Genomic DNA, 135,141 nt, shown 5'->3' with positions numbered 1-135,141 from the left:
GCGGCCCGTCAGCTGGGCCCCGTGCGGGTCGCGGGAAAAGGCGGCGCGGATTGGGACTGGGAAGGGACTCGGCGCCCGGGAGAGGCCCAGGAGGGGTGGAGGGAGGACCGCGAGAGGGAGGCGCCGCCCCGCCCCGCCCGCCAGCCTCCCCACCCCGGGCCCCAGCGCTCGAGGGCCCCCGGCGCGCCCTGGCCCAGGGGGCGCCCCGACACCCAGCGACTCGAGTCTGAGTTTGGGGGCGCCCCAGATGCCCAACCCATCGAGACGGATCCCTTCTTTAACGTTTTTGCTATTTCATTGCCTTGGACTTGGGGAGGTTCATCTTGATTTTTAAAAATATTTCATTAAAATACTGTTTATCTTGGTCACTGGGTTTTTTGGTACTCCCTTAAATGTTGCGCTCGCGTCACCCTCGTCCCAGTCCTGCCAGCGCGTCTCTTACTAGACGCGCGGGCGCCCCCGCCCAGCGCCCGGGCCCTGGGGACAGCCACGTGCACGCGCGCCCAGTGCGCTCAGCGTCTTCGTGGCAGGGCTAAGGGAGGGTGCCTTAAGCGCGGCCTGTGGTTCAAGTTGGAGAAAAGACACCTGGGAGAAGGTGCAGGATCTCGCGGAAGGGCAAACCAGGCCCCACAGAGCCCGGTTACCGCACAGGTGGACACACCCGCTTTCCAATACACGGACCCAGAGTCCGTGTGTGTCTGAATGTCTAGCAAATATCATTCACGAATGGGGCATGACAGCGGCCAACCCACCTTGAGGGGCGGGAGGGGAAAGGGAAGGAGCCTTAAGACTAGAAAGCCAGAACCGAGTGGAATTGGGGTCCCTCTCCACTCACTTCCTATGCAGTCTTGGACGTGGGACACTCTCTCTCTCTCTTTCTCTCTCTCTCTTTCTCTGGGTTAGCCTCCTCTCTGTGATGGTAACCATACCTGCAGGTCAGATCTGACAAGGGGCAAGAACAATAAAGCATGAGAAAGCACCCAGCACAATTTCTAGGCAGAGGGCGCTCATTCTTCCTCCGATCCATTAAACAAATACTAGTTTGCCAGGAGCTCAGCCCACTGTTCTCTAACCCACCAAACCTACTCCCGGCCTCTGGCTCTTCCCTCTCCTGTCCCTCTAGCATCCGGCCCCACTTCTGTGCTCCAACGCGCCTTCCCCGACCACCCTTTGCAAATGCCTCCCCCCTCATCCCTTTGTCCCCTTCCTTGTTACTGACATCACACCAGCACCTCCTGAAATTTTGGGGGTTTTCTGTGTATCTTCTCCCTTCCCCACTAAGCAGAAATTGTGGGGATCGTCTTCACCATGTTACACCCAGTGCCTGACCTAGCTGGTGCTTAATAAATATTTGTTGAATGGAAGAATCAACATACAATAAGTAATGAGGATTTACAATGAGCAAAATAAACATGCTAGGTTTCCTTGTAGACCTCGTAGTCTGGGAGGGCATTAATTAAACAACCCTGGGGGCATAAAGTGGGGTGTGGGTAGGAGGGATAGAGATGGATCCTCCAAGGAAGTGAGTTTGGGCTGGAATCTGAAGGTGAGGAGGAGTCAGCGGAGGAAGGAATGGAAGGGTTCCAGGTGGGGAAACCAGGATGAGGGGCGGAGGGGAGGACAGGCATATCCAGGCACAGAGAGAGAAGGGATGGTGGACTCAAAGTCAGGGCTAGAAGGGGAAGAGCCTTGAATATACCACATTAAGCCCCCTTCCAAACCGCCTTTATCCTAAAAGCAATGGGGAGCCACTAGAGGGTTTACACAAAAGGGCTCACATAATCTGATTTTCTTTCCGAGAATCTTTCATCCTGTGCCATGAGGCAAGCATGGACCCAGGGATAACAAAGAGAAGGTAGCTGCAGTCCCAGGGTATCAGGAATTATGGGTACAACAGTGTTCTCCTTCCTCCTTGTGCAAACCTGTCCAGAGCTGTCGGCTTCCCTCCGATTCACGGGATCCCCCCAAAGCCACCACAGTTCCAGGTGGGAAGCGCGTGCTGAAAAACACGAGGAAGGAAACACAGAGAAATCCTCTGGAGATCCTCTGGATTCCTCTGGAAATCCTTCAGGACACAGGACTTGTGTGTTGTATATAAGACGAAAGAATCATTTCAGTTGTAACTTGGAAATGAACACCCACCACTTCCTGAAACCACTTACTCTTTCTTTTGTAAAACCCCCCAGCTCCCCCCCCAAAAAAACAGTCATCTAAAAATTGAAAGTCAGCCTCTGCCTTTTAAACATCTTTGGAACAGAAGCAGAAAAACCAGGCTTTGGCACTTTCAAATAATTGATTCGCACAATAACCATCTGCTAATGTCAAAACTGATGGTTGGGGGGGGGTCTGGGTGGCTCAGTCAGTTAAATGTCTGCCTTTGCTTCAGGTCATGATCTCAGGGTCCTGGGATCAAGCCCTACCTCAGGCTCCCTGCTCGGCAGGAAGCCTGCCTCTCCTTCTCCCTCCAACTGCTGCTCCCCCTGCTTGGGTTCTCTCTCTTTAAAATAAAAAAATAAATAAAAACCCTGATGGTTGGAGTTTTGAGAAGTAAAGGAATATTTCCATGGTCTCCAAGTATCTCTCTGCAAGATACCTGCCAATGACAAAAGAAAGGAAAAACAGTAGCTTCATAGAGAAGAAAGCTGGCAGACATCACCTTAATTAAGCGATCAAAGTTGCTTCTGGATTTTCTGTTGTCAGGTAAGACATTACTGGGACAACTGGGGAGGACTGAAAAAGGTCAATTATACAATAATAGTAAATCAATATTGATTTGATCATTGTACGGAGGCAATGTGGGATAATGTCTTTAGTTTTAGGAAATACATATGGAGGGGTGCCTGGGTGGCTCAGTAGGTTAAGTGGCTGTCTTCGCCTCAGGTCATGATCCCAGGGTCCTGGGGTTGAGCCCTGAACCAAGCTCCTTGCTCAGCAGGAAGTCTGCTTCTCCCTCTCCTGCTCCCCTCCCCCCACTTGTGCTCACTCTCTTTCTAATAAATTAATGAAAAATCTTAAAAAAAAAGGAAATACATACTAAATGAAATATATAGGGATAAAGGGGCAGAATGTCTGCAACCGACTTTCAAGCCATTTCAAAAAAAAAAAGACAGAGAAGGAGAGAACAAAAGAGATGTTATACAGTTTGACAAAATTTGTAAATCTGGCAAAGAGTGTGGACATAGAGATTTGCTGTACTTTGCATGGAGTCTAGCATCATCTCAAAATCAAAAGTTTTAAATTTTGAAAAACTATTTGAGCTGGCCGCTTAGTTGGTAGAGTACGTGACTCTTGATCTCAGGGTTGTGAGTTCAAGCCCCACGGTGGATGTGAAACCTATTTAAAAAAAAACAAAAAAACGTTTGGGGCTTTTTATTTCACTTTGTTTTTGTTAGCCTGGCTTTGGTTTGTCATTTAAATGCATTGTACTCGGAACCGTATGATCTAAAGAGAAAGAAAGCTTGGTTCATTGTTCATGAATATAGGCAACGAACACTTTTTTTGTCTATCAAAGGGCACTTGGGGAGACCTTACCATCAACCTGCTGGGGGCCTTCTCTTAGCAGGTCCTTCTGGTGCAATCATCTTCAATCTAGCTGTTTTCCATTTCATTGAAGCAGGAAAATAAATGTAAATCCAGACTCCTATGTTGTCATGGAAACCTGCTTTAATACATTACGCTTAGGAGTCAGGAGGCAAAAAGAAAAAAAAAGTACAGACTGAGTTCATTTGAGAATAACAGTGCAAAAACTCAGCATGGAGAATTTACTAACAGAGCCAAGCAAATTAAAGCGCACGCAAACACACACACACACACACTCACACTCACACAGCACCAACAGCAGGATCAAGTGGAACCAAGAGTGCAAACATGGTTCAATGCTAGGAAGTCTAGCCATCGAGATCACCGTGCTAATAGATCAAGGAGGGAAGTCTCATGACCCCCACGACCAAACTACAAATGTATTTGATGAATTCCGCAGCCATTCACAAATGAAACCATAAGATGTTACAATGTGGAAATATTGTTTCATAATTTCAAAGTAGAGAGTATCTCATTAAGCAAGGCACAAGTCCCAAATCTAAAATCCAAAAATAACAAATTTGGCTATGTAAAAACAGATTATATGAATAGCAAAAAAAAAAAAAAAAAACATATATAAGGTCAAAAATCAGATTTGTAAAAGTGAGAAAAAAATTTTAAGTGAGAAAAGATTAAATGACAGATAAAAGACATGCATTATACTATATTACAAAATATACAAAACATAGCATTTCTTTTTCAGTGAGATAAAACCCCAAATTCTTGTTTGCCACAATTCAAATGGCAAAGGAGGTGAAGAGACAGCTCACAGAAACAGACTGCTGAAAAGAAAAAAAGAAAATACAAGAGGGATTTAAACACAAAAGAGGATGTTCATGCTTATAGATATGCCCACAACACCTTCACTGAATTTGCCAACAATCAGAAAAACAGGCAAACACAATATGAACATCTGTGAGAAAGTAGACACTCTTGTAATCACTGGTACAAATCAGGTCAATCAATGGGAAGCGATTTGGCAATGACTTTCAACAAGTAAATTTCACTGACCCTTTCCACCTCTCACCCCATTTCCAGGAATTTATATGCTGCATAGGTGTACTCCCATAAGTGTAAAAAAAAGAAAAAAAATATATATATATATTCACAAGGATAGTCATTGCAACAAAACCTAGAATCAACTTAAATAACTTTTTCCCCCAAGAAACAGAGACCTATATATTTTCTCAAAATACTTAATCAATTCAAATATTTCAAAATTTTCTTTTTCTTTTTCATCTCTTAAACCATTCACATAGGGTTTGTATCAACAAGTTATGGTAACTTGCAATCTTCTCATATTTTTTCATGGGTTTTCTTTTTTCAATTTTTTTTTTTTCAGCTTGAGGTTATAAAGTTAGGGTGTGACATTGGTGTAAGAAAACAATCATCTTGAGGGCACCTGGGTGGTACAGTCAGTTGAGCATCTGACTGTTAGTTTCAGCTTGGGTTGTGATCTCAGGATGGTGGGATGGAGGCCCCCGACAGGCTCCCTGCTTGGTGCAGAGTCTGCTTAAAAGACTCTCTCCCTCTCCCTCTGCCCCTCACCTCTGTGCTCTCACTCTCTCTCTCAGATAAATAAATCTTAAAACAAAAGAAGAAGAAGGAGAAAAAGAAGAAGAAGAAAAGAAAAGAAAAAAAGGAAAGGAAAGGAAAGGATCACTTCGAACTTATGAAAACAGAGTAGAATGGTTAGTTACCAGGGCTGGGGAGGGGAGCATTAGGGGATGCCGTTTAAGGATACAAATTGTAACTAGCAGATAAAAATCTCTGGAGTTCTAATGCACAACAGTGATTATAGTCGCCAATACTGTGTTATAAACTGCAAAGTTGCTAAGAGACTAAATCTTAACAGTTCTTAACAAAAATAAATATGTGACATGAAAAAGAAGTTAGCTAATGGGGCTGTGTTAATATCACGATATATGAAGGCATCAAACCAACACCCTGCATAGCTTAAATTTATACCACGTTATATGTCAATATATATCTCGATTTTTTAAAGTCTAAAAAGGAAAAAAGAGAGAGAGAGAGCAGACATGCTCACACAGCTTGATGTCTGTCCGTCCTGCTCCCCTTGGGGGTGTGTTTTTCAATTCCCCAGGGCTCTGTGATTCTTAAAACCTCCATTTCTAACCCGTATTCAAATATACTCAGTTACTGTTTTGATTCTTTTTTTTTTTTATTGTGGTAAAGGGCATATAACAGAAATTACCATTCTAGCCATTCTTAACATGTACAATTCAGGGATATTTAGCAAATTCATAATATTGTGCAACCATCACACTAGCTCCAAATTTTTTTTCCGTGCCCCGAATTGAAACCCCATACCCATTAAGGAACCGCTTCTCATTTCCCCTCCCCTCAGCCCCTGGCAACCACTAATCTGCTCTCTGTCTCTCTGGGTTTGCCTATTCTGGACATTCCATATAAATGGAATCATGTAACATGTGACCTTTTGTGACTGGTTACTTTCACTACTTAGGATAATGCTTTCAAGTTGCATCCATATTGTAGCATGGATTAGCCCTTCCTTCCTTTTTATGGCTAAATGATATTCCCTTATCCGTTGGAGTTTGAATCATCAGACCCGCCCCCCACACTCCCACCTTGAACCTACCCTTGAACCCACACTTTCTGAAGGCTGCAGTGTAACAGAGGCACAGCTCCTGGGGTATTTCTGACTAAGGGGCTCCTCCTGGCTTCTGAGGTTACTAACTGCAGAGCTGTGGTCAAGAATGTAGCTTCCTTTAGTTTCAGAGAACTTAGATACTAGCTGGACTGAAGGAATAAAATGCTTAGAAGATGGGAAAGCCTTTACGGGGAACTATTTGTACCTGAATAAAACCAAAAAAGAATATTAAGGGAGAACTGCCAATTCATTTGCAAGTGTGGGCACCGAGGTGTTTGCCTCTCCTCCCTACGTGCCTCCTTCCAGTGCAGTTTCCAAGAAAGAGAAAAGACATGACGGAACGCACCTGAAATATGTCTATTTCTCAAAAGCATTTCTTTTCATGCTGCAAGGTACAGGACCATTTCCCACTGGCTGCGAGTGAGTTACCTGAGTCTGGGTAGAAACATGGTACATAAAAAGTAATAATTCAAAGAAAACTTCCTAACATAAATAAATAACAGGAAAGTAGCCAGTGGGACACCATGACCTTTTTAGCAAAAGGATGAGTTCAGTCTATCTGTATTAAGATGAGGAAAATCTGCAAGATGTATACTATTTTTATACAAAAAAGTTAAATGAAGACTAGTGTAAGGGAAATATGACCATTTGTGGGGTTTTTTTTAAGATTTTATTGATTTATTTGATAGAGATTACAAGTAGTCAGGAGAGGCACGACCATTTATGTTTTAAAAGAGAGCATGAGGGGCATCTGGGTGGCTCAGTTGGTTAAGCAACTGTCTTACGCTCCGGTCAGGATCCCAGAGTCCCAGGATCGAGTCCCGCACTGGGCTCCCAGATCCACGGGGAGTCTACCTTCTCACCTCTCATGCTCTCTCTCACTGTCTCTCTCTCAAATAAATAAATAAAAATCTTAAAAAAAAAAAGAGAGAGAGAGAGAGAGAGAGAGAGAGCATGAGGTGCACCTGGGTGGCTCAGTGGGTTAAAGCCTCTGCCTTCGGCTCAGATCATGATCTCAGGGTCCTGGAATCGAGCCTTGCATCGGGCTCTCTGCTCAGCGGGGAGCCTGCTTCTCCCTCTCTCTCTCTCTGCCTGCCTCTCTGCCTACTCGTGATCTCTCTCTCTCTCTCTGTCAAAATAATTAAATAAAATATTTTAAAAGTAAAAAAATAAAAAGGAAAAGAGAGCGTGAGATATAGCAACACCAGTTAACATACACCTATCCCCAGACAGTTCTAGATGCATGAAATTTCTCTCAAAGAATACACAGGAAACTGGTTAACCTTTTTCGGTTTGGACTGTTTAAACCGTGTATGTTAATTGCCTTTTCAAAATTCAGCATAAGACAGAGACATTTTTTCAGAATAACATCACCATATCTACCACATGAAATAAAATAAATACAGAGGAAAAAACGTAACAGTCTCCGACCCATTAAAAGAAAACTATAGTACTTTATAGGGAGACGTAAAGTAGAACTTAAAAACAGGACACTGTATGGGGCATTCCCTCTGCCTCCCAAAAAATATATAAATCCAATTTAATATCAAGATTTATAAATAAAAGAATATATGAAAATTATTCTGAAGTTCGTCGAGGGGAGAGTTTCTCAAGCTTGGGATGATGGACATGTAGAGCCAGATCATTCTTTGTCATGGGGGCTGTCCTACACACTGCAGGATGCTCGGTGGCATTCCTGGTCTTTATGTCAACAGCACGGAACCATGTGTGACAACCCAAATTGTCTCCAGACATTGCCAAGTATGCCCCGACCGCAAACTCCTGGCTGGGGACCACTGATGGAAAAAATAATGAAATCAGCACCGAGAAGAAAATCTGGAGAAAAAAGGTAATCAGGACGGCAATAACACTTTCGGATATTCAAATGTTAAAAAGCTAAAATGAATTCAGAATTCAAATAGGCACAAGTATAGGCAGGCCGTTGAATCAATGTATCAGAAGGACTAACCTGGAAATAGACCTCATTTTTAAATAATTGATCTTAAAAGTGTCTCGCAATCAGTCCAAGTTAGAAAGGAAAATTTTCTCCAATACCGTCATTCAATAAATGGGGCTGAGATAATTGGTAATTTGAGAAGGAAATCTATAAAGTCTTCAATGAGTGTATTTAAAGGCTTGATCTAGGGGCACCTGGGTGGGTCCATCGGTTGAGTATCGAATTCTTGATTTTGGCTCAGGTCATGATCTAAGGATCAAGACCCTCATGGGGCTCTGTGCTCAGTGGTGAGTGGGTTTGAGGATTCTCTCTATCTCTCCCTCTGCCCCTCCCCCCTGCTTGTGTGTGCTCTCTCTCAAATAAATAAATAAATCTTTTTTTAAAGATATTTTTTATTTATTTGATAGAGAGAGAGAGAGGTCACAAGTAGGCAGAAAGGCAGGCAGAGAGAGAGGGGGAAGCAGGCTCCCCGTTAAGCAAAGAGCCTGATGCGGGGCTCGATCCCAGGACCCCGGGATCATGACCTGAGCCGAAGGAAGAGGCTTTAACCCACTGAGCCACCCAGGCGCCCCAATAAATAAATATTTTTAAAAAATAATAAATAGAAGCTAGATAGAAAACGGAGTTCAAATCTAATTTGCCACATTAAAAATTTGCTAAACTTGGATTGTTCTATCCTGTTAGAACAATCTGGATGAATATAAAATTGGGTGTATATCAATCTCCCAAGAGAAAGCACTTGCTAAGCATATCACCAAAAAACATAACAAAAACGTCAGATTTCACTCTGTGAAAATAAAAACGTCTACATATCCAAAAAGAAATGACCAAAATGAAAACATAAGCAGCAGAATGAGGAAATATATTCCACAAAAAAGACACAAAAGGGGTCCGTATCTATACATGAACCCTATATAAACAGAGGGTGTTCTCAAGTTGATAAGGGTTCCACTTTCCAGATAACAAGCAAGTAGTGTTAAGGGACTCTTTCCAAGAGAAAATAAAACTGCCAAGGGGCCAAATGTTCAGTTTTATTTCTCATCAAAGAAACATGAGTGAAAATAACAAGTAGACGCCAGTGTCCGCCTGGTAAATTCACCAGTTTAAATATAGGATACAAAGAGACAAGAAGATTACTGTATGATCCAGTAATCCCACTCTAAGATATATACCCCAAAAGAATTGAAGGCGGGAACTCAAACAGATGGTTTTAACCGATGCTCACAGCAGCCTTGTTCACAGTAGCCAAAAAGGTGGAAACAACCCAGTGTCCGTTGATGGATGAACGGATAAGACAGAGCGGTGCATCCGTATGTGTAGTAGTATGCAGCCTGAAAAAGGAATGATGGGCACCTGGATGGCTCAGTCGTTGAGTGTCTGCCTTTGGCTCAGGTCACGGTCCCAGGGTCCTGAGATCGAGCCCCACATCAGGCTCCCTGCTCCGTGGAGAGCCTGCTTCTCCCTCTGCCTCTGCCTCTGCCTCTCTCTCTCTCTCTCTCTAATGAATGAATGAATAAATAAAATCTTAAAAAAAAAAAAAGGAATGGCATCCTGGCACCTGCTACAATAGGGATGAAACGTGAAGATATGCTGAACGAAATAAGCTAGGCACAAAAGGACAACTAGTGTATGATTGCACCGGTACAAAGTATTACAGTAGTCAAATTCAGTTACCAGAGCTGACAGTGGAAGGGGGATGACGTGTAGTTGTTTAACTGTACAGAGTTTCAGCTTGGGATAATAAAAAAAAGTTCTGGGCGTTTGCTAAGAGAGTAAAATGTAAGTGTTCTCACCACCAAAAAAACAAAACAAAACAAAAAAGCGTAGCTCTGTGAGATGATGGCTGTGTTAATTAAACGGGTTGTGGCGATCCTTTCACAAAGTGTACTTATGTCAGAAAATCACATTGTATACTTTAAATGTACACAGTTCTACTTGTCAATTACATATCTGGGGGAGAAAGGTCTGGAAATGGATAGTGGTGACAGTTGCACAAATATAGTGATGTATTTAAGGTCATCGAACTGTACGTTTAAAAACGGTTAAAATGGCAAGTTTTACATTTTACTATGATTTTTTTTCTGTTAATTTCTATTTTTTCTTTTTTTAACCATGCTTTTTTAAAGCAATGACAACAACAAAACCCTAAAAGGAGGGTCCTTAAATGCATATTGCTTAGTGAAAAAAAAAAAATTCTGCGAAGGCTACAGACTGTAAGATCCAAACTATATGACATTCTGAAAAAAACAACGAAATTACAAAAAGAGTAAAAAGATCAGTGGTTGCAGAGGGGCTCAGGGCAAGGGGGGAAGGGATGACCAGGTGAAGCACAGGGGCTTGGGTGGCAGTGAAACTATTGGGTTTTTTTTTATATTTTATTTATTTATTTGACAGACAGAGATCACAAGTAGGCAGAGAGGCAGGCTCCCTGCTGAGCAGAGAGCCCGACGTGGGTCTTGATCCCAGGACCCCTGGGATCATGACCTGAGCTGAAGGCAGAAGCTTTAACCCACTGAGCCACCCAGGCGCCCCGAAACTGTTCTGTACAAGACTATAGTGGTGACATGTCTTTATACATTTGTCAAAACCCAAAGAAGAGGGGCATCTGGGTGGCTCAGTCAATTAAGCAACTGCCTTGATTTGGCTCCGGGCATGATCTCAGGGTCTTGGGATTGAGCCCCATGTCAGCCTGTCTGCTCAGCAGGGAGTCAGCTTCTCCCTCTCCCTCTCCCTCTGCCCCTCCTGTGGCTCCTGTGTGTGTGGTCTCTCTCTCTCTCTCTCTCTCTCTCAAATAAATAAAATCATTACCAAAAAAAAAAAAGAAGAAGAAGAAGATACAATGTCAAGAGTGAACCTTGTGCAAACTGTGGCCCTTTGTTAATAATAATAAATCATTGTTAGCCCATTTGTTGTGACGAATGTTATCATCCTAATGCAAGATGTTCATGATACGGGAAATTGAGGGGAGAGGGAGAAAGGGGGTACAGGAATTCTCTGTATTTTCTGCTCAATTTTTCTGTAAACCTCAAACAACTCCAAAAATTTTACAATACAATTTTTTTAAGTTTTAAGGTCATTTTTTTAAAAAGCAAATAGAAGAACACCCTTGGGACACCTTAGCCAGCTGGCATCACTGGGATGCAGTGAAGACAGTAGTTTGGGTGTGGGAGTGATCAAGAAACCCCTTTTCTGTCTCTGAACTGTTCCCAAGGAGGGCATTTGCCAGCTCTGCCCTTGAACTCCACATCCTCAAGCCCAGTGCTGACTCAGAGGCGAACCCCATCAACTCCAAGATCCCCACCCCATCCCATTCCTGGCTGCCCAACAGCCCCTTAACTTAAGGTTTACTGTACCATCTCCAGTTCTGGGTTCTGAAGTCACCTCCTGACCCTTCGTTTAACAAATACTGATTGAGGGGTGCCTGGGTGGCTCAGTCAGTTAAGCATCAGACTTTTGAATTTTGGCTCAGGTCATGGGATCCAGACCCATGTCCGGCTCAGTATTGGGTGTGGAGCCTGCTTAAGATTGTCTCTGCCCCTCCCTGGCCCTGACTCATGCTCTCTCTCTCTCTAAAAAAAAAAAAAAAAAAAAAAAAAAAATTAAATTAATTGAGCATCTACTAGGTCCCAAACTGAGTATATCCACTCCTATTAGTACTGTAACAAATTACAATACACTTGGCAGCTTAAAATAACACATTTATTATCTCACAGTTATGGAGATCTACCTCCAAAACCATCTGGCTAAAGCTAAAATCAAGGTTCCTGCATGTTCTTCTTCCTTCTGGAGGTTCTAGGAGAAAATTCATTTCTTTGCCTTTCCCGGCTTCTGGAGGCTGCCTTCGTGCTTTGGTTCCTATCATTCGTCCATCTGCAAAGCCAACAATGTCAGGCCAAGTCCTTCTCACCCCACCATGTCTCTGGTTTTTGTCCCCGCTCCTGATTACACGGGGATCCCGCAGATAATCCAAGGTCTTCTCTCCACCTCCGGGTCCGCTGATGAACCACCTCGATGCCCCTTGCCAGGCAGCCTCCCATATGCCCAGGTTCCGGGGATTGGGAAGTAAACATCGTTGGAGGCGCGGTTATTCCGCTCACCGAGTCGCGGATGTGGCCTTCAGTGAAACAAACAAGCTGTCTGCCCTCGTTTGTAGAGGTGACCGTCTAGTGGCAGAAAACAAGCAATAAACACACTGCGGGAGGGGAGGGGCGGGAGAAATAATGAAGATAACGCTGATAGCCGTGAGTGCCTTGGACAAAATAAAACAGCAGGATCTGATAAAAATAAAAACACTGCATGCTGGAGGGCGGACGAAGAGCCTGGCAGCGTACCGCGCCAGACCCGCTTGCATCGAGGAGAAAGCAAATGTGGTGTCCTCTTGGATGCTGCTTGCTTCTCCGTGAATGCCGCCACCACTAGTTTGGAGAAAGAGAACCTTGAGCATATCGTCTTTGATAAGAGTAATTCCGCCACCATCTCTAATGACAAAGGAGGTCAACGAGGATCCAAGCAACAAGCCGCTCAGTTCTGGGCAGATGGGGCTGTACCGAGTAAGGAACAGGTGCACGGGGCCTCCGAGGTGGAGAATGAGAGGAAACGCATGGGTTCTATGGGCCAGGCTTAAAGGGGAGATGGAAATTGAGGCTGCGGGGAGGGAGGGGCTCCCCGTCCTTGGAGTCACGTTGTCGATCCCACCAGGTTCTACCTGCAACATCCATCGAGAAACTGAACGCTTCTCACCACCTCCTCAGTCCCCAAACTAGTTCACCCCATCATGGCTCAACCGGACTAGCACAGACACCACCGAACCCCACACCCGGTACCCCCACCCCCCCCCACCCCCGTTTCCTGAATCCGGCGCGTTGTCCTCCCTGAAGAAACCACCAGAGGGCACCTGTGAGCACCCAAGTCGGGTCCTGCCTTTCTCTGTTCACAGCCTCCCAGGGCTCCCACCTCCGGGAGCAAGGGCATTTGAGTCCTCAGCCCACAAGACCCTGCAGGACCTGCCCTTGTACCCTGCCTGCCCTCCTCTCCTCCCTGTCTCTCCCTCGCTCACTCTGCTGCAGCCACACAACCTCCTCTCCATTTCTCCAACGCACCTGACTCAGTGCTGCCCCAGGACCTTTGCACAGGATTGTGCCCTCTGCCTAGAACAACTTTTCCCACAAAAGAGTGGCTTAATGCCACAGAACTATAGAGCTAACATGGCTTAAATGGTAAATGTTATGTTACGTATATTTTACTACAATATGAAGGCAGAAATCAATTTAAATAACCCAGGTGAAGAAAAGATTACTAAGTAAATAAGAGTATCGTGGCAGCCGAGGAGGTGAGACTCCCTCACAGATACGCTCATAGAGTTAGTAACACTGAGGTGCCATTCACAGTGCACGCCATGATGATCTGTTGTCGTTCCTGTCTTACAGGCAGGGAAACTGAGGCATGGCAGTGCAGTTCACACAACTGGCAAGGGAGCAAGGGTGAAAGCTAGATTCTGAACGCAAGCATCCTTAACCACATGCCCTGGTCTTCCTTCCTAGTCTCTTCTCAGGCTGTACACTCATTCTGAAATTATCGGAGGCTTCCTACGTGCCAGGCATTGAGCCAAATCCTTCACATGCATGTGGCAGATCATATTAAGGTGCTGGCCTTAATATGGTCAAGGTGTTGGCCTCCTCCACAGGGGCTCCAACCTCATCACTCCCCAGCTGAAACCTCCTATGGCTCTCCACCACCCTCAGGCTAAAAGCTAAGTTTACCTTAGCATGACCTTCAAGGCTCCAGGCAAGCTCAGAATCTTATTTATTTTTAAAATTGTATTTATTTATTTATTTATTTATTTATTTATTTATTTGACAGAGAAAGAGCACTCACATGAGCAGGAGGAGCAGCAGGCAGAGGGAGACGGAGAAGCAGGCTCCCCGCTGAGCAAGGGAGCCCAAGGCGGGGCTCAATCCTAAAACCCTGGGATCATGACTGGAGCTGAAGGCAGACGCTTAACCGACAGAGCCTCCCAGGCGCCCCTCAGAAAGTTCTTTTCCCCTCTCCCCTCAGCCAAGCATCCTTTGCTCTGGCCATTCCCAACTCTGCAAGAGGCAAGCACACGAATATTTTCCAGACTCAGAACTGCATCGCCGGGGCTCCCAGCTCCATTAGGCGAGCTGTGTTTCTCTCTGTTTCTACAATGCCTGGTGCTCACCTCTGTCCCAGGGAATGTTGCCATTGCCATTGCCGTTGCCGGCAGATCCTTCTTTAGCATATCCAATGAGCTTGAAAGCTGAAGGCAGGGGCCTCTGAGTGGCTCAGATGGTTAATTAAGATGGTTAAGCACCTGCCTTCAGCTCAGGTCCTGATCTCTAGGTCCTGGGATTGAGTCCCATGTCAGGCTCCCAGCTTAGCAGGGAGTCTGTATCTCCCTCTGCTTGTGCTCTCTGTCTCCCTCTCTCCCTCAAATGAATAAATAATGTCTTTTTAAAAATAAATAAAGCCCAACTCTGATTTTAAAAAAGAAGAAAGCTGAGAGCAGAGCCATGTATCATTTCAGACACTATTGTCTCCAAGTGTTAGAAACCCCAACTAGAAGCGGCTTAAATCTTAAGAAACAAGTACTCTATGATCTCACTTACAAAGAATCTAAAAAGGCTGAAATCAGAAAAACAAGAGTAGGATGGTGATTACCAGGGGTGGGCGGGGGAGTTGGGGAGATGATGTTTTAAGGGTACAAACTTGCAACTAGCAGATAAATAAGGTCTGGAGATCTAATCTGCGACGTAGTGATGATAGTCAACAATGCGTGTTATAAACTTCAAGGCAGCTACGAGATTAGATCTTAATTGTTCTCACCACAAAAAAGAAATTACAATTATGTAACATGACGCTACCAGTGGTAATCATATTGCATTATATAAATGTATCAAATCAACATGTCGTACACCTTAATTTTACACAATTATGTTTCATTAAAAAGAAAAACCTTAAGGGGACATGTTATGTCTTAGAAGGAGGAGTTTTGATGTTGGGTGGCTCCTGGGTTCCTAAATTCAGTAGAGTCAGAACTCTGATTCTTTCCATGTTCCTGCCCATCCATCTGTAGCATGTCGAGTGAACGAAGACGTTGAGTTCAGCTTGGAGATGTGCTGAGTCGGGGGGCGGGGTACCCAGGAGGAATATCAGGCAGGTAGATATCAGAGTCCAGGGTGAGACAGGAGACACAGTCATCCCTACACCACAGCAGAGGATCAGACCCTGGGAGAGTATGTGGAGCAAAAAACTGGCTTTGCCCAGCACTTATGAAGCACCTACTGCATACCAGCACTCGCTGGGCTCTGGGGATTCAGTGATTTCGTGGGGTGGGTTCTCCCAGAGGCAGACCCCAAGCCAAGAACTTGGATGCAAGGATTTATTAAAGAGGAGCCTGCATCCTATGGGGAGCCCTGCAGTGTGAATCGCGTCTCAGAGTCTGTTCTGTCTGAACTTCTGCACTCGTCTGTCATGACAGGTAAGGAGGTGGGAGGCTTCTAGGCACTTCTGGCTCACCTCTGGGAGAGCCACTCCAGAACCAAGGACAGCACTGAAAGCCACAGGTTGAGCTCTCAGTAGGAAAGCATGAGGGGGCGGGGTGGGGGGACGAGCCCACAGAGCTGGGAGAGAGACCTGAGCGGGCACCAGCAAGTCCATGTCCAAGTCCACTGTACCACTTGTCTGGGTGTGATTTCAGACGAGTCCCTTCACTTCTCTAGACCCCGTAATGAATAACCTCATCTTTAAAAGGGCACCTACCTTGTACATTCATTCTGCAAATATCACTGAGTGCCTAGTGTGCCAAGACTGGGAATCCAGAGGTAAACAGAGCAGTTAAAGCTTCCTTTTCTCATGTGGCAGGGGAGGGAAACACACAATAAACAAAATGAGTAACTGACCTATACGAAGTCCATTGGGCTGGGATGTCCACCATGGAGTAAAATAAACCAGAGATAGAGATGTTGCCAGCCAGTAGTTTAGAGAGTGAAATTTTATATAGGAAGATCCAGAGGGCCTCTCTGATGTGGCAGTACTTGAGCAGAGATCAGAAAGGAGTGAAGGAGGGAGTCATGTGGGTTTCTAGAGGGAGAGCATTCAAAGAAGAAGGAGTAGTCAGTGCAAAGGTCCTGAGGCAAGTGCTGACTTGCTGGAGGACGAGCAGGAGGCTGGTGTGGCTGAAGCAGAGTGAGAGGTGGACAGTTAGATGAGTAAGAGGGGATGTTCACACACCCAGGTCTCATAGCCCATTGTAAGAACTTCAGATCTGACTCCTACATCTGTGGATTATTTAATTTGGATTAAATGAGATAAGGCAGGCTATGCCCTTAACACAGAGTCTGGCATGTAGCAAATGTTCAGGAAACACCTGCCAAGGATTGTTTCTCAAGACGATCAACAGAAAAGAGTATGGAGCCTTCTGTAAATTGCAATGAAAAAAATGGAACGTCATAAATAATAATAAAATAATTATCTAGTAATTAAATAAATAGTAATAAAATAATTACCTCTCACCATCACCACCAGGCTACCGAGAGCCAACGAAACTCCTAGGACTCAGCCCCACCCTTACAGTTCTCTGATGTGGCCTGACCTCTGGTTCAAGGAATGGGTCTGTCTGAAACCTCAGTGCACGTTCCCAGCCCAGAAGAACCCAAAGGACAGTTTTGAAGTCACATCTGCTGTCCACCATCAGGCACATCCAAAAAAAACCAGTAGCAGATAAACCAACTCTGTTCTGAGTAGGTCCCCATACCCCACCCGGCCCTAAATGGAAAGCTCTCCTTGGCTGAGATACGTAAATGTGCTCAATGGCACAGGAAGAAAAAGGAAATAAAATTATTCCAAGTGAGGAATTCAGACAGTTAGGATAGTCAGTTAGGTAAACCCCAATGTTTTAGTCCTGTCTTGCTGCCTTATGTAGCTTCTGGACCTCAGTTTCCACGTCTGTAAAATGGTCACTCTGGCTTGATGACCGATGATTCAGCGATAGCTCCCTCCACCTTGTGCCTCCGCCATCCCTGGGATCTCTGCACACGATTGCTGCAGCATTCCTTGAAGGGGGAGAGGGGGAAAAATCCCAACTGTCCATCTGCAGGGGACTAAGTAAATAAATACTAAAAAACATTCATGTTGTAGAACAAGGGCCGGTTTTTGTAAATAAAGTTTTATTGGCACAAAACCACACCCATTTGTTTCTGTATTGCCTGTGACTACTTTGGCAGGATGACAGCAGAGGTGAATGGTTGTCACAGAGATCATTTGGACCTACAAAGCCTAAATACTTACTTTCTGGCCCTTTAAGAAAATTGGCCGAGTCCTGCTACAGAATATTACAACACCCTTAAAAGTAGCATGCCAAGTCTTGTTTTTCCAGATAATGACATGGAAGGATGAACATAATCTATGATTATGGCAAAAAAAAAAAGTGCAGAAAATTGTGCATAGTACAGTTCCATGTTTGCAAAATATTTGGGTATGATTTATTTATTTGAGTACAGACAGAGAAAAAAAGATACCGGTATTTATGTGTATTTATAGCATTCTGGGATGATATACAAATGGTAATTTTCATGGTTAGAATCACAGTACCTTTGCTTTATCCGTTCGTCCTTCAATACACATCTGGGTTGCTTCCACATTTCGGCTCTTGTGAATAATGCCGCTATGAACATGGGTGTGCAAATATTTCTTAAGCCCCTGCTTTCAGTTTCATTGAGTATGTACCCATAAGTGGAATTGCTAGATCACATAGACAATTCTATTTTTAATTTTTTGAGGGACCACCATACTGCTTGCCATAGTATCTGTAGTATTTTACATTCCTATGAGCAAGACATCGCTTTTAAAATGGAATACAGGGGCACCTGGGTGGCTCAGTGGGTTAAGCATCTGTCTCCGGCTCAGGTCATGATCCCAGAGTCCTGGGATCAAGCCCCACATCAGGCTCCCTGCTCAGCGGGAAGCCTGCTTCTCCCTCTCCCACTCCCCTTGCTTGTGTTCCCTCTCTCGCTGTGTCTCTCTCTGTCAAATAAATTTTTAAAAAGACTTTTTTAAAAAGTTCAAGAAATAGGTAAAGATATCCAAAAGAGATGGAAAACATCCTAGTCATTCTATAAACAGCCCAACCCTAATACAAAAGTGACAACCTAGAAAAACATTTGAAGACCAAGCTCCCCAAGTGTATGTATGTATGTGTGTACACACACACACACACACACACACACACACACATATATAAAGAGCAAGGGCAAATGTACTGAATAAAAACCCAAGACTCATCATAATTCACAGACTCATCCATAATTCTGAAACCAAAAAAGCTCTTACCTTTTGGGCAAAGTTGCCAGCCAGCTTGACCCAAAGTGATGGAAGCTTCTTTATAGCATTCATGACCCAAAACGTGTGATGCATTTTTGCTGCTAAAATATTGACGTGCCTGATGGTAAAGTCCTCCCACACACCCCACTAGGCAATTTTGGTGACCCACAGCACATGCCATCTATTGTATGCATGTGTGTGTTAAATTAATAATTTGCCAAGACCTTAGAGGTCACATCCATGAGCACACATCAATGTTGGCCCGAACAGAGCGCATCTCCTCCTGACCCCTCACTCAGCGATATCGCACAGCAGGTGTACTTACACCCCAGGAACAGACAAATGCTTCCTTTTCCCCATTTGCCAGCACTCTACTGAGTACGGAAGTCTTTTAAATGAAATTCACTATCAGCCAATGAAAGAAAACACAGGGCATGTTCATCTCCAAAGAAGTCAGAAGGTTATTGTGATAAACTCCCAATCCAGCCCTGATGGTAAAAATGTAGCAAGTTAGGGTTGCCTGGGTGGATCAGTCGGTTAAGTGTCTGCTTTCAGCTCAGGTCCTGATCCCAAGGTCCTGGGATGGAGCTCCTCTCTCTCTGCCTGCCTCTCTGCCTACTCTGTGATCTCTGTCTGTTAAATGGATAAATAAATAAAATAAATAAAATCTTTTTTTTAAATGTAGCAAGTTAGTAATGGTAAGAGGTTTTTGTGATCCCCGTGGCACACAGACACACGGAATCAGAAGTTCTATTACCTGGGTTCAAACCCCGATTCCTCCATTATCTGATTTTCCTTGAGTTTTCTGACCCTAAGCTCCTTTCTGTGTAAACAGGAATAACAAATAGCACCTTACCTCTCAGGACTGTTTAAAGGAATTAAGTGAAATAATCCCTGTAAAATGCTTTGAAAAGTACTCTGCAAATATTAAGAACAAATGATAATGACTGCTATTCATTGCCAAAAATGGGGGGAAAAAAAAACCTTCCTCATGAGAAACTGCATTTTATCTCAATGACTCCATCACATTTAACAGGGAAATACGAACTTTCTTGTCACAATTAAAGGAAAAGAATATGTTGCCATGATTAGAATGTCTGCTGTCATTGTTAGTATTCGGATGTCCTAACCATCAGTATAACAAGAAAAAATAAGGAGAAAAAAAGCATTAAGAGAAAAGGAAATCAAATAATATTTCTCTACAGGAAGTAACCTTATTTACCCTAGGAAAACTAGCCAAGAAACTCTTAGAGTTAATAAGAATTCAGGAAGGCAACAGGATACGAAATAAATACAAAAATATGAACAGGCCAGTAATTACCAGGAAACATGGGGAAATGACTCATTTTATATTATTCACCCAAAATATCTACAACCTATGAATATATTTCATAATAATGGCATAGGGGTTCATATGAACAAAATCATTAAAATCTTAAGGAGTATAAAAAAAGCTAACCAAAGTGTGCCTGGGTGGCTCAGTGGGTTCAATCAACCTTTGGCTCAGGTCATAGTCCCAGGATCCTAGGATCTAGTCCCGCATCAGGCTCCCTGCTCTGAGGGGAGTCTGCTTCTCCCACTCCCCTCCTCCTACTCGTTCTCTCAATCTCTCTCTCTCTCAAATAAATAAAATATTAAAAAAAAAAAAAAAAGCTGGGGCGCCTGGGTGGCTCAGTGGGTTAAAGCCTCTGCCTTCGGCTCAGGTCGTGATCCTGGGGTCCTGGGATCGAGACCCACATTGGGCTCTCTGCTCAGCGGGGAGCCTGATTCCTCCTCTCCCTCTGCCTGCCTCTCTGCCTACTTGTGATCTCTGTCTGTCAAATAAATAAATAAATAAAATCGTAAAAAAAAAAAAAAGCTAACCAAATAAATATTCCTGGATGGGAAGAGTATTATGAAGATGTCACTACGGGACAGACAACAAAAACGATTTATAGAAAAGAACAAAAATTCTTAAACAGACCCAAATGTAGATAATTATTTGGTATTTATAAGCGAAGAACTTCACATCAGAATGCAAACGGCTACTCATTCAGTAAACGGACCCAGGACAACTCAGTCATCATTTGAAAAAAGCAAAATGAAGTCTGACATGCCTTCCCATCATCCCTCACAACCAAATAAATTCCAGACAGACAAAAACGTGAAACCTAAAAACTTCGCAGTAACCCACCACTAGAAGAAAATACAAGAATATAAATAATAAAGGAAACACTAAAATATTTGATTAGATTAAAAATTTTAAACTTCTAGGGGCTCAAAACTACTTTTAAGAAGTTAAAAGAGGGGTGCCCGAGTGGTTCAGTCAATTAAGCATCCAACTCTTGATCTCAGCTCAGGTCTTGATCTTAGGGTTGTGAGTTCAAGCCCCACATGGGGCATAGAGATGACCTAAGTATATAAAGCTTTTAAAAAAAAATTTTTTTAAGTTAAAAGAGAAAAGAAAAGCTAGAAAAGAATGTTTGAAATGTATTTGCTGGGATGCCTGGGTGGCTCAGTTGGTTAGACATCTACCTTCTCCTAAGGTCCTGGGATCAAGTCCCACATCGGGCTCCTTGGTCAGCGGGGAACCTGCTTCTCCATCTGCCTGCCTCTCCCCCTGCTTGTGCTCTCTCTCTGCCTCTCTCTCTCTCTCTCTCTGACAAATAAATAAAATCTTCAACAACAACAAAAAAGAGTATTTGCCAAAGGATGCTTTTTCCATAAGAAATCTTAGAAATCCATACGAAAATATTAACAACACAAGGCCAGGAGATGCGTGAAAAATCTGACTTTTTAAAAAGGTGTTGACAGTTTATAAAATAAAATGAGCTGCACTATTTGCCTATTGGTTTGGTAAAACATAATATCCCTTGCCAGTGAGGACATAGGGAAGCAGAAACAATGAGTAAACTCAACGAGCATCCTGAATGTAATAAAGAGACTAGTGGCCGGTGATCTGAGGGTGAATGATGGGTGGGGGTGTTTCCACTCCAGAGAGCAGATACCATTTGACCCAAGGCCTGGGGAATGAGAAGGGCCCAGCTGGGAAAATCTGGGAGGGAAGAGAACAGCAGACAGAAGTAGCAGCGAGTGCAAAGGCCCTGAGGTCAGGGAGATCTGTCAGAAGAAGAGAAAGGCAGCCCGTGTGGCTGGAGGGTGGTGAGCAGTGGGAGAGGGGTCCAATTTAGAAGAGGATGTACAATAGCATGGATAGTATCTCAGACCAGTGCCCCGCCTGGCACACAGCCAAGGCTCAGTAAATGCAACCATTGTTACGAGGCTTCAAAGAGGTGGGAACCAGCTTTACTGCCCTAGAGGCTGAACTTCGGGATGTTCCCTGGACTTCAGATGGGGCCAGGGTACAAGTGTCGGTCGTGGGAACTTCTACAGGGTGTGGTTCAGGAAGACCCTGGCTTGCCATCTTCCTCGGGTTCTCAGACACCGCCCTGCCGCCACCCACACCCGCCTGCTGGGAACCAGGCTGGAGACTCGGCACCGTCCTGCTGTCCCCTAAGAAACCTCTGGCCAGACATCAGTGACTCCTTTTTTTATACAATAGCCATGCTCTGGGCAGAGTTCTTAAGAAGCCAGAGCCACTGACCTTGTAATGGATGTTGATGCCCACCAAGGACAGAAAATCCTGAATCGTGGCATTTGAACTAGGCTCCCTCTTCCAGTGGGAAGCCCCACGGGCCCCACGCTGCCCGGTCTTGAGCCTGGACAGTGATTCTCTGCTTGATCAGATCCAGCCTGGAACCCAGGCTGGCCATGTGACTTCAGGCCTTGGCTTGACGGACAGAACGTGGTCAGACCCTCCAACATTCCGCCAGCAAGAGCGGAGGGTTCCAAGGGCTCCGTCATCTTGCTAACACGGGCCGTTACGTGGGCATTTCCCACGTTGACCGCTCCGATGGGTGTGTGCCGATATCTCGCCGTGGTTCCCATTTGCATTTTCTTGATGAACGTTGATGCTGAGCAGCTGTCCATGGGCTCCGAGCTATTCATCTGTTATGCTCTGAGCCATCCATCAAGTTTTAACACCTGAGACACCTTTTATGTCTTGAAACCCGGCTCACGCTCCAGGACCCTGTCTGCCTCCCATGATGTCCGAAATGCCTTACAAGGGTCTCTCAGCATTTGGGGCTGTACCCTTTTCTCTTCAACAAAGGGGGCCATCCTGTGCTTCGTAGGATGCTTAGCGGTGTATCTGGCGTCCATCCACCCACTAGAATACAGAAGCACATCCCCCTGGCTTCTAAAATATCTTCAGACACGGACAGATGTCCTCCAGGGTGGGGGGAGGGAACTGCCCCTCATTTGAGAACCATAGGCTTAGAGTCACCCAGGCTTGGGTGACACCCCGCCCCTCTGGGTCTCTCTAGCTCTGGAACCAGAACCAACTGACACCACCCCTCAGAGTGGGCTGAGAATTCGGTGCCATAACCTTCCGACTCACACCAGCTGTTCCACAGGTCATGTTTATCACCTGGTTCTGTGTCTGAGCTTGGCAAGGGGGGTCGCAGTGCTGGGTCCGGCCAGCAGAACCAGTCCCCGGACACCCCAGCAGGCATGGTCCCGGCTCCTGTCCCTGGGAGCCGGGGCCCCTTCCAAGAAGGCTGTTTCCACTCGAGAAAGCTCTGGAATCCTCCCTGGGAACAGCCCAGAGACCCGGAAGCTGCCAGGAGGAATTTCCTCCACGGCATCCTGGTTCTTTGAAGGCTCATGTGGCTTGGGGGGAGGCCAGAGGGGCTGGGGTCAAGGCTAGGAGGAGAAAGGGAGTCTCTGTGGGCCAAGCTCTCCTTTATGTTTGAAATAGAGCAGCACTGGGGGAGGGGGAACCGGAGCGGGGGTGGGGGGGTGCCAGGAAATCCCTGGGATCAGGCCTGGCCAGATCTAAAGGCATGTGGGCACTGTGCATGGACACTCTCGGACACACGTATGTGGGTGCATACACAGGCACGTGGGGGGCACACGTGTGTTCGGCACACACACGCAGACATGCTTAAGCACACATTTGCACATTGGTAGGCACACGGGCAGGGATACGTACAAACATACTCCTGCAAACACACACACAGACAAGCCCGGGGGCACATGGACACCCGCGGGATCCTACATTCACCAACACGCTCCGACACACCCACGTGGGTGCACACACAGGCATGGTCAGCACACGCGGGCACACACGTGACACACACAGAGGTGTGTGCAGACCCACACGCAGTGTGGTGACACGTCTTTGGTCCCCAGCACCCTTGACTGCCCCCACCTCTATTCCCGGTCCCCAGCTCTGCACACACTTAGCATCGTGTCCCCAAACGTCTGTGGAGCACCTTGTGTACGTGTGGGGCCCTGGACTTGACTCTGGGGATCCAGTGGGAGCTTCAAAAAAAAAAAAAAATACAGCCGATCTCGCCCTCCTGGAGCACACAGACGAGAGCGGACCCAACACCTCAAACCCAGCCACCTGCCTACACAGACCTAGGGGGCCGCAGGAGTCAAAGATTTCCAGGGAGCGTGGGGTGGGTGCGGCCAAGGGAGACAGACACGGTGGCCTTGGAGTGAGCCTTCCACAGACACAGGCTTGAGTTCAGGAGCACCCACATATTTGCACTCCCTTCCCACCTTCTCCCCACACTTTCCCCACAAGGTATTTACTCCCCAATAAGAAGACAGGAGGACCCACAGGGAGCTGATACCTCCCAGGGGGCACCTCCAGACCCCTCCCTGGAACTCCAGCTCCTGCCATCTCCTACCTCCCCTTGCCCCCAGCTTCTGACCTTTCCCCCTCACCCCTATCCCCGCTGTCCCCGCTCCTTCCAGGCCCCCACCTTCTCCGACCTCCCTGGTGCTCAGGCCAAAACCCTCAGGGAATTATCACCCACAGCTGTCTCTTGTCACACAGTCCCTCCAGTCTTCCACTGTACCCAATCTTGAATCTCTCCACGTGCCCAGTCTGCAAAATGTACCCAGAATTCTACCCCCTTCCCTCCTCCCGCTGCCTCACCTGGTCAGCAAACATCACCCCCGCCCCGGGACCCATGCAGACCCCTCCCCCTGCTCCCACCCTCATCCCCATCAACTGTCCTCCCTGCGGTGGCCTCCAGAGGAGAGTCTGGTACTGCCCTCCTCTGCCCATAGCCCTCAAGGGCTCCCACCTACTTTAGAGTAAAACCCCAAGCCATCCCAAGGCATACAAGGTCCTGCAGTCTCTACTCCTGTCCCCTCCCTCCCCTCATCTTCTCCTATTGTCCCCCTCGCTCACGTTGCTCCCTTCTGTTCCTCCATCACACCAGGCCGGGTACTACCCCAGGACATTTGCACTGGCTATTCCCTCTGTCCAAACAGCTCTTCTCCCTGATATCCCTACATCTCACTCTCTTACCTCCTTCAGGTCTTTATTTTTATTCTCTGTCCCCTGGCCCTTGAAAAAGCCACCCCAAACGGGCTTGTCCATAGGCTTCATTCTCTGCTGGAGTCCCAGTTCCAAACAGCACAGGTCCACAATACATGCTCCATAAATATTCCTTAAATGTTGAGTAAATGTTAGACATTATTGTTGCTGTTGTTAGCCTATTACTTGTCTCTCACCACCCTATCATCTCCCTGGGGGCAGGGGCTTTCCCCTTCTTTCAACAGATGTTTATTGAATACCTACTCTGTGCCTAGTGACAAAGGAAATAGACAAAAATCCCATTTTCCCCCAAATCTGCATTTGAATGCAGGAGGCAGATCAATGCATATAAACCCCCTGAATGATTTCAGAGAGCAGCCAGGAAATAGAGACACTAGAGAAAATAACAAGGGACGGGTTGCCCCAGGCAGGTGCTGTTTGAGCAGAGGCTGTCTTAAGAAGGAGCCAGCTGCCTGGAGGTGGGGGCGGGCAGGGGTCTTCAAGCCCAGCTCGTGCTGTCTCGGCAGTTGCAGCTGTAACGGGCACACGCAGACACGGGTGCATGCGCTCCAACAGGCAAGACGTGCACCCGGGCCATGTGCATAGGTGTCCAGAGAACTGAAACATGCATGCCCCAGCCTCCCACTTGGACCTGGGATTCCTTGACCCCTGAGTCCATGAGGGCATGGGAAAAGAGGCCCCCATGGCTGAGACACCCTGCCCTTCCTCCGGGGTTCCCAGCCGCCCTGACACAGGCTCCCCTGGAGGAAAAGGAAGAGCGTCAGCCCGGGGCAGCCTCTGGCTTGTGGGCCAGCTGCCGGGATGGGAGAACGTCTTCCCAGCCCTCTTCCTTCCAGGGGACCAGAGGGGCCGCTGGACAATCTCAGCCACAGGAAACGAAACTGGGCAAATGGCGGGAAGCAGGCAGGGAGGTTACACCCGGACACGGAGGCCCTCCGTCGCAAGGGCTGACCCTGGAGCCTCCCCCAGGGCCTGCCATCTAGGGAACCGGGCTGAGAGTCAGGAGGCTTGCTCACTCTCTACCTCTCATGTCTCCACAAAGTCAAGCTCATTCTGCCTTCTGAATCCCCTTCAAAGCCACCCACCGCTCTCCCTCCCATGCCTGGGCTTAGCCAGCACCGTCTCCCCAGATAACAGCGCGGCCCCTAACCAGCCTTCCAGTCTCCAAGAGTGTACCCTGCGTCCATTCTCGCCTTCACCCTGCCCCCACCCAGGCAGAGGGATCTTCCCTAAACAAAGAGCAGCCCTTGCCACCTCCCCCTGCCTACAGCCTCTCATGGCTCCTCATTGCCCTTGGAGCAAAAGCTAAAGCTCTTCCTAAACCCATGTCTTGGGACCCACTACACACCAGCCTCTGTCTCTAGCTTCCTTGTTCGGGCTAACCACCACCCCCCACCCCCCGCCCGTGGCTCTCCTTGCTACAGACAAGCAGGATCCCTGTCGGTCCCCGCTAGAGCCCTGTGCTTGTCACAGGGTCCCCCAGCCTCACCCATCCTTCAGGTGTGTGCTGAACACCACTTCCTGAAGGCCTTCCTGGACTCCGAGTCCAAGTTCACCTGGGCTCCCCCCAGAGCACAAGCCATATCGCTTTATACTCCCACAGGTGGTCGGTCTCCCAGCGGACCTGAGCTTTGCAAGGGCCTCCCATTCCTGGCACAGTGTCTGGTCCCAAACAGATAAGCATGTGACCTCTTGTGCAAGGAGGCGGGTTTCATCTGACTGTGACAGGCACGGGCAGCCTGCTGCTGTTCCAGCTGGTTCCGTGGTTGGGGGGGGCGGTAATTACCAGGCACTTACTAGTAGCCCTTCAGGTGGACAAAGGTGATCCCCTCTTCTGCTCCCTTAGCCAAGACAAGATCCATGGGCTAGAAAAGAAACCTCAGCAGTGCCCAGGGAAGAATTAGAGTCTAAGAGTTATAAGCTTGGCTCTTCCCAGCAGGAGCCTTGGATGACCTTGGTGTTGGGTCGCTCCCTCTCACTGGTGATGACCCAGATCACTGGAAGGCAGCCTTTGGCAACATCTCTCTCCAGCCTCCACGAAGCCCACCCAGCAGCTGAGCATGACCCTACCCCACCCCATAGAAGCCCCCCCGAGGGAGTTTTGGCTGGAAGAAGAAGCCACCAGACTGGGGGTCAAGGGTGACAAGGCACTGGTGAAGGACAACGGTGCCTCAGCCTTTTCCAGGAAGGCTGGAGTCTCAGGCTGGAGGAACCACAAGATGAATGAAATGGTGGCAAGAGCCAAACTATGGAAAGAGCCCAGATGTCCATCGACAGACGGATGGATAAAGAAGAGGTAGTATATTTACACAATGGAATAGTACGCAGCCACCAGAAAGAATGAAATCGTGCCATTTGCAATGACCTGGATGGAACTAGAAGGCATTATGCTAAGCGAAATAAGTCAGTCGGGGGAAGATAGATGCCACATGATCTCACTCATATGTGGAATTTAAGAAACAGAACAGATGAACATAGGGGAAGGGAAGGAAAAAGAAGATAAGATGAAAATAGAGGAGACAAACCGTAAGAGATGCTGAACTCCAGGAAACACTGAGGGTTGCTGGAGGGGAGGTGGTGGGGGGTGGATGGGGTGACTGGGGGAGGGGCATGAAGGAGGACCCGTGATGTAATGAGCGCTGGGTTTTCATGCAACCGATGAACCACTACATTCTACCCTAGTAACTAGTAATTAGTAATGTAGTACATGTTAACTAAATTGAATTTAAATAAAGAATTAAAAGAAAAAAGGATGCAGGGATGGGAAGGGAACGGCTGGGGAACGGCGCTGTGTACCCTGACGTGTCTCCCAGGTGTGTAGGCTGGGCAGAGGCTGTCTCTGTCACCAGCCACACAAGTCCCGGTCACTAGCAGAGACAGGCAGGGCTAGCAAGACAGCTGCATGGATGGCCCCCGGGCACAGTGGCTGACGCAATGGCCCAGACGCCATCCCTCTCAACAGGTCCTTAACCAGGCAGATGTTCTAAAGGTTTCTGCACACCACAGTACCGGGGGGGTGGGGGCGGGCGTGTGGCACAGAGCCACACCTCACCACGGCTGAGTTTCCCCAGCAGCAGAATGGGGCCGAGGGAACCCGTCTCCCTGGATGCCCATGATGATTAAACTAGAGAAATAAGCCATATAGAAAGTTCTCAGAGGGTCGTGACCCCCTTTTGTGAGTCACCACCAGCCCTGAGAGCCAGTCCCGGACGCATCTGACAACTGGCTGTACGGAAGGACACAAGGCTGTGCTTCTGTGGGCATCTCGTTATGAGAACGTTGGTTTCCTGGGTTATATTAAGATGTGGTTTTCCTGTTCAAGCCTCTGAAATCCCCTGTGGGTTCTCTGGGGTTTCAGCAGCAGGGGAAGAGGTAGGCTCTCAACAAGGAGTGGGCAGCCTCCCTGACCTTTGTGTTGCTGCCTGAACTTGGGACTTGGGGACCTTCCCACGAAGGGTCCTTCCCGGGCAGGGTTACCACCATCAGCAAATAAAAGCAGAAGAGGTCCAGAGGTGCCTGGCTGGCTCGGTCGGCTGAGCGTCTGGCTTGTGATTTCCGCTCAGGTCATGATCTCAGGGTCCTGGGATCGAGCCTCGAGTTGGGTTCTACACTCAGCTAGGAGTCTGCTTGAAGTTCTCTCTCTCCCTCTCCCCCTGTCCCTCTGTCCACTCACATGCTCATGCTCTCTCCCTCTCTCTCTCTCTCTCAAATAAATAAATAAATCTTTAAAAAAAAAAAAAGCATGGGGTGCCTGGGTGGCTCAGTGGGTTAAGCGTCTGCCTTGGGCTCAGGTCATGATCTCAGGGTTGTGGGATCGAGTCCCGCATCGGGCTCTCTGCTCAGCAGGGAGCCTGCTTCCCCCTCTCCCTCTACTGCTCCTGTGCCTCCTTGTGATCTCTGTCAAATAAATAAATAAAATCTTTTTTAAAAAATAATAAAAATAATAAAAAATTTAAATTTTTTTAAAAACTAAAAGGAGAAAAATGAACAACATAAGAGCTCCAGATGCCTGTATGTTATCTGACAACAGCCCTGACCCTCGCCGTGTGCCGGGGACAGAACTCATATGATTCCCTGCATGTGTGTAGGTCTATTTTTTGGTAACATGGGTAGGTGCTGTTTGGCTCCAAAAATACAAACTGATTCAAGGCACCAATAAATTCCTCTTACCTCGTTGCTTAAACACACACACGCACGCACGCACGCACGCACATGCACACACAGAGTTGTGCAGTTGAAAGGAAACCAGAAGAATGTTCCAGCAAAGCTTGATCCAGGGGCAAAAGCCTGAGGCTGCAAAGGGATGGCAGAAGGAGCATTGGAAGGTCTGGCTGCTGCCTGCCCTGGGCCAAACTGTGTTCCAAGTCACCGGCATCGTCTCATCAAAGCCTCTGTCATGGGAACCCGGGCACATTACAGAGGGCTGAGCTGCGAGGGCAGATGGCTCGCACACTTGGTAAATGGCAGAATCAGGAGCTGGAGCCAGAGCCCTGCTCTCCTAGCCCTGCCCGATTCCTGCCTCCACTCCCCATCATAATATCTAGGATATGATGAGCCCCAGTGGCAACCACCCCGGTTCTCTGATGTTATAGGGGCCCTCCTGCGATGAGATGCCACTCTACACCAGCTGGAATGGCCAACGTAAGTGTAGCCCCCCCCACCCCGGGCATTCTCCATCATTGCTGGTGGGAATACTATATTTTTTCTTCCGCTAACACAGCAGAAGAGAGGATTTATGGTCCACGTGTTACATTTGGCCACAAATGAAAACGGAATTCATCCCAAACGTCACAGGTCCAGGGCAAAGGACCCAAAGGGACTGTTTTGGTAGGAGCAAGGTGGGTCTCTCAAAGGTGGGCGTGGCGATTGCATGGTCATGGATATTCTGGGTCCTCCAGTCACATTCCAGAAAGCAGGTGTTCATCCGGCAGTTTGTAGGCATATCCCCAGCCCCTGGCTATCCTTATTTCTGCTCCTCCCTGCTCAGAAGGAAGCACAACCTAAACGTTCACTGGGACCTCGGCCTCAGCTTTCTTCTCTTTCACAGATCAGTGTATTTTTAACAGCATTTTGGAAGACGGTTGAAATGATCCTCATCAAGTTGAACGTACCTTCCCCATAGGACCCAGCAGCGCCCCTCCTAGATATTTTCCCGAGAGAAATAAAAACTCGTGTTCTCACGGAAACCTCAGCACACCTGTTTATGGTGGTGATATTCATAATTGCCCCCAACTGCATATGGTCTAAAGGACCGGCAGTGGGTCACTAGACAAATAGTGGTATACCTTATAACAGTGAGAAAGAAAGAAAGAAAGAAAGAAAGAAAGAAAGAAAGAAAGAAAGAAAGAAAGAAAGAAAGAAAGACAGGCAGGCAGGCACAGGGGCACCTGGGTGGCTCAGTGGGTTAAAGCCTCTGCCTTCGGCTTAGGTCATGATCCCAGGGTCCTGGGATGGAGCCCCGCATCTGGCTCTCTGCTCAGCAGGGAGCCTGCTTCCCCCTCTCTCTCTGCCTGCCTCTCTGCCTACTTGTGATCTCTGTCTGTCAAATAAATAAATAAAATCTTTAAAAAAAAAAAAAAAGAAAAGAAAAGAAACACACAGGGACATCTGGGGAGAGCATCTGCCTTCAGCTCAAGTCGTGATCCTGGGGTCCTGGGATCAATCCCCACATCGGGCTCCCTGCTCAGTGGGAAGCCTGCTTCTCCGTCTCTCACTCCCCCTGCTTGTGTTCCCTCTCTTGCTGTCTCTCTCTCTCTGTCAAATAAATAAACAAAATCTAAAAAGAAAGAAAGAAAGAAACACACATCTCAAATGCATTATGCTGGATGGACGTCAGATTCAAAGGCTAAACACCTGATGATCCCACCGACAGGCCATTCTGGAAAGGACAAAACTCTAGGGACAGAGAAGAATTCAGTAAGTTCCAAAGGGAAAGAAAGAGGATGCCTACAAAAGGGCAGGAGGAAATTTGGGGAGGCGATGGAATCATTCTGTATCTTGATTGTGGCGTGGGGTGCGTGAGTGTATGGGTTAGCCAAAACTCACAGACCTGTGCACTCAAGGGATTGCGTTTCACTCTCGTTAATCATATCTCACTTTTAAACACTGAAAGAAGAGGGAGGGCCGTACTCAGAAAATGAGACCCTACTGAAAATTTTTCCAGCTTGGGTCTTTCCTGAAATGCAATGAGAAAAGGTAAGCAGATCCTAGAGTGTAAGCTCCACTTCTGAAACAGGAAACCAGAGAGCAGGGCTGCTAAGGCTGTGACCACTTACTGGTGCATGCATTAGAGGAAGAGCTTCCTTATTTTTTTTTAAGTTTTATTTATTTGTTTGACAGAGAGAGAGATCACAAGTAGGCAGAGAGGCAGGCAGAGGGAGGGGGGAAGCAGGCTCCCCCCTGAGCAGAGAGCCCGATGCGGGGCTCGATCCCAGGACCCTGAGATCATGACCTGAGCCGAAGGCAGAGGCTTAACCCACTGAGCCACCCTGGAGCCCAAGGAAGACTTTCTAAATACAGACAGTCCCTGACTTACGTGGTTCGACTTACAGATTTTCAACTATGTAATGGTGTGGAAGCGATATTCCTTCAGTAAAGACTGTACTTTGATTTTTGAATTTTAATCTTTTCCCATACCGGCCATATAGGGTATGATCCCGCCATGATGTTGGGCAGTGACCGTGAGCTGAGGCTCCCTGTCAGCCACGGGATCAGAAAGTTAGGCCATCGATATATTGTTGGCTGCACAACAGTGTTAATGGATACACTGATAACCATTCCGGTTTTCACATTCAGTACAGTATTCAATAAATTACATGAGATATTCAACATCTTATTATAAGATAGGTTTACGTTCAATGATTTTGCCCAGTGTAGGCTAATGTAAGTGTTCTGTGTATGTCTCAGGGAGGCCAAGCCAAGTCATGCTATTTGATAGTTTAGATATATATACAGATAGATATACATATATCTAGATATATATTTTTTTTAAGATTTTAATCATTTATTTGACAGAGAGAGAGAATGAGAGAGGGAACACAAGCAGGGAGAGTGGGAGAGGGAGAAGGAGGCTCCCTGCTGAACAAGGAGCCTGACATGGGGCTTGATCCCAGGACCCTGGGATCATGACCCAAGTTGAAGGGAGATGCCCAGCAACTGAGCCACCCAGGTGCCTGATATATTAAATGCATATTTAGATATATTAAGTGCACTTGACTTATGACACTTTAGATATATTAAATGCATCTTGACTTATGACATTTTCAACTTAAGATGGGTTTATCTGGATGTAACCCTGTTGCAAGTGAACGAATATCTGTGTACAACAATACATGTCACTACTCTTTTCTCTGCATCTCTGTCAGCAATAGTGTTATCATTTTTTCATGTTTTTATCATATTTTTACATGTTTTATGACAGCTTGGAAATTTTAGCTCAATCTTAGGAAATATTGGAAATCATAGATAAATTAAATACATAGAATTTCACAAATTTTCTGATGTCCCCTATAATTTCTTCTACAATAAGATGATAAGCAGACACACATTCTCAGTCTTTTCTGTTGTTGTTAACACTCTCTTGGGTGTAAAGTGTCAGCCATTGTTACTGAAATTCACACTCTCTGGGCTCCCGAGAACTATATTTTCATATGTTCTTTGGCTCTTGGTTTCGAGAAATACGCCTTCATGTAATTTCTCAGTTTTCTATTTACACTATTTATCTTTTTCTTATCAATGTACAGAAATCCTTTCTATATGAAGGTACTAACACTTCACAGACAACTAAATGATCCTTACTCATTGGTTTTGTTTATAACATCTCCCCCCTACATTTGTGTTAGTTTATATATATTCAAATATTTCTGTCTTGTCATTCATGCCTTCTGAGTTTCCGCTCTTAGTTAAAAAAAAAAAAAAAGATGGGGTGCCTGGGTGGCTCAGTGGGTTGGAGCCTCTGCCTTCGGCTCAGGTCATGATCCCAGGATCCTGGGATTGAGCCCCACATTGGGCTCTCTGCTCAGCGGGGAGCCTGCTTCTCCCCTCCCCTCTCTCTGCCTGCCTCGCTGCCTACTTGTGATCTCTGTCTGCAAATAAATAAATAAATAAAATCTTTTAAAAAAAAGAAAAAAGAAAAAAATTTTAAAAAAAGAAAAGTAAAAAGCTTTCAACCCAAAGTGTAAAAATTACCTTGTAAATTCCTTCTACAATTTGTATTACTCTCAGGTGTTTGTTTTTTTAACAATTGCCCTTTAGCCCATCTGGAAATTCTTTTTCCTGCAGCACAGCAAATAGCTCACTCAACCACATCTCCATCAAAAGTGAGAGAAGGAAAAGTAGACTTAACCCGGGCAGGTGTCTCTTGCTAACTGGCGCCATGGCCCCGCCCTTAGGCCACCGGTGTTGCAATCCCAGCCTGTTTTTCTGGGGCTTTTTTCTCTCTGTGGTCTTGGGCTGGCCAGTGGAGAAGCACTTCCCCCTAGTGGCCACTTCAGTGATACCAAAAGCACGATGGGTTCATTCCCTCTGGGGTCAAAACTCTCCAGCAGCATATACCCAAAGGGGTTGGAATGAGGGATCCCAACAGGTGTTTGCACACACGTGTTCATGGCATCATTATTCACGATGGCCAGAGGTGGAAAACAGCCTAAGTGTCCATCAACAGGGATGGGTAACCAAAATGTGTCCATCCACACAGTGCGATGTAATCCAGACTGGAGAAGGAAAGGCATTCTCACACGTGCTGCAATGTGGATGAGCCTTGAGAGCATTGGCTCAGTGAAATAAACCAGACACAAAAAGACAGAAATTGTTTGACTCCACTCATAGGAGGTACCCAGATGGCAAATTCAGGGACCCAGCAAGTCCCATTGTAGACACCAGGGGGAGGAGGTAGGGAGTCAGAGTCGCACCTTGGGGAGGTGACAAAGTTCTGGGGACGGATGGTGGGGACGGTTGCACAAAACAGTGTCAATGTGCTTCATGCCGCTGAGCTGTGCTCTTAGAAATGGTTAGAGGGGTGCCTGGGTGGCTCAGTGGGTTAAAGCCTCTGCCTTTGGCTCAGGTCATGATCTCAGGGTCCTGGGATTGAGCCCCGCATCAGGCTCTCTGCTCAGCGGGGAGCCTGCTTCCCCCTCTCTCTCTGCCTGCCTCTCTGCCTACTTGTGATCTCTGTCAAATAAATAAATAAAATATTTTTAAAAAGAAAGAAAGAAAGAAAGAAATGGTTAGAATAGTAAATCTTACATTATGGATATTTTACCACAAAGGAGAGCAGAAAAAGAGTAGTTCAAGTGGGGGGGATCTCCCTGGGGGAGAGCCAGGGGTACACAGTTGCATAGTCAGCCTCCAGGAGGCCGCCGGGTAACCTCAGCAGTGGGAGGAGAGCAGTGAGGAGGGGGTCTGGCGCAGAGGGCCAGGGAAGCCCGTACTGTACTGAGAGGAGAGGATTCCCTAGTGATTGGACCACCAGAGGAAGAGCAGAGCTGGGAGCCAGGAAAGGGAAGAGGCCTGAGAGAATTTAAATTCCGGCAGGGGAGCCCAGAAAAAGAGACAAAGATAAATGGAGGTAGGGGAGGGACAGGGACAGAGAGCAGCCCCTCCCAGGGCTAAAGCCTTTAAACCCACCCTCCCTCCAGCTGCAACACGAAGTGGGTGGGTCTCTGGGGCTCTGCACCCTCTGAGCCATCTTGTCCCCACCTTTGCCCCTTCATTCACTGCATAAGCAACCCCCTACCCCGATGACGCCCATCAATCACGCTTCCAATCTGGACCCCAAGGTCCTGCAGGTCTGAGCCCCCAGACTCACCTTCTAGGACTGTCCCCCTCCAGCCTCACTCCCACCACGCAGGCATTCTCCCAAACACACCAAGCTCAATCCTACCCTCTGGCCTTTGTCCCTGCAGTTCCTGTCCCATGGAATGTCCCAGATCTTCATTTACACGCCTGGCTCCTCGTGGGCCTTCCCCACCCACCACCACCCCGGGCAAATGCAGCCTCCACCCCACCCACTCTCTGTCACATCACCAGATTTGCTTCCTTTCACGGCAATTAATTACGGGGTGGGTCTGTTTCCTGCCTCACAGCCTGCCTCCAGCCCTCCAGAGCAGGGGGTTGTGTCCACCCTGCTCACCACCATCCCACCCTGTCTACAAAAAGACCCAGTATACAGTAGGTGCTCAATAAATGTGTGTTGCATTCAACAAGTAACCAGTGGTTACAGAATGGCTTGTGCCCGTGAATCCGTGTGCTTCCCTGTCTCCTTGTGTCCCGCATGTGTCTTGTGTTCGTATGTTTCTGTGGCGTTTGCCACTGCGTCACTACCTCTCAGGGTGGCCCGTTTCCAGGTACCAGCGTGATGTCACCAACCTCGGGGCTAGGAAGGTGACCAGTATCACCCCACAGGCAGCTGCAATAGTCATAAACAACCTCAAGAACATGGATAAGAGAAAAAACGAAGCAAAATAATCAGGGAGGACTGAGTTTCTTCATTTTATTAGAGTTCACCACACACGACATAAAATCTACCATTTGAACCATTTCTAAGCATACAGTTCAGTGGCATTAAGTACACGGTGTTGGGTTTAAGGGGTTATTATTTTCGTTCTTGACATGATTTTTTCAACTGTAAGTGTATATAATTGAACGTTTATGACGGCAGCATCTAACACCCAGCCTGAGAAACTCCCCATCCTCTTACAATAGGCTCCGCGAGCGGGGGGGGTGGGGGGTGCTGCGCAGCTGGCTCTCCCTTTCTGTGTCTCCTCTTTGGCCTCCCGGTGGGCACTCCTAAGTGCCCCTGTGTGTGATTCCTCGTGTCCCCATTCAGAACGTCGCCGTCACACCCCTGAGTGCGAGTGTGCCCACCCTTCTCTGAACATAAAGGAGCCTGGGTGGGCCCCACGTGTCCCCGGGGGTCTCTGCAGGTACACCACTCTGCATAACCCCACGTCTACCTGGACCCACAGGTATCCACGCACCCACCCACCGGGGGACCCATGTCTCTGCACAGGAAGCACAACTAGGAGTCAGCAAATGTTACCTATTAGGGCTTCTTTGGGGCGGCGGGGGAGGGGAGCAGGCAGAGGTGATTATTAAACATTTACCGCAACACCTTGGGGACTCATGTGTGTACCCACACACACGCCGGTGCAGGTTCCTAGGGGTCTGAGAGCTGCGACTCTGCGGATACACACGGCTGGCATGTCCCACGCATTTTTGCGCCCCCGCGGACCCTGGTGAGGCCCTGGCACCCTGTTCCTCTCCGGCAGGCAGTTCCACAGGAAGCTGCTGGGGTGGGGGTGAGGGCGCCCAGGCTCCCCGCCCCCCTCCCCCCCCCCCCGGCCCCACCTCTCAAGACACCTGCGCGTCTGGGCTGAGTGCTGGGGGAGGCTCCCTGCTTCTGGAGCCCAGCCTGCTCTGTGTCCTCAGGCCCCCTGCCGGGGCGCACGGCTGTGGTCAGCAGAGACGCCAAGCAGGCGGGCAGGCAGTTGAGGAAGAGGAAGTTGGGGCAGAGTTAGGTCACCCTGCGGTTCCCCTGGGGGCCCTGACCCACCAGTGCTCCCCCTGGGCCTCCTGGAAACCTTAGCCACGGGTCTTGGGGGCCATAGGAGCTGGTAGCCGGGCCGGGGACCCACAGCAGCGAGGACAAGCCTCCCTCTGGTGAGTCACCATCATGGGGGTGTGGGGGACAGAGGGATCAACACAGAGAGTGGCGGTGGGGCTGGGCAGTGGGGGAGTCCCCAGAGCAGCAGACAGACCACCCACGGTTTCTCCCCAGCTGGTGCTCAGCCTGCTCCCTGAGTGGGTGGGCAAGGCTGTTTGACCAGGGGATTGGCCTGCAAGGGTCTGTGTGCCCCCAGAGGTCATCCCAGGGGGCTGGGGTCCGTGACACGTGCAGCCCACAAGACAGGAAGATGGGGCTCCTTGTAGCCAAAGCCTCCATGGGGGATCCTGCCAGGGTGCAAATAGGGGTGCTCGCTGTGCCGAGTCCCCAGGCACGCTTCCTAAACTGGATCCCTGGGGCTCCCCCCTGCCCCAGGCCCCCTGAAGCAGAATCTGTAGATTGGGGCTTAGGTGTCTGACTTTCACAACAAACACTGCCTGCTAAGGTTGCCGTCTGAGAGCCAGTCCTGAGGAGGGCGCCCCCCCCCAATCCTCCAAGGTCAGTTGAGGATGAGGAGGACCCTCCTCCAGGCAGCCCTCCAAGTCAAGCTCTGGTCGCGAGAAGGCGCCCCCTTGCTCCCACTGAGGCCCACCTTGGGGAGCCTCACACCCGCCTCTCTGGGGTGGTGCGGAGGGGCCGGAAGGCTGCGGTCTGCACAGGGCACACCCAGACCTGCTTCCGGCCCCGCCCCAGGGCCACACAGCTAGTGGGAGGCTTTGTGCACCTGAGGGTCTGGCAGGCCCCAGGAGCAGCCTGGAGGGAGAGAACTGGGAGGGGAGAGCTGGGGCCGGGAGAGTGGAGCTGGTGAGTCTGGGGTGGGGGGGCATATGGGGAAAGCCTTGAATGACACACTCAGGGGGCTGATTCTCCAGACTGTTCAGCTGGCCCCATCACCTGCAGTTCTGCAGGACGGTGCAGCCCAGGGAGAGCTGCCCCCACTCTCCGCCATCTGTGGGTTTTCTAGCCTCAGCTAGGAGTCCCTCTGGGAGGGCTTCCTGGAAGAAGCAGGCTTTTCATGGGAATGTCAGCTGCACACACATTGGTGTGTCTGCTCTGGGCAGTGCTCCCCATGTCCCCTCAGGCCCCCAGCACCTGACGCATGGCTGGACACGGGCTGGTGCTCGATACTGTCACTGGGGAATGACAGCATGGCTATGTTGGCCAGGAGCGGGTTCAGATCCTGGCTCCCCCTCACTCCGTGTGGCCACCGGCGAGGGACTTCACTACTCCGGCCCTGTCTGCTCCTCTGTGAAAGGGTTGTCCCGGGCCTTGCACGTGAAATCTGAACACAGAGCCCAGCCCACCCCAGGAGCTCGGAAAATACGGTCAGCCTGCCCCGTCCCCGTAGCCTGTCTCCATCCCAAACCCTTGCTTCAGCTGCCATAGTAGGCTTGCAGAAAACCCTTCGGGAAGGGTCGCAGAAGACAGAAGAGTGACAGCCTTCTCCTCCAAGGGGGTGGTGGGCCAGGATGCGAGGAAGGAGAAGGCCTTGATCCTCTCACCAGGGACAGCGGCTTGGGGCTGGGAGGTCACAGAAAGGATTTGGGGAGCGGAGGAGGGCGTCAGCAGGGAACAAAAGGCAGAATTTCTCAGCGCAGGGAGTGAGGCTGCAGTAGAGAGGATCGACCACCAGGGGGCAGCGTTGGCATGGCCAGGCGCGGACCTGCGCGGGGACGCCCGCCCACCCCACCACACACCCAGCCCAGACACCCAACTCAGAGGCGCACAACCCCACAGACACACAGAAACCCAGGCAGGAACCCGAACCCTTCACAGATATGGGACACAGATCCCCCCCACGTCCCGGGTGAGCCGTGTAGATCCAACCCCGCGATGCCAACGGGCATTCAGGCGTATATATATACACATACATACATATTTAATGCCCATTTAACAAGATTCAGCTGGAAAAAGGAAGGAAATTCTGCCATTTGCGACAACATGGATGGACTTGGAGGGCGTTCTGCTACGTGAAATAAGTCAGACAGAGAAAGACAAATACTGTATGATCCCACTTCAGTGTGGAATCTACAAACAGCACCCAGAGTCATGGATAAAAGAGATCAGATTTGTGGTTTCCAGGGGCAGGGGGTCAGGGAGGAGGGGGACTGGAGGGAGAGGATCAAAAGGGACAAACGTCCAGTTAGGAGATAAATAAGTCCTGGGGATGTAACACACGGCGTGGTGGCTAGTGTTGGCACTGCTGTGTGGTATAGGGGAGAAGTTGCTAGGAGAATAGATCCTAAGAGTTCTTATCACAAGGGGGAAAAAAGATTTTTTTTTCCTTTTTTGGGATGAATCTTTTTTTCCATATCTGTAAGAGGTGATGGGTGTTAAGTAAACTCATGGTGATCGTTTCACAGCACAGGTTAGTGAGATCGTGCCGTATGCCTTAAATTTACATACTGCCGTGTGTTCATTATATCTCAATAAAACTGGTGGGGGGGCACCTAGATGTTCATATTCACCCCCACATAAGCAAGTTCACACTCAAGATTTGCTCTCAAACACACACTCACAGACATAAAAATACACACTCTATGTGCAAACTCACAAACCCAAAAAAATCACAGACGATGGCACACACACACACACACACACACACACACACACGAACATTCAGGTACGCACAGGTTCACCTCAGGACCCAGTCTAGACTTGCTTTCTGAGGACCCCAGTGTCACCACTACTCACACTGCCATCTTTGGCTCCTCCTGGGAATGTCTTGTCCAGCCAGGGTGAGAGGCTTATGGGTCAAGAAAGGGGTTGGGGGTTGTACTAAGGGCTTGGCCTCCCCCCAGTCTGGAGTCTCTGGGCCCCCAACCCAAAACCCTAGCCCCCCTGCCCTAGCCCCAAGCTCCCATCAGCGGATGCATCTGGCAGCCCCTGGCGGGAGTCTCCGCCCCTCCTGCTGGCAGACCCATCTTGGCAGGGAATCCCAGGCAAGCTCCGGCTTCCTCCCCTTGCTATTCGCCCACACTCTCGTGCGCATGGGCCCCCATGGCTAACTCGGCGCTCAACCACTCCTGGCCAGCCCTCTCCAAGCTGTGGCTGAAGCGGTGGGCCTTCAAGAGAGGTAAGGGGGCGGGCAGTGACCAGCAGGCAGGGCTCCCTGGACAGCCTGGAGCCTTTTCTTGGCCCAGGACACAGACTCAGCCTGATCCAGCCCCAAATTCCATGACCCCTAGCTCCCCCAGCACCCACAGAACATCACAGACTTCTGTGGTCCCTCTTACTCCAGAGGAGTCTCCCCAGGCTCAGCCAGGACCTTGTCTCAGGAAGAAAATTTGTGGAAAGAGAATCCACCCCAGAACTCCGTCTGGATAGCCCGGTGACTTCCTGGGGGTTCCTGATGCTGTTTGCTCCTGGATGGCTACAGGACGGAGGCTCACGGAGTTTGGAGACTCCCAGGGATTCTGGTAGATGCCTTCCTTGAACACACAGACACTGTCTGGTGGCAACCCCCTCCCAAGTCCTAGGGCCTCAGTTTACCTCTGTGGTGGTAAGAGGCCCTCATAGTACATCCCCCAAGGTGTGGGTGAATTGCTTTGGCAAATAGACGCTTCTCCTTAAATCTCGAGGCAAGAAGATAGCCAGACAGTGTCCGGGGCCACAGGGCGTGGAGCCTCCTGGACATTCTTGTCCCTCTGTGCCTCCCACCTTTGCACAACCCTCCCCCACCCCAGTCAGGCCAGCCCACTGGTCAGCCTCAACAAGTCCTAGCCACTGCGACCTGCATGAGTCAAGTACTGGTCCAGGGTGGCGGTGGGTGTCCGTGAAGGAGGGAGACCAGTGAGAAAATTCCTTAGCTCATTCTCCCCGCAGACTCCGTTTGAGGGCTAAATGGGTAGCAGGCACCCTGCTTGAGTCAGGAAGAAGATGGGAGTATCAGAGGCCCTGGAGGCTAGGTTGGGAAGAGAAAGGGTAGTGTGGAGATTGAGATGCAACAGTAGTGAGAATGATGAAAGCTGCTGTCAGGTGTTGAACCCTCATGATGTTCAGAGAGGTTGAGTGACTTGCTCGAGGTCCCACAGCAAGCACATGCTGGAGGAACCAGGATTTAAGAACAGTTCTATTCCAAGGCTACCTTTGTGGTGTGTTCTGGCCAGCAAACAAAGCTGCAAGTGTGGGCAGCTGGAGGGCCTGGGGAGGGTTTATAAATCCACCAGTGGATGGCAATACCAGAGAACTAGCTCATCAACCAAGGACCACCAAAGGGCTTATCTGTGACCCAGATCCTTACGAAGTTCCACCCACTCCCGGCCTCTCTGCCCAGCCCATCTTCCAGCCCAGGCAGACTGAGACTGATTCACAGGCTGACAAGTAGGGAAGTGAGCTGAGGGAACCAGCAGTGACTCTTACACCCTTTTATGGCTGGTGCTGCAGGGGCTGATGGTGGAAGAGGCTGCCTGGGACCTAAATCCAGGCTTCTCAGCGTGAAGCATGGTGCTGAAGAGCAGAGTCTTTCCTAACAACGTCCTTCCAATCTTTAGCCCTCAGGGGTGGGGAGGCAGATAGGCAGGGGCGTTTTTGTACCCCACTAAAGCTCTGCAGTGGCCATCTGGGCACCTAATGGGACTTCCTGGCAAAATGACGGGATTGGATTCGAGGAAGCAAACAAGGCTAAGGAGAGGGTGGTTGGGACCTACAGTGAGGTTCCCCCACTGAATGTGTAAGGAATGCATTTTGTGTCTTAACTCGGTTTCCTTCTTGCCTATCTTCTCTGACTCTATTCTACCCCCCTTCCATCTACATATCTTCCCCTCATCCCCTCAGAATGCTGTCTCCTGAAGTTAGTGCCTCACTGCCTCTAAACACAGCCACACCACCTATCCCAACTACCCATCCATCCATCAACGCATCCATCCATCCATCCATCCAATCATTTATTCACCCACCGGTCCAGTCATCAGCTTACCACAAGATAGCCTGGTGGTCATAAACCCCTGCTTTGGAGTTGGAAACCCCTGGGTTCACATCCCAAATCTTCCTCTTACCAGTATGGTGTGACCTTGGGCAAGTCTCTAAGCCTCAGTTTCTTCTTTTGTAAAGTGGGGACTTGGGGGTTGTTTTAGGATAGAACAATGCAAAGTATATGGCAGATTAAACAGAAGGCAAGGCATAAAGGAAATGATCAATACACCTAAGATTTTACTACTTGGGGCTTGGAGATATAAAAGTGGGACAGACACAGTATTTTCCCTCATGGACTGCATGGTCTGGAACAGGGGTCAAAAAACTTTTTTCTGAAAAGGGCCAGAGAATAAATATTTTCAGCTTTGTGGGTCACATACTCTGATGCAATTACTGAATTCTGCTGTTATAGCATGAAATCTGCCATAGATCATGCATACACAAATAGGCATGACTTCTGCTAATAAAGCCTTATTTATAAAATCAGATGTTGAACCAGATTTGGCCCATGGGACTCCTGGTCTAGAAGGGAACAAGTAAACCAATCACAGATCAACAGGATGGTTAAAATTGTGGTTGATGATTGTGTGTGTGGGAAAACCCCAGTAAGAATTTTGGTTGTGTAGGGACAGAAATAATGGGAGCTGAATTTCAGACAGTGACAGAGGAAAGAAGAGAGGATGGATGGAGAAATGTCCAGGAGGTCACACTGACAGGGCTTGGTGTCCTGAGGGGTAGTGAGCAGGTAACACTGGTCTCCAGGTTTCTGGCCAGGTCACTGGGAAGATAGTGCATTCACACTGCTTTAGGGACACAGTAGGAGGAGAGAAAACAAATTTGATCCTCACAGCTTGAGGTTGGGGTATGGGTGGGAATACTAGGCAGCAAGACCAGAGGCCACTGGAAATAATGCCTGGGGGGAGAGAATCTTCGACCAAAACCAGAGCTCACTGTGCAACATCAGAGCCAGAGCTCAGTCTGTGAGCAGCATCAGGGTTCAACCTGTGGCATTAGGATAGGAACTCAGTCTATGACACCAGGATCAGGACAAATCTATGATGTTGGGATTGGGGCTTAGTCCATGACACCAGGATGGGGCTCAGTCTATGATATTGGGATTGGAGCTCAGTCTATGACACCAAGATGGGGCTCAGTCTGATATTGGGATTGGAACTCGGCCCATGACACCAGGATGGGGCTCAGTCTTAGATATTAATATTGGAGCTCAGTCTATGACACCGAGATGGGGCTCAGTCTCTGATATTGGAATTGGAGCTCCATCCACGACACCAGGATAGGGCTCAGTCTGGGACTGGGGCTCAGTCCATGACATCAAGATGGGGCCCAGTCTCTGATATTGGGACTGGAGCTCAGTCCATGACCCCAGGATGGGGCTCAGGCTCTGACATTGGGATCGGAGCTCAGTCTATGACCCCAAGACGGGACTCAGTCTTTGGTATTGGGGTTGGAGCTCAGTCTATGACACCAGGATCAGCACTCGGTCTATGATATTAGGATTGGGGCTTGCTTAGTCCATGACACCAGGATGGGACTCAGTCTGTGATATTGGGATCAGAGCTTAGTCTCTGATAATGGGATTGGAGCTCAGTCCATGACACGAGGATGGGGCTCAGTCTATGACACCTGGATCAAAGTTCAGTCTATGACCCTGGGCATCAGGGCTTATAGTCTGTGAAACAAAGATTGGGGTTCAGCATGAGATGCCAGGATGAGAGTTGAGCGCATCATCAAAGTCAAGCCCAGTCAGTTCTTGGGTCAGAAACTTCCACAGAAAGAGTAAATTCATCCTTGGCCTTTCACTTTCAGCCTGCAGATCCCAAACCCCCAGGGTTTGCAGATTCAAGGTCTGAGGTTCTGCCTGTGGCCTCCACAAGCTGTCGAGGCCTCAGGCCTCCATGAGACCCCTGCCCAGTGAAGAAGGCAGACCCTTCGGTCTTTCCTGAGACCCCCGGCGTGCTTGGCCAAGGGATGGGACTGACCCTCAGACCAGTTCCTCCTCCTCCTCCAGGCTCGCATCAGCCTCCTGGACCCACCCCCACATCTGGTTTTTCTCCTTCACAGCCTGCTTGTTTTGTCCGGACATTTCTCTGAGTCATAGATGCTGCCTTGGCTTCAGGGTGGGGAAGGGGGGAGATACAAGGCTTAAATGAGGTACAGCAGAGCAGAGTCCCTCAGTCAGCCTGGGAGGGGAGCTGGGAGAGCGGGGATGGTGGAAGCAATGACGTTCTCACACACGGTGCCAGGCCCAGACATCGTCTACCCTGAAAGAAACGGAGCTGAAGGTCATAAGCTCCCACCCAATCAAAATTCAGCAAGGGGCCCCGGCGATATTTGGGGGCAACAATTCCATTGAGATAGAATTCACATATCCTAGGATTCATCCGTTTAATGGGTACAAGTCAATGACTTCCAATACATCAAGTGTTACCCAACCATCACCACAAAGCATTTTAGAACATCCTCATCACCCCAGTAGAAATCCATATCTTCCAGCTGTCCCTCCATGCCCCGCATTCCCCCCACAGCCTCAGGCAACCACGAATCTGCTTCCTCTCTCTATAGATTCACCTATCCTGGACAGTCTATATAGAGGGACTTGCACAGCATGTGGTCTTTGTCAACTGGCGTCTTGACTTACAATGTTTTCAAGGTTGACCCCCCACCTTGTAGCAGGTGTCAGAACTTTGTTTTCGTGGCCGAATACTGTTCCACTGTAGGTCTCCACCACATCTTGTGTCTCTCCCTATTCGTTCATTGGTGGATATCTGGGTTTTTTCCACCTTGACCTTCTAACTATTAGAAATAATGCTGCTCATAAGCTTCTGGGTGGACATACATTTTTATTTCCTGGGGGATATGCCCAGGCATGGGATGGCTGGGTCACGTGAGAGCTCTATGATTCTCTTTTTTAAGTGACTGCCACATAGTTTTCCGGTGTCCCGGTGCTTTTGCACACGTGCATGTGCCCACCTAATCCCTTGGCACTCATCTATTCATGAAGCGTGTTTATTTCTGCTTGGCCATTTTCTGATGTCCTGGTTCCGAGGCCCTGGCAATTTTGTATTCATAAGAAGGTTCCTCCGGATTGTGTATGTTTCAGGGTCCCAGAACTTGGAGCAGTGTTCGCAGGCCCATAGCCAGGAGGAAAGGGGGCGTGAGCAGGTGCAGACAGCCCTGTTGGGATAAAGGGACACCATTGACCTTCCCCTCTGCCAGACCCTTTGGAGAATGAAAGGAGGTGTTGTTCATAACCACCCTGGCTCAGCGTGAAGTAGGACTGTCCCCAGCAAACCAGGACCTAGCCATAGGGGACCCAAGCTAGCTAAAAAAGCATCTGACGTCCCACTCCCCCACCCCATCTCAGCCTCACCTGAAGCCACCATTGCGCCTGTTAAGAACTCGCTGGTCTGGTCCGTCCCTCCATGTATCCCTCCACTGGTCTCCCCTCTCCTCCACCACTACCCACCTCCCCAGCCCTCTCCTCCAGGCACTCTCCTGTCACCTCCCTGGTTTCAGCAGAGCCTGGGATGTCTTGAGCGGGGATGGAGGAGTGAAGGGAGTCCAGATGGCAAGACAATGCTGTGAAATGAAATGCACGTGAGAGAGGTGCTGTAGGTGGGGGGTGGACAGAGATTTCTGGAAGAAATAGAGTGAGGTCTTGAGGCAGGCAGCCTCAGGGCAGGAATGGGGGGGGTCTCGTGCAAGAGTCCTGCGGGAGCAGGCGCAAGGCACAGAAGGAATATCCTGGGGGACTTTGGTGACTGGGCCAAGAGTCTCAGTGTTCTTCCTGCAGGCAATGAGGAACCTCTGCAGGGATTTGAATAGGGGTGACCGCTCTCACTGAGCTGTAAGAGGCAGCGGGGGAGAAAAGGGGGTACCCACTCCTCCCACAGCAGGAGGCTCAGTCCAAGACTTGATACCTCCTGACCTAGACAGCAAGAAAAATGGCCAAGACTGGCCAGGGACCACACACGCTGGGCCCCTTCGCCCTCTGCAAAGCTCTGAAAGGCATCGTCACACCCACCTTCCAGGTGAGGAAACTGCGCCTCAAGCTGCCTTCCACAAGGGGTGGGCAACCGTTAGCGACAGGTCCAGACAAGGACACAGTCCGCTTGACCCTAAAGCCCTGGTTTTCTCCTCTATCCCAGGGCACCAAGAGGTCCCTGAAACTCCAAATAGAGCATCGGGCAGAGGTAGCCAGAAGTCCCACCGTTAGAGACCCTACAAATGTGGGCGCTGGGCGCTTGAATTTGATCTCAAGGACCCACTCTTTTGAATGAGGGCTTTTCTTTGCCAGAGCAAGCATGACCAACCAGCGTCATCTCAAGAGCCCCCTCTGACTAACTGGAGATAGCTGCTGGAGATGCTGTCCCTGGTGGGGGGTGGGGACATCCTAAGGGGTGACTGATCCGCAGGAAAGAGCCTCATGATTGAACACAACTCTCTGCCACAGGCACAGGACAGGGAGGTGATGGCATGTAGGCTGGCTTAAAAGTCATCAAGACCATCTTCCTCCACCAACCCATCTTATAGAGGAGAAGACCCAGCCCCAGTGGAGCAGCAGCAGATACAAAACTCAGACCCCCGCTCCTCAGCCCTTCCGCCTTGGCCCTGACACCTGGTCCCTCCTTTCTCCACAGGGTCTGAGCCCAAGCCATGCGTCCAGCCCTTTGACCCTGAGGCTGCAGCCTCGGCCACCGAGAGCAGCAGCAGAGCCTGGAGGCTCGAGCACCCGGACTTCCCCGGCATGGAGGATACACAGGCAGGTGTCCGATGGTGGAGACGGGCTGGAACGGATGACACCGGTGGCAGCAAGTACACTTTGTGACACACAGGCACTCAACCAGTCACCTTACGTGCCTTTTTTTCAGAAAACTCTCGTTAAAACTTGGCTGAGTGGTTATGATCCCATTTTATAGAAGAGGAGACTGGAATCGTTCCTGGAAAAGGGGAGGGAAGGAGAGATCAGTGGAAGGCAGCTGAACAGACAGATGGAAGAAGGAAGAATTGACAGAGGGATGGATCTATGGATGGGTGGATGGGCTGGAGGAAGGAAAGACGGTTAGATGGTTGGGTGGGTGGATGAAGCAGGAAGAAAAAGCTTCCACGGGGAGCTCCGAGCTACAGCAGCCCTGCGGAGTGGTCTCAAGTCAGGCTGAGATGAGCAACCATTAGGTCCCCACATCGATCAGTGGCGGCCTGTGGGCAGCCCAGGAAGAGGTGTGAGTTCCGGGCAGGGTCTGACAGCTGACAGCCCTCTGCAGGCAGCCCCCCTCCGCGCATCAGGGGAGGCATGTTTTTACCGGCGTGGGTTGGTGGTGTTTGGCACTGACCCCCACACTAAGGAAGGAGGGTCTGGGACAGTTAAAGCTTATAGCGCAGGGTGCCTGGGTGGCTCAGTGGGTTAAGCGTCTGCCTTCGGCTCAGGTCATGATCTCAGGGTCCTGGGATCAAGCCCCCATCAGGCTCCCTGTTCAGCGGGAAGCCTGCTTCTCCCTCTCCCGCTCCCCCTACTTGTGTTCCCTCTCTCGCTGTCTCTCTCTCTGTGTCAAATAAATAAATAAAATCTTTAAAAAAAAGAAAAAATTCTTGCTTGACCACCAGGCCTGTTAATCCGGCCCAGGTTCCCCCTCTACACCTCCAGCCAGTAAGGAACTCTTGCCAGTTGTTGGAAATCACCAGGACCTCCCAAGCCTTCAGGCTTCTGAACACCCTGTTCTTTTGATGCCTGGAATGCCCCTGCCTATATCTTCTGCCTAGCTGACTCCTATTTGTTCCTCAAGGCTTCACTGGCTGTCGCCTCCTCCAGGAAGACACCCGGGTTGGTTCCTTCCTTCCTTCCCTCCTTCCTTCTTTCTTTTTTACATCTAGTAGGACTTCTTGAAAGTCTACGCTCTCCTAACTGATAAGACGTAGATCTTTTCTTTTTCCTTTTCTTTCTTTTTATTTTTTTAAGTAGACTCCACGCCCAGTGTGGTGTTTGAACTCATGACCCTGAGATTAAGAGTCTGGCGCTCTACTGACTGAGCCAGCCAGGCACCCCAAGAGGCAGAGCTTTTTTAAACTATATGAAATGTGACTGATGTGTGAAACTTGGCGAGTTCAAGAGATCACTTACGTGTCATGTGGATGTTATTTTATGTGGTCAGAAATTGTTTTTTGGGGGTTTTGTTGTGCGACGGAAGCTATTTAAAGATTGTCTAACTTTTCCTAATTGAGTTGTAGTTAATAGGTTTCTTACACCTTTGATTACTCTGGGTTTCATGCTTTACAATAGAGGGGATTTTCTTTTTTCTTTTTTTTTTCTTTTTAAAGATTTTATTTATTTATTTGACAGACAGAGATCACAGGTAGGCAGAGAGGTAGGCAGAAAGAGAGAGAGGAGGAAGCAGGCTTCCCACCGAGCAGAGAGCCCGATGCGGAGCTCCATCTCAGGACTCTGGGATCATGACCTGAGCCGAAGGCAGAAAATTTAACCCCCTGAGCCACCCAGGCGCCCCTAGAGGGGATTTTCTAGTAAAATTCCAATCCAGAACTCCTGTCCCTTCAGACAGAGCCTGCTGCCCCCCCCGCACCCCGCTCAGTTCTTCAGCCTGCTTTCTGGAACATTCTATCATACTTGATTATGACGGCTGGGTTAAACCATCCCTCCCCCTGCACCTAGCTCTGGGAGGGCAGGGGATGGGCTGTGTGACTGCATCTGACACAGCCACGGCTCCCTCGGAGGGAGAGCCCTGACCTCCGAAATAGAAGAACAGCAAGCACCGTCATATCTGCTTCCACTGACCCTGGGCTTGCGATGTGCACACATCATCCCACTGTACCCACACAGCAAGGACTCCTACAAGAAGGCAGTCTTGCACCCATTTTTCAGAGGAGAAAACTGAGACCCAGAGAGGGCTTGGGATTTGCCTGAGGTCACGCTGAGCTAGTAAAGGTCATACCAGGGATGCAAACCTTGACTGAGGTTTTCCTACCTTGAGAGCCCCTCAGGGTCCATCTGCCCTGTCATTCGTTTGCTCTTCTGTTCGATACCGATCTTCTTTCTTACCTGATTAAATGGAAGCAGAGAAACAACATACTCGAAGCTGCCTGGTTGTGCCACGCTGGCTAATAGACGATGAACTAAACAACTATTCACGTTTTTAAAAACCAGTTTATCCATGTACTGCCCAACGCTGCACCCAGTAAGCCCTTCTGCAGAGTGAGCATTCCTGGGACATCTCGCCTCTGAGTCTGATGGGCGGAGCCCATCCCCCAAGGCTCCCCAGGGTCCATGCAGCGAGAGCCTGGATTTATTGCATCCTCTCTGGGGTGTCAAGGTCAGAATACACTGTTTAGTCAGATGCCTGGAAAGGCCCCCCAATCGGTCGGCTCCCGCCTTTTCTCACCCAGGCCACGTTGGAGGAAAGATTTGGGGTCCCCAGCAAAGGATGAGGCTCCCCTCCCCCTGCCTCCCTCAGTGTACCTGCTGCCCGGAGCTAGGACAGCCTGTGCCCGCCACTGCCCACCACCCCTGCCACCCCCAGCTCTGGCCAGGTTCCCACTTCTGCCTCTGATGAGGGAGGCCAGATGCAGGAAAGGAGGGGGGGGGAGCCCAGGCCAAGAGGCTGTCCTGACATGTTTATATTTACAGAAGGATAAAAACCAGAGACACAAGGAAACCTTTCAGGCAGTGGCAGAGGAGACAGGAGCCAATAGAGGTTGTCCAGGCACCAGGGATGGGACAGGAGTGATTTGGGGAAAGTGGAGACCCGCCAGGAGGCTGCTGCCTGGGTCACAGGAGGGACAGGCGACCCTGAGCCAGCCGCGACCAGAGACGGAAGAAGAGGGACCGTTGTATATACAGGACAGAGGGAGGATGCAGAGGCAGAGAAGGAGCAACCGGGGAGGTGGGAGGGACAAGGATCAACAGTGCAAAGGAGAGATTCCAGAGAAAGAGAGGTCATGCAAACAGTACGGCGTGTGCTCCGGAAGTCAAACCCAGAATTACCGCAGCTCCAACAATCCTCCTTCCCGGTATCTACCCAAAGGCATTGAAAGCAGGGACTCGAACGGGCTCTCTGTACGCCCATGTTCACAGCATACTTCACAACAACCCAGCGTGGAAGCAACCCACGTCCATTGCAGGATAAATGGATACAAAGAGGAAGGAAGCGGTAAAAACCGTGGAGAGCTCCGAGGGAGCGAGATGGGAGGGGAGCTGGGGGAGCAGGATCCTGCACAGCTCCTCTTACCGGGCACTTGGCATTTTCGACTTTGCATTGGATGCTGCTCTGTAAATCCCTGACGCCAAGCATTAGCATGGGGCCTCCCTCTCCTCCCTCACCTGCTAAGGACAGGCCCTGCCTAGCCAAATGGTCCAGGAGTAGGGTGGCAAGACGGAGCAAACAAAATGATAGGACACCCTGTTAGATTCGAATGTCAAATAGTGCAATGTTTTGGGATATACTTACACTAAAAAAGTACTTGTTGTTTATCCGAAATCCAAATGTAATCGTCATTCTGTATTTTGTCTGGCAATCCTATCCCGGGGATTTTTTTTTTAAGATTGTTTTTTTAAAGATTTTATTTCTTTATTTGACACAGAGAGAGAGAGAGAGAGCATAAGTGGGGGGAGAGGCAGAGGGAGAGGGAGAAGCGGGCTCCTTGCTGAGCAAGGAGCCAGATAGAGCGCCTCATCCCAGGACCCTGGGACCATAACCTGAGCCAAAGGCAGACACTTAACCAACTGAGCCACCCAGGAGCTCACCCTAAAGACTTTATTTGTTTATTTGAAAGAGAGAGAGCAACACTGGGGGTAGGTACAGAGGGAGAGGTGCCCCAGAGGATGTTTTTAAAAATCACATTTATTGGGCACCTGGGTGGCTCAGTGGGTTAAAGCAAGCCTCTGCCATCAGCTCAGGTCATGATCTCAGGGTCCTGGGATCAAGCCCCACATCGGGCTCGCTACTCAGCAGGGAGCCTGCTTCCCCCTCTCTCCCTGCCTGCCTCTCTGACTACTTGTGATCTCTGTCTGTCAAATAAGTTTTTTAAAAAAATCTTTTTAAAAAATAAAAGAAAATCACATTTATTAACATCACCACCTATCTAGCTATTTATTTATTTGTTTGTTTGTTTGTTTGTTTATTTATTTATTTTAAAATAATCTCTACACCCAAAATGGACCTTGAACTCATGACCCCAAGATCAAGAGTCGCATGCTCGGGGCTCCTGGGTGACTCAGTCGGTTAAGCATCCGACTCTTGGTTTCAACTCAGTTCATGATCTCAGGGTGCTGGGATGGAGCCCTGCATTGGGCTCTGTGCTCAGTGTGATGTCTACTTAAGATTCTCTCTCCCTCTCCCTCTGCTCCTCCCCCTGCACTTACCTATGTTTTCTCTCTCTCTCTCTCTCTGTTTCTAAAATAAATAAATAAACCTTAAAAAAAAGTCACATGCTCTACCAACTGAGGCAGCCAGGCACCCCTCTTGTGGGTCTTTTTAGAGTCCATGGGGGGGCATATCCCCTCAGTAGCCTCTTCAGGCCACCAACTGGGACAGTCCATTGAGGGCTGCCTGAGACCACAGACATCCTGGGGCCATGTCTCAGTATTGGCTTTGCAGGGAGCAATGGGAGAGGCCCACCCACTCTCCTACCCACCAAATCCTCTCTGAGGTCTGTCCCAACAAAGGTCTGGACAAGGAAAGTCCCCAGGGAACAGATCATGACAGCCCAGAGAAAGAACATCTTACCCTAGTCTTGAGGAGTCAGGAAGACAGCCTGGAGGGCATACCCAAGCTGGTTTTTGAAGGATGAATAGGAGTTCTCCAGCCAAGCTGTATGTGGGCTGGGAGAAAAGGTTTTCCAAGGAGAGGAAAAGGCAAGTTCCCTGGCTAGGGGGAAAAAAAGGCAAATAGAATGATTTGGAGGGCACGAGAGAAGAGAAAAGGGATAGGAGAAGGAGAGAGACAGGAGAGAAAGAGCATAGGGCTTGCATCCAGACAGACCTGAGTTTGAGTCCGGCTCTGCCGTTGGTTGGCCCTGTGATCCGGGGCGGGTCTTCCTGCCTCCCTGAGCCTCGGTCTTCTGATCCGGAAAGTGGGTTAACAATGCCCCCTTGTGGTGGAGTGATGGTGGCAGTAAGGATAAGGCCTGTTTAGTTTGGGGTGGCAGGGTGGCAGTGTGTTGGCGTTTGGTGACTGCCACGTGGTCAATCACGTCTGTGTGTCTTCAGTGTCTGACGGGGCCTGGCACACTGCTGGCGGTCTGAGGCTACAGAGGGGCCGGAAGTGGAGGCGGCTGACCCTGTAGCCTTTTGTAATGTGCCCCCTGAGCTCCTACCTGTCCAGGAGGGAAAGGGATTGGCTTAAGCGCTCTGGGGTGGGAAGGAACAGGGCCAGGAACAGTGGACGGGAGCCAAGTGAGTGGTAGAGCGCAGGGTCCAATACTGTCCTTATTTAACATTTTGGTAACTCGTTGGCCCAGCGTGGATCTCCTCGCATTACCCGACTTTAAAAAAACGTAGGGCACTAACCTGATTGTTCTGGATTCCTGAATGTGAGGGCACACCCTCTGAGTTTGTGCCTGAGGCGGGGTCCTGACCTGCCGAGATGCCCCACACTGCCCAGGGACATGACTGGGAGACCCGACATGGCCTGAAATTCTGCATTAGCGTCCAAAATAACTTAGGCCTGCGCAGCTGCATTCGAAGACCTTGAACAAGCCAGGTCAGGGGGCAGGGCTGAGGTCAAGCCCATTAGAGGGAATGTCAGCAGTGAGGTTACTTCGGGTAGAAGCCCAGACCTCTGGCCCCTTTTCAGGAATGAGGCCTTGAAGGCCCAGGTTAGACAGAGTGCTGGGGGGACTACCCCCATTCCACCCCACCTGCCACGAGCAGGGCACTGAGCCCAACTTGGACGGGAGGGGGATGGGCAGGGACTCGGTGCCCGAGGTGTCTGCTGCCATGGGTCAATGCCTTCTTCTCCCCTCCCCCAACACCGGCCAACAGGAGGATGGTATGCCTGGGCAGCTCGGGGACAGCATGGAGGACCTCAGCCTGGACTTGGGGGCCCTGCAGGGCAGTGAGTATCTCCAGGATCTGGGCCTTGGGACCTTTTCCCACAGCCAGCCTGGGGAAGCCAGGGACAGCGGTCCCCCCAACGAAGAGGCCGGAAGAGCATCAACCTTTTCCAGCTCCACGGAGTCCCAGGGCCTGCCTCGGAGACGCAGCTGGGAGAGGTCGCGGAGCTGCTCCGAGAGCTGGCAGAGGTCAGCGCGTGCCGCCAACAGCCTTCCGTAACACACCCCTAGGACAGGGCAGGGCCGCACCCCTGCCGGCACACAGGCCAGCACCTGCACTCTGAGTGAAAGCACACTCCACCCCAAAATGAAGACCGCGGGCTCACGCTGCGGGCACGCACAATCCCAAACGTGCACACGTGCCCTGCAGGCTTGCACACTCACCCCGTCCAACCCATACAGAAAAGCCTTCGTGTGCGACGAGCACGCGGGGGTGCACAGACCCACAGATGCACTTGTGATTAAAACACAGACGTGTGCTTGATTCCACACTCCGTAGGAGGCCGAGGCGGGCCACCCCAACCTGCCACCCTTAACACCCTCTCCAACTCACTGCAAGTAGAAATCCAATATTATTTTTCTGCCATTCAAAGATGTTCAAAATGTGAACATTCAAAGACATTGGTTCTCCCAATTCCCCAGCAAGGCTCCCCCAACGACCCTGTGATGGAAGGAAACAAATGCCCCTCCAGATTCTGACCACTCCCCGCTGCCCCAGAAGGATCAACCTGCAGGTCCCCCCAGGCCCCTGAATGCTGGCGCCGGGACAACTGCTGATAGAAGAGACACCCCGAAGACTTGCCTTCCTCATTTGTTCCACTAGGCTCAGCCCTGAGGCGTCGGCTGTGAAGGAGGGGCCCTGTCTCCCTCGGACGCTGGCCAGCCTTGCCCTGAACCTGCCGGGAGAGGACCTGCAGGCCTGGACCCAGGAGTGTCTGTCTGGGGGTGTGACCCCAGCAGAGCACCCAGGCAAGGTGGGTACAGCCTCCAGCCACCTTGATAATGATACAACTCTGGGCCCAGGGGCCAGCGTGGCGGGTGGGAAGGAGCTCCTCACCGGTAGCTGGTGGGACTTACCCGTCACAGCGGGGCTGTCCTTGGGGTACCCCAAGATTAGGGAGTCCCCAAATACTGAGAGTCCAGCCCCAGACTGAGGGTTCTTCGTCCGGGTGGGGGGCCACAGGAGGGGATCTCCGGTTACAAGTACAACCCATGATCCGGGAGGTAGGGGAGATCGTCTCCGCATCTTTGTAGCTAGAAGGAAGCCCCGCTCGCTCCTGGCAGATCTCGTCTCAGGTCTGCGATCCCAGCCTCAAGGGCCGTAGCCCGTGTCTAGGGCAACTTTGCCCAGGACCGTGACCTGGGGAGCAATCCCTGATGGGCTGAAATCTGGAGCTCAGAGTTTTGGGGCTCCAGCCCACAGCTGGGGACATTCTTGGCCAGGACTGCAGCCCATGGCTGGGGAAGGTATGGCTCCAAGCTTCAGCTGCTGCTACAGTGGTCCAGCCCCGTGCCCTGGGCTGAGCGGAGCCCCTGCCTGTGGCTGGAGGTGGTAGCTGTGGACCCTTCAACTGGGGAGCTTGCCGGCCCCCCTCACTGCCTCCCTAGCTTAGCGAGATGCTTATTCCCCACAGGAATGTGACAGCCCTGAGAAAAGAGTGAGGTCACGGTCCGTTCCCGCGTCCTTCGATGAGATCAGCTCCCTGGAAATCTCCCCAGCTTTGGACGCGCCCAGTCCAACTGCTCAAGGTAGCCCAGCCAGGGGGGTAGGGAGGGTTCCCGCATTCAAACCAAACGGGTGGGGGTTTCTGCTGAAGAGGTCCCTGGATGGGGCCCTAGATGGGCCTGAGAGAGGAAAGACCTACTGATGTGGGGGGGGGGGGCAGGGGCTTAGGGTCCCATGGGCAGGAACTGGGCAGAATTCCTGGGGTGTTAGTGGGGGGCGTGTGGAGGGGGAGAGGCATCCAGCACCGGTCTCTCCCCTTCCCTTTCCCCATCCCACCCCCAGGGTCTCCAGCCCCAGTGGACTGCAACACTACAATCCCTTTGCTCCCCTAGGGCTCATTTTCTGTCTCTACCTCTGTACCCTACTTTATGTCTCTCCTTATCTCTGGATCTCTGTCCTAACAGTTTGTGTCTCTCTGCTTTCAGAGGGACCTGAAGTCTATAAACCCAAAGCTACCACTTTTCAGTAAGTCTCTGAGCCTGCGGCTTTCTCTGTAAGAATCAGGGGTGCCCAAGTGACTGTCTGTTGAGTCTCTGACTCTTGATTTTGGCTCAGGTCGTGATCTCAGGGTCATGAGATGGAGCCCCAGGTTGGCCCTGCGCTCAGCTGGGAGTCTGCTTGAGATTCTCTCTCTCTCTCTCCTTCTGCCCCTCCCCATCCCACTCTCTCTATAAAATAAATAAGTAAATCTTAAAAAGAAAATAAAGAATGGAACAACAAACACATCTCCTTAGGGCTCCTTGGAGGGTCCACAGGGTACACGAGAAAAGCCCTTGGCACTTTGTCCACCATCTTGAGACCCAGGGGTGCGCCCCCAACACTGGCTCTCTGCCCTCTGGGTGCCTCTCCCCACCGAACAGCAGCCCCATCGGGAAGGTCTCCAGTTGTGCCGGATGGGTCACTGGGGACCCAGGCAGGGCTGGTCTGCCCCAGAGTCCCCTCACGCCTGTGTCTCCTGGGGTGGGGGCTGCTTCCAGGTTTGGAGCCCCCGGTGCTGGAGTGCATGGAAAAAGACCACGTGGAGCCCGAGCATGTGTGAGTGTCTCCCTGACGGTAGGGAGGGGACCCAGGGGACAGCCGCGGGGTCCTGGCTGGGGTCCCACCCCAACCCCCCATAACCTGGGGCTTCTCTCCCACACCATCCTTATCCCAGAGGAGATACCTAGGCCTCTCAGAAGGGTTCTCAATAAAGCATCAGGGGACGGGTCGGGTGTCCCAGTCAGGGTCTGCATCAGGACCGGGGGCCTGTTTGGGCAATCATAGCTCGTCTGGGGGAACACGTCTATGACCTGGGGCACCTCTGAGCTGTTTTTACCCACATTGCCCCCTGCCCCCTGCCCAGGCTGATTGTCCAGCAGGTGCTTCAAGAACTTCGGCAGTACCATGGGTAAGTGGGAAGAGGGACAGGTGTGAGGGAGCAGGGGTGGGAAGATAGATGCGGAGGACAAGTATGGGGGAGAAGCGGAGGGGGACAGTGTAGGAGTGGACAGGTGGGGGAAAGGCGTGAAGAAGACAGGGAGATAGGGGAGAGAAACAAGGACAGGAGAGGTAGCAGGGAGGGACTAATGTGGGCAAGGAGAAGGGACATGAGCTGGGAAGGAGCGAGGCCATGACGTACCTTCGCACAAATGAGAAACGGTGCCTCTTTCCCAAGACACGGCCATTTGCTAGAAAATCTTCCTGACATGCCGATGTTGTCTGACCAAGATGAGTTGCCCCCTTCTGCTAGAAAACCAGTTACAGTGACCATGGAGGGAGCACACAGTGGGAGGGATGGTGAGGTCTCCAGGGGGCACTGGGGAGAGAGAGAAGGCAGGAGATGGGGCAGCTGGGAAAGGAGAGGCCGATGACCCAGGGGTCTGTCCACTCTGACCCTGCAGGGCCCGGCAGAGGGCTCGCTTGTCAGGCAGCCCCGGAGGAGCCCACTCCAACCTCACCTGGTTCGAGTTCCTGTCTGAGTAAGTGTGCGGAGCTACCACGGGGGGGCGCTTTGGCCTGGGGCTTGCACTGATCTGCGCTCAATTTCCCGCTTTCCCGCTTTCCCGCAGCCCTAAGCTGGGGTCGGGAGGTGGAGCCCAGTCCCCTCCCTGGAACTGCCAGGGCAACGGTGGTGGTGGGGCCTGGGGAGGCTCCTTTTGCATGCTGGGAAGGCAGAGGAAGACTTCCTGGAGGAGGTGACGGCTTGAGCTGGTCTTCAATGGAAGAGTAGGAGTTTGCCAACCCATGGAGAGGAGTATAGGGGAAATAAAGAGGCACCTTCCTGGAGAAAGGGCAAGGCCTGAGGAATGGTGTCAGGTGGGGCTGGGAAGAGGGAAGGAGAGGGAAGTCAGCAGAGGCCAGATCACCTCGGTGACATTAAGGAGCACCATTCTTCAGTGACTGATGATGGGGAGCACAGGCAGGGCTGGGGGCAGGCAGGGGCTGCAGCCTGGAGGGGTGGGATCTCCCGCCAGTGAAGAGGTTCTACAGGCACTGGGTTTGTTGGCTGCTGATATTATAATGAATACAGCTGATCCTTGAACAATGCGGGTTTGAAATACACGGGTCCACTGATATGTGAATTTTTTTTTTCAACAAATAGAATATAGGGCTGTAAATATATTTTCTCTCCCTTATGATTTTCTTAATGACATTCCCTTTTCTCTGGCTTACTTTATTGTTAGAACCCAGTACCTAATACCTATAACACATAGGACACGTGTTCATTGACTGTAGACGTTATCAGTAAGGCTTCTGATCAACAGTAGGCAATCAGTAGTTACACTGTAGGGAGTCAGAATTTATACATGGATTTGTGACTGTGCAGGGGGTTGGGGACCCTAACCTCTATGTTGTTTAAGGATCAACTGTATTTATTAAATGAGAAGGTACCAGTAATCCAGGAGGGGCGTGACAGTGATCTGGGGCCGGAGTGTTAGGGGAAAGAGGGAAGCAGGATTTGAGAGATATCCCAAAGGAAGAATGAGTAAGATTTGTAAGCTGATTAGATATAGGGGTTGGGGTGAATCAGAGGGAGGAGGCAGAAATGGACAGAGCCAGGATATCCAGCCTTGCCCACTGAGGGACCCCAAGCTCGAGACCACATTGCAGTTCCCTCTGTAAACCGAGCCCCATAGTTCCTGGAACTTTGCAAATATTCATAAATGTTTGTTGAATGAATAAGTGAGAGGCAGAAGAAGAGAGTTGAGAGACCACAGAAGAGAAACAGGACTAGGGGGGGGCGGGGAGGAGACAAATTCCAGGTGGGGTCCAGGAGCAATTGGCAGGACAGGCTGAAAATGGCCCTCTGGCCCTGCTGTCCCCCCTCGTTCATCTTTCCTTCCCTTAGGAGCGAGGATGGCGCCAGCAAGATTGAGCGGAGTAACAGAAGCACCAGGGTAAAGCGCAGATTGAGCTCCCTACGTTGTCGGGTCACCAGGCAGAAGGAGAAGGTCAGGGGGCTGGGCCAGGGACAACCTCCCTCTACTTTCTCCAGTTTTTCAGTACGCTCCCAGCCCTGGAGGCCCATGATTCGAGGTAGGTCTGAATGCATGAGGCGTTCTAAGGTTCACTTCTGTCCTCCACAGGGGAAGAGCCCAGTGGTTCTAAAGGACAAGGGCCAGGATGCTAGAGAGAAGAAGGAATGTGTCAATGGGCACCAGCTGGCACAAGGGACCTTCCTTGGCCACTCCAGCTGCCCCCTTTGTGGCAAACCCTTTCTGAGCTCTGGTAAGTCCCGTGGCTCAGCCCCAGCCCTCTGGGTGGCAGCCACTTTCTCTCCTTCTCATTCTCTCACGTGGCCTCCTTTGCCTGTTGCATCCTCATCCCATTTCTCACCCTTGCTGGAGGCTGACCTCAGCTCCCTGGAGAGCTCCAGGTCCCTTAAGGGCAGGGACCATGTGGTTACCTCAGGGCCACAAAACACCTCTAAATCTCAGCTTTTGTCACTGCAAAAACCCCAGGCAGTGTATTAGTCAGCTAGGGTTGCCTCGCAAAATACCGCAATCCGGGTGGTTCCAACAGCAGAGCTGTCCATTTCACCCTTGAACAGTGCAAGGGGTCAGAGACACTGACGCTCTGCCCCCCATACAAACACAGTCAACAATCCACATACAACACTTAACTATCTTGACACAACAGACTAACTCCTCCCACCCATCCCCCAGAGGGGGTGGGTAGCCCCTTATTCCCCTTGACTTTTAATTTAAGAATCACAGAAAAGTAGAGAGAGCAGAGAGGGTCCCCTTCTAACTTTCACCCGGATTCCTGTCGTGGTGGCATTTTCCATGACCACACTACCTATGTCACAACTCAGGAATCAACATTATACCGTATTATTGCCTCATGTGTCCCCAAGGTTTCTTCCTCCTTTTGGGTTCTCTGTGTTTCCAGACGTAACTCAGAATACTGTGTTCTCTCTCATCATCCTGTCTCCCTCGTCTCCCTGGTCCGTGAGGTTTCTCGGTCTTTCCTTATTGTTCGTGACCTTGACAGTCTTGAGAGGTATTAGCCGGATGTCTAGGACAATGCCCTCCCGCCGCCCCCAATCTGGGTTCATCTGGTGTTTTCTCGTAATTAGGGTTATGGGTTTGGGAACCTTCTTGCCTCATCAGATCAGGGGGTAAGTGCTATGGATCTCACATCCCTGAGGATATGAACCCTCATTCCCTGGTTAAGACAACATCTGCCAGGTTACTGTTCTTTCCCTCTCCCTACTCTATTTGGAAGCGAGTGACTCAATCCAGCCTTCTCGCAGGGTGGTAGAAATCAAGCCCCCCACCTCCTAGAGACAATATTTGACTTTCAGGACAGCCATTTGAGATCACAGAAGACTGGAGTTAGTGTAAAGGAAAATATGTGGATTGCCCTTAGCATGGTGCCTGGTACAAATGGGCAAGGGTAGCATCCATTGTCATTGTCATCATCATTCCCCTGGGCTGTTGAGTTAAAGCAAGCAGCTAAATCACAGACCCACAACCCTGGGCTTTGACCTCAGCTCCCAGACTTGTGTAGGAGGCCCGTGGGGCCAGATCAGCTGTGGCTCACACCCGACAGGCTGAGAGCAGGCACCTCCCAGGTATTACCAGCTACATGCCTATCACTACTGGAAGTATTCAAAGCCAGATGTTACTGTCTGTCCCTTAGAGGAAACAGCCCCACAGTAAGTTAAACAGAACAGGGAATGAGTCACACTCCAGGAAATTATGGAAGGTGGGTCACCAGGGCAGAGCTGAGATGCTTTCCCAGAGACCAGCCCCACTGACAGAACACCGTTCCAGTGTTCTTCTTCTTCTTCTTCTTCTTTTTTTAAGATTTGATTTATTTATTTGAGAGAGAGAGAGAGCGCTCAAGCAGGTGGAGTGGCAGAGGGAGAGGGAGAAGCAGAGAAGCAGACTCCCAGGTGAGCCAGGACAATGGGATCATGACCTGAGCCAAAGACAGACATTTAACTGACTTAGACACCCACACACCCCTCCAGACAGTCTTATTACTGGCCTTGACCTCTGAGGTTCTTTATGATCTGACCTCCGCCTACCTGTCCACTTTTCCCTTCCACTACTCAGCCACCATGAAGTCTCGTGGCTGCCCACACGCACCTGCACCTTGCTCAGTGCTGTTCCTGGAACTCCTTTGGCCACCTAACTCTTACTCACCCTTTAGAACAAAGCCAGGGCCACCTCCCCCAGGAAGCCTGGACTGTGGATGGGGCGACTGTAGGAGTGTCTGAATGTCTCTTGGGCCAGGTGCTCTCAGCCAAGAGGACTTTGGCAATTATCTGGAGGCATTTTGTTGTTGTTGTTGTTGTTGTTGTTGTTGTTGTTGTTGTTGTCAGGACAGGGGTACTGCTTGCCTCTAAGTGGATAGAGGCCAGGGGTGCTGTTCATCATCTTCCAATACACAGAACAGCCCCCATCAACAAGTGACTATCCAGCCCCCGTTGTCAGGGTGCCAAGACTAAGAAACGCTGCCATAGACTTACATTCTGTGTCTCCTTAGCTCTTGTCAGAGTCCCTGGTCCACGAGAAGGGCATACTAAATGCACAATGGAAAGAAAAAAGAAAGACAAGAGACACCTCTTCTTGTTGCCAGGCTCCTTCAGAAAGTTGGTTTCTACATTTAGGGGAGAACTATGTCAACCTGAAGGTTTCTGTGACTAAGGTAGCTATAGCAATAAGGATCATGCCGCTTTTTCTGCTTAAAATCTTGGATGGCTCCCCACTGCCTTTGGAATAAAGTCCCAAAGTCGTAGGCACTCAGAGAGTGAACATTTACGCATCCATCAAGACCTCAAAAGTCTCTGTGTGAGGTTTCTGACCTCTGATGAAGCCATCCTTACGCTTCTGGAAACTCCAATTTCCTGGATGTGCTCCCTCTGTAGACCATGACAAAATGGACTTAAACTGGAGGCAGGCTCCTGGGGACTCCGCCATCCGGTTTCTGAAGTAAGGGCTCTCGGCCACAGATTGTGGGTGTTTTGAAGTGAGTCTGGCTTGGACAGATCTCGGCCTGGTCGACTTGAATCTGGTGAAAGAGGTGTTTGGCTCCTCTACTGGGCACTGCCAAACGGTCTCACCAGTGGCCAACCCGGATTGGAACAAGCAGCCTTAGAGCTGGGAAATCTGGTGGCACCTGAGGGGGTGGCAGCAATGGGGGAGGCATCTGGCATGTCGGAAAACACCTGTGTTGGGAGATGGTCTGGCATGTATTTTAGACTCTGAATACCTGTGGGGGGGTATCTGACAATATCTGTATTGGGGGTATCTAGTATGTGTTTTGGGAGACTATGTAAAGGTTTCCGAGTAGGGTCTCTGATATGTTTCTATCTGGGGGTATCTGATGGCTCCTGGGTGAAGGCATCTGGTACTTTGGGGTATTTTGGCATGTTTTTGAGATTCTGAACACTTCAGGGTAACTGACAGATTCAGACGAATGTCCTAATCTGACCTATTCGAGGGTACCCGAAAGCATGTTTTGAGTATCTGATGGCACCCGCCTGGGTGTCTAGCATGTGTCAAGGGTATCTAGTACCCACGTTGGGCTGTCTGGGGCCACCTGAGAGGCATATGGCTCATCTCCCCCAGATCTGTCTAGCTTCCTATAACCTGCACAGCCCCTTCTTCTCAGGCGACGGGCCTGTTTTCGCCATCGCTTGCACGCTGCCCTCAGACTTCTCGCCCCAGGCTCAATCCCCTTAGCCACGCCCAGGCGCCCGCTGATCCCCCGCTCCAGGCCCCTCTGATTCCCTCAAGACGCCCCGCATCCCCGCTGACCCGCCCCCAAGGATCGCCCTCACCCCCTCCGCAGAGACCCTCCCGGATAAGTCCACGGGTCCCCCACAAGGCCGGGAGGAGATCCTCTCCCGACCCCTCCCGCAGGGTCAGCCAGAAACAGCCCGCAGTTCCCCGGACCCGCAGACCGGCAGACCCGCGGGCCACGCCCCCTTATTGGCCACGCCCTCTGACCCGCCCTCAGGGCGGGGACACGCACGCGCAGCTCGCGCGCGCGGCTTCCCGCTTCCGGCCCGGGGCTACGGGTTGCTGTGGATCCGGGGAGGCCGGACGGCAGCGGTGGCGGCGGCGAGCGGCCTGCGGGGGACCGGGCCGAGGTGAGGGCAGCGGGGCGGGCCCGAGGAGAACGGAGCTCGGGAGGGAGGCCTCGGGCCCCGGGAAGGCGCCGTCGGGCCCCGGGGGCGGCCTCTGGTGCGGGACCCCCGGGGCTGCCTCAACCTCGGGCCGGGCCCCGGTGGACCCTCCGAGCCGGCGGGCGGGTCCTGCAGCTCAGGCTGCCCCTTCAGTGCGTCTGGGCTCTGACTGGCGAGTGCAGGGGTGCAGACGGCGCCCGCCGGCGCCATCCGAGTTCCAGCCCTTGGGCGGTGCAGCCTCCCCAGGCGCCGGAGAGGGAGGTCACCGGGCTCGAGGTTCAGGAGCGCCCGGGGCAGGACCGGAGATGTCGTGATAACCGTAAACAGTAACCAGCGCAGTGGTGCTTGGGCCTCTGCGGAGAACTCACTCCCTGGAGTGGACCCCCTCGGTGCTGGGGAGCTTTGGGGTAACAGCTATACGGAGCGCGCGGGCTTTGGATCTTCCGTTGCTGGTGCGGGGCAGCTTTCGCTGCAGGGAGAAACCAGAGGCCCTTGATCCTTGCTTGGTTTGTGGTTGTTTACTTCCCCGTCTTTTTCACCTGTTGCTCAGTTGAGATGGAAGCCCTAGGAGAGATGGCTGGCGCAGAGTGCAAAAAGTTTTGTTGGGAGGGAAAAAAAAAGTTTTCTATAAGTTGTACCGTGGAAGCGAAGGACACAACTCCCCGCCCCGCCCCGTTCGCCTCATTCAGGGAGAGTGGCACTCCAGCCAGAAGCCTTAAAGCCCCTTTTTTCTTCTTGTTGGGTAGAGAGAGTTCAGGACACCATGAACAGCCCCATGGCCAAGGGCGATTTGGGATTGATTTTGCAGGTATCTGGGTGAATGATTAATCCTGAAGCTGCGTGGAGTAGTGTCAAGAGCTCAGGCTTGAGTGTCAGATAAGCTCTGGGTTCTGGTCCCTGTTCCACCACATCTTAGCCATATAACCTTGCTAAGCCTCAGTCGCCCCACCTTTAAAATGGGAATAAGGATTGGGTAGAGAGTCCATGAGGTAATATTTCTTAAGTGCATAGCAGACAGAGTGGCATATAGTGAAGGCTCAGTAAATGTTGTATATTCTGTGTCTATGTGCATGCCCCCAGACCTGTATTTTTAGGCTGACATTGCAAATAATAAAGTGTCTGGAAAACTTAAACATCTTGGTTGTTGTTTGGACGGGGTCAGAGTGTACGCCTTATCAGTCGTTTGCTGTCTTACGGGTCAAGCCCTTTTGAGAAGAAGGTTGTTCTAAAGCTAGTAAGAGCATAACGCCAGAAGGCGTAATAAATTCAGTCCTTGTAAACATAATTTGTTTTGGGTTTACGCAGCTTATTTTATTTTTAAATGGCATGCATAGAGAAATGGAAAAAGCGATAAAAGCGATCCTTTTCTCTCTTTTTTTTTCTCAGTTGACTTGAAAATGCCTCCACTTTGAAAGCTCAAGTGGCACGTACATTGTTTCTGGCATCAGCTGTGTTATAATTTTCATTCTTGTCACACAGTAGCAATTACCACTGGCTGCAGGGCTATTACCCTTGTCACCAGCCTCTGGAACTAGGGCTGTGGTCACCAGCTGTGCCTCCCTGGGTGTTTACCTACCACATGTTCAGCATATTTCTGATCCTTGTGTCAAGGTTTCCTTCGTTCTTCCTCATTCACCCTAGGTCCTGTTTCCATTTCTTCAAATTCCCTCTAAGACTTGCAGAACTTTTTCATCTTGGCTCTTTTAAGTAATTTAAAACTTTACACCTAGGCCAAAGGATTTGTTTCTTTGTTATTTATTAGTTGAGTTCTACTGCACCCCACCCCACCCCCCTGTGCCAAAAGTGGTTGATTGCTGCTGTGTTTTGAAAACCCTTTCTCCAGGTGCAAACTAATTCCTCTCACAGCTCCGGAGCTGCCTGTAGGAATTTTCTGGAGGAGGAATGTGACGGATGGGGGAGGGTGTGAACTGATGAAAATAATGTCCTCAGTGAAAGGGCCCTTGCTGCGATGCTTAATTTTTGTTTTTAAAATTGCCCTTGAAGGGGCACCTGGGTGGCTCAGATGGCTAAGCATCTGCCTTCATCTGCCTTCGGCTCAGGTCATGATCTCAGGGTACTGGGATCAAGCCCCACATCAGGCTCTCTGCTCAGTAGGGAGCCTGCTTCCCCTTCTCTCTCTGCCTACTTGTGATCTCTCTCTGTCAAATAAATAGAATCTTTCAAAAAAAAAAAATTGCCCTTGAAGTGTAAAATTCAGCTTGCTTCCTTATCCCCTCTTGTTCTGAGTTAGTTTTCAAGGGAGAATCAAGTTGCACTTGGTTGTGTTCAAAGTAGCAAATACACAAGATGATTTACATCATATCTGAAAAAAAAAATGTTGCCAAGATTTAACTAAGAATATACATTGAATACATCGTGGGTGGTTACATTTTAAACTCATGCCACTCCTCTTTTTCCCTTAATATAGCAGCTTTATTGAGCTGTAATTCACGTACCATAAAATTCACCCTTTTAAAGCGTGCCATTCAGTGGATTTTTCACAGAGTTATGCAACTATCACACTATCTAATTCAGAACATTTTATCACCTGGTTGTTCTCATGGGTGAGTTTCAGGAGGTGAGAAAGGCCAAAGAAAGAGGTGGTCTAGGCAGGTGCCCCGTGGCTCCATTGCAGCATTCGACAGAGGGAGGGAAGGACCACATCAAAGTACTTGGCTGGAATCCAGCATGTTCCTGCGCACAAGGACATTTATGTACTGTTTATGGGCCCCTCGGATTTGCCGAGATTCCTTTGGCAGAGCGAAATTGACTTGAGGAAGAATAGTACATGGTGAAGCCATCCACAGTAGCTCCCCAGGCCCCCACAAGACTGAAATGGATGGTGACTGACCGGACATAATGTAGAGTCAAAAACCAGCGTCTGTGGGCATAGGAAGCAGGAAGGAAGGTAGCTTCGTGGTGCTCATAATACCAGGATACGGTGATTGGTGGCCCCTGTGATCTGCAGTGTCCACTTGGAGGCTCCTAATCAAAAAATTTAAAGAGAGATGGGAAGATGGAAAAACTGAGACCCCCCCCCATATACTGCTGGAGGGGCTGTAGGAGGGGGCGGCCACTGTGGGAAAATAGTCTGGCAGTTCTGGAGAAGTTAAACACAGAGTTACCATATGATCTAGAAATCCCACCCCCAGGTAGACGCGCAAGAGGGATGAACATAGATCCGTACAGAAGCTGGTGCACAGATGTTCCCAGGGGTCTTATTCGTGGTAGCCATGAAGTGAAAACAACCCAAGTGTCCCATCAGATGAACGGAAGGATGAAATGTGCTGCATCCATACAGGAGCATTCAGCAATGACAAGGCGTGCCGTCTTGATGCCTGTTACAACATGGGTGAGCCTTGAAAATGGCGTGCTAATCGCTTCTCGGCCTTTTGGCTAAGATCAAGTGAAAACGTCGTGCTGAGTGCAAGAAGCCAGTCCCAAAAGGCTGTGTATCTTCTGATTCCATTTATGTGAAGAATCCAGAACAGGCCAATCTGCGGAGACAAAAAAAGAGATTAGCAGTTGCTGGGGCTGGAAAGAGGGGGCCAGGGAGGGACAGCCAAGGGATGCAAGGTTGCTTTCAGGGGTGATGAAAATGTTCTAAAATTGTGGTGGTCAGTGCACAACCCTGGACACACTAAAAGCCATCGACTCATAACGCTGTAAAAGGGTGAGTTCTATGTATGTGAATTCCATGTCCATAAAGCTGTTGAGTTAAGAGAGGCAGGCAGGGGCTCCTGGATGGCTCAGTGGGTTAAAGCCTCTGCCTTTGGCTCGCGTCATGATCTCAGGGTCCTCGGATCGAGCCCCACATCAGGCTCTCTGCTCAGCGGGGAGCCTGCTTCCCTCTCTCTCTCTGCCTGCTCTCTGCCTACTTGTGATCTCTGTCAAATAAATAAATAAAATCTTTAAAAAGAGAGAGAGAGAGAGAGGCAGACAGAACACAGGCTGAGAACTAGAAGCACAGTGGAAATGGTTATGGGCATGGGACAGAATCGCAAGAAGTGGTTTGCATCTAGGAAGCTAGAAATTCAAGGGGAAATGATAAGAAAACCCGGAAGAAACAGGGAGCACCTCTCCAGCATGAATGGGAGCCAGGGAGCACTGAGTTGGGCATCTTACAGGCTGGCGTGTCACCACGGAGGACTTTATGGCCTTAGCCATCAGTGGGTGGAGGCCAGCTTGGAAAAGGCAGAGGCTGGAGACAGGGAAGTTCTTTGAGAAATGACCTGGGCCTAAACAGGGACCGTGTGGGAAGAGGTCAGACTTGCATCTGTGCAAAGGGAGGTGTGTCAGGGCTTTCGATGGCACTGTGGGAGAGAGTGGGGTGTAGGCCACCGGGTAGGTGATGGGCCCCAAGGTCATCGGCTAGCAGGACTCTTTCTTACGCAGCAAGGCTGGCCTGAGGCATGTAAGTGCTGGCAGTGTAACCAGTTTGGACCTCCCTTGAGTGTATCTTGCCCTGGAGAGGGGGAAGCTGTGTTCCCTGCCCTCGAATCAGGGTCTCTAACCCTAAGCCCCCATCCCACCCCCCCAGCCACATCCACCCCATCCCAAGGCTTCCAGGGTCTAAGCAGTAAAAGTAGCCCTTCATAGACCCCCCGGGGAGGGGGGGGCCCTGAGGTTGGAGTGCTCTGGGATGGAGTGGGGGCAGGGCAGGATAGCAGTCGCCTGCCAGGGGGTGAGATAGGAGGGAAAGAGGCAGAGGACCTAGCAGCGAAGCAATGTGAAGCCCATCAGAAGATAAAACCAAGTGACTCTGACGGTAGAGCCATGATCTGGTTAATGTGCTTATGTAACGAGAGGCGGCGCCGTGGGAGTCAGACTCCTGTAAGCCCTTGCAGTTGCGGGGCTCTCCTATCCGTTTGCAGCAGCGATCAGCCACCCCTCTCCCTGTCCCCCCTCCTGGGACTGGGAGCCTGGAGGGAGCGCCATCTGCGTTTCTCCTCTGTGCTGTGACTTCTGGCCCACCGCCTCTCCCACCACACTGACGTGGTGAAAACATCATAACTGGTGTGGTGGGCAGGACAGTGGCCCGCAGAGATGCTCGCATCCTAACCCCCAAGACTCGCAAACATGTGACTTTTTTTTTTTTTTTTATTAAAGATTTTTTTTTTTTATTATTTATTTGACAGAGAGATCTCAAGTAGGCAGAGAGGCAGGCAGAGAGAGAGGAGGAAGCAGGCTCCCCGCTGAGCAGAGAGCCCGATGCGGGCCTCGATCCCAGGACCCTGGGACCATGACCTGAGCTGAAGGCAGAGGCTTTAACCCACTGAGCCACCCAGGCGCCCAACATGTGACTTTCTATGGCAAAGGGGACTTTGCAGATGTGATTGAGGGTCCGGAGATGGCAGGTGAACCTCGTTTACCCAGGTGAACCCAGTGTCATCCAAAGGGTCCTCATGAGAGGGAGGCAGGAGGGTCCGGGTCCAGGGAGGAGGTGTGATGGCAGAAGCCGAGGTCAGAGGTCAGAGGTCAGTGTAGGAGATGGAGGGAGGGGCGGGAAGCCCAGGAGGGCAGGTGCCACTAGCAGCTGGAAACAGAGGGGAAACGTGTTCTCCCCTAGAGCCTCCAGGAGATGGCAGCCCTCCCGACCTGGCTCATGCCCTCCAGCCCCACGGGAGAATAGCCTCAGTGTTGTTTTCAGACACTGTTTGTGGAAATCTGTGACAGCAGCCAGTTGGGAATGCCCACACCCACTTTCCAGCTCCAGTGCTCGAAGGCTCAAATTCTCATTTGACTCGGGACCTGCCCTGCCCCCTACCCTCTCCAGCACTTCCTTCTCCTGTGGAAGTTTCTAGAACTCCACGCTGGCCTCACTCAGGGTTCTGTGTGCCTCCAGCCAGGCCACTGCCATTGCCCCTTCTCTAGACACATGCGTACAGGGGAGCACCGTGAGCAGAAAGATGGTAGCAGAGAGCTCAGGCCTGCTTCTGTGGTACCACAAAAGCTACTTAGGCCCTTGGATCCTCCGTTTTCTGGCTCTCAAATTACAAGTCTAATAGCATTCCTTGTTTCATAGGGTTGTGATTACTTGTGAAGGGCTCCACAGTGTCTGGGTGTGTCCATCCGTTCCTTCAGCACCGGGGACCAGGGACCCGAGTTGCCACAGTGAATACAACTTAGCTCTTATTTTTTTTTTCTTTTTTAATCTGAAAAATATAACTCCATTAACAAGATGTGGAGTATAGGTACAAATCGATAAAAAGAGATTGTTAAAAAGTGAAGCCCCACCACTGTGGGTTGCTCCCAAAGTCTGAAGATTAATTATAAGTCACGTCTTGTAAATTAGTGCTTTTAAGTTTGTCATTAGCTCCACCCGGCTTACAGGCAGGAAGCTAAAACCTTCCTTTTGGTGTTTCTCCTTCTTCTAGAATGTTCCAAAAGCCCTGATCAAAGGGGAAGGCCCTCCAGCTTCCCTGCTGTCCACAACTTGACATTCTGCTGCTGCTTTTTTTTTAAAAATGGGACTATTACAATTCACATACCATAACAGTCACCGCTTGAATGTGTACGATTCAGTGGCTTTTAATATATTTATATGTACTCCTCACCCCATTCTCTTCACCCCAAAAAGAAACCACCCCAAAAAGAAATCCGTAGCCATGAGCAATCACTCCCCATTTCCTGTTCCCAAGCCTCTGGCAGCCATGATTGTGCTTTCCCCCTAAAGATGTTCCAAACTGGGGTAGCTTTCCATTGGTCAAGAAGGTTCCCCTTGTAGATGGGCCAAAAGATAGGAGCTTCTGGGACTCTACAGTGTATTTGGTTTTGACCATGACCATGAGGAAAACCAACATTTTAGGACATTGTGATCTTGTAAGCACATACCTACACATACGATCAGATCCAGAGTTTCAGCAAAGAATAAGAATACTCATCTTCCTTACTCAAGATTGTTCTGGCATTTTCTGTCCTATTTTATTTTGCGGGAAACTGTTTTCCCCAACTCACAAAGGGGTCACGGTCCTCAATGTCAGAACACTGCCTTGGGATCCCAGTGTAACATGCCTTAGGAAGAAAGTTCAGCAAAAGAGGGAGCATTTGGCAGTACAATTAATAGCTTGACTTCTGAGAAGCGTACTAGTTTCTTAGGACTACTGTAACAAATTGCTACCATCCCAAGTAGCTTAAAATAACAAATTCATTCTCTCACCATTCTGGAGGCTAAAAGTCCGAAATCCAGGTATCTGTAACGCAGCACTCCCTCCGAAGGCTCTAGGGAATGATCCTGGAAGGCTGCCCTAGGCTGTGGGTCCTTGGCTTGTGGCTGCATTACACAAGTCTCTGCCTCTGTATTCACTTGACTTTTCCCTCTCTGTTTGTCTCTATATCTGTGTCTCTCTGCATCCAGATCTCCCTCTTGGCCTTGTAAAGATGCCAGTCACTGGATCACCCTTAATCCAGGACGATGTCATCTTGAGATCCCTGAGTTAATGATATCTGCAAAGACCCTTTTTCTGAATGAGGCCACGTTCCGTAGAATTTCATAGAATTCCGTGAATTCTGAGGGGACCATATTCACCCAAGCGCAGAAGCCTTCTATTTCTAGTGACTCGTAAGGGAGAACAAGTTGACAAGCTGATAGTATTTATTTCTTAGATTCCTTACAGACATAGTAATTTTCACATTATTTAAAGTGAAATGAAGCATTGGACTTCAGCTCACGCTTGGGAACACAGCAAGTGAGGAGAGGAAAGCAAAGGAGGTCTTAAGAACTAGTTTCTTGCCTGAAAAGCTTCTAAATCTGGTTCCTCTGAGAATACCATTAGCCATACGGTATAAAGAGGTGCCTGGTGCTACCAAACACTGAATGTTTGCTTGTTTGCCTGTCTTTATATAATCTGTTCCTTTCCCCCATGTGTTCAGAGACCACCTTCATCAAATATAAAAGTTTTATCAATTTAGAGAAGCAAAAATAGTTCCATCTGCTTGGCCTGGCACCTAGCTTACATAAGTACACGAAACTGCTTTCTTCCTGACCTTGAGACGTGAAATATATTAAAATATATTCACACTCACACCTTTGCAGGACTAGAAGGTCCTGCAATACTAATGAAGGTCTTTGCAAGGTTTTGGAATTTTCCTAATATAGGAGCTGGTTGCCGACTTAACGTTAACTGTTGCAGCCGGCGTCCTTAGTAGTGACGGGATCTTGAGATGCTCCAAAAGCAGCTGGGTACCTGTTTGCTACCAGCATAGACTATCTCAGGGCTCTGGAATTCAGTAATGACTTCGCACAGTTAATCCACTCCACTGCTTCCTTTATTCCAGTGCCTTCTGTGTGTCGGGGATTAAAAATGGGAGCTTCTCGTGCCACATGAGCCCCGCTGGGTACATTCTGGTTGTTGAACAGGCCCTCCCTTCCAGAATGAACTGAGCAGAGAAGGTAGACCAGGAATCAGCAGACTTCTTCTGTAAAGAGCCCCACAGTAAATATTTCAGACTTTGCAGACCACACAGCCTCTACCGTGGCTACTCCCCAAAGCAGTGCCAGACAACAGGGAAACAAGTGGGCGCGTGGCTGTGTTCCAATAAAACTTTATTTACAAAAATAGGTGACTGGCCCTCAGGCTGGAGCTTGCCCACGGCTGCAGAAGACTCGTGGTTTTTACCATTCTGTGTCTAGGGCTGTGACTCTGATATTGTAAATTTGGTGAGGGACGCGGTTGAAGGGGACAGGGCATCCTCTCGGATGTGCATTTGCACTAGGAACTCCTTATGGAGGGTCCTTCTGAGCCTCGACACCCCGCCACCTTTTCAGTTGTCTTTTTTACAGAAATGCAGTGTCCTTGAATAATTGCACAGGTCACTGAAAGCAGATAGGTTTTTTCTGGCATCGTGTGTGCATGTTTTTCTTCCTTGCCTTCTACCTTTAACAGAATGCTTTTTATTTGGTGAAAGGGAAACCCACTGGACGCTGTTAAGTGTTTGATTTCCTCTGCCCTCCTTATAGCCACCTCTGCTAACATTTGCTCTTTATTTTCCAAATAAAAGGTTTATATAGGGGTGCCTGGGTGGTTCAGATGGTTGGATGTTTGCCTTTGCCTCAGGTCATGATCTCCAGGTCCTGGGTTCGAGCCTTGTGCCACACACACCCCCCCCCCATCCCTGTGGCTGAGCCCTCCCCACCAGCTCACATGCTCTCTCTGTATCTTTCTCTGGAATAAATAACTAAAGCTTAAAAATACATAATAGCAATAATAAGGCCATTTGGGGGTTTCCGGAAGATTTCAGATGTGCAGTAGTGACACCTGAATTAGTCTTTTCAAAATCACTTGTTTTCATTAAAATGTTTTTCAGCTGCATCGTTTTGATTTCGGTACGGTCCCTTGAATTAACGTAAGTGGGTTTTTTTGTTGTTGTTTTTTAAGATTTTATTTATTTATTTGACAGATAGAGAGCATAAGTAGGCAGAGAGGCAGGCAGAGAGAGAGAGAAGGAAGCAGGCTCCCGGCTGAGCAGAGAGCCCGATGTGGGGCTTGATCCCAGGATCCTGGGATCATGATCTGAGCCGAAGGCAGCGGCTTAACCCACTGAGCCACCCGGGCGCCCTAACATAAGTGTTTTAAAACACCAAGGAGGAAAGCAGGGCGGCCCTTCCTGGCGAGGCCCAGGGGAGTGGGTGGCATTGTCTTGATGGGACCCCTACAGATTGGCATCTGGCCTTGTACCCCGGCCACAAGGCATGGCATAGGGAATATTCACATGGCATAGGTTTTTCAGGGTCGGAACTGCCCATGGCTGATGCTAAAGGTACTTCCTTCCTGACACCAGAAGTCATGTGAACTTGAGCAAAGGGGAGCGGGTGATTCACGGGACAGGCCCGGGCAGTGCAGGACATCCGTTCCCCATCCTTAGCTCTGCAGGCTTTCTCCGATCTGTAAGTAACGAAGTGGAACACCAAGTTTCTCTTACTTTAGCAGTCCCCCTCCGGCCCTGAGCTCACTCCTCTGTCCCTCTGACCAGCTTCACCCCTCATCGACCCCACACTGAAAAGGTCATTTCTACCGGTGTTGATGTCATCCTTTAGGAGTGGTTGTTACTGGTTCTGTCTCTATAGAATGTTCCAGAGCCACCTGCACCTGGCTGGCCCCTGTGAACTGGTTGAACTTGTTCATCAGAATGAGTCGAAACACCCGATGGAGCAGGTTTTTGTTTCCGTATTTCCACTGACCATCCTCGTTAATCGCTAAGGGCGCTTTGAGGAGAGGGCGCGAACACGCAGCGGCAGGACCCCCTTCCAGAATGGGGGAGCCCTGCACAGTTCCCTGGGTACCAGTCTGGTACTAGCCAGTCTCCTGATGAGGCTAGTAGGTCCAGTCATGCCGAGAAAGGCCAACAGTGAAAGCGGACAGAAGTTCTTAAGTGGTGCCTTGTGTTTCCCTCTGTCTTGGGGAAGGCCAGGTTCCTGGGAGAAAATCTAACTCCACGAGGGCCGAGTGGCAGCCGCTCTGAAATTCAGGTCCCCTGCAGGACTAGTTGTATCTTTAAAGACCAAACAAACAGAAAACATGTTAACCATTTTTCAGTGTCTTGTTCAGCAGCGAAAGTGTTATCCTTGTTGGGGTACTGTCCCTTCCACCCCTCTTCGGAACCTGTTCGTCTTCCCCAAACGGAGACCCTGCCCACATGGGACACTGGCTCCCGCCCCCCTTCCCGAGCCCGTGGCACCTGCAGTCTCCTTCCTATCTCTCTGGATGGGACTCCTCTAGGAACCTCACAGAAGCGGAACCTGACCGGATTTGTCCTTTTGCGTCTGGCTTATTTCATTGAGCGCAGTGTCCCCAAGGCTCACCCCTGTTGGAGCAGGTGGCAGAATGGTCTTCCTTTTTCAGGCTCAGTCATAGTCCGTCGTATGGATGGACCCCATTGTGTCTATCCATTTCCCCATTGAGGGACACATGGGGTTTGGGCACCCTGTCGCCACTGTGAGTAGTAACGCTGTGAACGCGAGTGTGCAAGGATCTGAGTGTCTGCTTTTCATTCTTTCGCATCTACACCCAGAAGCGGGGTGGCTGATGCTTGCAGTTCTGTCCAACTATTTGAGGAGCCGCGAAGCTTGTCCACAGCAGCCACACCATGTTCCCTTCCTACCAGCAGTCCCTGAGGATTCTAGTTTCTCCACATCCTCATCAACACTGGTCATTCCCCATTTTTAAAAATGATAGCATCGCCGTGGGTGTGAAGTGGCTTCTCGCCGTGGTTCTGGGTTGCGTTTCCCTAATGATGGTGCTGTTGACCATCTGTCTTCTTGTGTGGCTGTTGAACGCCTCTGTATCCCCTTTGAGCCATGTCTTTTCAAGTCCTCTGTCCACTTTTGTCTTGGGTAGTTTGTTTTCTTCAAGGGTTCTCTCTGCTGGTTCCATCTGATGCTATAAGGTTTTGCCAAGAACTGAAAAGCAAGTGTCATGTGCCTACAACCTTTGACAGAGGTGGTGGGGGTTCCAGGCCCAGGCAGGAAGCAGAACTGGCGTGGTGTGGCCTCCCAACCAGAGACCAGCCTACTCCTTCCACTGAAGAGTGGGCATTTTTGTTTTTGTTTTTGTTTTTTTTAGATTTTTATTTATTTGTTTGAAAGACAGAGATCACAAGTAGGCAGAGAAACAGGCAGAGAGTTGTGGGGGGGGAGCAGGCTCCCGGCTGAGCAGAGAGCCTGATGCGGGACTTGATCCCAGGACCCTGAGATCATGTCCTGAGCTGAAGGCAGAGGCTTAACCCACTGAGCTACCCAGGCACCCCAAGAGAGGACGTTTTAAGAGGCATCAGCAGGCATGAGCCCAAGAGCCAGTGTGAACCATTAGGAAGCAATCGTGACCCATCAGCCTCGTTTCCTCTTCTAGCGACAGCGATCCAGCCCAGGAGACTGGTGAAAGGAGGTGGAAGGTGTGGAAGTGGGAGGCATCTAATCCAGTCCCCCATGACATTCTTGGGGTGGGATGAAAAGCGCACAGAGGTGTTATGATAATCCTGAGCTAGTCATCCTTTAACCAGGCTCATAACTAGTTGGATGAAAGTTCCCGCAGGGTGTTAATTAGTGTCCCGGAGTCAACTGAGGGGGACACCGCCCCTGGGTTCCATCCTCTGCTCTGTCCTGACTGGCTGTTTGCTCTGTAATTTAGAAAGATAAAAGATATAGAAAGTTCAGTTATCAAAACTGGGGATCGCAGCTAGAGGGGTGGCCTTCCTCCCAGTGTCATGGAGTCAGGGCGCAGAAATCTCAGCACCTGAAAGAACTGGTTGAAGGCAGCAAGGTAGCGTGAGTGAGAAGAGCGTGTCGGTCTCCGTGCCTGCGTCTGAGTCATCACTTCCCAGCCTGGCACCCTGGACGTTGGGGGGCCGGGGGAGTCTCTATGGGGGGCCTCCTGTGCTCACGGGATGTTGAGCAGCATCCCTGGGGCTGACCCACTCCGTGCCAGGAGCTCCCGCGCCATCATAACAGTCCAGAATATTTCCAGACAATGCCGCATGTTCCCCGGGGCACAGAATCCCCCCTGGTGGAGAACCACCCGTCCAAATAAGCTCCTCCAGAACCACGGGATGGGGAATCAGGACCGAATGACAACCCGGAGAAACAGCTCAGAGATTCCAGTTAAAGATAATACCAGTTTGAGCAGTGTTTGTGACACAGCACTCCTACCCTATGCTCCCCAGTCCCACCCCCAGAGGAACTGATGCAACTAAATTAGGTTGTTCTGGTACCCGGAAAACTCGCAACAAAGCCAGGACCCTAAGACTGGTTAATTCCAGGTCTCATCCGGTTGCATCCCGGGATCCCAGGATCGCTCGCCCTGGAACCACGCCCACTCCCAGCCTTCTGGTCTTCAGCAGATTTCCCTCTCTTGGTTGTGTCTCTCTGCGGAGCGCCATGTTCCAGTGTCCACCTGCCGTCACTGGAGTCCTCAGGGGCAGCTTGGACAAACCCGCACGGAAGTCAGACTTGCCACCTCCCCCGGCTCTGCGCTTCCCGGGGCACCTGTGTCTGGTCCCCACCCCCTCCTCGCCTGTCTCCCTGCATCCGCCAGCATCCCCTTGCAGGTCCCCCCGCCCCCGCCACAGCCTCCACTTCTGGAGGCAAATATGATCGAAAACCCCGTGTATAAACTTGTCCATGACTGCAGTTTTGAGGATAAAGTGTAAACTGCAAAGATTGCAAAGGCCTGAGACAGACCCTTCTCGCACAAGGCGTTCCCTCCATCCTGCCGTTCTGCCCCCTTCGTTTCTCCTCATTTCTCCCCTGACCTACCCCAGACCCGGTCTCCCTCTGTCCCTTCCTTCAGCAAATATTTATGGAGCACCCACCCTGCCCCAGGCCTTGTGCCAACGGTGAATGACAGAGATCCCCACGTGTGTGGAGCGTCCTCTCTAAGGACACAAATAGAGTTCACTGTTTGTGGCTTCCATATTTACGAATTCACCCACTGGCAATGATTTATCCGTAACCCCCCAATCAGTACCCCCAGGGCTTTCTTGGTGCTTGGACAACACGCAGAGAGGCAAGATATTGGAGTTGCCCAAGGTGCTGATTCCCACACGGCCTCTGTCGAGCTGGTTCCGTAAACAAGTGTCCTTTTCCCAGTGTATTTAAATTGCCACGCTTTGTTTATTCTTGTGCTTTTTGTTGGCAATTTTGCTGTTGGAAAATGGCTCCCAAGCACTGGGCCAAAGTGCTGTCTAGTGTCCCCAGGCCCAAGAAGGCTGTGATGAGCCTTGTGGAGAAAACACGTGAATCCGACGAACTTCTTGCAGACACTAGTTAGAGAGCTGTTGGCTGTGTTCGGTGTTTATGATGCAACAATGTAGTTTAAATAAGGTCTCTTCCAACCAAAACATAGGGAACACAAGGTTGGGTCTTGATGGGCTGACGGAAATATGAGCAGTGTCTTCTAGGACCTGAATTCCCTGGAAGCAGGGGCTCAGCCTTTACTAGATGGGTGTTGTCAGGGCCTTGGGAGACCTTCATAAATCCTGAGCGTCCACTGTGTAGCGGGAGAGATGGCCGGAGACGTGGCGAGGAGGGCACAGCCATCTGATCCTGTGGGTTCCAGGGCGTGAGAAGAGGAGATGGAGACTGTAGGGTGTGGGGAGGGGATTCATAGTTCTTTTGCATTTCCCCAAAAACTGGTTTCCTAGGGGTCTTTCCCAGCACTAGTGACTGAGAGACCTCCCAGACTGGGCTTCCTGGCTCCCCTTTCCCTTCACTTCTGCGCTAAGGGTATGTCTTTCCTCTAACCCGTATTTGTCCCTGTTTGTCCCAGCCTCCCCGCCCCCCCCATGCAACTTTACCCCAACCCGTGGTGTCCCATCCCTAGTAAAGGAAATGGCCCGTCCCCAGCCTGTCTTGGGAGCACACCCTTGGCCTTAACCAGAGCCTGCCTTTGGCCTCAGACTCCTATGACCCAGGCTTCTCCAATCCACCGTATTCCAAAGCTTTTTTCATTGGATTCATTATTCCAGGGAGCGCTTGTCTAAAGGCAATGGACCAGCCCGCTGGAGGATAGGTTCGAGTAGGGTGTGAACGAGTCGCACGGGAAGTCTGGGCAGGGCCCTTTTCTCGGGCAGGCTTTTCAGCCTCCAGCCTAACCAGGTGGGGGTGTGCAGAAGGACTGAGCCCCTGAGCCCAGCCCGGGGCCCTAGCTGCAGCCTGTGTGCGCTTAGAGGTGATCAATGGACCGAAAAAAGCAGTCATTTTTTAAAAATTAATAAGCCTTAACTACTTTATTTAACTTAAAGTAGATAAATGTACTTGTGTTTGTCAATCTTTTGGTATCCAGCGGCCTTTCCTTTGCGAACGGATATCCACCCCCGTCCTCTTTCTTGCTTTAAAGCAGACCTGGAGAGGGGCGCCTGGCTGGCTCAGCAGAGCGCGCCACTTTTGATCTCAGGGTTGTAGGCTCAGGCCTCATGTTGGGTGTAGAGATTGCTTAAAAATAAAGTCTTTTTAAAATAAACAAGCCAGACCTGTAGCATAGACTCTCCACTCTACTTTCCTTTGAACGAGAATTTCAAGGAAAGGGGAAGCCTTCTGAATGCTGAACACTTCTGCACAAATGTGGTTGGTTAGCCCTTATCTGGGTGGGTGGGCGGTGTTTAGATCACCTTCTAATCAGATGGTACTTTGGTTTGCTTGTTTTTAAGTGACTTGCTTTTAAGTTTTAGAAACACGAGCTCTCTTGCATTGGTAGTTCAAGAGTTTAAGTAGCATTTTATTAAGGAATGTATCTGTAACACCGAGTACTGCTGGCACGCACAGCTCTGGAATCTACTAGAAGTGGCCCTGGTTAAGCAAATGTTTGCGGGCAGACGGTCATGGAGCATCCTGGCCACCTCATTGGACTCGTCTTGTGTCGCGCACCCGGAGAGAGAAGAGGCCCCAGTGGACCGGTTAAATGAAAGTTGCTTCAGAATGTACCTGTTCGGTCTCCTTGGCCCTGGGAGCAGCTCTCCTGCCGCAGCCCCTCATTCCCTGAAAATGTACGCCTGTGCAAAGTTCGTCTCCACCCCGTTCTTGGTCAGGAGCACCTCTCAGCTGTTGAGCCGATCACTGTCTGCAGTGGTGCTAAAACCACCCGAGACACTGACAGATGAGGCACCTTATAAGGGCCTCAGCATCTTGGCAGCCCCACGTCCCCTGACCTCACTTACTCCTAGCCAAAGCTTCCAAACCAGCGCCATTTCAAGGGACATCGATACAGCAGCCAAGTTCATTGGGGCTGGGGCTGCCACAGTAGGGGTGGCTGGCTCTGGGGCTGGAATTGGGACTGTGTTTGGGAGCCTCATCATTGGTTATGCCAGGAATCCCTCTCTGAAGCAACAGCTCTTCTCCTACGCCATTCTGGGCTTTGCCCTCTCGGAGGCCATGGGGCTCTTTTGCCTGATGGTGGCCTTTCTCATCCTCTTCGCCATGTGAAGGAGCCGTCTCCACCTCCCATAGGTCTTTCTCCCGTGTCTCGTCTGCCCTGTATAATCCTTTTCCTATACCTCCCCAGGCAGCCTGGGGAAAGTGGTTGGCTCAGGGTTTGACAGAGGGAAGACAAATAAATACTGTATTAATAAGAAAAAAAAAAAAAAAAAAAAAAAAAAAAAAAAGAATGTACCTGTTCGGGGCACCTGTTAGGCTCAGCTGGTTAAGTGTCTGATTCCCTCTCTTTCTCTGTCTCTGTCTCTCTCTATCTCTCTCTCTGTCTCTCTCTCTTTTTTTTAAGATTTTATTCATTTGAGAGAGAGAGAGAGAGAGCATGAGTGGGCTGGTGGGGGAGGGGGAGAAGCAGACTCCCTTGTTGAGCAGGGAGCCCGACTCCGGGCTGGATCCCAGGACCCTGGGACCATGACCTGAGCCAAAGGCAGACGCTCAGCCAACTGAGTTGCCTAGGTGCCCCAAGCATCTGACTCTTGATTTCAGCTCAGGCCATGGTCTTGGGGTGATGGGATCAAGCCCCACATCTGGCTTCACGCTCAGCGGGGAGTCTGCTTAAGATTCTCTCTTCCTCTCCCTCTCCCCTCCCCCATCTCTAAGATAAATAAATACAATCTTTAAAAAAAAAGAATGTATCTGCAAAATCCTGTTTTTACTAAATATCATTCTTCAGAATCGCTGTCTTCAGCTACTCTCATCTTATTTTCCTTGACTGTTCTGGCTGTTTCTACACATGGATTGGCCCCAAGTAGATAGTCCCAGGTTCCACTGTTACCCTGTATTTTCAGCGGCCTTCAGGACTTCTGTACTAGTGTCCTGGGGCTGTTTCGGACTAATGGTGTCCACAGTGAGAGCTTCCGTGTTCTTCTTGCCATGGCCCCCTCTCCCTGGCTTCTTCCAGTCCCAGGCCCTGAGGGTGCCACCCAGTGACCCAAACCACATGTCTCAGTCTTCCCAGTTTTCTGCGGCCACCCCACCCTCCCTGCCTGCATTAAGGACATTGTCACCGGCGTGCACACCTACCGGACTGGTTCCCTCCCTCCATCATCATTCCTCTGCCTTCTTTCTTTGCTCACCCCTGCCATCACCATCTTGTCTAAGAACGTGGGTCCAATCCTGCTTGTCCTTCACTTGAAATCCCCCATGGTTCCCCATCAGGAAGTCAAACACCTGACCGCGGCGCATGAAACACCACACGCTCCCGCCCAGCCTGCCTTTTGATCTTCATCTCTGGCCACACTCTTCCCCTCCCCACTCCCATGCCCCCTGCCTGCCCACCCCACACGGACCCCCACCACCCTCCCCTGGAATAGCCTCGCCTTCCCCCTTCCTCCTTTTCTCCTAACGACCTCCTACTCATCCTTCAAGACCCAGTGCAGGTGACCCTATAACCTTCCTCCTCCCCTCCACCAGGAAGAATGACTCATCTTCCCCTCTGGGACACTCCTAGCTTCCGGTACTAGAAATCCCATAATTGTTTGCTAACGTGTCACCCTCTTGATCATCTGGGTTCCTCAGGGCTGGAGATCTGCCTTACTCAGACACCATTATTCCCAGGGAAAGAGGTGTTTTATGTTTTCTAAACCAATTCACAAACTTTTTATCAGTATTATTTGCGGGGGGAACCTAACCCTTTTAGAAGCTATGACCACCTGGACAGCGCAGGGCTCCGTGGGAGGAGCTAAGCCCCAGTTTCCCTACTTCCCAGTGTTCTAGGGTCTCGTGTAGTCCAGTATTGAGCCCCATCCCACAGTCTTGTCTGTGTTCAGGAAAATGTTGTCAATCTTTCTTTGGTGAGGTGCGTGGATATCAGGGGCAGGCATGAGGAAGCCACCAGTTAGCCCCTTGCCCCATTCCTACTCCTGGGGCTAGATTTATTTCCTCCCCGAATCCTCCCCATAGCCCTGTGAGGTAGGCACCAGGTACTGTTCTGTACAATGAAACAGTGTTGTGGGGACTAAGTAATAAGCCAAGATCACAGAGGTATCAGAAGCAGGTGATAGTCAGGATTCAGACCCCTACACTTCCGGACCCCAGAACCTATGTTTTGGAAGAGAACAGTCATTTCCCCGAATGTCCCTGATTCTGTACCTCCACACTTGGGGGTAGAAACTGAGGTCGTGGATCTTCTCTAATGTGACTCTGCAAAACCCAGCACAGTGCTGATTTGCGGTGGCGTCAGAAATTGTCACCATCTGCTTTAAGCTTTTTCCCAAACTTGTATTTTGAAATAATTTTAGATTTATGGAAGAGTTCTAAGGAGATTATGCAAAAAGTTGCTGCAGACAGGCCCTGCACTCAGCTTCCTCCTCATGCAAACCTTTTTTTTGAATTTATTTATTTATTTACTTATTTGACAGAGAGAGAGATCACAAGTAGGCAGAGAGGCAGGCAGAGAAAGAGGGGGAAGCAGCCTCCCTGCTGAGAAGAGACCCCGATGTGGGGCTCCAGCCCAGGACCCTGAGACCATGACCTGAGCCAAAGGCAGAGGTTTAACCCACTGAGCCACCCAGGCACCCAACCTTTTTGTTTTTAATTATAAAAGTCATACCAGCGTCGCAGAAAATTTGGGAACTAGAGCCATGAGGGGAAAGAGCCATGATCCCACATAGCTACAGTGTGTCTACAGCTACGGTCCTCTGTCGTGTCACCTTCGAGGATTTTTTGTCTTTTTCCGTATTGTCCTGCACGGCTGTCCTGGGTGGTGCAGTCCTTTGGAAAAGCAGTTTGGTGATAACCAATCCAACATCGTAAAACATGGCTAACTTTGCCTCCAGAGCGCCGTCTCTGTGAGGCTCGGGTCTGAAATTGGAATGAGTCAAATGTCTGACAACAGAGAAGTAATTCAGAGAAGGGATAAAAGTGGAACTTAGAAACACCAGAGCAGTGCGAGTGCGGGAAGCATGCATATGTCCGCCATGGTTAATGAACGTGAACTCCCGGGGCACCTGGGTGACTCAGTCGGTTAAACGTCTGCCTTCAGCTCCGGTCACGATCTCAGGGTGCTGGGATCGAGCCCCACATCGGGCTCCTTGCTGAGCGGAGAGCCTACCTCTCCCTCTTGCCCCCTGCCCCCGCAATTCAAGCTCGAGGCTACGCGCGCACTCTCTCTCTCTCAAGTAAATAAATAAAATAAGATAAAAAAAAGAAGAAGAAGAATATGAACACCTATGCAGATACAGATCGAGGTACAAAGAGATTCCCGTGAATGGCAGAAAGAATATTGATTCGTTTCAGTTTTAATTTTTCCTTTTTTTTTTTTTACATTGAAGTTCACTTTTCTATTGTTAATTAAGAGGGATCACATCCAGGTAACAGGGACTTGGGCAATGTTTTCACACGTGCCTTTGTCAGTGTTTGGTGAGGACCGCCTCTCATCAGCCAGGAGGGAATCTCTGCAGGCCCGAGAGTTGGTCCCACATTCTGTATTTAGGGACGCCGGCTGGATTTGTGCCCAAGAATGTTCTCTTTTGTTCCCTTCTTTTCTTCCCCTACGATGACTCACTGTAGCCGTTTGCCTTCGTTAGTTCTTATCTTTATTAAACAACAACTTAGAGAAATACCATGGTATTAGACATGACTTTGGAGAAATGCTTTATTTATCAATAGAGTAAATAAAATAAGCTGGCACCCCCCCCCAAAAAAAAAGCCCTTTGAAGTTCAGGTTTATTAAGAATGCTGAAGATTGACCCCCAGGCAGTATAGCAGGTTCTTACTGGACATCTGGTCATCTGGGTACTAAGACCTAGCTCTCTGCCTGCCTGTCTCATCTCGGCCTCATTTTCCCTCTTGTGCAAAATCAGAGTGCTGTTTTTCTGCGAGGGTCGGCTGCTCCAGAGAGCGCTAGAACAGCATGGGCCACTTCTGCCAGGATTAAGGTCTTCCATCTGTATTCCCTGTAACAACACACATGTGTTGTACCACAAAGCACCCCTGAGTCTTAGACATTCCAGAATGAGCAGCAGCTCTAAATGGTTTCCGTGGAGACCTGGGGTTTCTCACAACGGACCCTGCGGTTTTTCTTAATTTGCTAGCACAACTTTCTTATCATGGGTCACCTCGCAGTGTTAGATCTGAAGAGCCTTCTGGATCTCAGAGGAAGGCAACTCAGAGAGTTCTGGGGCTGGAGGAGGCTGGAGGAGCTCAGGTCCTGCTCTTGCGGGTTAGAAATGAGAATACCAATGGCCCCTTCCCCAGGTTTCCCTTGACAAGCTAGAGGCCACAAGCCCACAGGCTGGGGCCAGGGACAGGCACTCATGCGCAGTGCCCAAGGACAGGAATGCTCTGGGCACCGGGTGGAAGAGGAGGCCTGTCCTGGTGATGTCAGCCAGGGTAGCAAGAATCCCCCGGAGACTCGAGGAGAAGGGTGGGCTGGGAAGGGTCAGCAGCCGACGTATCTGAGGGTGAAGAGGAACATAAAGTTCAAGGGGCAGAGTTCATGAGAGTGTGAGCCACGGGGATTGACAATTGCTCATTTCCTGACCATGTCCTTCCCGCACCTTCCAGCAGCATCCAGGGGCCACATAGCCTGTTTGGCGGAGCATTTTTTTAAAATCCCACCAGAGATAATAGCCCTGAAGACAGCAGGTTGCCCTGAAAGTGAACTAGTAGGCCTCGCCTGCGGGTGCCCTCCTGTCACTCTCCACCCAGTGCCCTCACCACCTGGCGGGGACGAGGTCTGTGGACCTGAGCTGGGAGCAGGCTGGCCCGGCACATAGATCAAAGCAATGTTGACATCCAGATATGAGTGACATCTGACCCTTGCCCTCCAAGAGGTCAGGGTTCCATGAGGCATGAGGCAGTGTGATAAAAGCCATAACCGGTCATGTGCACAGAGGTAAAGGGCACAGGAAGGCCTAGGCTGTGGGGGTTGGGAAAGAGGGACGGCAACCCAGAGGGACTCTGGCCAGGCCCCAAAGCTCACCAGGCAAAGGGGTGCCTCAGCCAAGGCGCCCAGAACTGCACATCAGCATGGTTGGGGTGCAGAGTGCAAATGGTGCATGACCAGGCCAGGGAGTCTGAGCCAAAGCTGTGGGATGCCCACAGGTATGTGGTGAGACCCTCAGGCAGCAGGGCGGGGAGGGAAGCGAAGGGGATGGGTAGCCCCCAAGGAGACTGCAGCTTGGGCTAACTGATCAGGGAACGGGCCCATGCCCTGTGAAGTAGACAGAAAACAGGGCCAGTGTCGGGCCAGTGACGCATTGGCCCTGGGTGTGCAGGAGAAGGCTGGACTGAGGGTACCACCCCCCCAGGAGCCAGTGCATGGAGGGAAGGTCCTATGAAGATGAGGGAGGTTCCAGAAGAGCACGGGGAGGGGCCTCAGCAAGAAAGGAGAGAATTTTACAGTGAGGGGAGGGCACCTCTCCTGGAAAGTGAGCCTCTGTACCTAGTTCCCTGGTGGGGGGGCGGGGCTTGTGTTCCCAGGGCACCAGGACCACCCAGAAGAAATCTGTGGAACGTGTGCTGAGAGATAGAGAATCCTCACCCTCCGCCCCACTTGCAGAGTGCAAGCCAGCATGTTCCAGGAAGCTGCAGATACAGGGCTTGACCAGACAGACGCTGGCCTGCTCTCAGGAAGCTTCGGCTGGAGGGGAACACTGACAGTCCGCACTGTCGTGAGAGCAGAGGGACTGAGGAGACGTAGGGCAGGGGACGCAGCTCCCATACAAATGTATCCCAAGAAAGTATCCAACGTAGATGGGGTATTTCACCCATCTGTCTGTTGGGAGTTCCTTCCTTTCTTCCTTCCTTCCTTCCTTCCTTCCTTTCTTTTTTAAATTTATGTTCAGGTTACTTGACATGTAGTATTAGTTTCAGGGGTAGAATTCAGTGATTCGCCGGTTGCGTATGACACCCAGTGCTCTTTACGAGTGCCCTCAGTACCCAGCAAACCTCAGTGTTTCCTGGAGTTATGAGTCTCTTACAGTTGGTTCCTCTGTTTTTATCTTATTTTATTTTCCCGTCCCTTCCCCTGTTCATCTGTTTTGTTTCTTAAATTCCACATATGAGTGAGATCATAATGGTTTCTTTCTCTGACTGACTAATTTCGCTTAGCATAATACCCTCCAGTTCCGTTGTTTTTTTTTTTTTTTTAAGATTTTATTTATTTATTTATTTGACAAGCAGAGATCACAAGTAGGCAAAGAGAGAGGAAGGAAAGCAGGCTTCCCGCTGAGCAGAAAGCCCGATGTGGGGCTCGATCCCAGGACCTGGGATCATGACCTGAGCCAAAGGCAGAGGCTTAACCCACTGAGCCACCCAGGCAACCCCCTGTTGGTTTTTTTTTTTTTTTTTTAAGATTTTTATTTATTTAACAGACAGATCACAAGTAGGCAGAGAGAGAGGAGGAGGCAGGCTTCCTGCTGAGCAGAGAGCCCGATGTGAGGCTCGACCCCAGGACCCCGGGATCATGACCTGAGCTGAAGGCAGAGGCTTTAACCACTGAGCCACCCAGGCGCGCCCCCCCCCCTCGTTGGTTTTATTATAACCATTGGTAGCATCCCGGGAACACGCCATTAGAGGAATATCCCCGTTTAATAAGCAGTCTCACAGCCACTGCAAGAGGTTTCTGTAGGAAGGAAATTGTAAAAGGTTCCTGAAATATATTTTACAGTATTAAAGCTTAAGCAGAAATGCAAGATGCAAAATTTGTATTTTCAGTGGGAGCTCACCCGCGTATTAGGTCCAACCGTGTGAATTTTCCTAGGTTAAAAGTGGCTTATTATTAGCAGCCAGTTCCGCATAAATGGAATTAATAGAAATAAGAATGGGAATGGAATGTGCTAAAACAGGAGTGGTGGTTCTTTGTGGTTTGTGAAATACAGGGTGGTTGCTCTTTTATTCTTACTTAATAGAAATTCCTCACGTGCACTAAGCTCACTGCTGTGAGCCTCGGAGGAGAGAGACTTTTCCATGCCTGCCAGCCAGCAGGCCAGCCCTCCAAGAGGACCATCCTTGGGTTCCTTTTCCCTGGCCAGCGTCCCCATTCTGACACTCTTCCCCTCACGTCATGGCCACGATCCCTTGGTTGTCCTAGCTACCCTCTGGGCCTGCTCCACATGGCCTGCCTTTGGCCCACGTGGGCTCCTCGGCTCACCTGCACTGACCCCCTAGGGTACTGGTAAGAATACAGCTTTCTAGGTGCCATCCCGGCTGGTGTCACAATGTCACATCTACTCACTGAACTTGGCCTCAGCCTGAGATAAACCCCAGGGCAGGCTTGGCTGGCCAGTAGCTTGGCCCTCCCGACTCTTGTCATCACACTGATATTGACAAGGTCTAAGATAACCCAGCTCTGCACGCGCTCCTTCCTGCCTGCAGCAGGCACCCAGCAACCCTCTAGACGATCTCACCTAGAGACCCCCCCTCAACCCCACCCATCTTTGCTGAGTCTCTTGACATTTCCTTCATGGCAGCCCGTCAAGTTCATGTTGGGTCAACTCATCTCTCTGCCTTTATTTCCAAACCTAATTTGAAGGAGCTCCTCTGTTCTACGTGAACTTGATAACAAGCCATCTGTGTTCCCATCTCAGGCAGACAGAGGACAGAGCCCATTGGCATCACACTAGAGATCCTCCTACCTGAGAGAGGGTCGTGACCAAACTCAGATACGAATGGCCAGTAAGTTTTAAAGGCACCCAACCTGTACTCCTCCGGCTCTTATGTCTCCCTCAAAGTCACTGGGATGCCATGTGGGTTTCAGCGAGTACCTGCTGATAGCCCAGGGGCTGGTATATACTCCATCTCCCCGCTGGGCCCAGAGCCACCCAGGACAAGCCACCTGTTCGCTATAATGGCCATAAACACCTCTCTCTCTGCTCTGCACTTGGGCCACAACGCACAGCTCTGAGTTTAGTCTGTCTTTGTTCAAGGTAATGGGAAACCCCGATTCACGGCCTATTTCCCATATTCACAGCTCATAGCCTTTTTTTTTTTTTTCTTCAAGATTTTACTTATTTGTTTGAGAGAGAAAGAGACAGCAAGAGAGGGAATACAAGCAGGGAGAGTGGGAGAGGGAGAAGCAGGCTTCCCGCTGAGCAGGGAGCCCAACGTGGGGCTCGATCCCTGGACCCTGGGATCATGACCTGAGCAGAAGGGAGACGCTTAACAACCGAGCCACCCAGGCACCCTAACAATGAGGTTTGTTTTTTTTTTTTAAGATTTTATGTATTTATTTGACAGAAATCACAAGTAGGCAGAGAGGCAGGCAGAGAAAGAGAGGGGGAAGCAGACTCCCCGCTGACAGCCTGATGTGGGGCTCGATCCCAGGACCCTGAGATCATGACCTGAGCCCATGGCAGATGCTTAACAATGAGTTTTTAAGATGAATTTCCTTTGTCCTTTTGCAAACCATCATCACTTTGCCCTCCTGCCACCTTCTGTCACTTCTGTCCTCCCCAGCTGCCCAGAGCTGCCACATAGAGGCTCAGACAGGCTCACCGTGACGGGTCTTCATGGCTAAGGTGAACTTTTGATTTGGCGGCTTTGATCTGTGCCTTTTTGCGGTCAGCGTCTGCCATGTGCTAGGCCCTGAGAAACCAGGGTTAGCTTTGTGTTCCTTTCTCTCTCCTTTTACCTTCCTTCCTGCCCTTCTAAGCACATTTCTCTGACCCTTCTCTATGAAAGTGCTGGGTTATGTAAAGAACAGAAATTTGTTTCTCACATTCTGGTGGCTGCAGTTCAAATTCAAGGTGCCAGCAAATTTGGCTGGTGAGAGCTCTCTGGTGAGAGCTGCTCTCTTTATGCAGAAGGGTGGCGTGGGAGGAGGGAGGCATCTGAGCTCTCTGGTGTCTCTCTCTCTTTTTTAAGATTTTATTTATTAGAGAGAGAGAAAAAAGCAGACTCCCTATTGAGCAGGGAGCCCAACACGGGGCTCAATCCAGGACCCTGAGATCATAACCTGAGCAGAAGGCAGACACTTAACCCACTGAGCCCCCCAGACACCCTTCTGGTGTCTCTTCTAAGATAAGGACCCTGATCCTATCCAGATCAGGGCCTCACCTGACGTTCTCATTTAACCTTAATGACTTCCTTGGATACCCCATCTCCAAAAACAGCCACTCTGAGGGTTAGGGCCCCAACATACAAGTTTTGGGGAGACACGAACACGAACATTCCATCCATAACAGGGAAAGACCTTGAAAACATCATGCTAAGTGAAATAAGCCAGGCGCAGAAAGGCACATACTGTGCGATTCATTCCACGGATATGAGGTACCTCGAGGGGACAAACATTGTTAGGAAACATGGTTTTATTCGTTGTAGGGTGCTATTGGCTGAATTGTGCCCCCCCACACACACACATACAGATGCCCATGTTGAAGCCCTTACCCCCAGTGTGATGGTATTTGGACATGGGGACTTTGGGAGGTAATTAGGTTTAGAGGAGCTCATGAGAGTAGGGCCCCCATGATGAGGTTAGTGCCCTTGTAAGAGGAGACCCAGAGAGCTCGCTCTCGCTCTTGCTCTCTCCACCTCTTGAGCACACAGGGAGACCTGGGCTGGCTGGCTGCAAGCCAAAGAGAGCGAGCCCTCCCCCAGGACCGACGCTATCGGCACCTTGATCTTGGACTTCCCAGCCTCCAGAAATGTGAGAAAGTAACGTGTGTTGTTCCAGCCCACCAGTTTGGGTACTTTGTTATGGCGGCCCACGCTGACCCAAGACCTTGGTCATGAGTGTTCTCTCTGGTTTTTTTGTTGGTGGTGGTGCTGGTACTTTTGTTTATTTCTGAATTTTCCTTTTGAAATCATGACAGACTCAGAGTCCATTGCAAAGCTCACATGTGCCCTTCACCCAGCTTCCCCAGTAGTTCTTTCTGAGTAACTCTGTAGGATATTAGAACAGAAAATTGCATCGGGCAGTGAGTGTGTCTAGTTCTGTGCCATTTGGTCTCACGTGCAGACTCCCGTGACTGCCTCTGTTACGGAGGCGGGGGGCCGTTCCGGCACCATGAAGATCCACCCCTCCCCGTCCCCTCCACCATCACCAGCCCCAGCAGCCACTAATCCCTTTCCATCTCCGGCACTCCGTCATTTGAAGGAGGGGACATAAATGAAACATCCAGTGTCCTTCGATATTGGGTTTTTTCTCTCATGACAGCGCCCGGGGTGGGGGGGCGTCCACCCCGGTTGTTGCATGTTATTGAAAGTTCCTTTTCGTGGCGGGGTAGGATTCCGTGGTCTGGATGGACAACGATTTTTCAGGCTGTTTGACCCACAGGACAGTCTGGGGGGTTTCCAGTTAGGGGCTATTCCTGAGTAAGCTGCCACAGACGGTCACAGCCAGGTTTCCATCTGGCCATATGTTCTGTGCACTGAAATGAATACACACGGGTGCCCTTTCTGTGTTTTCTCTGTGAACCGCCCGCCGCTCTGCAGGCTGGTGGCTGTTCCCTTCCCGCCGGCCACTGTGGGAGCGACCCAGCTCCTCCACACCCTCGTGGGCTTTACACTCGCCTCTCTCAGCCCTGCTGGTAGTGCCTTCTGGGGGTGGCTTTATTTGCATTTCTCTCGCAGCTCATGAGTGGAGCTCCTTCCCTGGCGCTTTTTTACCATCTGTAGGCTTTTTTGGGGGAAATGCATCTTCATCTTTTTTGCTGATTTTCGAAATGGGTTATTTGTGTTTTTATTATGGAGGTTTGAGAGCTTGTTGTATGTTCTGCGTGCTGGTCCTTTGTCAGATGGGCAGCTTGCAGTTACCCCTTCCCCCTCCCCCATCCTTTTTGTATTTTTATTTTTTAAGATTTATTTATTCCCTTGAGAGAAGAGAACTGGAGAGACAGTGAGCAACCATGGTGGAGGGGGCGTTGTGCAGAGGGGGAAGCAGGTTCCCCACTGAGCAGGGAGCCTGATTCAGGGCTCAGTCCGAGGACCCGGAGATCATGACCCTAGCCAAAGGCAGACGTCCAACCGACTGAGCCACCCAGGCGCCCCCTCTTCATCCTTTTTATTTTTATTTTTTTTAATTTTTTTGTCTTAAGATTTTATTTATTTATTTGACAGACAACGATCACAAGTAGGCAGAGAGAGGCAGACAGAGAGAGAGGGGGAAGCAGGGTCCCCGCTGAGCAGAGAGCCCGATGCGGGGCTCGATCCTAGGACCCTGAGATCATGACGTGAGCCGAAGGCAGAGGCTTAACCCACTGAGCCACCCAGGCGCCCCCCACCTTGATCCTTTTAACAAACTAAAGTTTCCAATTATGAAGTCAATTTAGGGTTTTTTTGTTTGTTTTGTTGTTGTTGTTGTTGTTGTTGTCGTCGTGGTCATCGTTGTCTTTTGTGGATCAGACGTAGGGTGTCTTAATAAAGAACCCCTCATGAACCAAGCCCTAGTTCCTGAAGGTCGTATCCTTTTGTTTCCCGTGAAACATTTTACAGTGTTATATTTTACAGTGCTACATTTTACAGTGTTACATTTTACAGTGCTACATTTTTCATTTCCCTCTGACCCACTTGGAGTCCCTCTTTGGGAAAGCATGAGGTTCCGGTTGCCGCTCATTTTTATTCCCCAGACACATGGGCATTATAGTCCTTTCTATTTTTAACTTCCAAAATCGTTAAAATAGTACTATTTTATTTACTATTACTACGGAATAGTAATACAAAATATTTTGTAGTACTGTAATTCACTCGTCGGCATGACCCACCTGTCCTGCGTGATATTCTTGCCAAAAATACCTATAGGCTATTAACATTATTCCTTTGCTGCCTGGAAGGGATTTTTTGAACCCCGATGTTAGGATCACTCACTATTAAACATTATTTCAACTTACAACACCCGTTTATACCGGAGCAATTAATTGTGGATGGCGGCATCATGGAGTATTTCTACTTTTATGCCTTTTTGGTGATTTTTAAGTTTTCTGCACACCCAGTCAAGAAGATAAGCGCATTTTCTTTTACGGCGTTTGCTGGGTTTGACGTAATTTGGGAGTAGAAAGTTCGTGAATGATTTTTATTGGGTAATATCAGGTTTAGGAAGAGTGTTCTTTCTGGCTCACATGGACCTTCTAAGCCCCAAGCTGCTCCCTCCACCCCTTTGTCCCCTGAGGCACGGGGTTAAGGTTTTTTGTTGTGTCTCTGTGTCTTCTGTAGTTTTTTTTTGTCTTTATACCATCTTGCTTGGGTAACGTCAAGATGAAACAGGCAGAGAAATCAATGAGTCGCATTGGCATTGATCTAGTCTATCTCAGGTGGCTGGAAAGCCAGGAACTGTGAACTGAAAACTTCACGTTGTCTCCGATTTTCTTAATTGTCTCTCAAACACTTGCCCAAAGCGTGTGCTTGCTAGAACTCTCCAGAGACAGGTGGCAGTCTCAGCCTGAAAGAAAAGTCTTCACTGAGACAAAGAATGGGGGCAGGGACAGGGACACAGGACTTCAGTAAATACAAGAAAAGTAGCCCTTATTTTAAAGCGGCTGTGCAGCTGGGGAGGGCCAGCCCCGCCTAAAGCCGCCACTTGGCTGGTCCCTTTGTGTGGCCTTTTGCAGAAAATTGGGGGGTGGGGGGGGAGGACTTCTGTGCCAGGGCCCAGCTGCCTGCAAAAGATGTTCCCAGTTGCTCTCCCATTGAGCAGCTGGAGGGATCTGCCACTGAGAATATAAAATTCTTGCTGCAAAGTCAGTATTTTTAGAAACAAATGTGCTTCTAGATTATAAAGGACAATTTAAAGCCAGTGAAGATGGTCACTGGCTATGTCATATGGGGCTGCCTCGAAAAAGGACTTTCAGCAGGTTTGTAACTATGAAGTCTTGTTAGTGGATTTTCCCCGTGAGCCCTTGTGATTCTTACAGAGCTAATGGGTTGTGCTTGTGTATCAGGGAAAAGTCTGGGGCCCAGAGGATCTGTGAGAGACCAGGGTCCTGCTGGAAGTATCACTATGCTGGAAATTAGCCCCTCTGAACCTGAACTTCACAGTGTGGGGTCTGATGTACAAGGGAAGTAATGGGAATACCTCGTTTTACTGCACTTGGCCGATAACGCGTTTTTTTACAGATTGAAGAAGCAAGTCCGTCCAAGCCATTTTCCTCACTTTGTCTCTGTCACATTTCGATAATTCTCACACTATTTATTTTATTTTCTTTTATTTTATTCATTTTCAAAGATTTTATTTATTTATTTGTCAGAGAGAGAAGCAGGCTCCCCACTGAGCAGAGAGCCCGATGCAGGGCTCGATCCTAGGACCCTGGGATCATGACCTGAGGCAAAGGTAGGTGCTTTACCAAATGAACCACCCAGGCGCCCCAACAATAAGTGTTTCTTTAAGGAGCTCCTGGGTGGCTCAGTCCGTTGGGCAGCCGGCTGCTAGTTTCGGCTCAGGTTGTGATCTCGGGGTTGTGAGGTTGAGCCCCACGTTGGGCTTGGTACTCAGCATAGCGTCTGCTTCAGACTCTCGCTCCCTCTGCCCCTCCTGCTCATGCACTCTCTCTCAAATAAATACACAAACTTAAATATATATGTATTAACAATAAAGTGTTTTGGGGGCCCCTGGCTGGCCCAGTCAGTGGATCATGTGACTCTTGATCACGGAGCTATGAGTTCGAGCCCCACATTAGGTGTGGAGATGACTTAAAGATCTTTGTTATTTTTTTTTTAAAGATTTTATTTATTTATTTGACAGAGAGAGATCACAAGTAGATGGAGAGGCAGGAAGAGAGAGAGAAAGAGGGAAGCAGGCTCCCTGCTGAGCAGAGAGCCCGATGTGGGACTCGATCCCAGGACCCTGAGATCATGACCTGAGCCGAAGGCAGCGGCTTAACCCACTGAGCCACCCAGGTGCCCTAAAGATCTTTTTTAAAAGGTGTTTTTTAATTAAGGGACGATTACCATCTTTTTAGACGTAGTGCTAATAGTCTATAGCATAGCGTGAACGTAACTTTTACAGGCACCGGGAAACCAAAACATTCCTGTGACCCGCTTTACTGCGGTGGGTCTGGAACCGAACCCATAGTACCTCCAGGATACGTAAGTGGGATCATGATATCTGCCACACGGCTTCGTCGCCCTTAGTGCTCACAGAGCCCACTCTTCAAGACACCTAGACAAAACAGGTTTTAAAGAAAAATCATCATGAGAACAGGTAGCTGTCTGTGTTGCTGAGAACAGCATGTATTTTTTCTTCCCCCTCTGGAAGAAGACCTTTTTCCATTTTCTCCGCTTGCTTCTTATTTTTGTCCCTCCCTCTTCCCCAGGTCCCCTTGCAGAGATGGCTCTGCTGCATATAGTCTGCAGTGGGCCCGGTGCGCGGCGGCGATCGATGGCCCTCTCAGCAGTGGGCCGACGGTGCTAATTAGACTCTGAGGCCACTTCTCATGGTGGTGCAGACAGTGCTAGGCGGCCGCGTGCCGAACCCCGCACTGTGGCCCGGATCCCAGTACCATCACTGCCCCTCTGTCCCGCCATGGCTGTCTGCTTTCAGAAAACATGGTATAGTGGGACGAGCACACAGTCCTGTCGCTCTCAGGGCCAAGGTCAGAGCGACTGGCTCAGGCTGGGTTCTCCTCCTGCAGAAAGATGGTTCTGCCTCCTGGAGTTTATTCATTCGTGTGATAACTTTGCTGAGATGGGACTCACACACCATATGGTCCCCCGGTTAAGTGTACCAGCCAGTGACTTTTCGTACAGTCCCCACGATCGGCATTAGCACCCCCAAGAGAAACCTTATACCCATTAGCCGTCACCCCAGATCCCCCGCCCCCCCGCCCAGTCCTGCACAACTGTTCATCTACCCTTCCTTCTCTACGGATTTGCCTCTTGTGCCCGTTCCCGAGCAGCGGACTCCTACAGTCTATGGTCTTTTGTGTCTGCCTCTTCCACGTGGCAGATTTTCCAGGTTCGTCCACATGATAGCCTAAATCAGTGTTTCCTTCCTTTTATGGCTGAATAATATTTTGTTGTATGAACGGACCACCTTGTGCTTCTCTGTCCTTCAGTTGACGGATATCTGGGGTCGTTTCCACTTTGGGCTGTTGTGAATTACTCTACTGGGAACACGTATGTGGTAGTGCGGCAATGCCTTATCGCTTCTCTTGGGCATACACCCAGTGGAAACACCACAGTGTAGGGTGACTGTCTCTTTAACCATTGGAAGAACCACCAGTCTTCCAAAGTGCTATGCCATTGTATCTTCTCACCAGCCTTCCCTCATATCCATGTGTCTAGATGTAGGAAAACTGCCCCCAGAGAATGTTCGAGGCTCGAAGCCCTGGCAGGCAGACCTCTGGGCCCCTGGGTGCCTGGTGTTGGAGGGGATCCAGGATTTGCTTTAGCCAGGTATGGTAAGCCATGTAGGTATGCGAATGAATGCCAGGAGAGGAGAAGTTTGTACTCGCAGTCCCCTAGGAGGATAAGGCAGGGCATGCCACTGAGGGCCACAAGGGGAGGCCCCAGAGCCAGAGGCCATTACAGAAAAACGTGGGCCAGAGCCTTCGCTGTGGTTTCTGTGGGGACGAACTGGTGGGGCAGGGTAAACAGCGTTAGGACTGGCTAATTTTGGAAAAATCTCAGCGGGCCCTGGGGCGTAGGGGCTGTCCCTGGTTGTCTGGCACCAGCCCAAGGGGTGATCAGGGCAGGGGGACAGTGGCCCCGAGTGCGAGAGCCCCACAGAGGAGGGGTTCGGAGTGTGGGCTCTGGATTGGTGGGTTTGCACGTGAAAGGCGCTCTTGCGAGGGAGTCCTTCTCGGGCTCTAGGAATCCACTGGCTCTGGTCGGGGCAGGACTCTGGGTCAGCAAGGGCCCCGATGTCAGATCATCAAAATTACAGAATAGAAAGATGTGGTTGGAATGGCTGGTCTGTGGCAAAGCTACCAACTCGTGTCCTGATGAGGCGGTTGTCTGCATGACTGCACAAGTTACAGAAAGACTCGATTAGTGAACATCCACCCCTTATTTAAAAGGCTCAAGTAGTTTGAGAGGGGCAGTGGTGGTTAGACCCTCCAGGGAAAAAGAATGATTTCTCCCAGCAGGGCCATGTTGCTGCCAAATGAACAGCATCACGTTTTTCTGTAAGAAGTCCCCCAGCTCGGATACTTCTGGGGCAAATGTGTATAATAAGCCATAAAGCAATACAAAGAATATCGGTGCCCTGAAGAAATATCATATGCATTTGAGCAAACAAGGGTGTTCTAAAACATCGTAATCATTTCTCCCTTGACATCTCGCTTGCATACAGTCAGTCCTCCTTTATTCATGGATTCCGCATTTGCAAACGTACCTGCTCGCTGAAATTTATCTGTGACCCCCAGATCCACTCCCGTGGGGCCTTCATGGTCCTGTGGGGCCATGTGCAGTGAAAAACAGGAGTCACCCGCCCTGCACGTTGCCCGCCGAGGCAGGACAGAGGGACACCCTGCCTTCTTGTTCCAGCTCGTGCTGTGGACAGGCGTCCTGTTCGCAGTGCGGTTAATGCCGTGTTCTTTGCATTTTTGTGCTCTCCGTTGGGGATGGGGCTGCTTGAAATGGCCCCAAGCCTCGTGCTGAAGGGCCATCCGGCATTACCAAGTACAAGGAGCCTGTGATGCCTGGGACGGAGAAAACCCATGTGTTCGCCACGCTCCCTTCAGGCCCGAGTTGTGGTCCCAGTGACCGTGAGCTCAGTGGTAATAGATCAATAGTATGTGTTTTCAGGTGTCTTTCAAGGGAAACACACATAAAACAAGGTTACGTTTGGAGGAGGTGATGGAAGTGTGGGCACAGACTCCCAGGAGCCCAGCTCTACGCCTCCATCAGGAGCAGATTTGGCCCTGGCTAATTCAGTGCCCGCCACAACTTTACGGAACATCGAGACAGTGAACACTAAGAATCAGCTGCAACTTTTTATTTTGAAATCCTTTCAGATCCACAAGAAGCGGGGAGCCTGGGTGGCCTAGTTGGATAAGCGTCTTGCCCTTGGCTCAGGTTGTGATCCTGGAGTCCCGGGATTGAGCCCCTCGGCTCAGCGGGAAGTCCGCTTCTCCCTCTGCCTGCCACTCCCCCTGTTTGTGTGCTCGCTCTCACTCTCTCTCTCTCACAAATAAAAAAAATCTTAAAAAAAAAAAAAGATTCACAAGAATTTGCAAAAAAGGGTACAAAGAGTCCCAGGTGCCCTTCGCCAAGCATCTTGCCGTGATGATACGCCAGCCGGTAAGCGGATACTCCATGGTCAAAGCCAGGTCACTAGCATGGGTGGAATATTGTCAACTCAGGGACAGACCCTGTTTGGGTTTCGCCAGTTGTTACGTTGCACTCTTCAGTGGGGAAAAGGGAGTGTGTAGTTCTATTAATTTCTTTTATAATTTTATTTATTTGAGAGAGAGAGAGAGCGCATATGAGCAGGGGGAGGGGCAGAGGGATAAGCAGACCCGGTGCGGAGCAGGGAGCCTGGCGCGGGGCTCAATCCCAGGACCCCGACATCGTGACCTGAGCCGAAGTCAGACACTTAACCGACTGAGCCCCCCCAGGCTCCCCTGGTTCTATGAAATGTTATCCTTGGTATGTATAGATCTGAGTAACCAACACTACAGTCAGGATGCAGAACGGTTCCCAAAGAAACAATGATTTCTTTTTTTTCAAACTGTGGTAAAACATACCTAAACATAAAATTGGCCACTGTAACCATTTTTTAAGAGTATAGTCCAGTCGCATTAAGCACATTCACACAGGTGTTCCACCATCCCCACCTTCCGTCTCCAGAACTTTCCGTCTCCCCAAACTGAGACTGTGTCCCCACAAAGCACGGACTCCCCACCCCCTGCCCCAGCCCTGGATCCCACCATCTCTTCTCTGTGCAGACGGGACTCCTCTGGGGACCTCCTAGAAATGGGGTCCTGGGAGATGTGTCCTGCATCTGGCTCCTCTCACTAAGGCCAGTGTCCTCAGGGTCCCTCCGCGTCGTGGCAGGTGTCGGGATTTCCTTCCTTTGTATAGCTGAATAATATTCCATAAAACAGTGATTTCTTGACCTGTTTTGTGGGAGGCACTGTCTCCCATTCTTCTGGGGAAGCAGACAGTGAATGATCAGAATAAATAAGTCAATTACATCGTATGTCAGAAGGGGCCGGCTCGTCATTCATTCTTGCCGCTGAAATTCTATCCCTTGGACCCCCTTGAGTGCAGTGGCGCCTGGTGTCCCCAATCATAACCCTTAGACACGGATACCTCAAAGTGTCTTCTCCATCATCAGGGGGAGGTTTAAGTTGCTGTAGATTTAGTGTGCCCATCGTTTATTAAAATTCTTTGGGAATGGTGATCCCCAGAGGGTTTGTATGGTGGCGTTTCCTCCCGTGGACTGTGATTAAAGCAGAACCCAAGTGACTTCAGGCAAGATCTCGGGTCACAGGAACAGTCTGTCAGGCAGGCAAAAGACTCAATTCAGGGTTTGTCCCGTATTTGTACATTGGGGTCATAATTGTTGTGGCATTTAGGTGGTGTAGAAATGGCAGAAAATCCCTGCTCTGGACCACGGAGGCCTCAATTTATGACTTTCACCTTTATAAATATGGGTGTTCTTATAGGAACGATATCCTCATCACCTTTGTCTTGATGATGATAGTAATTGTTAGCCACTTGGGATCCTGATGCCGGGACGTCTGAAGTCACTGACCAGATGTCCCCTTCACCATGTGGGACCATGTTAATGAATGGCTGTGGATCTGTGCTCTGTGTGGAACATCGCATCACACAGCCTACTGGTGGAGTCTCCGTTGATGAGCTTTGTTCATGACTCCTTGACCCGAAGTGTTCTCTCTGACACAAACCCACCTGCCCACCTGGAACTACCGTGCATTTCCACCTAAGTTAGAACTCTGAGGGCAGGCACCTGGGTGGCTCAGTCGGTTAAGCATCTGCCTTCGGCTCAGGTCATGATCTCAGGGTCCCAGGATCAAGCCCCACATCGGGCTTCCTGCTCTGAGGGGGAGCCTGCTTCTCCCTCTCACTTCTGCCTGCCGCACGCCATAAGTGAATGAATGAACTCAGATGTTGAATCCCTCTCCCCAAAAAAGCTCTTAAGAGAAGTACATTCATTTTCCTCTAGTGCTGCTCCCTTGCCCACCCTAAAGGTCATGGTCTGCATGCCGCAGAGAACCACAGTCCCCACTACTCAACCTGTGTGACAGATACCCGTGGATGGGTGCACTGGGGACCCAGGAGTCACGCTAGTGGACAGATCTCTTCCTAATGCTGCTGGTTATCGCTGCCTGGAGGAGCGCTTTCGAGTGTGGTTTTCACCCTGAGAATGAGCGAGCCAAGCAGCCCGTCCCAGCCAGACGCGATTTGTCAAACTGAAGAGGGTGACAGTTTGGCTTTCCGAGTTTCACTGTTCCATCAGTGAGGAAGGTGATCAGAGCGTATGCACATCCCACTGTCTCAGTTCCTACCTTAATCAGCAGAGGAGTGTGAAGAACCCTTTGGAGCCCTCGTTGTGTGTTGGTTTACAATACTCGTGTGAGATGGGATTGGCCCCTCTTGTCCACTGTGTGCTCAGATTCTATCAGTGTACTTACGATCAGGGCATGTGTGGTCCTACATCATGCCTTGTGGTGGCCGCGTCTCAGTGTCGTCCTGACATCTGATCTCCGGTTAATTACAGTCAGAGAGCGAGAGCGAGAGCGAGAGCGAGAGAGAGAGAGAGAGAGAGAGTGTGTGTGTGTGTGTGTGTGTGTGTGTGATGTCGGCACCGAGCACAGAGCTCACTATTTAGTGATCTTAGATTACTTATAGTGAATCTAAACTCCTCTCTGCTTTTTTACCCCCCACCAGGATGGAAGGGGTGTCAGGATTTTTTTGTTGTTATTTCACCAAAGGAGAAGCTACTGTGCGATTTCCAACTAAATGGTCACAGTGGGGACCAATTTCCTGCCCTCCAGACCCGCTGTCTCAGCCAATACAGCGGGAGAGGACGCAGCTTTACATTCTAGAAGGACCACACGGAGTATAAAAACGGCTCAGCCCGGCCTCGCACCGCGCTGGGTCTCGGAGCCCCGACCGTGAACATGGGGAACACGCATTCCAAAACCAGTGACAGACACAGCGCGCACCACAGCCGCCCCGAGCTGTCTTTCTACAGCTCTTTTCCTCGGAAGTGGAGCGAGAATGTCTTTCTAGATAACGAGCTGCTGACCTCCAAGATCCTGTCCGTGCTGCGGCCGCAGTCGGAACGGGGCTTTCGGACAGGCCCCCTGCGCTATCCTGCCCACTTTCTCAGCACCAACTCTGTGTTTGCCTCTGTCGCAGCGTCCCTGAAGGAGCACCCAAGGGCCAACCTCTTGTCTGATGGCAGCCCGGCTCTGTCCAGGAATGTCGGCATGACGGTCTCACAAAAGGGGGCGCCGCAGCCAGCACCCAGCCCGGCAGGAACGGGGACACAGCTTGGGTAAGTGGGGTCCTGTCCCTGCGCTGGGTGCCAGTGAAGGGGGAGAGGGAGGGAATGGTATGTGACATTACACAGGGACCCCCGCAGCCAGGCTCTCCTAAGGGAGACCCTCAGGTCCGTGTGCACCTGCCCGTTGGCCCCCAGCCACGCCATGAAATTCCTATTAACACTTCCTTCAGAGATCTGATTGTCTTTATTGAAACGCCGTGTGCTGTGTTCTGGGGGTACTTGACCATTAGGAGCTAGTTCTGTTTCCTGCTCTCAAAGGGCCCATGGACAGGGTTCCTGTCTGTGTTCGAGACTATGCTAGAAGTCCCGCCGAGGTTGCCATGGAGGTAGCATCCCGTTATTGATGCCTTAACCCTGTCCTCCGAGGACTTGGAACTCAGCAGCGTTTGTGCGCAAAACCTAAGGCTAATAAATGTCATCGAGGCGGTCCTTGTTCGGGTTGGCGGGGAAAGGGGCTGATTATCTTCTGCCAAAAAAAGGGCTCTCCCTCCACCCTCAGCTGAGTGTGGCTGTGTCCACCCAACTCTTGCTGGAAAGAATTCCAGGGGCCCTGGTGAGCTCGGGTGGCTGTTAAAGGAAGCATACGATTGATTGCACCCTTAGAACGTACCGGACATCGGACTGAAGTTAGTTAGGATGGAGGAAGTCCTGGTGTGATGTGGACAGATAATCTCCTGATTTTTACACATGATCTGTGACAGAGTTTATGTTGAAATCCAGAAAGTTCTCAGGTAGATTTGCCTTCATAGAATGTGTGTGTATGTGTTTAGCTCAATTTTTTAGAGTAACCGTTTTTATGATTTTTTGTTTAGACCAATCGCAGGAGAGATGGATGAAGCCGATTCCGTGTTTTTAAAATTTAAGCAGGCAACTGATGACTCTCTCTCGCTCACATCCTCGAATGCCGAGCCCATTTTTGTAGAAGGTACGGTCACCTCGACTCTTACACGGGCATCCTGTGGTCTCCACCCACCCTGGAAGGGGCTGCAACCCATGTCATTGTGCCCCCAAGACGCCCGCTGGGGTAGCCCAGAGTCAGCGAGGCTCTGGCCCCCAGCCTCGGTGTCTTACTCCTCCCTCAGACCCCTGCACAGCTTCGCTGAGGAGTGAGATCGAGTCAGATGCCCGCGATTTCGAGGCCGAGTCCTGGAGCCTTTCCGTAGATGCAGCGTACGCAAAGACACAGAAGAAGGAGGTGGTCAAGAGGCAGGATGTGCTCTATGGTAAGAAGTTCTGCGCCGTCACACGAACCTTCCACTTGCTTCTTTTCCGCCTTTGCTCTGATTGGTTGCACTGAGGAGCCCGGGCTCCACTAAGACCTCAGGCTCCTCCCTGAGACTAGGGGGCCAACTCTGCCTGTTCCCCTGGGGCCGCCCTGCCTTCGCAGTCAGGGAGGAGGTGGCCCGGGAGGGCTTTGTGAGAACCTGTCCCTGAGGATGAGTGTGGGTGAATGCCCAGTCCTGACTCATGCTGACCCTGCTGGGGACCACGAAAGAGAAGACTATCCCGGACCCATCCCAGCCATCCCTGGTGACCCCAGACAGGCCTGGGGTGGCTGTGACTAGGGGTGTGAGAGGCAGAAGACCCAGCACTGGCTCCAGGGTGATCGCCCCGGGCAGCCACGCTCCTGAGATGGGAGGTTTTGGACACAACCTGTCCCCAGGCCGGGTGCCATGTTGGGGGCCTTTCTCTCCCCCAAACGCTTACTTGTTCTTATGATTCTCTCTTCGTGGGAATCATTCCCCAAGACACTGCTGGGTCGCCTAAGGAGGTATTTTCTGTCCCTCACTGGGGCTCAGTGAGGAGGTTCTGCTGTACAAGTGTCTTCCGTTCCACTGGGTCCGGTTGGCAATGGTTGGGTCCACTGGCCCTTGAGTCCCTCCATGTTTCACACCCTGACCTTGCTTGCCTTTTTTTTTTTTTTTTTTTTTAATTTTATTTATTTGACAAAGAGAGTAAGCACAAGCAGGGGGAGCGGCAGGCAGAGGGAGAGGGATCCCAGGACCCCGAGGTCATGACCTGACCCAGAGGCAGACACCAAGCCAGCTGAGTCTCCTAGGTGCCCCTCACACCCTGAGCTTTCTGCCTGGGCCAGAGTGGTTGGGGTGTGGGCAGGAGGAGAACCCTGTCGATGCTTTGCCTCAGGGCTCCAGACCCAGGGCAAAGATCCTGCAGGGAAGGACAGGGAGGACCAGTCTGGATGCTTCTATCTAGGCAAGCACAGACTGCCTCCAGCCCCCACGGCCATCAGCACTGGGCCTGGCTCTGATGACCTCTGTCTGGTCTCTAGCCACTTCCAGGCCTTGATTTGAACAGCAGTAAAACTCCCAACACGAAACCTGATCTGTCTTTGCCTTTCACCAGAAAATTAAATTCTATACTTGAACTCTGCTTTGTCGTTGGCTATGGTCTGGGTCTAGTCACTGATGTGCACAGGCGTATGAGTTTCCCACCCCAAGTAATGGTGCTCACCAGAACAATCTTCTTGCTTAAAACAGCCTCTTTGGGCTGGAAGTCCTCCCCTGAATTGGGGGCCCCAGCGCACCCCGAGTCCTCTCTTTCCTGACACCACTCCAGCCCTCTCGCTGTTCCCTGACCCTGGGGCCCCTGTGGCACTGGGCCTGGGGGGACGAGAGGCCCGAACACCCCCCCCCCAGACAGTAAGACGACCAGGGGAAGGACTTAGGAGGAGAACTGGGAGAAGCCAGCCGGGTGCCCGGTGGGTAGGCGGTACGCATGCGTGCCATCGCGGGCCACAGGAGGAGCAACGTGCATCCTTCGGTCCGTGTCCCCGCAGAGCTGGTGCAGACAGAGGTGCACCATGTCCGGACACTCAAGATCATGCTGAAGGTCTACTCCAGGGCCCTGCAGGAGGAGCTCCAGTTCAGCAGCAAGGCCATCAGCCGCCTCTTCCCGTGTGTGGACGAGCTCCTCGACCTGCACAGCCACTTCCTCTCTCGGCTGAAGGAGCGCCGCCAGGAGTCCCTGGAGGAGGGCAGTGACCGCAATTACGTCATCCAGAAGATCGGGGACCTCCTGGTGCAGCAGGTGGGCGCGCCGGGGCGGGCAGCAGGCCCGGATGAGCCCCTGCCTCGTCTCAGCTCCATGCAGTCGGGAAAAGAACACGGTCTCTGTTGACTGAGAGCCTACGGCGGACAGCGGTCCCGGGCCTTTGCAGGAACGCAGGTGCCCGAGGGCCGAACACACCTGGGCAGACACTGTCCACCGTTACTGCATTCTGGGCTTCTGTCTGGTTGCTCAGCTGGGCTCTCTGTTTTTGTTTTTCTGGTTTAGATCTCCGTGGTTGGGGCTGTTAGAAGTAGGTCTGTGGTAAAGGGCACGAACCCTAAATTGACTTCTGAGTCGACGTCCGAGCCTAGGCCAAGGTGGACAGAGGGGCTCGAACTCCTTGTCCGACCTCAGAGTGCTCCAGGCCTCCAGAGTCAGCTCATTAGAGTTAATTAGCAGAATACCTCTTTTGCTTTTTTTTTTTTAAGATTTTATGTATTTGAGCGAGAGAGAGAGAAAGTGTGCACCGTCGGGGAGGAGCAGAGGGAGAGGGAGAAGCAGGCTCCGCACTGAGCAGAGAGCCCGATGCGGAGCTCCATCCCAGGACCCCGGGATCGTGACCTGAGCCAAAGGCAGATGCTTAACCCACTGAGCCCCCCAGACATCCCAGCTTTTAAATGTTTCTGAATTCTTCAGCATAAATGTACTCCTCCCCCTTGGATTTTAGGAAGTTTTAGAGCTAAAGTCCATTAGAAAGTTTCTTCTCTTGCCTTATTGTACCTTGCGATGAGACCCCCGTCCCCCCAACCCCACCCCTGTATTGAGGTCCTGCCTGAATAAGAAAGTGGAGGCACGAGTTATTCGAGACCTGTTTTAGTAGTCAGCTGAGCCCGATGAGAGCGATCCCTACAGGTTTTCCCGCTCCTTCCCGCTAACATCTGTGTGGTCTCTCTGCAGTTCTCCGGCGAAAATGGGGACAGAATGAAAGAAAAATATGGTGTCTTTTGTAGCGGCCACAATGATGCAGTCAATCATTACAAGTTGCTGCTACAGCAAAACAAGAAATTTCAAAGCCTGATCAAGGTAAGGAAAAAATTTCTTTTTAATTAAAAAATGTATCCGCTTTGCTGTAGCTTGTTTTCCGCTGGACTTTAGACTTTGGGAGAGCTTACGATGAGGCATCTGTTACACACCAGCGATTTCCAAGTTTTTCAGGGAAGTCCAGATGTAGAACAAAGCAAAACACACCTGCGGCTCTGTTCAGCGGGCTGTAGCGTGGCACCTGCTGGCCCTCGTTCCTCAGACTGCCAAGGGGACACAGGTGTCATTTCAAGGGGCCACCCTGCCCTGGGATCTGCCCCTCTCTTGCCTCCTTCCCTCTCTAGTCCCCACTTATCCTCCCTGTACCCCCCAGGCCTGCAGAATGACCCCTACCTGCCTTCTGCCTAACAGTGTGCAGGTGCTCAAAGCCCAGACCCCAAAACACAGCATCCAGCCCGAGTCCGCCAGGTCAGGCAAGGCCCTGCCTCCCGCATTAGACTTTAATTTGAAGTGATAACCAATAATTAATGGCTGTAGAAGTAAGAGGGACAGGTTTTTAAATTCCGCTCCCTTACAGTCGCAGTGGACAGAGGTAAAAGGGAGTGGATTGGCCCAGGAGGCTCACAAAGCCCACAGTCCTGCTCAGAAGCGGCTCTCACGATTGCTGGCATTCCTGGAGTGCAGGAGTGCGGGGGGTGCGCAGAGAAGCAGAATGTGTGGAATGCTCTGGAGGGCACCAGAAATGGCCCTCCGCCCTGCCGAGAAATGGCTTCGGATGACCGCTTCCTGGGTTCTTAGCCAGAGGCGTGCTTCAGGAGCCAGCAGGGGGCCGACTTGGGCTCCAGCGCAGTGTGGTTCCAGAGGCTTCTGACAGCCGCCAGTCAGGGTCCCCATGTGTGGACATGCATGCGTGCGTGGGTGCGTGAGTGTGTGCTCACACCCGCGATACACAGCTCTCCGGGTGATTCCCTCCCGCCCCCCTGCCCCCTGGCTGCTTCTGGTTTCTTCTGAACGGGTTTTACAAGAGGGGAGGCTGCCTTCGCTTCTGTGGCCTTTCTGTACACAGCAGGCGAGCCTTACTTGCAGTGAGTACTTGGAAAGGTCTTGTTGAGCTGAGAAAGGGGGAAGCGCCCGTCCTGGCACGAGATGAGATGCCAACAGGACATTTTGTTTCCCGTGTCGTAGAAGATCGGCAACGTCTCCATCGTGAGGCGGCTGGGCGTGCAGGAGTGTATCCTTCTGGTCACTCAGCGCATAACCAAGTACCCCGTGCTGGTGGAGCGCCTTATTCAGAACACAGAAGGTAACGTCGCTGCCCTCACTGCCTGGCCCGCTTTCGCCCTCAGGGGCGATCTCTGTCTCTCTTGCCCCATGTTAGCAGTGGACTAGGTGAGCGCCCCTCTGTGCTCCATCCCCGGTGATCTGGATTCACGCCGAGCTCTGGGGTTTCCGACCCAGTGTGGGTCCAGGCACAGAGATGGTCCGTGTGCTGCATGCCTAGAAGCTGGAGGGCAGAGGAAACAGGGCGCACAGCCCAGCCCGGAGTTCTCCGAGGCCAGGGCCTGACCACACCTGACCATACCTCCCCCGCCCCCAGGAGATTTGGGCCCTGGGAGAACAAGCACATTCTCCCGCCACAGAAGCCAGAAGCTTGCAGTGAGAGGAGCGGGGTGTGTGTGGGGGGGTGTTTTGAAGAGCTGGCGGGCCCAGGGGCGCATGTTTAGCGAGAAGTGACCGCTGGGCCACATGGAGCTCACGGGAGGCTCTGTCTTGGCAAAAACCAAAGGCCGGGCTGCCACGTTTTTTCCGAAAAGCATTTACAGCTCGGGAGATCCGAATCAGAAGGTGGATTCTCAAGGGTCCCCTGAGCTGCGGCTTCAGGGAACAGCCCTCAGAGACCCGGCGTGTGTCCCCTTGGCGCTGTGGTGGCGGAAGGGGGTGGAGGAAAGCCCTGACTCTGGGGTGTGTGTGTGTGTGTGTGTGTGTGTGGCAGCTGGCACCGAGGACTACAGAGACCTGACCCAGGCCCTGAGCCTCATCAAGGACATCATCTCCCAAGTGGACGCGAAGGTCAGCGAGTGCGAGAAGGGCCAGCGCCTCCGGGAGATCGCGGGGAAGATGGACTTGAAGTCATCCAGCAAGTTCAAGAATGGGCTGACCTTCCGCAAGGAGGACATGCTGCAGCGGCAGCTCCAGTTGGAGGGCACGCTGTGCTGGAAGACCACGTCGGGGCGCCTGAAAGGTAAAGGCCCGTCCCTCACCTCTGCTGGGGGGCGGTGGGGGGCCTTCCCGGATCCGCAGCGTCTTGTGCACAAGCAGGCGCCGGCCTAGCTGCTCCGTAGCCGAAGGGAGGTTGGGTGCACGCTGAGTCAGGATGAGACGGGCAGCCAGGAGCATGGGAAGAATGGGCTTTGGGGTGCTGCTGGACCCACCACAAGGGCCACTAAAGCGCGGGGGCCCACTGAGCCTATGGCTCCTGAGCAGAAACCCGAGGCTTCGGGACACCCCAGGTTTGTCAGAGGCCCCAGGTGGCCAAACAAGCAGCCGCTGAAGGCCCTCTGTGTGGGAGGACACGCCACCCAGACCACTGACCTCGGTGGCCCCAAGCATCGCACTCCCTACTTGGGGTGTCCTTCCAGCCCCACTTCCAAAATCCACCATGTGCTTCCAGAACAGAGAGCACTTGGGACTCAACACTGAGTCTCCTGGCTCATCTCGTGAGCTTCTGGAAACTTCCTCACCCGCCCTTTGACATCAGCATCTCTTTTTTTTTTATATATATATTTTTTTAAGATTTTATTTATTTGAGAGTGAACATGAGAGAGCACAAGTGGGGTGAGGGCAGAGGGAGACACAAACTCCCTGCTGAGCAGGGAGCCTAATGCGGGGCTCGATCCCAGGACCCTGAGATCATGACCTGAGCCAAACGTAGATGCATCACTGACTGAGCCCCCCAGGCGCCCCAACATTGGCATCTTGAAAGATCTCTCGGGGAGTGTTTGAGATGGCCAATGACCAAATGTGTCTGTCCAGAATTTGCACAGGCAAGCACCCAGCAGATGGTTTAACACCCGCTGTGTGCAGGACACCGAGGTGGGTGGTGGGAGGCCCTCGCCTTCAGGGGACTCCAGTCCATGGCCTGAAAGGGAGAAGTGAGGAAACAAGCAGAAACTAGTGAAAAGTGCAGTTAATGCTTCAGAGGAAGCCGGCAGGACACAGGCGGGAGAATTATGGAGGGAGATAGAAAATAGTGAGGTAGACGGACACCCCCAGACTCCTGCAGGAGCATCACGGCGCCAGGCTGAGTGACCGGGACCCTCCCCGGAGGCTGGAGCCTCCCCCGGGACGTACATATGGCCCTGCGACCCCGTCAGACGTGTCCTTCTGTGCTTTCTCCTTAGACGTCCTTGCTGTCCTGCTGACGGACGTGCTTTTGCTGCTACAAGAAAAGGATCAAAAATACGTCTTTGCCTCGGTGGTAGGTGTCCTGTCTTCTTCAGATGAAGGTTCCCGCCCGCCTTAGGGACCCTTAGGGGTTTGCTGGAAGGCTGCCTGCACAGAAGGCGGCTCTATGTTAACCCACTGTCCCAGGTCCTCCCGGGGGCCAGAAGGTTCCAGCAAAGCAGGAGTAGAATTTTCCGAGACCCCCGGGGTCCTGTCTGGTTGCCTGGGAAGGGTTCAGGGGCCCGTGCTAACATCCCATCTAATCTTAGCCTTTACATTTCTGTGACTCTGCCTCACTCGGGGCTTAGGGTCTTGGGGGCTCCAGCTGACTCTGTCCTGCCCCCACCAAGTATGACACCAGTTACCCCAGACTGAGGCCACCCTCATTGCTTCAATTTACCTTCATCACCTCTGTGAAGGCCCCATCTCTAAATAATCCAAAGGGTCTTTGCCCCCCCCGATGGCAAATATCTCTGAATTATTTGAGAACAAAGGGGCACAGGAGCCCCCCCACAACCCGCTTCCCCTCAGACTCGGCTCCACGGCTGCTCCAACACAGCCCAGTGAACGGGGTCCTCCCCGACCCCGCCTTCCACCCACACAGGACTCGAAGCACCCGGTCATCTCCTTACAAAAGCTCATTGTGAGGGAAGTGGCCAACGAGGAGAAAGCCATGTTCCTGATCAGCGCCTCCCTGCGGGGGCCCGAGATGTACGAGATCTACACCAGCTCCAAAGAGGAGAGGAACACTTGGATGGCCCACATCCGAAGGGCCGTGGAGAGGTGAGGAGGGCCCGTGTGGGTGTTTCCTGCCCACAGCTATTTGGCCTTTGGCTTTGGGCAAAGCAGCTGTGACCTTGAAGTACCCAGGAGAGGGCTGGAGGTCGCAGGAAGGCCAGAGGCCCCTCTGCCTTTCCCCTGCCTCATTCCGCCCTAGTGCCTTGTCCACCTCATCTAAAGGGGACACCTGACACCCTTCCACCTCCTTCCACCAACAGCTCAACCAGTCAGAGGCTAAAAAGATGTTGCTGGCCAGTGGGTGTGGGCCCAGGGTCTTCTACCCTCTGTACTGGTGGGGTGCAGTGAGGGACACCTGACCTGGGGGCCAGACCTGTCAGAGGAGGTTGTGGTGTCCTGTCCTGTCCTTCCTCAGGCCAGGGACCCCTCGGGACCCCAGCCAGCTGCTGCTCCCTCTCTTTATGCCTGGAAGCTTCCTGAACCTGCTCAGAGCTCCCTCGATGCTGAAGTTCAGTTCTGCAGCCCCCCAGGAAATGAGCTGTCCTCAGTCTCCTCCCGCCACGTGGTGGCCAGGCATGGAACCCACGGCTGGTGACGGGCTGACACTTGAAGACAGGATAAAGGCGGCGGCTGCCTTGCTCTTCCCCCTCCCGTCTCTCCCTCACTGTTACCGAGCTCAGTCACCCCCAGGACGAGGCACTCTGAGCAGCTGCTTCTGCTGGTGCAGCTCTCGGTGCCCATCGCCGAGGCCAGCCTGCCCGAAGGCGTTGCTGCCCGTCTGCCCCCTCTCCCTGCAGCTGTCCGGACGAGGAGGAGGGGCCTTTCAGCGAGGCCGAGGAGGAAAAGAAGGTGTTCGAGGCCCGCGCCATGAGGCTGAGGGACTTCCAAGGTAAGGGGAGTCAGGCTGGACCACCATCATGTCCCCCGTAGGGTGAGAAGGGCTCAGGACCGCCAGCGGCATTTCTGTCCTCTCCCACTGGGGTCAGCCATGGAGCAGATCTCCACCTGAGTAACCAGGCGTTTTGTGAGGCTTTGTCATGAGAGGGCGGCGCTCGGGGCCCCTGAGCCGTTTCCAGACATTGGCTTTGCCACACACCCTGCCCCCCCCCACCCCAGTCCCTGTCCAGAAAGGAGCTCACTGGGGGTGTCCCAGGTCACATAAGGCAAAAACCCCAAGGGGACTTAGAATAGCACAGGACCCCACAGCCTCCTTCTAGAGCCTAGTACACCCTCAGCAGCCCTGGCTTTGTGTCTGCAGACCTCCGTCTCCAGCTCCCTGTTTTAATTTGTTTTAACTTCTTCATTGAGCTGTCACTCATCACGATATAATTCAGCATTTAAAGTACACCATTCCGTGGCTCGTAGTCTCTAGCAGGAGATCGTGCAACTGTCACCACAATTTTAGATCATTTTCACCACTCCCGAAAGAAAGCCCATCCCTGCAAGCTGTCACTCCCTATTCCTTCCTCCCTCAGCCCCTCGTAACCTCTGTTCTGCTTTCTGTTTCTGTGAATTTGCACATCCTGGGGATCTTGTATCAATGGGGTCTTACCTTGTTTCTCCTTTTGTGTCTCGGCTGACTTCACCGAGCGGGATGGTTCAAGGTTCAGCCACATTGTAGTGTGTGTTGACTTCCTTCCTTTTTGAGGCTGAATCCCGTTCCATTGTAAGACGCACCCCATGGGCTTGTCCATTCCCCTCCCCGGGCCTAACGGATTCCCACAAGACTTCAGTGAGATCACTGCCAAGAACAATGCCAGGGACTTTGTGGTCTCAATCGACCCCCCTCTTCCCCCTCACTAACTGAGTCATTCATTTTTAAATTAGGGAACATGTAGGCCACAAAGACACAAAATTAGGTAGTATATATTTATTTCTCTTTGTGGGGAGGGTGTAAGTTTGAGAGTATTTATTCATAGAAATGTCCAAAAGAAAGGAGGGGGACCTCCCACTGACCCCAGAAGCACAGTGCGGACACAGTGCTCATTCAGACTATTTCTACCGGCTGATAATAAAACATGGGTCCCGTGTAGACCTATCTCCGCCAGTGCCACAATCCTACAACAGTATCCCTCATTCCTGACAGGATTCTCACTGCATTAGAAATAGATACTTTCGCTATGGAGATGGGCTTTCCCATCTCCGATCAAAAGCTGGTCTCATCCTTCACGCTGGCCCATGAGGGACACTCACCCAAATCAGGAGCCAGGCAGGACCAGCCCCTCCCGCTGGGATTCCCTACACCCTGTAAGTTCCTCCAGGGTCACAAGGGGAGAAGTGGAAGTAAGACCAGGACTGCAGGGCAAGCGACAGACTTGTGTTTTGCATGTGATGTGATTACTTGCCTAGCAAATCTAATAGAACCACCTAGAAAACTGTTGGAACCTCTGAGGGCGCCCAGTAAGTAGTTCAGCCGAACGTGACGTGTATGCACGGGCAGCTACCAGTGAGAAAGTTGCTGTCGCAGCAACAGCAGCAAAGAGTATCAAACCCAGAGAGACCTGTAAGGAGTCTGGCCTAAATGCCTGAAGGAGGAGTTTCGGGAGAAGACGACGAAGTCTTGGAGGCGTCTCCCTGCGGCCCATACGAGGAAATCGGCCAGTTCTGGTCCTCGTGCACACCCCACAGTGTTTGGTTTCTGTAACTAGAGCAAATGATCCAAAGACAGGGCTGTGGCCTCCCCTGGGACTTTGTGGTCTCAATCGACCACATGCCCCATGGGATGTTGGACTCAGGGTGGGCTGCAGGTGGGAGCTGGGTCCCCAGGGAAAATGACCCCAGAAGGCCAACCCTCCGCTTCCTGTTGCTTTGCAGAGCGACTGAACGTGAAAGACCAACAGATTGCACAGAGCCTTGGCGAGAAGCAGCAGATCTACCTGGAGATGGCGGAGATGAGCGGGCTGGAAGACGTCACTCAGTCGCGACTCCTCTTCCGAGGAGGGGATTCCTCGGAGACCAGGCAGGGGGAGCTGATCCTCAAGTCGGCCATGAGTGAGAGTAAGGAGCCGCATCTAGGGGCCCTCACTGGGTGCTGGTCCACGGCCACCCTACAGTTCTGCCTGGTTGGGGGGGGGGTCCGGGCATGCTCCCGGGAACAGTGCTGACCCCCCCAGCAGACTTAAAGCACCTTCTCCCGGGCACCCACTACAGGTGAGGCAGCACCACGCTGCACCCCTGGAATCTGAAGTCAACCAAGACGGGTTCCCACACTCGGGAGGTTCTTTCTGACAAGTGGGTCGCAAATGATGTCCCCAGATATAAGCACACATCCACATGGGTAGGTCACTTCAGAGGGCTCCGACACCCAGCCGGCCTCCCAGGAGGGCTTCCCGAAACATCTAGGTGGGAAGAGGCTTATGAGCACAGCGGCCACAGGAGGGCGCTGGCGAGCACGTGGCCTATCCCCTCTGTGCACCCTCAGCCACAGGGCCTGCTTCCAGGGGTGGCCAGGGGCCTTGCCCGAGCCCCTAGTGGCCCCCAGGCAGCTGCCAAGCCAGCCTCACGTGAGGCCCAGCATGTGTCAGGCCAGGCAGCCGGTGCTTGTCGGTCCAGCTGGGAAAGCAAGTGAGGGAGACAGCTGCTGCCCTCCAGGCCTTTCCTTTGGAGTGAGGGGAAAGAGGGCTCCCTTGTGGACTGTGCGGCCGCGCAGTCTCGTTTCCTCCAGCCACACTGACCTCCTGCTTCTTCACATTTCTTCAGTGGCCATTGTTCTTGGCCCCCTGAGGACCCTCTTGTATCCTGCGCCTCAGCCTGGAACGTTCTTCTCCCCTCCTCCTCACCTGGCCAAAGCCTGTTTGTCCTAGAGCATTTTGTGTGACCTGACCTGCCCCCAAAGGCCGCTCTCCCATGGCCTCCAACCGTCTGTGTGACAGTCCACAGCCAAGCACACACCCACGTTCCTCACCAGGCCCAGCACGTCCCCAGCCGCCCCCACACGCTGCCCCCTGGTCCAGCATCTCCTGCGGACACAGACTGGCGTGTCCTGGTTGTTGTACCTGGAGTTTGGGCATGCACAGGCTGGGGGTGGTGGGGACTGAAGTCCCATGTTGGGGGGATAGAAGACCATGACCAATGCCCTGCGGGCTTCTCGCGCTTGAGTCCCCAGGCGCTGCCACACTCTGACACCCACAGCGCAGCTCCACAGCCTGACTCCGTTCCTCCCGTCTCCTTCCGCAGTCGAGGACATCCAGACCCTGATCTGCAGACAGCTGGGCAGCGCCAACAGCCAGGTGGAAGACGGGGGTGGCTCCACAGGCCTGCCCCGCAGGGCAGAGACCTTTGGGGGCTATGACACCGTGAGCAGCCCCGGCAAGAGTGAGTGGTGCCGCGTCCCCCTGGGGCTTCGCAGGGCCCCGCACAAGAGGTTGTGCGGGTTCTTGGAGCGTTCCCAGCAGTGGAGCCAAGGCATTTGCTGCTGGATGTCTCTGCTTCTGCTTCCTGGCAACCCCCTGCCCCAAGTACGAACCCTCTGGGCAAGTTCTGGAACCTTCAGGGAGTTGTCCATCGTGCTCCAACAGCAAGCACATGGGCCAGCCCCTCCCTCTCCTGCCAGTCTCTGAGGCTCAAATGCTACCAGGGTGGCATGGCCAATTTCCTACCTGGGTCTCAGGGATGGGGGGGCCTGGTCCGGACCCAGTGGGACCTCACGCGCCTGGATTGGGCTTTTCAGATGGCAGCTTGAAGAAGGCCTCCAGCAGTGACCCCGGCCCCCGAGACTGGCAAGGCCCAGTGCGCAGCCCAGACTCGCAGCCCAGCAGCCCCCAGGAACCCCCTGAGGAGGCCCCACCTGCAGTACGTTGCTTCCTTGGGATATCCCTGAGCCGAGCAGGGTCAGCCCAAGCCCTTTGCGTCAGCATTCACAAGCGTGAGCCGCTTGTGTTCAGGGTTGTCTAGTTTGGGCATCTCAGGACCCATAGTGATCAGCGCTGTTCCCATTGTCCCGGGAAAGAATCTGGGCCCAGATGAACCTGTGGGCAGGCTTCATGTTCCCTCCCGCACTCCCCAGGAATGGTACGAGGTGCCCAGGACGGAGGTGAGGGAGGGGACAAGCCCAGGACAGGAGCTGTGGCCGCAGCAGCAGCCAAGGGGCACAGCGGGGGCCCTGAGCACCAAGTCTGCACGTGTGTCCTCATGCCTGCGTGTCCTCACGCCCGTGTGTCCTCATGCCTGCGGTTGCTGAGGTCCCTGGCTGCTTCCCTCGGACTCTGGAGGCCCACCCTTACCAGGCACCCAGGCCAGAGTGGGGTCAGGCTGTGGGTCAGGCTCCCCTCTGCTGCCCACTTGCTCCCCTGAGCCTGCGCTTACCCTCTGAGAGCTGAGGCCGGGCGCACCTGACCTCCAAGACTCCCCATGCTGAACCCACAGCCGCTGCCTTCCCACCTCCAGGAAGGCCGGCCTGTGCCCTCGTCTTCCAGACTCCAGGACTCACACAAGTCAAATGACCAGGCAGGGCGCGGGGCGGGGGGGGGGGGGTCTCGTCAGTAATAAGCAGGTCCTTAGCTCTTTGTGTTAGACACCGTTCTCTCCACAGGTCACTGTGCTGGGTGCAGAGTGTGGCCCCCATGTGCCCACGGTCCTGGAGTTTGAGGTAGGCTTGGGGCTCATCCGGGTCCCCCGGGGCGGGCATATACAGCCTACATGGCTTTGCAGAGAGCAGGGAACCAGCGTCTCTGTCCCTCCCTGCAGCTTGTCCAGCGGATCCAGACCCTGTCACAGCTGCTTCTCAGCCTCCAGGTACGAGATGGGGATGGGGTGGTTCTCCCTGGATCCGTGACCTGGCCCTTCTCCAACCCCTGAAGTAGGGCTCTGGGGAAGGGCAGGCCTCGTCCTAAAATCAGCCCCTGCCCGCCACCCCCCGCAGGCAGTCATCGCACAGCAGGACAGCTGCGTGGAGGTGCAGAGGGCGTCCATCCAGGAGCGCGAGAAGCAGCTGCGGCTGCAGTCCACGCGCGGGAACATGCTGCTGGAGCAGGAGCGCCAGCGCAACTTCGAGAAGCAGCGGGAGGAGCTGGCGGGCGTGCAGAAGCAGCAGGGCCGCCTGCGGCAGGAGCAGCAGCGCTGGGAGCGGGAGCGGGAGCGCCAGCAGCAGGAGCTGGACCTGGCGGCGGCGCGGCTGCGGCAGCGCGAGACCGAGGCGCTGCGGCTGCAGGAGCAGCTGAGCCAGGAGCGCGAGAGGCTGGAGCAGCAGCGGCGGGCCTACCAGCACGACCTGGAGCGGCTGCGGGAGGCCCAGCGGGCCGTGGAGCGGGAGCGGGAGCAGCTGGAGCAGCAGCGGCGCCTCAAGAAGCAGAACACTGTGCCTGGGGCGCTGCCGCCGGACTCGCTGGCGGAGGTGGGGGCCGGCCCGGTGCACCCAGTCGGCGGGAGCGCCCGGGGCAGGGAGGCGCATGCGTGGCCGCATGGGACGTGGGTGTGCGTTGCCGCCCTCGGTGGCAACTCCGCAGGTTGCCCGAGGTTGGTGGGGGCAGGAAGGGAGGGCTCTGCGCACATCTGAGGCTGGTGGCTTGCAGGGCCCGGTGGGGGTTGGGTTGGCCTTCGGAGGAACAGCTTGGGGATGTGTCCTCTGCTGCCCTTTCAGGCCCAGCCCCCAAGCCACACTCCCAGCTTCAATGGGGATGGGCTGGAAGGGCCCGCCGCCCTGGCCAAGGTGCCAGGAACCCGGGCGAGCGTGCTGCTGTCCAGCGTCGGCCCCGAATTCGCAGAGCGCCCCGAGGTGGCCCGCCGGGACAGCGCCCCGGCCGAGAGCCGGCCGGCCAAGAGCGACGTGCCCATCCAGCTGCTCAGCACCACCAACCAGCTCCAGAGGCAGACGGCGGTGCAGCAGCAGATCCCCACCAAGCTGGCCGCCTCCACCAAGGGCGGCAAGGACAAGGGCGGCAAGAGCAGGGGCTCCCAGCGCTGGGACAGCTCAGGTGAGTCCGGGCAGGGCGGCGGAGCTCGAGCAGCGGAGCCGAGCGCCAGGGGTACCCTCACCCCACCCAGAGGTGCGGGACCTTGGGCGCCCACCCAGTCCCTTGCCAGGACTCGAGGGTCCAGTCTTAGGCAGTTTGTGGAGCCAAAGCGGCTTCTTATGAGCAAACCCAGACGGGACCCCAGGGCCATCCTCCAGAGTGGGCAACAGGAGGAACCTAGAAGGCACAGCTGGCGACCTCGGCTACATGGCACAGGCCAGTCCTCTCCCCACGTGGAGGTCTCATCCCGAGAAGGAAAATGAAAACATCAGAGCCCATGTCTTTTCCCCAGCTCGGTCCTCAAACAGGGATCGGCGATGAGAGAACATCGTGGCAGTTCAGAAAGAGCCTGGGTCCCTTAGGGACATCGAGGCAACCAGTGTTCATGCTCCCCACCCGGCCCCCACCCGGGTTCTTGTGCCCAGGTCTCTGCCATGTCCTCATCCCAGAGGGGACACTGAGGGCCTTGTGGAGCGCACCCTGCAGTGAGAGGTCCCCCGGGAGAGAAAGCCCCGGGGATCCTGCGAGTGCTGCCGGCATGCAGGCTCTGGCTGAGGGGAGCCAGCCCTGGAATGTTCCTGAGGAGCAGAGCCTGTGTCCCGGGATCGCTGGGGCTCAAGGGCCGTGGGGTCGCACTCTCATCCGGAGGTTGAATGACTCCAAGGGCCCTCTGGTCGGGTGTGGCTGCTTCTGGGGCTTATTTCGGTCTGAGTGGGTGTGTCCCTGGGCAAAACGGTTCTGCTCTGCTCGTGTGCCCGGAGCGACGCCAGACACCTGAGGCTGTGTGCTCCTTCCCTCAGCCTCCTTCGACCTGAAGCAGCAGCTGTTCCTCGGCAAGCTCGTGGGCAAGGACGAGAACACCGCTCGGAACCGCCGCTCGCTGAGCCCCGTCCTGCTCAGCAGCCACGGCTCTGTACCCCCCACAGGTGGGCCCAGCACCCCAGCACCCTGTCCCTGGGACAGCAGGGCCAGTGCGACGCCTGGCAGCTGCCAACAACCGCCACTCCCCACTCTCTTCCAGAACCCTGCTGCCCGGCCCCAGCTGACGTCCCTCCTGAGTGCTGCTCCCTCAAGCCTGGGGGCACACCCGTGCCCCCCTCCCCCTTGCCACTGCCCACCACGCCACTCGACAAAGAGGACAGCAACAAGGAAGACGTCATCTTCTTCTAGAGGGGCTGTGGCTCGAGGTGCAGACCCCTCCCTGTCTTGCTGTCTGGGGGACATCCCAGTCGTCCCTCTCCACTTCCCGAGCAAACCACCACCAACGGCCACCTGGCTTGGGTCAGGGTCAAGGTCAGGGCCAGGGCTGGCCCATTGTCTCGAGGCTCTTTCTGTAGGTTTAGCAGTGGTGCCTGGGTAACTTTCTAAGCCTCTTTTTTTTTTAACACAAAAAGGAAAGTTTTTAATCGAAGGTTGAACCAGAGCTAACCCAAGGAGCTGTGTCCAGTCACAGCTCCCCTGCTGGGGAGGGAGAGATCGACTCCACACCATTTGTTCCAAGGTAGTGATGAACAGTGGTGCAAGATGCCTGATGATAGGCCAGACCCCAGTCTGAGGAGGGGGGGGCCACCAGGAACGTACAATTAGAGTCCCAGAAGGGGCTGGGTGCCATCAGCAAGCCCCACTTCCAAAGCTGAGACTTGACCGTGTTCCTGCTGAACCTCAAGGCCAGGGCATGAGTTCAGACGGGGGGGGGGGGGGGGCGCACACAGTGCCCCCTGGGGACAGTAGGCCACAGGGTGGGGCGTATGAAGAGGACGGCCAATGGCTCAGGAGACAGGCTCTAGAGGTTCTGAAAGGGATAGACCATAACTCATTTTAATTTGACAGAGGTTTTTAAAACCTGCCGTTGGCCAAACGTGGTGCTTTTCAAAGGCACCTCAGGACGGAGGCCTGCTTCTGTGGGGTTCAAGGGCACCAGCCGTTCTCCGAGCGCTCAGCCTGTCTGGAGAAGCGCAATTGAGAGCATTAGCCGGGGCCGCTCGCTCCTGAGGGTCCCAGCTCAAGGCAGAGGGTCCTCTGCCCCCATGAGATGGGCGGGGTCTTCCTGCAGCTGCAGGGAGGAAGGCCTCAGGGCAGGTGTCCCGCAGTGACGGACAGGTGCTGGTACAAGAAACAGAGCGGAGGGACCACCATGTCCTCATGGACAAGGGCGAAATGGTAGAGGGATCACACGGCCTGGAGACCTCAGATGGGTGGGTGACTCCGGGTGCCTTGTGGCCAGTGAGCTCTGTTAGGCTCTTGTCACCTCCCACTGGAGGACAGGGGTTACCCGTCGTGCTGGATGTCCAGGAATGTTCTGGGGCTGGCCAGTGGGTCGGAGACACACTTCTGCTGTGGAGGAACTCAAGCTTGGGCGCAGGGTGGCGGATGAGGATACGCCAGCCTTTGCTCCCCAGGCTCCCCCACCCCCACCCCACTGAGCCCAGAGCCCTGTCCCTCCCAAAGCGGCAACCGAAGGACTGGGACCCCAGCTGAGCAGTTCTGAACCTCTCCCGGGCACAGTGAATGGTGTGCCAAGCCCGGCCTCTCCGAGAACCTCCGCTTGCTCCGCCCCTCCCCTGCCTCCCACTGTGCTTGGGGCCTGCAGCAACTGCGCATCCTCGGGGAGCAAGGACAGGCGTCCTCCCTCGGCCCCGTGACACGTCCAAGCTCATCCGTGCCATGTCTGTGGTCATTGTTGGTGTTTTCGTACTGAGACGTCTCCGAGCACTTTAGCAACGTCGACTTTAAGTTTCTGTCCTCTTGTGAAGAGAACATTCCCGGGCCCTCACACTGGGTGATTTCACCACCATGTGCCCCTGGCCGCCTGCTCTGGTCTGACCCTCCGAGACACCACGATCCCTCAGCCGGTGACAAGTCCAAGGACTCTTGGCTCGGCCATGTGGCAGGAACTGGGGTGTCCCGCCACGGGTCAGTGTCGGTGGTGGTCTGTCTCTCGTCCGGGCGAGGTCCCTCCTGGGGAGAGCCCGATTTTACTTGTACAGTTGGTGGTTGAGCAGATCCTCTTTATTTCCGTGGAACCCGTGCACGTCCTCGTTCATTGTGACCATAATCTTAGTCCACCCGACAATTACTTTTACGATGATTGCAGCATTTCCTCACCGCGGGGTCTTTGAGACCCGCCCTAGAACTGAAGACCTGATTCCAGCAATAAAGGTGTCGAAGATGAGCCGACGGGAGTGTTCGGGGTTTTGTCGAAGGGGGCTCGGCCCAAAGGTCAGTGCTGGAAGGGGCGCCCCTCACACCCTCTGCTGCAGGATGACCTTGGGGAGGCCTGGACCCCATGCCCAGGGCCCCACACGCTGCACCCAGGAAGCTCCACAGATGATGACTGAATCCAGGCATTGAGAGGCGGAGGCAGTGGGGACGCCTGGGGCCCCCTAGGAGCAGCCCTCCAGACAAGGCTGAGTGAGGGGTGGGGATGTGGCCAGGTCCTCCTCGCTCAGGCAGGGTCCCCGTGCTCTTGGAATGTCACCCTCCTAGACAAGGAGCTGTCACCCCGAGCAGGGCCATCCCCAAGGCCCATCTGCCTCTCTCTGCCCAAAGGAGCTGAGTTGGTGACAGCAAGTGCTCCCTGGGGCCTGGGAGAACACCTGTAGGTCCCGCTTCCAGGAACTGGCTGGCCTTGCCCCCCGCAAGAGGCTGAAGTTGCCAGGCAAGGAAGGGCACTGGGCGGGGGGTGTGGCCATACTACAGAGGGTGCTGCCCAGATGCCCAGCACCTGGCTCTGCCCAGGCCCATGGGGGCACCAGCCTGCTGAGCCAGACAAGCTGCCTGTGTGTGGTGCCCCGCCAAACAGTGCTCTGAGTGCCTTACAGGCAGGGAAATGGGTGCTCCTGGAGGTCCCCCCCCACAATGCCCCCAGTGCCCGGAGTTCTGGGAAGGGGGCCTCTGCTAAGGGCCAAGGCGAGCACGTCTCCCCTTTGCGTGAGGGGAGAGGGAGACTGACGGAGCCCGGCCCCTCCCCTCGCCCAGGGCCAGGTGGGCGGGTCGACTGTGCCCCGAGTTAACCCGGAGCGGCCTCCGTCCCAGGTCTTCCCACCACGTAGCTTCCTTGTGGGACGCGACATCGGGCGGGTGTCCTATGAAGTCTCAGGGTCTGCAAGCCCATTTTTGTTGGCTGTGGGATGTAAGGGAGAGCCTGATCCCCTCTGCTTTCCGGTTAGGACAGAGGTGGAGGGTCCGAGGACACATCAAGAGGGGCAGGGGCGGGCTGGCCACCATCTTTAGGCGCCTCCTGAGGCCACACACACGGGGCCTCTCGCGTGTCAGCTAGAGACATCCCGACCCACCCCATGAGGTGGGAGACGGGAGCCTGCGAGGCCCAGCCGCAGACGAGTCCATAAAGCACTCAGAGGGGCGCTGGGCCCGAGCTGTGGCTGGGTGCAAGATGCTTTGACCACAGCAAGCACCCTGGAGCTGCACAGGGGACAAGACAGGCATGGCCTGGTGGAGGGTGACCTCTGTGGCCTCTGTGCCCCAGACGGGAGAGCTGCTCGCCTTGGCCAAAGGCTGCTCAGGGGCGGCGGGCTGTGCTAGCAGAGTCAGAGAGGACCCACTGGGCCAAGCATGTTCCAGAAGGCGGGCCGGGGAGGTGTGGTTTCCAGGCATCACCCACACCCCCCTTCCCCCACAATGCACAAGGCTGCCGCTGCCCCAGAGGAACAGGGTGTGTGAGCGAGGGGGCCTGCAGTGATTTAGAAATAAGCTCTCATGCTTGGCCTGGCACCAACACACTATTTAATCAATCATCATCTCAACCTTCTCAAGGCCCGCCTGGCGCCCGCCATCCCGGCTTCCCAGCTTGCCTTTATTGGAATGCAGAACACAGGCCGCGCAAGGCACTGCGAGGCCCCCGGCACCCTTTTCTGCATGTAAGGCCTGGGGACCCCTCCTCTGGCCCTGAGAAAAGCCTCCCACGTGGAGCCCCAGCCTGGCTGGAAAGGCCCTGGCTCTTGGACCCTGGGAGACCTCACCCCTGCCCCCATCCTGCCCCAGAATGGGCGTGCGCCCGAGGTGGCCCCGTGTGTCCTCTAGGTGACACTCCCTACACCTGGCATTGATTCGCTCAGTTAGACCCAGCCCCCCCCCACCAAGTGATTTCTGCTTTGTGGAAGGGGCTCCAGTGGGGTTCTGGCTGCAGCCACGCCTCCCAGGCCACATCAGGGGGTGGTGGCCTCGCCCTGGCCACTGGCCCGGACAGCCTGGTACATGCTGAGGAGGGAGGAGATGGTCCCAAGGAGCCCCACGAGCCACGGGGGGAAGCGGCCAGCCCACAGGACGCCCGGAGGCAGCCAGTGCACAGCATTGGCCAGATCGGCCGCGTTGCTCAGAAGGGTCAGCACCTCCGACTGGACCTGGGCCTCCATGGCCCTCCTCTTGCTCCGCGGCAGCCGGCTGTGGGAGCAAAGAGAAGCGGCTGGGGAAGACCCACGCACACCCAGGCTCACCCGAACAGCAGGGAGAGGTGACAGCAGAGTGAGTGAGAACTGGTGGGGCTGAGTCCCTGTCGCACCCCGCAGAAGGAGTCTCCAGCGTGAACAGGGCACAGACTAGTGTGGGAAGTCTCAAACCCACACCACAGTCCTCTGGGCCCTGGAGACAGGCCAGGAGCTGGCTGGTGGGCACAGCGTTGCCCCACATTCCTTCCCGGGATGCAACAGGGACCGTGACCTCAGTCCCTAAGAAACCTGTTTCTGACCACCCGCCCTGCATGGGGTGTGGCCAAGAGGGCTCAGCCACGTCCCGCCGACAGGGCTCAAGCCAGCCTCAGTTTCTCCATCTGGACCAGCCTCGAGCTGCTGTAAGGCCCCCATGCAGGCCCGCACAGGGGCGAAGCTGAAAACTGGTGACAGCTCAAGGCACCTCCCTGGCTAGGGAAACCCACCAGGGTCCCCAACTTGCGGGAGGAAGTCGGCCTTTCTCCAGAGCAAAACCGCAGGGTCGTACCTGGTGAAGGCCACCGTGGGGCCCCTCAGCCTCCCTCTCAGCATCAGGACCATCCTCAAGGACCTGCAGCAGGCAAGGAAAGCAGGGTGAGGGCGCAGGGGTTAGCTCCCCAGCGCCAGCCCGAGGGGAGGCCACCACCCGCCACGATGGCCACATGTGGCTGCAGCCGTCGTGCACCCTCCCAGAGCTCCAGACCCACCTGGGCCTCAGAAGCTCCCGGCAACTCCTAATCCAGGCCCTGACCTGCCTGCCCTGTCCACACAAGATCTGGAAGCATCTAGTGCTTCTGATGCTGGAGCCAGCCACGTGTCCCTGTCCACGCGGCCTGTCCCCAGAGAGCATGGGACCCAAGGCAGCCCCTGCAGTGAGGTAAGTGGGTCTGCATCGGGGCCCCCTCGAAGACCGGGGCAAAACGCCAATTCCTGCGCCCCGGGTCCCGACTCGCCAAATCCAAACCTCTCACCACCTGGGCCTCTGCGTTGCTGCAACAAACCCCCTCTCAGGCACTTGGGGTCCTACGGACACCTGGCTGGGACCCCCACGCTTGCTCACCCCAGATAAGAGAGGAATGATGGAAAAAGTATAAGCTCTAAAAATGAAGAGGCCAAGCACAGACGATCTGAGGCCGATGCCGCCACTCTCTGATCGCACAGCAGCGGAAATGTCTCGTTCCACACCTGTCCAGGCCCCCAGGATGTGCCACCCAGTGAATCCTGATGTAAACCACAGTCTTGGGGTGCCCGTGACTTGTCGACGTGGCTTCATCAGCTGCTGGGGGAGTTTGATAATGGAGGGGCTGTGGGGCGGGTGGGGCACTTGCAGAAGCTCTCTTTTCTTTCGGTTCAATTGCGCTGGGAAGATGAACTAAAAATGAAAGTCTATCTTTAAAAATTAATGGATCCGGGGTGCCTGGCAGGCTCAGTTGGTGGAGCCTGCCACGATCGATCTCAGGGTTGTGAGTTCGAGCCCCACTTTGGGTGTAGAGATGACTTAAAAAATTTTTTAGAAAAATTTTTAAAAACAAATCAGTGGGACCAAGGATGCTCTAAAACAGGAACGAAAAGCATCTTGGGGCCAGAGGTCCCAGGCACTGTGAGGAGAGGCCGGGAGCCAGCCCTCTGGGAGCTGTATGGAGAGTGGGGATCTCCGCATTGAACTGTGGATGGCTTGAACCTTCCACTCTGGGGTTTGTTCTCATGTTCCAGACCATCGATGATAACAGTATAATTAGGGGATGTGTCCCTGGGGAAAACAAGGGCTTTGGAATGTCGGTGTCTGGGGCGGTGGGGGCGGGGGGAATGGCAGCTGATGTGGGCTCCGCCCCCACCCCTCCGGGGATCTGAGAAGCCCGCCTGTGCCTTCGGATCAGGGAGCTCAGAACAATCCCACTGAGCCCCTGTACGGAGAGAAAAATGTTCGGAAGGAAACCCTTATTTGAAAGTTCTAGAAAGTTCTAGTGTGGGTTTCAGAAGCACATAGCCAGTCAGGAAACTCCTGGCTGTTCTCTTTAGGGATGTTTACAGACAACCGCGCAAGCCCGGAGTTCAGAGACCCCGGGGAAAGGCAGTCCCACCGTCTCCTTCTGTCCCCAGCCTGGAGTTCTTTCTGCGTCCTGGGTCCGGTGGGCACAACCACACCCTCCATAGATGTCCACATCCTAACGCTCCCAGGCCCTGTGAGCGTGCTCTCTGACACGGCACAAATGACTCTGCAGATGGGCGAGGATATGGGGTCCTCACAGGGCCCTCAGGAGGGGGAGGCAGCAGGGTTGGAGCCGGAGACATGCCCAAGCGAACGGGCTGTCAGGATGGGCTCTGGAGACGGAGAGAGGGCCGGAACCAGGGAGGTGCCCCTTATAGCCAGCTGGAGGGCATGAGGGCCACATACCTGGCAATGCCCAGGAGCAGAGAGAGGCCCCAGAAGGCTGTGCTCAGTGTCCACCACCGGGCAGAGTCCACGCGGAGAATCTTGGCATCAGCAGCCCAGGCGATGTGCTCACAGGGGTAGTAGAGCTGGTCGGCCAGGTTGCCGAGGACCGATACGCAGCGGACAAAGATGTCCTCCTCCTGCAGGACCGGCGGTGGGGGACATGGGCCTGGAGTCAGACCTAGCCAGGCCCATCTTAGGGACCCAGGCCAAGCCCAATAGCGGTCACAGGGCGGCGTCAAGGCCCAGCAGGCCGGCCCACGGCTGGCCACCTCGGGGAAGAAAGGCCGTGAAGGAACCAGAAACAGCTGACAACAGTAGCTGCTTCGGAGGAGGAAAACCGAGGGTGGGGGGGCATCGGGAAGGAGGGAGACTTTTTAATCACATAGCCTTTTGGAACATATGAACGGGTAAGCTATTTTTTCATTTAAATTCAAATGAGAACAACTGATCATCTCACAAAAGCAAGCAAAATTTTGGCCCACACCATTGCCTCTACACAAGTCCGTAAAACACCGGTTTCCCAGAGTCTACGGCCCCACACGCCCTGTTACCTCGGCCCCCAGGCCATACTGCTTCGTGTAGATAAACATGGCCACATCGTCAAAGAGTCGCAGGACGGTCCTACAGTGGCTGAGTTGGGAGGACAGGGTCAGCAGGCGCGTCCCCACTTCTGACCTGGCTGGACATCGTTCCACCAGGACCCCGCCAACCAGCTGGCAGCAGTACCCCAGCGTTCGGATCTGTGGGAAACCAGAAGCAGTCAGCAGGGCCCTGCTCCTGGGCTGAGCTGGATGGGCTCCGACGTGGCCGTGGGTCGCATGAAATCAAGTTGGGGGCCGGCGGGGGGGGGGGGGGTTGTGCGGACTAGATCAACAAACTTCCAATAAAAGCTGCGAGTTTTGGGGCACCTGGGTGGCTCAGTGGGTTAAGCCGCTGCCTTCGGCTCAGGTCATGATCTCAGGGTCCTGGGATCGAGTCCCACATCGGGCTCTCTGCTCAGCAGGAAGCCTGCTTCCCTCTCTCTCTCTCCCTGACTCTCCGTCTACTTGTGATCTCTGTCTGTCAAATAAATAAATAAAATCTTTAAAAAAAAAAAAAAAAAAAGCTGCGAGTTTTAAGAGCTCCTTCCAGGTGGGACAAATGAAGAAATGTAACCATTGTCCAAAAGTCACTGCAGAGACCCTAAGGCAGTGCTGGTTCGTATCCCTGAGGGGCACACCCTTTAGAGACAGATGTCACAAGAAAACGCAACCATTCCGCAGCTCATGGGTCCTCCTTTCCCCAGCAGACCGGAGAATGAGGCCGGTGTGCATATTTGCATCTGCCCAGCTGGACCAATGTCAGTAGCTGGGCTGGGGAGCGAAGCGGTGGGGCTTGAGACCAGTGAGCCAAAGGGTAATCTGCTCGAGTTACTTCAGTGAGGAGGAATCCACTCAGTGGGTAACTTGGGGCATGGGGAACTGGGTCAGCTTCACCGCCCTCACAGCTTTATTTCATCTGCTTTCCAGAAATTGTTTTTTCCTGCTAATACGTTACTCTCTCAATTTTTCAGTCCCTTTGTAACAGCAAAACTCTGCATTTTAAATGTGAAGCTTGGGAGATTATTAAAACCTGAATGCCCAGTCATAGGGGATTTGAATGGGACCTAACTGCCCACCACTGGTACGTTTCCTGGTACAACCTAGATGCTGGCCTATAAGAGAGAAAAGCTTATGTAGGAACAAGCTGAGTGTCCGCCTTCAAGGGCCTTCCAGCCATATGGGAAAGCCCTAAACATCTTAAATCCCCTATGAGATTGTTAGGGACGACCCAGGGACCAACTAGGGCAGCCTAGTCAGATCCTAAATGTTCAAACAGGGGTTGGGGTGGCCTGTAAATGTCCAGCCAGGCTGAGCTGTAACAACCTAAATGCCCAGTTACAGGGGATTCGGTGGCAACCTCAATGCCCAGCCGTAGAGGCAGCGCTGCCACACCCTGCGTCCTCATATGCGACTGCCTGGGACAACCCAGTGACCGCCTTCAGTGGTCGGGTCGGATCCCAAATGTCCAAACTTGCGGATTTGGCTGGTATTGAAAATACCCCACCATGATGAGTCAGCAGGAACAACCTGCTTGTCCACCGCTAGGGGACAGGGTCGAAGCCCAGCCGGGAGGACGCCTCGGCGACAGGGGATCCTGAGCGCCCCGCCCCGCTCCGGCCTCAGTTTCCAGTCACTGAGCTCCGGCCCTGATCCGGGACCTCCGGCCGCGCTCCGCCCCAGCCTCACCAGGCGGTCCCGACCCCTGTATGATTCCAGCCCAGCCGCCAGGCCGCTCAGCGCCGCCATGGCAACTCCGCCGTGACGCCACCGTGGCGTCTGCGCGCAGCGCCGGGGGGCGGGGCAAGACGCTAGGCCACGCCCCCCCCAGAACTCTCTGCGCAGGCGCGGCAGCGACCCGTTGTACCCAGACACTGTCTTTGTTTGCTGCAGGGAGCCGGACTGGTTTGCAGGCTAGTGGCGGCCACGTGTGCACCCAGACGGCCCTGGGAGCCCGCCGCGACGACTCGTCTTTTCAAAGTTAACCACCTACCCACAAAAGTAATATCCAAGCGAAAGCACCAACCCGTTTGCTCTGGTTCAGGAAGGGATTTTCCCTTTTAATTTCTGCGCTTCCCCATTTCTGCATTGTCTGCTTGTCCACAGGGAGCATGTACAGCTTTTGTAAATTCGTGAAAGACATTCTGAGAATGCTAAGGAAACTCCTACACTCGTTCTAGAAGAGGCGAGATTCTGGTAACGAGTTGCTCCGAAGAGGGTAACTGTGTGGCTGGGAAGAGGATATTAAATCGTTCACCTCTGTACCCCATCGTAGCTCCCCGCCCCCCACATAGGTGTGCATCACTGTATGATTTTCAGGTGCACAGCAGCAAGGTTTGACCCAGACACCATTAAATGATTACAGTAAGTTGAGTTAGCAACCATCATCTGGTATAATTTTTGTAGCTTTTGAATTTTGTGCAGCATACGTGTATTCTCTTATCAAAAAGTCAAATGAAATTTTTCAAAAAGTTAACATGACCCGTTTGCCTTTTTTTTTTTTTAATATTGTGACACATATGAGTCACCGTTTTAAGACATACAATGAAGTGGTATTTGCAACACCCACATGGACAAATATCACCCCTTTTTAGCTTCAAAACATTTTCATCGCCCTCATGGGAGACCCCATAATTCTGGCAAGCAGTTAAATCTATTCCTCCTTACCCAGCCCCCAACCCTCACCGTCTGGTTTGTCTCAGTGGGTTTACCCATTCTGGATATTTCATATAAATGGAATAATGCGGTGTGTGATCATTCATGTTTGGCTTCTTTCACTTAGCATCACGTTTCCAGGGATTCATCCACGTTGTAGCTTATATCAATACTCCATTCCTTGGGATGCCTGGGTGGTTCAGTCGGTGCCTTGGGCTCAGGTCATGATCCCTGTGTCCTGGGACTGAGTCCCACATCCGGCTCCTTGCTCAGCAGGGAGCCTACTTCTCTGCCTGCCTGTGCTCTCTCTCTCCCTTACAGATAAATAATCTTAAAACAAAAAACAAAAAACCTCCATTCCCTTTGTGGCTGTGTAATATTCCCTTGAATGGATCTGCTGCATTTCGTTTATCCATTCAGCTATTGATGGACCATTGGATTGTTTCCACATTTTGGCGACTGAATAATGCCGCTATGAACCTGGGTGTGCATGTATCTATCTGTTCAAGTCCCTGCCTTCAACTTCAGTTCCTTTGGGTAGATTCCCAGGAGTGGAAGGGCTGGGTCATAGGGTAGCTCTGTGTTTGACTTTTTGAGGAACCACCAGACTCTTTTCCACATTAGCTGCACCACTTGACTTTCCCACCAGCAATGCACGACATTCTCCACATTCCTGCCAACACTTTTATTTTGCTTCATTACTACTATTATTGCCCTATTATTATTACGGCCGTCCTGCTGGGCGGGACACTGTATCTCTCGCTATAGGTTTGCTTTATATTTCCCTAATGATTCATGATGTTGACTGGCTGCCTTTTGCAAAATATTTCCCCTTGATTTCAACTTCTATGACCCTTTCTGCCTCATTCCCTTATTTTCAACCACACCGCCTTCCTCCTGGTCCTTGAAATTACAGTAAGAACACTTCTGCCCCAGGGCCTTTGCACTGGCTGTACCCTCTGCCTCCAGATTCCCACATGGTTCCCTCCCTCTCCTCCTCCTCATGTTTATTCGGACATTATCTTTTCATTAGACCTCCCCATCACACCCTCCTGGACAATTCCTACCCACATTTCCTGCAGCCTTGTTTTCCTCCTAAGCTTAGAATACTATCTAACATAACTATATTGCTTCTTTATCTAGCTGCCTAGTTATTTGTCTCTCAACACAACGTGAGGACTTTGATTTGTCTTGGTCATAGTTATATCCCCACAGCCCGGCACAAAACAGTTTCTCAGTAAGTGCCATAGACTTCCGGGCTCAGCTGTCTGCCCAAAGCTCTGTGCTCACACTCCATCCACACGATCCTGGGAAATCTCATCTCCCACGACTTCCCTGGCCCCCTCTTCACTGACCTCTCCCTCATGCCTCTTTAACCCTAACCTGACTCCTGCTCCCACCTGCCGCCTGGACACTTTCCCTGCACATCCCACCAACCCTAGCCCCACACTCAGCATGTCCCAGCATCCTCCGGGACATCTCGCTCTCCCGTGTCCCCATCTCCAGGCTCTCCCGCCAGTACCAGACCTGGACATCATGCTCACCTCTTTCTCTCCACACTCGCCCCTCCTACATCCCAATGTCACTGGAATCCATCCACTTCCTCCTGGCCCACAGCCCCCTCCATAGGCAGACCCCCTCCTCTCTCCAAGCCCTGGACCCCCAGACCCGCCTCCCCCAGGTCTGTCTTCCCTACAGCATCTCAAGATGGGGAGTCAAGAGACTCTTTAACTCCCACATCTGACCACAGCCCTCCTTGCTTAAGACTTGGGCACAGGCATCTGTGTGCCCCACCCCCCAACTAGGGAAGCTATTCCTTCAGCAGAAAAAAAAATCAGAGCCAAGCCCAAGGCCTGCAGAGGGAAGAGGGTCTTGGGCTGTAGCGCACACTGCTGCCTGACTGGCCAGATCCCTTCTCTTGAGCCCCTGCTGTCCCTGACAGCATCATAATCGCACAGTACATTTTCTGAGTGACTGCTGAGAACCAGGCCCTGTGCCAGGCATCAAGCAGAGAGCAGTGAGTCTTACAAGCCCTGCCAAGCCCTCCCAGCGTCCTCCACCATCTGGTTAGGGCCAAGCTTGACCTTTGAGAGAGAGACAGGAGCTAGCAGCTCCACAGCTGGCCTTGTTGTTGCTAGGAGCTGGCCTGGCTGTCCCAGCTAAGCCCTGGTGTTCTCCTGTGGGACATAAATAATTTTGCAGAATGCCAACAATGGACAAGGCCGCTTGGTGACCGTGGCGGAATGAGACAAAACAAGCTCGCTCTGTGATCACGTCTGAATGCAGGCAAAACATGAGCATTGTCCAAACCACAGCAGCAAACCAGACATCCCCACGTCCTGGATAGTCTGACTGACTACTGATCCTTTACCAATGACTGCTTTACTCTTGCTTCATTCCTTAGACTTTCTGATAAAAACTAAGACCCTCAATAAGAGAATTATCTCTCCCCGCTTTGCTTCCCGACGGCATCCAGGATCCACCTCCCGGTCCTTCTTTTCCCAGCAGGCAGAAGGACAAGGCTGAAATGTGTCTTTGCAACAACCTGGCTGGGCCAAAGCCCTCAGCTGGGCTCCAGGTAGGACAGCCAGTGACAGGACCTCAACCCTGTGGACAAAATGACAATTTGCTCAAATTTAGTGAGAAGAAACCCACTCAGTTAAATAAGCCCTGGTGAGGTATTAGCTAATGTTACAATGACAGTTGAATTGCACTATAAATGTATCAAATCAATGTGTTGTGCATCTCAGACATAGGCAATCTTCTTCTGTGTTAATTATATCTCAATAAGGAAAAGAGAGAAAAAGAAGGAAGGAAGGAAGGAAGGAAAGGGGAGGGGAGAGGAAGAAAGGAAGGAAGGGAGGGGGAAGAGAGGGAAGGGGAGAAGAAAAAAGGAAAAAAGGAGGGGAGGAAGGAATGAGTCCTGGAATGACCTTAAGCATTGCAGTGACCCAAAGACCAAAGATGCTCGCTCATTCTGTGTGGCGAGTGTTAGGAAGCCGACCAGCAGGAAAACTTTGGGAAATTATACTCATGAACACCTGCCCCCAATCCTCACTGCGGCTTTCTAAAGTGGTCACCATTCTCCGCCCCATTTTCCAGATGACAAAACTGAGGCTTCGAGAAGTCACTTGCCAAGCTCTCTTGAGCTCTCAGGAGGCGGGATCCTCTGGCCTCACTCCTGATCTTCCTCCCAGCCGCCCTCAGAGGTCCTGGGAGACCATTGTGACAGCACCGCCTGGGGGAAGCTCTTTGGTCACAATAGAGAGAGCTGGGCCACACTGGGACGCAGCCTTGGAAGAACAAGGAACGTGTGAGCATCCTCTGGGAGACTGGGGACAGAGTCAGAGGAAGTCTCGAGGGTCAGGCCGGTTGCCAAGCGCATCTTCTAAGACTCAGTAGTCCCCATGCCACCCCTTGAGGTAAGTACCTTATCCTCATCCCCCATGTGGAAGCTGAAGCTGACGGGAGCCCAGTTACTTATTCCAAGGTGACCTAGCTAGTAACTTCAGTTGTCCGATTCTCCATCAACTGTAAGAAAACTTCTCAACCCTCAACTCTTTTTGCTGCCAAAATGGTAAAAAAAAGAAAAAAAAAGCGAACACAGACACTGAAAAACTGTGGTCTTGTTATCATGCTTGATGCCTGCTTTCTAAAGAGGTCGACGTGAGCTAGCTGTGAGCGGACGTGGTCTGGGCAGGGGGTGAACCTGCTCTAGGGGTGTGGTAGGACGAGGGGGAGGACGACTTTTCCGCTCTGAGCAAAGGCAAGGAAGTCCCAGTTAGCTAACTGGGGCGCTGACAGCCGGGAACTAGAGATCAGGGAAGTGGAGTGAGAGGTGTCTAAGCTTCAGAGAGTTTGAGGGAAGGAAGAGATCCTGGAGGGCAACTGCAGGAGGCAGGAAGCCCCACGAGGAGGTGTGTGGCACAGATAGGACAGTGGCCAGGACTGAGCAGACATTGAAGGGGAGAGCCATGGCCTTGATCACTGACTGAGAGTGAGGAGAGGGGGATCCTGTATCAGAGAAACTGAAGAATGCAGTGGTTCATTCTTCAGCCCTTCCTGCGGCTCACTCTGCACTGACCCCCTCCAGGCAGGGCCTTTGCACCTGCTGCTTCTTCTACCTGGAATGCTATCCCCCCCCCCCGTACCCAAAAGCTCCCCTCCCACCTTTTCCAAGTGCTCAACTGTCCTCTCAGGGACACCACTCTATTCGAAACTGCAACCCTCCCATCCTCAGCCCCATTCCTTCCCAGTGTGGCGTTTTTACCCACAGGTCTTAGCTCCTTCTCCTAACTCCGCAATTGATAGCAGTGCATTTATTCAGTATTGTCCGTCGTCTCCTCGCCCCAGTATTAACTCCACAAGGGTACAGCTCTTGGTTTGTTTTATCTGATGTTACCCCTTCCGAGAACCTAGAACAGTGCCTGGCACACAGTAAGCGTCAAATGAATGATGATATCTCTCCTTTCCCTGGGGGCAGCCACCGGGTCTGGGCCTGTTTTTTGTTTTTGTTTTGTTTTTTTGTCTTTCCACAATGTCCCCAACCCCGAGTGCCCCGCGCCTGGAACACAGGCAGGAGTAAAAGGCAGCATTGTCCTCCAGCCCGGCGCTTGCTCACTCCCGGATCTCCGCCCCTCCCAGCTGGCGCCCTGTTCCGCGATGGCCGCGGTCACCCCGCTGCCATGCCCGATGTCCCGGCTGGACTTCCTCAAGGCCTCGCACTTTGCACTGGGGCCCGACCCGCGGCTGCACGTGGGCGACATGCAGTCCACATCGCATCGGGACTTCCCGGCCCACCCAGGCGGCACCCGTGCGCAGCAGTGCCAGGCGCCGCCCCGCGGGTCCCTCTTCGCACAGGACACGCGCTCGGCGGGCACGGGGCTCGAGTCCGAGACGCACGGCGCGTACGCGCCCCCGGGGCCGTCGCCGTCCCGGCTGTCGGAGATGCGGGAGCGCACCCTCGCCATGCAGGCCAGCAACTGGCGCGAGCTCGCCGACCCGCGCGTCCGCACCAGCGCCTCCACCGTGCGCTCCGACTTCGGCTGGCCCGAGCCGCCGGCGCGCGCGAGCGAGCAGATCCGCGGCGCGCGGCTCATCTTCGACCGCGACTCGGTGCCGCCTGGCGACCCAGCCAAGCTGGGCATCCCGCCCACCACCTACCAGGCGTTTTACCTGCCCCACCACCCGTGCCCGCAGCCCCGCGCGCCCTGCTGCCACCTCGGTGAGGGCGCCCGGGCGGCCAGCGCGACTTGCCAACTCCCGGTGGGCGGGGTTTCCGCGTCCTCCCCCAGGGGACATGTGGCTGAGTGTGGCGATCATTTTGGTTGGCGGAGGGAGTGCTACAAGCAGGGGATGAAGGAGACCAGGGATGCTACCACGCACAGGGCAACTCGCCCCAGTAAAGAATTTTCCAGCCCCAAATATCAATAGTGCCGAGCCCAGGAAAATCTGGAACCTCCCAGATCCCCAGTTTCTATACTCATAGAATGGCATAGGTCCTAATTTTTTTTTTTTTCCAAGGGGGTGTGCCAGGGCCAGAAGTGGTGGCTTGGAACCAGGTTAGAGCAAGTAGACCATTCCAAGCCTGGATTTTCCTCAGTGCCACAATAGCGCCCGGTTTTGCAGGAGCTGCTGAAGCCAAAGGCACGGAGTGCGTGGTGCAGCTGGCATCCAGGGAGGGCTCAGAAAAGAGTAGCTGTCATTTGTGCGATTTTCCAACTCTGTGACTCAAGGGGACCCGCGGGGGGAGTCACTAGTCAGAGGCCCTCCACGCGGGATTCAGGGACTGTCAGATCTGGACTGGACTTGTTCTGGTTTTGTATTTCCGTGACTTCTGGCAAGTCATTTTGCCTCTCTGAGCCTCCCGAAGGCTGTGAGGTGGGGAGAATATGAGTCCTGCAAATGAGGTTCGAAGTCCTTAACCTTGATGGCGGGTTCAATACTTGGTAGTTAGTCTTGTTATCATTTCTTGTATTATTTTGGATGTTTTCCACACAGCCCTCGGGGGAGGCTAGACAGGACTGCCCAGCTCCCCTTTCTAGGCAAGGACTCACATCCTAGTGGGCTTGAGGCTGCGGGGGCTCAGTTCTTCTCTGTTTACTCTTGCTTATCTACAGGGGGCCTCAACCCCCTCAGGTGGGACCACAGCAGACAGGACAATGGGACCTCCTACCAGAGACACTTCCAGGCCCTGCCAAGCCCACCGGCCTTGATGTGTAAGAGGGTAAATCCATGTGGGGCTGGGGCTGCTGGGGAGGGCAGTGATAGGGGCTGGGTGGTGTTGCCCTTCCCACCTCTGTCCACGCACAGGCCTTCTCCAGCGTCGAACTGGGAGACTCCAAGATTGGCTATGGGCCCATGTGTTCAGAGCAGAAGCAAGCCTACAGACCCCAGGGTCTGCCCCCAGAGAGGTACAAAGGGATGGTGGCCTTCCACCAGGGTGAAGGGCTCTCAGCAACACGTGGAGTGTGTCACCTAAGGCTCTGGAGCCAATACTGTGCCTTTGAGGCCTCCATCACCCACAAGCGAGGCTCTCCCACCATGAGCACCCCACAAATTGGCCTCTGGGAAGCCTTCCCCTCTCCCATTTCCTGGGAGTTGCAAGGGCCCAGATCAGACAAATCCCCGCTGATCTGCAGGTATGACAAGGCCCAGGCCGCAGCCCACATCCACTATGTGAATATTCGTCCTGGAGATGGCCTATTCCATGACAGGACCACCAAGGCTGAACACTTCTATGCCCGAGAGCCAGGTGAGTCTACTGCCAGCCTGGCCACCCCTATCCCTCCTGACCTCTCCCAACACCCCCCCTTCCCCACGGGTTCCTCCCAGGCCGGGTCAGCACCTACTCTGCCGCTGGCAGAGCGTTTTGTCCTTCACCATGACCAGACTCCAGCGTCGCACATCCTGGAAGGAAACTGGTGCCCTGGTCCAGGCAGCCTCACCACGTCCATGCATTTCTTCCATGGCCAGGTCAGCAGGAAGGGGGGACCTCCCCGCTCCCCCCCTCCCCGGGTTCATCAGGGAAAAGGGTTTCCCAGGCAGGACGAACAGCAAGTGCAAAGGCCCTGAGGTGGGAGTGAGCTTGACATGTGTGGGGGGATCTCTTGGATCTACCTTCAGGATCTAGGGTTAGTGGCTCTTTCTGCAAAATGAGATACAGTGCCTACTCCCAGCACCAGCAACGTGGGGCCTATGGAGAGTGTGAGCTATCCAACATCATACCCCGCTCACCTCTTTCCTCCACCTGGGTTTTGGGAGATTCCGGACACGGGAGCTTCCTAGATGCCACGTGATCTTAACAGCCGCATCCGGTGACCGCCCCGCCCAGCCGCCACGTGCCTTTAGAGAAATTGAAGAGTCACGTATGCCTAGGGGACCCCTCGCTGCTCAAACAGTTCTTCCAGACTTCCATGGGCACGGACTATTGCCCCCCTGCGACGCCAGAGAAGGTGCAGAAAGCACCCAATCTTCACTTGATGCCTAGCAACCTGCCACAGGGCACTGACGGTGAGCGGGTTGGGGGCGGGGAGGGGCAGGGGGCTCTTCCCCCGCCACAGCTCTAACCCCGCCCCGGCCAGTTTTGTCCCGCCCACTGACAGATTCTGGCTCCGCCTCCTGAAGCGCAAGATCCCACCCCCTGGGCAGAGATCCCCACTCGGCCCCAGGACAGCCCGCCCCTTCGTGGGCTTGAGTCCCCACCACGACCGCCGCCACCGCCACGGCACCGCCCCCTGCATGGCTATAGGCCCGCCCCTCTCCATATCTGCCCTCTCCCGGCTCTAACCCATGCTCTTCTGCCAGACTCTGGCTCCTCCCCCTCACGGACTAGCTTGCCCTACATTGCCCCGCCCTGCGATTGCTACGCCCCTGGCTCCTCCCCCAGCCCCGCCTCCTAACCCATCCTTCGCTCCAACGTCCTCGCTGGCTCAGGCTTTGCCCTGAAGTCCTACTCCATCCTTAATCTCCCACGTTCCTACCTGGGGGCCACACCTCTCTTCCCTCAGCCCCTCAGTTCGATTACCCCCACCCAAATCAACAGAAACAGATTTTTTAACCATGAACCAGAAGATGATGAAGCCTCAGAGAACACCTCCAGCCACCGTGACTGAGGAAATGCTTCAGCGGGTGAGGGACGGGGAAGGGTACCTCTCTGATCAGATAGCCCCCCAATCAGTGTAGCTTTGTCTCAGGATGATAACACCGTCACCTCAGGCCCAGAATTAGTGTTAAGTCCTTCCAGGGTCTCTCTAGGATGACCCCAGGTGCAGGGTCATCTTAACGTCACCCAGCCTCAAGGTCATCCCTAGCTCACCCCCAGAGTCGTGTCAGGGTCAGCTCAAGGACACCTTTATATCACCAGCCACAGTTATACCCCCAGCTGAGGGTTACCTCATAGTTACCAAGGGTCACCGCAGTCCTCGGGTCATACCAGGGGTCACTGGTTTCTCTCCAGCTTCTCCTCCAGCTCCTGGCTTAGCCCGAGGTGGGGCACCTTTTGCCCACCTCCTCAGAGCCCAGTCATCAGCCTTTGCTGCTCCCCAAGGTGGCACGGGGACCACGGGGTGGGCCCAGTAGGTCAGCCAGCCTCCAGCCTATCCTAGCAGGTTGCCCACCCTGTCTCCACAGAGCAAATACAGCCACATTGAGCCCCCGCTGGGCAGACAGCGCTTCTTCTCAACCCAGTATGAGGAAGAGTTTGCCTCCAAGTACCAGGGACCAGCAGTGCTGAGATTGACCAATCTTCAGGACAGCCATGTGCCTCTGGGCTCCCTTCACCAGTGGGGGTGTGGGTCTGGGAAGGTAGACCCTCGGGCCCCCCAGGCCCCCACCTACCCATGCTCTAGCCAACAATAAACACTGTCTTGGCATCCCACCGTCCGCATCAGTCAGCCATGACAGAGGATGCTTGGTAGGTTGGGGACGGTACAGGAGAGAGTGACTCCATCTAACAGTCCCGAACAGACACTTCCACGGGCCCTGAAGATCACCCCACTATGGGCAAGGGGGCCGTCCCAGCTTGTGCAAAGGCTTGGCGGTTGGATTCAGTGTAAGGTGTTCTGGTTCACCAACAAATCTGAATGATGTGAAGGGAGGAGTCATAACACTGGACAGGGTGGTGTGGTGAAGGGCTGAGAACACAGGCTCCTAGGGCTGAAAGGATAGAGTCTAAATCTTCACTTCTCTGTCCTGCACAGTAGTCTTGGGCTTGTCGCTTAACCCGTCTGAGCCTCACCTGTTTGCTCATCTGTAAAATGGAGATGAATGATAGCTCCCTCGTTAGAATGCTCTAAATGAGAAATATACATACTTGTCAGTGTATGTATGACTGGGGGGTCAAGGAGGGAGAACACTTCCCTTCTGAGCATGAAGGTATGGAGGAAGGAGGAAGATGAGGGTATGGGAAGGAGCTTTCAGTCTTTGAGAGAGGGGGTAGGGTTCAGAGAGGGGAGAGGCTGAGTGACCCAGCAATTTCCTCCATTGTGGGTGAAAGCTGGAAGCTCAACAGTGCGCAGGCTGGCTGGGCAACTGGTCCCCAGGTCAGGGGTGGGTCCAGGGACAAATCAACAAAAGTCATCAGGATATGATCAAGTCCAAGGGAGTAGGTGTCTAGCCAGGAACAAAGTGGAAAGTGCGGGAAAGGAGGAGGATAGAGTGGAGCCCCGTCAATGACAGGGCTTGACAAGCGTGTCAACAAATGGTACCTTGGACAGCGCCCCCATCTTGAAGGCTGGGTGTGTTGAGGTTCGCTCTATCTGGGGTAAAATGGGCCTTGGGGGCCATGCCCAGGGCCTGCTTCTGTCGGCTGTTGAGAATCTGGTTTCAGGGAATGCACATGGTTCTCTGACTCTGTCCCTGACTCCGTAGTCAAACCTTCAAAGACCAAGGCCTTCAGTCCAATGAGCCACTAAGAGCCAACTCAAACCCGACCAGAAGCCCTTTCCCCAGGGGCAGCAATTCTGTGAGGTCAAGTTGTCATTTCCACAGGAAGTACAGGAGTCCAGCTTTGAGTCCCACAGAATAAAACGGCCCTTTTGGCTGCACTTTTATTATCTGTTCAAGGGTTTGCTAGCTGCGAAACCCCTCTTCTTTTTTTTTTAATTTTTTTTAAAGATTTTATTTATTTATTTGACAGAGATCACAAGTAGGCAGAGAGGCAAGCAGAGAGAGAGGAGGAAGCAGGCTCCCCGCTGAGCAGAGAACCCGATGCGGGGCTCGATCCCAGGACCCCAGGATCATGACCTGAGCCGAAGGCAGAAGCTTTAACTCACTGAGCCACTCAGGCGCCCCCGAAACCCCTCTTCTGCTTGCTTCCGCTAAAGATCTACATGACACGCTTCTGAATTACCTCATGATGAATCAAGTTTTCTCAGTCCCAGTACTACTGACATTTTGGATGGGATTATTGTCAGAGGCTCTCCTATGCATTGTAGGACGTTTAGCCTCATCCCTGACCTCTAACCACTATATGCCAATAGCATTCTCCCTTTACACCAGCTGGTTGTGACAACCAAAAATATCTCCAGGCATTGCCAAATGTCCCCTGGGGGTGGGGGGAAGAGTGGGTTGGAAAACCACTGCAGTGAACCCAACCTGCAATGATCCCCAGGACGAAATCAGACTCTCCTGGTGAAGCTGGTCTGGTTGTTGATCAGACTA

At 52.3% G+C, this 135,141-nt stretch overlaps 4 protein-coding genes across 5 annotated transcripts; 3 read left to right on the top strand and 1 right to left on the bottom strand.

Annotated features, from left to right (window-relative positions):
- The first annotated feature begins 36,347 nt into the window (after positions 1-36,347).
- Positions 36,348-114,932, top strand: ARHGEF18 (Rho/Rac guanine nucleotide exchange factor 18). The gene is made up of 29 exons (XM_032883882.1): positions 36,348-36,561; positions 46,141-46,262; positions 52,491-52,750; positions 53,385-53,535; positions 54,196-54,310; positions 55,265-55,322; positions 55,630-55,674; positions 56,168-56,245; positions 57,616-57,718; positions 57,854-57,995; positions 98,036-98,174; positions 98,996-99,108; positions 99,266-99,406; positions 100,981-101,231; positions 102,150-102,275; positions 103,419-103,536; positions 104,227-104,475; positions 105,635-105,711; positions 106,282-106,460; positions 107,213-107,304; positions 109,230-109,412; positions 110,592-110,729; positions 111,085-111,206; positions 111,946-112,002; positions 112,101-112,148; positions 112,276-112,746; positions 112,993-113,326; positions 114,166-114,291; positions 114,387-114,932. Exons 2-29 carry the CDS (start codon positions 46,248-46,250, stop codon positions 114,533-114,535), a joined length of 4,080 nt encoding a protein of 1,359 aa, XP_032739773.1. The 5' UTR covers positions 36,348-36,561; positions 46,141-46,247; the 3' UTR covers positions 114,536-114,932.
- Positions 77,342-77,967, top strand: LOC116883048 (ATP synthase F(0) complex subunit C2, mitochondrial-like). Its single transcript, XM_032883917.1, has one exon. It carries the CDS (start codon positions 77,384-77,386, stop codon positions 77,819-77,821), a length of 438 nt encoding a protein of 145 aa, XP_032739808.1. The 5' UTR covers positions 77,342-77,383; the 3' UTR covers positions 77,822-77,967.
- A 3,274-nt stretch (positions 114,933-118,206) lies between the features above and the next one.
- On the bottom strand, positions 118,207-123,896 carry PEX11G (peroxisomal biogenesis factor 11 gamma). 2 transcript variants are annotated; one of them, XM_032883915.1, is made up of 5 exons: positions 123,851-123,896; positions 121,798-121,986; positions 121,205-121,383; positions 119,318-119,380; positions 118,207-118,765 (listed from the first exon to the last, which is right to left on the bottom strand). In XM_032883915.1, the coding sequence occupies exons 2-5, from the start codon at positions 121,834-121,836 to the stop codon at positions 118,531-118,533; spliced, it is 516 nt and encodes a 171-aa protein (XP_032739806.1). In that variant the 5' UTR covers positions 121,837-121,986; positions 123,851-123,896; the 3' UTR covers positions 118,207-118,530. The 2 variants fall into 2 exon arrangements, with proteins under 2 accessions (XP_032739806.1, XP_032739805.1); XM_032883914.1 differs by lacking the exon at positions 123,851-123,896 and adding an exon at positions 123,514-123,594.
- A 3,862-nt stretch (positions 123,897-127,758) lies between these two features.
- On the top strand, positions 127,759-133,346 carry TEX45 (testis expressed 45). Its single transcript, XM_032883902.1, has 9 exons — positions 127,759-127,901; positions 129,124-129,703; positions 130,599-130,705; positions 130,792-130,892; positions 131,121-131,233; positions 131,345-131,454; positions 131,787-131,991; positions 132,524-132,609; positions 133,111-133,346. Exons 1-9 carry the CDS (start codon positions 127,887-127,889, stop codon positions 133,336-133,338), a joined length of 1,545 nt encoding a protein of 514 aa, XP_032739793.1. The 5' UTR covers positions 127,759-127,886; the 3' UTR covers positions 133,339-133,346.
- The last annotated feature ends 1,795 nt before the right edge of the window (positions 133,347-135,141 follow it).

This window comes from Lontra canadensis, unplaced genomic scaffold, assembly GCF_010015895.1.
Source record: "Lontra canadensis isolate GAN:19392208 unplaced genomic scaffold, GSC_riverotter_1.0 scaffold88, whole genome shotgun sequence".
NCBI classification, from domain to species: domain Eukaryota; kingdom Metazoa; phylum Chordata; class Mammalia; order Carnivora; family Mustelidae; genus Lontra; species Lontra canadensis.
Note: the sequence above shows the minus strand (reverse complement) of the source record. Positions and strands in the feature narration are given on the sequence as shown.

Excerpts from the sequence above, each read along its gene's own strand:
- ARHGEF18 (XM_032883882.1), top strand. Across the intron at positions 107,305-109,229 it reads GAGGCTGAGGGACTTCCAAG|AGCGACTGAACGTGAAAGAC; the intron begins GTAAGGGGAGTC and ends GTTGCTTTGCAG. Across the intron at positions 109,413-110,591 it reads CAAGTCGGCCATGAGTGAGA|TCGAGGACATCCAGACCCTG; the intron begins GTAAGGAGCCGC and ends CTCCTTCCGCAG.
- TEX45 (XM_032883902.1), top strand. Across the intron at positions 131,455-131,786 it reads TGCATTTCTTCCATGGCCAG|CCGCATCCGGTGACCGCCCC; the intron begins GTCAGCAGGAAG and ends TGATCTTAACAG. Across the intron at positions 132,610-133,110 it reads CTGAGGAAATGCTTCAGCGG|AGCAAATACAGCCACATTGA; the intron begins GTGAGGGACGGG and ends CTGTCTCCACAG.
- LOC116883048 (XM_032883917.1), top strand. The coding sequence starts at position 77,384 with ATGTACGCCTGTGCAAAGTTCGTCTCCACCCCGTTCTTGGTCAGGAGC.
- PEX11G (XM_032883914.1), bottom strand. The coding sequence starts at position 123,573 with ATGGCGGCGCTGAGCGGCCTGGCGGCTGGGCTGGAATCATACAGGGGT. Across the intron at positions 121,987-123,513 it reads ACAGGGGTCGGGACCGCCTG|ATCCGAACGCTGGGGTACTG; the intron begins GTGAGGCTGGGG and ends GGTTTCCCACAG. Across the intron at positions 118,766-119,317 it reads CCCACGGTGGCCTTCACCAG|CCGGCTGCCGCGGAGCAAGA; the intron begins GTACGACCCTGC and ends TTGCTCCCACAG.